Source organism: Anolis carolinensis, chromosome 2, assembly GCF_035594765.1.
Source record: "Anolis carolinensis isolate JA03-04 chromosome 2, rAnoCar3.1.pri, whole genome shotgun sequence".
NCBI lineage: Eukaryota > Metazoa > Chordata > Lepidosauria > Squamata > Dactyloidae > Anolis > Anolis carolinensis.
This window is the reverse complement of record NC_085842.1, coordinates 254,116,186-254,260,364: the sequence shown is the minus strand read 5'-3', so window position 1 is coordinate 254,260,364 and position 144,179 is coordinate 254,116,186. Positions and strand designations below refer to the sequence as shown.

At 38.2% G+C, this 144,179-nt stretch overlaps 2 long non-coding RNA genes across 3 annotated transcripts in view; both read right to left on the bottom strand.

Moving 5' to 3' along the window:
* The window catches only part of LOC134296634 (uncharacterized), a 60,952-nt gene extending 11,290 nt beyond the window's left edge, over positions 1 to 49,662 (bottom strand). The window contains exons 1-4 of one of the 2 annotated variants that reach the window (XR_010003440.1): positions 49,429 to 49,662; positions 37,330 to 37,452; positions 33,671 to 33,712; positions 29,318 to 29,394 (exon numbers count right to left, since the gene is read on the bottom strand). This is a non-coding gene — a long non-coding RNA (uncharacterized LOC134296634). The remainder of the gene's footprint in view (positions 1 to 29,317; positions 29,395 to 33,670; positions 33,713 to 37,329; positions 37,453 to 49,428) is intronic. The other variant, XR_010003441.1, reaches the window with a different exon arrangement.
* A 15,434-nt stretch (positions 49,663 to 65,096) lies between these two features.
* Positions 65,097 to 138,516, bottom strand: LOC134296633 (uncharacterized). The gene is made up of 3 exons (XR_010003439.1): positions 138,325 to 138,516; positions 104,526 to 104,656; positions 65,097 to 65,943 (listed from the first exon to the last, which is right to left on the bottom strand). It is a non-coding gene; the product is annotated as an uncharacterized LOC134296633 (long non-coding RNA).
* Positions 138,517 to 144,179: the final 5,663 nt, after the last annotated feature.

The following is a 144,179-nucleotide window of genomic DNA, read 5'->3' as shown; positions in this document are numbered from 1 at the left end:
CCATGAATTGTAGCCATGGTAATTAAAGTGGAGTCATTGGACTATTATTGCATCGCGTGGATGGGTCCTAAGATCTCCTTCATCCTTAATGCCCTATCATTTTAATCTTATTTTTTTGGAGCTCAAGGTTGGAACACAATAGCTCTTTAGAATACCCTGAGGGAATGACATCTATAGTACTTCAGTTAGGCTTCTGATGACATTTTAGACAGATAACCCTTGTTAGCCCTTGGTGGCTTCTATTTGTGTTTAAAAATGAAAAAGAAAGGGGAAAAAAACTTTAAAATGTGAAAGGCCATTGACACCTACAACTGCCCTCAGATGGCCAGAGGAGATGTGGGGGGACTTTTTTTTTGGGGGGGGGGGGTTGTTGTTGCATATATTGGGGGGGACTATTGTAACCTGGAAGTTACTTTAGTTCCACTGGGCTGCTCCCTGCACAGTTACTTACCAATGGTAATAGCCCAGTAGATAAAGCAATAAGGAATGCCTTACCTTCGCACCACTAGCATTCTAAGCTCTATTCTGAACACCTATCTTTGCTTAGTCTTTAATTATATGCTGGAATTCATTTGACTTTCTTTCCCAATTCCTTGGGTTGAATTCATCCATGTCGTATTAGCACTTTCCATAATTATCCCTCCATGTTTCAGTTTGGATTCTTATTATTGAAAATGTGATAACTGGTGTTACTCTCCCTGAAAAAAGACCCAAAGGGTATCATGGTTCCCCAACCTTGAATGGTTGAAGGTTGAATAGAAATTGGGGGTCAGATCATTCCTGCAACAAATTTCAGGAATCACTATAACTGATATCCTTTTAAAAAAACAGCTAGAGATGTAATGATATGATTGTTCTCATGACTGTTTATTTTGCTTCCAGGTCACATTTAGCTGGTTTGAAGCAAGACAAAGGGGATAGGAATATAGTGGCTGTTTTATGGTGGAGTTTTTCTCATTCTACATGACACTGCTATCTGGTTTGAGGATATAGATGTTAAAGAGAGGGGGGGGAAAATGTTCTGCAATCAATGGATCGATGAGACTTACTTGTCTCTAAGTATGGTGACTTTTGGGACACCCTGTAATTAATATATTAGCAGATTACTGTTCGTTTATATATTTGAATTTAATAAATTTAAAGCCATACTTTCTTGACCCAAGGATATGAGGACATTTCCTAACCCATTCAAATCAGACTCTGATATTTGAATTCATCTTGTCAATGACAATCTGTGGCAAAATTCATGGCTTTATTTCCAAGGCAACATGGTCTAAGTGTTCTTCTGATGGGACTATATGTTTGCCCATGCCTACGTAGCAGGTATGGAACCATTTTACCCTAAAAATACTTTGATGTATTTTTAGTCATATTACTATAGCAGGCAAGAATGCTACATGCTTAATCAAAGAGAAAGAAAGTTTGTATCGTATCTCTCTGTTATATTGAAAATCATCCAGAAATACCTTTGAATAAAAGGAGCAGGAGATTGTTGACCCACATCTTGATGTATTAAAACATTATGTGAACATGGCTCTATTGATTTCAATCTACTTCTATTTATTTTTTCTTCAGGGCCTGAAGAATTATGGTGGCAACAGATGTCAAGCTGGCATGTTGTTTACTTCATTTTTTTCTCTTCTATCAGCAGGGATATGTTAAGTAGATACAAATTATTTCATGTGAAATTACTGTTCCTGAATAGATACTTAGTGAATATTAAACAATTTCCACCTTTTGTGTTTTGGCAGTGTGTCAAAATAACTTTTGGATAGTGTAGCCCATTCCAGAGGAAGCTACAAACATGGATCTAGTCTTCTTACTTAAGAAACCAAAAATGACCCCATGAGTTAAAATCACAACATTTCTAGAAGATGAGCTATTGCAATCTAAATCAAACTCTTCCTTTCTGAACTTCAAGGTTTGCCAAACTTTTTCCTATATTCAGTTTGCTTTAACAATGTATTATTATTTTGAAGCTTGCAAGGCAAGTACAAATGTACAGTTGTTGCTGTAGCTGTAGTTGTAGTTATAGTTGTGTGCCTTCAAGTACATTTGGATTTACTTTAACTCAATGCTAGGGTCTTATTGGCATGATTTATTCAAAGGAAGTTTGTCATTTCCTTCCTCTAAGGCTTCCTTTTGCTTCTTGCTCAAAGTCACCCAGTGGATTTCTGTGGCTAAATGGGAAATTGAACTCTGATTCCTGGATGTCCTAGCCCTAGCACAAACCACTACACCACACTGTCTCCCTCTATATACATTATTGTAAGAAAACCCTAAAGATCTAGAAACACTGCCACTGTTTTCAGTGTCAAGTACAAAACTATGGGATATTTAGTCTGTGATCAATCATACATTGTGCATTTCCACATTCCTCTTGTCCAGGGGTCCCCAAACTAAGGCCCGGGGGCCGGATGCGGCCCTCCAAGGTCATTTATCTGGCCCCTGCCCTCAGTTTTATAATATAATATTTTTATATAATTTTAAATAATATAATATATTTTATAAACATGTAATATTGATAATAATATTATAATGTTATACAATATAATACTAATAATAATACCATATAATAATATTAATTGTATACTACATATAATATTACAGTATAGTGGTATAGCTCAATATAGTAATATATAATGCTAATATTGTGCTATGATAATATAATATATTGTATGTACATACAGCTGCTCTGAGTCCCCTTCGGGGTAAGAAGGGCGGGATATAAATGTAGCAAATAAATGTAGTAAATGAATAAATAATTTTAGACTTAGACCCAAAGTCTGAAATGACTTGAAGGCTCAGAACAGCAACAATCCTAATTAACTTGACTATCTCATTGGCCAGAAGCAGGCCCACACTTCCCATTGAAATCCTGATAGGTTTATGTTGGTTACAATTGTTTTCATTTTAAAATATTGTATTGTTCTTTCATTGTTGTTGTTGTTTTGCACTACAAATAAGACATGTGCAGTGTGCATAGGAATTTGTTTGGGTTTTTTTTTCAAATGATAATTCGGCCCCTCGACAGTCTGAAGGATTGTGGACCGGCCCTCGGCTTTAAAAGTTTGAGGACCTCTGCTCTTGTCCCTTGAAAGACAGCTCCCAAACTGTCACATAAATTAATTAATTGGAGGTTGCAAACAGAAGAATCTTGAAGCCAAGAGAAGAGAGCCGGTGTTGCCCTCCTTCCAATCACTATTAGGTTTTCTTTTGTCTTTTCTTTTTTAAAAATAGATTTTTATTAAGAAAAAAAGAATAGTTTGTATAAATAAAAGTAGGGGAACAATATAAGTATGGAAAAGTTGGAAAAAAGGAGAGAAAGAAGAAGAAAATGATGTGGGGGAAGGGTATTTGGTGACTTCCGTTCCTCCTCCCGTAAGACTTTAATTTTGTAATAACCTGAAACTATCAAAAAAATAAGAATTATTTCCCGCTCAAGTCTTTAGTATTTCGTAAGATACTTTTCTAAAAGTGACCAGTTCATCTTCTTCAATCCACTACCATTATTCTCTTTTAATAAAAATGTTAATTTGTCCATATCTTTTATTTCCATTATTTTAATAATTCAGTCTTTCGTGTCAGGAATAATATCCAGTTTCCATTTTTTGGCAAAGACTATCCTCGCCGCTATTGTATAAAAAGTAAACAGTTTGTCCATATTTCAGTCTGCAAATAACTCCAAATTGAACATACCAAGAAGATAATATTCCGGTTTCATTAAAAAGGTTTTTTTGAGGATTTTTTGGCATTCAGCATGGATAGTTTTCCAATAATTTGACGATTCTTCACATGTCCACCATAAATGGAAGAATGTATCTTCATTTACCTTACATTTCCAATATTTGTTGTTCATATTCTTGTACATTTTTCCAAGTTTTGCTGGAGTCATATACCAGCAATGCATCATTTTCAGGTAATTTTCTTTTAAATTGGTGGCATATGTATACTTTAGTTTCCTTGACCAAATTTCTTCCCACTCTTCGATTTGTATTGGTCTTCCTATATTTCTTTCCCATTTTATCATCGAATTATTAATTTGTTCTGTTTCGGTTGACCATTTGAGGAGTTTATTATATAATGTTGTAATTAAATTTTTTTCTGATTTAATCAATTTATCCCAAAGTCATCCTCGGAGAAGCCTAATTTCTTATCAATATTGAAGTACTTTTTAATCTGTAGATATTGTAGCCAAGTAACTTCCTTGAACTTTTCCTGGATTTCTTGTTGCGTTCTTAATTGATATATGGGAAATGTCCCTATTATCAAGTCTCTATATGATGGCCATTTGGTCCATCCAAGCAATCTTCTTTGATTAGCTTCCAGTGGTGAAACCCACTTTGGTGTTCTTATGTAAACATTTCTTTTGTATCTTTCCCAAACTCTCAATAATGCTGATCTAATAAAGTGGTTGCCAAAATTTTTCTCTACATTGATTTTCCCGTACCAAACGTACGAGTGCCAACCTTTCCTTAAATCAAATCCTTCAATTGTTAAGTACCTTAGATTTCGTTAGTTTTATCCAGTCTCTTATCCATACCAGGGAGCATGCTTCAAAATATAATTTGAAATCTGGAACTCCAAATCCACCTCTCTTCTTAGAATTTATCATTAAGGTGTACGTTATTCTTGGTTTCTTCCCCTTCCAAACAAATTTCATTAGATCCTTATTCCATTCCTTAAATATTTTCAGATGCTGAATAATGGGAAGATTTTGAAACAAATATAGCATTTTAGGTAGGATGTTCATTTTTATTGTGCCAATTCGGCCTAATAGGGACAAATTTAAATTCTTCCAGCTTTCTAGTTCTTTTTTAATCTCCTTCCATTTGTGTTAATAATTGTTATGAAGTAATTGATTGTTCTTAGCTGTCAACCATATCCCTAGATACTATTAGGTTTTCTTGATAATATTTTGCCCTCCCTTTCCCCAACTCATGGCCCACAAATGATTATGGAAAAATGCCATGATTGGGAGCTTGTATGTTCAGTTCATGGACATTTCGGATATATAGGATTTCAACCTCAGTATTACAAAGGGCTTTTTTGCATTTTTATTTCATATAAATCTGCAGAATTTCTCTTTTAAAAAAAAACACCTTACATTCCAGAAGAGGGAGGCACATGTATTAACCTCTGCTCGTTTTCTGCCTCAGATGAAGTCGGATAGTGCCTTTTCTGATCCCATGTACAAAGACTGATTGGACTGATAGCCGAAAAACTATCAATGGGACAGTATCCCACACCGTACCCAAAGAAAGCAGACCATGTGACCCAAATATCTCTTCTCCAATATTGCAATGCTTTCTTCCATCATCCATCCACCTTGGAAACAACCATCTAATTTTGCAAAATGGTGGTATTAGCCATGGTAATGTCTATAGCTAAAATACCATACCTTTTTATAGGAAATCTGAACATTTTTGTGTGCAGGAGCCAAAGAGGTATTTAATATTGTGCAGTAGTGCATTATCTTATTTTTAATAATGTTGTGCATGAAAAGTTTATGCACATTGAAGAATCAGAAAGCAAAGGTAGAACTTTCTCAGCTATGCATTTGGATAACGGCAGATGTTGAAGTATTTTGGATTTGGGAATTCCAGACAGGGGATGCCCAACCTGTATTTAAAAAAACCCATAGAAGTAATGTGAAACTTATTTATTAGTGATATTGGTCATTATGATTAGCAGTGTCATCATGGCTTAGTCTTTAAAAAGTATTCAGGCTGTGTGTATAAGATGCATATGAAACATTAAAGGATTTTGTGTTTAGATTTGGCTCCCATCTTAATGCTATTTCACTATGTATGTGTATACTCAAATGCAGGCATTTCAAAGCAGTTCTGGTTCCAAGCTTTTCAGTTAAAAAATACACAATATGTGATAATAATTTGGCTTAAGAAGATCAGATAGGACTCCTGAAAAAGGTTCATAACAAATTTTGAAAATTGTAAATATTTGTTTCATTCTAGTGAGTGTCTCTTTTTAACATGGTTGGATTCTAAATACTATTACTGTTAATAATAATAATAATAATAATAATAATAATAATAATAATAATAATAATTTTATTTTTGTACCCCGCCTCCATCTCCCCAGAAGGACTCGGGGCGGCTTACAGATATAAAACCAGCATACAGTGTACGGTTTTACAAAAACACACAAGTAAATTTAAAAGGCATAAAAATCATGATCATTATAAAACACATGAAAAACACAGCAATAAAAACATAAAATGAGCTGGGCAAAGTGCACTGAGTGAAACTTGTAAACAAGAAGGAAGATTAAGGTGCTACAACGTCATGGGAAGAGCCTTAAACTGGGGTGAACTCTGAGGCTATGTCAAGGAGTTAACCAACAACTGGTCAGAAGAACCCGCTAGTACCAGGAAGAACCAGGTAGTACCAGTACTGTTGCCGAAATACTCAAAAGTAGGAAAAGTAAATATGCATAATCAGTTATTAGAACAGTGGTTCTCAACCTGTAGGTCCCCAGGTGTTTTGGCCTACAACTCCCAGAAATCCCAGCCAGTTTACCAGCTAATTTTTGGGAGTTGAAGGCCAAAACATCTGGGGACCCACAAATTGAGAACCACTGGATTAGAAGATCTTATTGCTTTAATTATTCATGAATGTGTATTTTATAGATGTCAACTTCCAAGAAAATGTGTTTTAGGAAATAGAGTCCCTCTGCCCCCTCATTCCCTGTTTTTTTTATCCTCTTTATAATCAGACTTTCTAAACTCCAATGAAATATTAAAATATAATTATTTCTTTTTTCCTTTTTAAGAAGCATTATAAAAACAACACACTCCTACTTTGGGGAGACATCACAGATGGTTGAGATGGAACTATGCTCTGTATCCTTTCTCTTCATGCAGGATTCACTTTCTGACTCCAGGAGCCGTCTCCCTATGTCAAGAGTCAGATGCCAATTAACGAACAAAACAGAGTTTATTCAGGAGATAGGCCAAAAAATAAACATAAACACAGTAGATAGCTTTAAACACTTAACTATCAGTGTTTAAAAGCAGTCCAAACAAAAATATATATCAAAAGTATGTTTTAACAAGCCAACCGGATTATCCACGCAAATATTCAGATAAAACTAAAAAGGTGCTTCAATTCAGCTTCTAAAACAAATTGAGTTGGCTTATAAAAATACACAAAACAAACAAGGACTTGGAACCTTCCAAAAACCTTCCAAGAGCTACAATTAGTAGCTTAAATCTGGAACTCCAAACAGGAAAACAAAGCCAAGGAAAACAAACTTAGAGCCGATGTAAGAGGCACTGTGGGTCCAAGCCCTTTCTGTTGAAAACAGCCGGCTCTGTGGATTTAAAGGGACAGTTCTCAAAAGAATCACCAAACTGGTCTGAAGACAAATAAACTGGAACTGCAGCAAACTGCTTCAAAGATGCAGATAATGCCAGGAGCTCCTAGGAAAAGGTGAAGAGGCGTCGTCAGGGTGATCCAGGGTCAGGACAGGAGACAGCAGCAGGGTCAGGAGGGCAGGCCAGTAGTCAAGAGCCGTGGATAGACATCAATCAAAGGGTGAAGGCAGAAGCAAGGTCGAGTTCCAGTCCAGGGTCCAAAAGGGTGCAGTCATCAAAACCAGGTCCACGAAATGGCACAAAGAGCCAAAGCAACAAAGGTAACAGCAGCTAGAAATAGTAATCAGAGTGCAGTCCAGGGAAACCCACACAGTTCCAGCCCTCCGTTGCAGAGCAACCCAGATAACTTACATCAGAAGCAAACTCCCAGTCCAGTCTTCTTGAACGAACAGAAATCCCAATGGTGCTTCAGCAACACCTTGCCACACGCAAAGTGAAGTGACCAAACATTCCCAATTTATTCCCCTTCCTCTTGGGTGTCCAAACACCCACACCCAAACAGCAGGTGTCCCGGATCTTACTCAGAGTCAGAACTCCACACAGCTAGGGCTCGTGGATCAGGCGTGCCTAATTGCTCGTCGGAGTTCCAATCATCCTGCCCACACTCAACCCCATGCACACTTAAAGATCCATCCTCCCTTCTCCAAGCAGCCCAAGTGGGATCTGCTCCTGAAGATACCCAAGGTTCAGTAGTACCCATAGGCCCCAATTCCCCAGACATCTCTGGTGGCCGTGCCCATTCAGGGCCCACTTCCTCAGCCACCACCTGTTCACCAGCATCCATTTCTTCCTCAAACTCCCCATCTGAATCTTCCTCAGAAGATTCCCCATTGAGCTCTCTAATCCTTTTCCTGCGCAACTCCTCCAATGAGCCCTCCTCGCGAGGGTTTTTCCTTCCTCTCCTGATCCCACCACCATCATCCATAGTCCCCGAAGGCGCAGTCACAACACCCTGTGACCATTTTGTGGACCATGATGGCATGGGCATCAGAGAATGGTTTAGCTATGTCCCTATGTAGAATAATATTATGAGATTTTTGAAGGACGCTTGGGTCGTTCTATGTTTTTGCCATTCTCTGTCTGCTATAAGGGTATACTCAAGAATTTCTCCAATGCTCCCTCCTATCTCAAAGCTATGAAACAGCAGTAAAGGACAGCCCTGCAAGAGGAAAGTGAGTCTTGAGGAGGTATAACTTATTGAACAAGAAAGATAGTGAATACTTCCCTTGGCAACAACCATAAAAATACATATTCAGATTTACATTGAACTTACATGTCCATATGTCACTAACATTATGCCAGCCAATTAGTTTACTTGTGACAGCTACTATCCCACCCTTGTTGTCAAATCAATGCTTGTCAGTGCTAGTAACTAAAGGCATAGAATTTTATGTGGGGAAAATGACTCATTAGCCCCCAACTGAGACCTAGAAGACCAATGGTTATATCATCTGGTGAAACATCTTAGAGACGTGTGAGGTGAAGCTAAAGGGCTTGCAGGACAGGTGCTTTCTTCATTTTAGTTTCAAAACAGATGCATCTCCCAAATGGGATCATATTTCATTACAGATTGGCAGTAGTGTGAGGTTTTGAGTTTGCTTTGTAATTAGATGATAGGAGTTGGCTTAATAGGGAGGAAAATCTCTCCCCAGATCAGCAAACAGTTCCTTTTCAAAACAGATGTTGGGAAGCTAGAAAATTTGTAGTCCATCACAAGGGAGTGCTATATTCTCACCAAAGCTGTTACTTCAATAGGGTTTCTCAATCTCATTGCCAATTCATTTTCCTCAGTGTTCCATTAACATCCAAATATAAGTTTCATCATGCTGCTCTCCACAGAAGCTGCAGATAGTGCAGCCAAAAATTATCCATCAGTCCAGCTACATAATGAAAGAAAATGTTATGGCTGCTCTCAATTAAGAAAAGAACAGCTTGTGTGGAGGTTCAAGACAGGTCTAGATCCATAGTTCCGAATGCCTTAGTCAGGCTTTATTAGATTCAGAAAGAACAATGCCATTGCCAATTGAAGGGAACCAAAAAACTAGAATATTTTATAAGTGGAAAAAAACATATAAAGCAGTGGGATAGAGGAATATAATTTTCAATCAAGAAACATGGTGTAGTGGTTTGAGCATTGGACTGTGGTTTTGGAGACCAGGGCTAGAATCCTCTCAGCATTGGTAACCCACTGCATGACCTTATTTAACTGACTCATCAAACTAGAGCATGAATCCACTTTAAATCCAGTTTCTGCCTCCTGCAGAATTCTGGGGTTTACAGTTTGGTGAGGCCCATGACCTGTCTGGCTCAGCTGTTTAAAGCCCCCTCCCTAAAGTGGATTGAAAGTGAATTTAAAGTGGATCCAAGCTCTAGTGTGATGAGGTCCTAAGTCTCATATTCTCAAAGAAAAACAATGGCAATCCCCCCTAAAGAAATCTTGCCAAGAAAAACCAGTGATAGGTTCACCTTACAGCCAACATACCGTATATACTCAAAGATAAGCCGAGTTTTTCAGCCCTTATTTATGCGCTGAAAAAGCCTCCTCCAGTTTATAATCGGGTCAAGGTCAAGGCCGGCAAAGGAGCCTGCAGGATATTGCTTACAATATGTGATCTATTTCTCTCTTCTCCTCCCTTATCAGTGTGTTTACTTTTCCAAAGCCTCCCTAGCTCTTAATCAAAGGAATGTTTGGAAAAGAGAAAGACACCTTTGCAAGTCAGGAAGAAGAAAAATATATATTCATTAATCTTATGAAAGCATTTTCCCCTGAAATATTTGTTAAACTCTCCTATAGGCATTAACCCCTTGCAAGCTTTTGCAATCTCTATGTACCTTTATATATGTATCTATCTATATACATTAATTTTATATATGAATTTTTCTCATATGTTTGCAGGTCTTTGCAAATCCTTTATACATATAGATCCATGTATCTGTATAACTGTAGGCATACATATACATTATTTTTATATATGAATTTACCCTCATATGTTTGCAAATCTCTGCAAATATCTATATAAAGAGAGATGTCTGGATAGATATGAATATATTCTTACCTACCTATATATAGGGCTTGCAAATATTACAGGGGGGAAATGAACACACAAATATATATAGACATGTCTAGATAGATATGAATATATATATATATATATATATATATATATATATATATATATATATATAGCACTTACAAATATAGTAGGGGAAATGCACAGACACACACAGAGGGATTTGCAAATGTTTCAGGGGTAAATGCATATGTAAAATTAGTATATATAATTATAGATTTCTATCTAGCTCAGCATTGTTTATGTATGCTTTGAATGTTTGTCTGTTACTATGTTGGAAGCCAGCCTGATTCCTCATGGGGAGATAGGGTGGGATCCAAATGAAGTTGTTGTTGTTGTTATTATTATTATTATTATTATTATTATTATTATTATTATTATTATTATTATTATTATATTGATACCATATTGTTTTTGTTGCCCCTACTTTTCCACTTATAGAGCTAGTTTATTGTTTTTCTTTGAAATATGGTAAATATTCAAAAACATTTAACCTACTGATGCCTCGATTAATGAAATTTTATTGGTATCGATTTTTATTTTGAAATTTACCCATAGCTGCTACATTTCCCACCCTCGGCTTATACTCGAGTCAATAAGTTATCCCAGTTTTTTTGTGGTAAAATTAGGTGCCTCGGCTTATATTCAGGTCGGCTTATACTTGAGTATATACAGTAAGTTGGAAATTGATTGAAACTAACAAACTCCACCCTCAAAAAATCCTGACAGAAGCATAATTCAACCATTCTCTGATAATCACCAGAATGGACCTCATTCTCCTCCTACAGCTGATGCTTGATAATATAGGCTGCAGAGTGACTTACAATCCTGGCTATTGTGTCAAAATAGTGACCAAGTAGCATTCATAACATGAAACAGTTATGAACACTAATTAGTCATGATTTTTATATTAATGCCATGATCATAATTAACTCCTCAACATACTTTAATGGGCATCAGGTGTATGGGGAGAAAGAAATCCATTCTGGCAATATTGATGCATAGTTGAATTATGTTACCATCAAGTTACTCACTTAAATACTAAATTAAGTACTGATACCTGGAATTTTAAAATCTGAAATAATCCAAAATGATCCACAAATTTGTTCTGTGCACAACAGTATTACAATATTGTTTATAATTGTTTATAACATAATATATACCTTATATTATGTGTATAAGATGTATATGACACCTCTATGAATTTTGTCTCTAGAGGTCGGTCACATCCCCAAGATATCACATTATGTATATGCGAATATTCCAGAATTTGAAAAATCCATAACATTGGAACACTTTGGGTCCCAAAAATTTCTTATAAGTGATGATTTACACATATAAGTGATACAGGACACTGGCCACAATTTTTCTACAGGAATAATTTTTTTGTGCGGAAAATACTGTTTCCTGGATGAAAAGGTGCCTTTTCCCGGGGAAAGACACACCAATTTTGTACAGAAAAACGGTGAAGATTCTCATCAGTTTAGAATTCCCCATTATAATTTCTTGATATTATAAATATCAAGAAATATGTGTTTTTGAACATTTACAAACATTATTAAATATTCTTTGAATCTCTAGTGGAATGGCATTTTCTTAGAACATACAGTATATTCCATGCCTGACATCTTCCATCCCAGAACCAATGGGAGGGCTAACTATTTCACAAGATATGTGATAGTAATTTCAAAATTGGATTAATTACCTTCTATAAAATTGATTCTTGGTGATACCTTAAGCAATCAAGATGTATAAATTATTTATTTTAAATGAATGGGAAAATGATTGTTAGCTACATTTGATTTGCATTTTCCCCTGTTGTCCCAAAATACATTATTCAGGTAGATTAAAGCATGTCCTTTCAATGTCCCCAAAAGAAAACAATAATATATTCTCTTCAGAGAGTGCTGAACAATATCAGAAAAGTGAACTGGTTTTATAATAGGATACAAATATTTATTATCAGCAAAGAACAGGTTGGTCACAGAATTTACATTTGCCTCATTTGAATTTTCTTAAATTGAGGTCCCAAATTCCCATCTGTAAATTTTGTAGTTACACTCGAACATAGCATGATAAGTAGATATTTCACTACCACAAACTGAAAATGAGAAAATATACAAGCAAGACCTATTAAATATTTAGTATCTTGTCACATTTTGGAGGTTAAGATCAATATTCTGCTTCATCTCTCTAGAACTACTTTATGGGATTAATATATTAAAAATCCCGATCTTCTTCCTTGTCTTAATGCCCTTGTTCTCCTATGACTCTTACATCATCCTCACTAGTTGATAGATAATTGTGAGAAGTTATACATTAAGAAAGAACATTCCCAGAATTATATGAGATTTGAAACTTCCTTATGCTTGGAAACAAGTACATACACACCTGAATAATGAAAATCCTAGACAATTCTGGTAGTATTTCCCACACACAAAATGTAGTTCCTTTTCCCTGTAGGACTTTTGTTCCATCTCATACCCAGATGAAAATTAAGCATATGGTTATATTGTGAGCCACTCTGGGTCCCATTTAGGAAGAAAAGCGAGATGATATTATTATTATTATTATTATTATTATTATTATTATTATTATTATTATTATTATTATTATTATTATTATGACACAGCAAAAAAGATAGACATGCTGGATTTCATATCACAAAATCACAAGTTAAACACTTCCCAAGTGTCTAGGACTGTGTGATGTATTTTTGGATGATGCGCGCAGATCCCAGTAGGGTGGCCTTTTGCAGCTGACAGATTGTAATTTTGTCAATGTCTATTGTTTCCAAATGCCAGCTGACATTTTTTGGCATGGCACCCAGTGTACCCATCACCACCAGGACCACCTGCACTGATTTCTACCAGAGTCTTTGAAGTTCAATCTTGAGGTCCTGATAGTAGCTGAGTTTTTCCTGTTGTTTTTCGTCAATGCGACTGTCACCTGGGATGGCGACATCAATGATCCAAACCTTTTTCTTTTCCAAAACTGTGATGTCTGGTGTGTTGTGTTCCAAAACTTTGTCAGTCTGGATTCGGAAGTCCCACAGTATCTTTGCGTGCTCATTTTCCAATACTTCTGCAAATTTGTGATCCCACCAGTTCTTTGTTGCTGGGAGGTGGTACTTGCATAAGTTCCAATGAATCATTTGGGCCACATAGTTGTGCTTCTGTTTGTAGTCTGTCTGTGCGATTTTCTTACAGCAGCTGAGGATATGATCAATGGTTTCACCGGTTTCCTTGCACAGTCTGTATTTTACGTCATCAGCTGATTTTTCGATCTTGGCCTTAATTGCATTTGTTCTGATGGCTTGCTCCCGGGCTGCAAGGATCAGGCCTTCTGTCTCCTTCTTCAGGGTCCCATTCGTGAGCCAGAGCCAGGTCTTCTCCTTATCAGGTTTTCCTTCAATTTTGTCAAGGAACTTTCCATGCAATGTTTTGTTGTGTTGTTATTATTATTATTATTTTGTTTTTACACCTTATTGTGTAAATGGACATGAACACAACATGATCATCCAACTATTTCTCTCTACATCATTTCATAGAGTTATTACAAGATCCATGGAGGGAAAGCAATTGAAAAATAGCAAACCAAGTTGCACTTGTTGCAACAATTTCTGCTATCTCCACTACTGTAATGAACAGAACTACCAAATGGGTATTTCAACAGCCAATTTGCAGAAATTATTTTACTGGCATTTTTACAACCAATTATTAACACTGCCTAGTCTTTTTTCAAATGTATTTTAAAAATCTTGTCATGTGAATCATATTTGGTTTAATCTTTTGACAAATCTTTTAAATAAAATTGTAGACCCATTTTTTCATTTTTTTTTACTTTGAAGAGGTAGGGAGAAACCACTAATGACTTCATTCATACTGTAGATACAGAAAAAATGTCAAAGAACAGCGGAGGTCAGATCTCCACAAACACAAGGCACAACCCAGCTAATCTGAAGCACCTTTAAGATCTCCTGATCTCAGTGGGAAAGATATGCAGCATGCTTATTCAGATATAAATCCCACTGTGTTCAAAAGGGCTCACTCACTAATAAGATAGCTTTCTGTGAGGAGGTAAATTGGAATAGAAATGCCTCTCTGCAAGTGGAGAAGAGCTTGACTGAGAAGCAAGGGGTGTCACTAGAAGGCATAGTGGGTGTGAATTGCACTAGGTGACATCATCGAGGGAGGGTGACATCAAAATGACTGCCTACAATTTTTGGCTGTATTTCACCAAAAAAAAAAAACCACAACATTTTATAATAATATCCCTATAGTTGGATATAACCACAAAAACATTTTCAAGGCTAAAAAATGGCTAATTTTTCTTTTGAACCTTATAATGTATATGGACTCAGAGTTATCATTACCCAATTACAATGATACATCAAATCCTGTGGCTTTTTCTGCATATGTTATGTGCTGTAGTTTTTATGCTGTCGTTTTGCATAGTCACTGATTTTGACACATTTTCCGGCAACTAAACTACAATATTGTGGTGTGATATGGTAAGGGAAGAGATCCATGGGGGTGACAACATGAGTAACCACACTGAGTGACACCAACCCTAGTGACACCATTGGTGGGAGAAAGAGACTGCTGGCAGGCCACAGAGAAAACTTGTGACTGTAAATATGTTCACTTCTCTATATTTGTTAACAGGTCTCAAAATCGATTATTCTGGAAGTGGAATGTAGATTCAAAGCCCAGGTGCCTCCTTTCACAAAGCCCCTGAAGTAAAGACGTTGCACACACCAGTCTCAGATCAGCATAGACTATTTCCCCTGGTTTTTGAATAAATTTAAAAAACCTAGAATACTAATTGCTGGCAATGACAAAATGTCTAAATTCTGTCATGCACAAGGTTTGGAAAATATACCCTTTTGGACTACACGCCAGACACTATGGACATTGATTCTGTTGGTGACAAGACATTGGGAGCTACAGTCTTAAACTGAAACTTTTCCAAGGACAGTCCCAAACACACAAATACAGACTTAACACAAGCAATCTGAGTTTTAAAAATGGAAAGTAACCCATTGTTCCACTCAATATTGTTTTGTAAGCTTATTTTTGTTATTGTGGTGTTAAAGACATTATTTCCCGTTCAAAGCAATGGGATTTAGATATATGTGATGGCATCAAACCTGTTATTTATCTGTATTAATCCCAGACTCATTATCAAAAACTGAAATGTATTTTCATAAATCCTATGCTTCAGAGCTGCCTTAAGGCTGTAGAAGGCTTTGATGGATTATTACACTCACACCTTGCTTTCATCTTACAATATCAACACATACTTTGTTTCAAAAAAATATGCTGAAACCCCTATTCCTCACCCTTCAAAATTGTCTTGGGCAGTAGGTATCTAAAGCTTTTAATAAAATATTTTGAAAAGTGATATGTCAAACTTGACTGATGTGTAGAACAGGGGTCCACCTTTCTTGGTAGAAATCAGGAGGTAAGGAAATAAAAATCCAACCTCAACATCAAGATCATTTGCTCAGAGAAAGCAGAGTAACAGAAACAAAAACTTAGTGATCTGATCTGAGTCTCTATTTACCCTACCATCGGAATGACCAAAAATGAAAACTGTTTATGAAATCATATAGCTACTAGAAGATCTGTCCACACAATCTCTAATCATGGAGTTTTGAAAGATTATTGTAGCATTTCTACTTTAATAGGTCTCTGGGAATCATGGAATCATAGTGATAGAAAAGACCTCATGGGCTTGAACAAAAGCTGCACCTGGCTTCAAGTTTTGTACTAAATTAAGTAATCTGCAATTCTTAGTTAGCATATTTAAATGATTGATATTATATGATAGCATGGCCATGGATTGATTGATAGCTAAAGAGTATGCAATCCATCTTTTTGCTGTTTGACAAAATACAGAATTGGATGGTGGTTGTTATCCAAAGAAGTCTGTTGACCTATGGTTGAGGGTGAATCCAAAGAAGATTGTTGTAGTCTTGATCAAGAGTTCTCATCACAATAGAGAAAACTGTTATTAAACTGGGTTGTTGTATGACTTTCGGGCTGTGTGGCCATGTTCCAGAAGTATTCTCTCCTGACATTTCGCCCACATCTATGGCAGGCATCCTCAGAGGTTGTGAGGTATGGTTGTGAGGTATGTTATTAAACTTTTTGAAAGAGTGGCACATTTCACTAAGAGATCATTCATGTTCCTAACATCATCTTTTTTTTACCCAGATCAATATCTTTCATGATGGAACCTTCTTCATCCTCTTCATGTAATTGACACTTAGTTCATTCTGGCCACAGCAAGGCTTGCTGACACTTGATACCATCTTCCTTAACCTTTAATATTCCAGAATTTTGGGTTGTGTGTAAAATATCATGGAGAAAGCCTGCATAAGAAATCTATTATAATAGGCAAACATAAAATAAGCTTCATCTCAAGGTCGAAATGATATATTTCAACAGAAATGTGCTATATTTTGAGGTATGAACAATAATGCATGCTTTTTTCTTGTTTTCTTGTATTGCATCACATCACTTCTGATTTATGGCAACCTTAAGGCAAACCGATTATGGGATTTTCTTGGAAAGATTTGTTCAAAACACCACCCCTTAAGGCCTTCTATTAATAAGCATCTTTGTAAAATTTGATTATCTATATTAATGGTGAATAAGACTAAGAAAATTGTAAATGAAGCAGAAGTACTTTGGGTATGTAATTAGCCAGAGAGGGGCATATAGATTTAGACTGTATCCACACTGAAGAATTATAGCAGTGTGACACCACATTGACTGCCTAATGCTTAATGCTAGGGAATTCTGGGATTTGTAATTTTTGTGAGATATTTGCCTTTCTCTGTCCAGGAGTTAGGGTTCCACAACAATGTACAAATCCAGGAATCCATAGGGTGGAACTATGGCATTTAAAGTGATGTCAAACTTTTATAATTCTTCAGTATGGGCAGTCTGTAAGAAAATAAAGAAGAAGAATGTGATACTAAAGCTGCAAGAAGGATCCCTATAAATTAAGGATGATTGCAGATGATTTGGTGTTAACTTCGGAAAGTCCATTACAGTCTAAAATATATATAATGATGAAATTAAAAACAATTTGGGGATTTGGCAGGATTAGAGATAACTAGGCAAAAAACTGTGATGTTGATAGAAAATAAGACTAAGGTAGATCAAATTGAGTTGATTGATAAAAGTAATTTTAAAATAGAGGAAAAAGGCCAAGTACTTAGAGGTTAATTTGACAAATATTAATTTTATGTTGTTTCAAAATGTTAAGATGTGGAATGAGTTTAAGAAAGATATAAGTAGTTGAAATAGATAGAATGTGTCATTATTGGGAGAATTTTATGATAAAAATAAATGCCTTACCTATAATGTTGTTCTTATTTCAGAAAATATTGATTCTGACAACATATGTATTATTTAAGCAATGGCAGAAAGACACATGTAAATTTGTATGGCAAAGAGGAAAATCTAGGTTTAAATGCAAGCTATTGCAAGATACAAAGCAAAGAGGGACTACCATACTTGAAATTGTAATAGGCTTCTTGCTGTTTAGTATGTTTGAAGGAATGGGTGGTGTTGAGAAATAAGAGATGTTTGGATGGTATTGATATCTGTGGCATGATAAAGTGAATAAAGGTTTTAATAATCATTATATAAGACATACAGTACTTCACTTTAGAATCTGGAATAGATGGAAACCCAAATTGTGTCTGAAAATAAGTTTATGGATCTCAACATAAGAGGCCGTCTAGAGGAGGGATACAACAGGCAAAAATTGGTTCACATATGCTGGAAAATTAAGCAGGAGAATACGATCTGTGCAGAAGCCATCATATATAAAGCCCTAAACGGTTTGGGACCCACCTACCTTTGTGACCGTATCTCCTACCATAAACCTGCCCGATCTCTGCGATCGTCAGGGGAGGCCCTCCTGTCGCCACTGCCTTTATCCCAGACCCGCCTTGTAGGAACTAGGGAGAGGGCCTTTTCTGCTGTGGCCCCCCGTTTATGGAACTCATTGCCCATTGAAATCAGGCAAGCCCCCACTCTTTCAGACTTTAGGAAAGATCTAAAAACATGGCTCTTCCGATGTGCTTTCGGAGAGTAACTGTTACATGCTTTTGTTACGCCCCCATTATTTATCCTCTAGACTGTCTGCTATCTTTTCCTTAGTTCCCTGTGGTTTTATTCTTATCCGTTTTCTTATCCTTTTCTCACCCCGAGTTTTAACTGAGTGTCAGTGCGGCCTGCCCTGTTATATTGCTCTTTGGATTTTGTGTTGTACTGTATATGATTCTCTATTGTATTGTTGTAATTGTATTATGATATGTTGTTTTTATATTGTGTTATAGTGTATTTTTCCCGGGCATGGCCCCATGTAAGCCGCCCCGAGTCCCCATTGGGGAGATGGTGGCGGGGTATAAATAAAGTTTTATTATTATTATTATTATAAGCCTAATTATAGCATCACCTGTTTTAATTAATCTTTTCAAACTGAACTACTGACTTTCACAAGTTTAAAATGTAGATTATTCATGGGGGATACTTCTGTTCAGATTATTTGGTTTTCTCTGCATTATTAATACATCCAGATCTCATAAATATAGGCCAACATTTTAAGCTGCCAATATCTTTATGTACAAGCTTCTACTTTTCTAAAATCACTGTGCACACTAGTAAGTATTTCCTATACATATTAAATTAGGTAAACAGTTCTGATAGGGAAGAAAATATACAAAATATGATCAAAGGAAAACATTGCAGAAGAGAGTATGCAAAAATGGATTGAAATCAATGCACTGTAAATAAGTAGTATAATTAAAAGGGTATGTGATTAGACATCCTTGCTTTGAAAATAACATCACAGTGTTGGAATTGTTAGCCTAGAGTAATAAAAACAGTAACTAAATGGCATAATTCTTGCTCTAAAAGAGGCATAATGGCATTCTGGTTGAGACTAATAAGGAGATTAAGCAAATATTTGCTTCCTATTAGCCTTCATTGTATGGCTGTCAGTATCCAAATATCAGGCAATGGAAAACATGGTAATGTGTCCCACATTATGTTCAGAATAATGCTGAAATGTTAATAAGGACATAACTATATGAGACAGAAGAAATGAGATCACAATTTATGGGCAAAACTGCCACAGAATAATGTAAATCATTTGTCCCAAGTTGCCTTCCAGGTTTAAAGGATCCAGTACTTTATACAAAGAAAAAACCCTGCCCACTGAAACTGATGGATTATGATTAACTGTGATCTAGGAAAAGGGGGGAAATTACTCTCTCTTTCCTTATTCAGGAGACATTTGAACTTGATTCCATCTAGGTATCTTGCTTATTAGTGCATGAGTCCATACACACATATAGTGTCCCAAAACTGCATACACTCTTTTAACTACTATGGTGACTAAATAAAAACATTTATATTGAAGAATGATTTCATCAGAATTACAAATCCCATCTCAAACTACAATTGTATGTAAAATATTTAGGTTATCATCCCTGCACAGCAATGCACTGCTTACCTTGTCAAAGCACTTATAGTTTAGCTTGCAATTTTGCCACATTTCTTTAAGTGTGGATATGAATCAGAATTATACACTACTACAGGCGTATGTAGTACACTACTACACTACCTATGTGTTATCATAAAAATGTTTTCATGTGTGTGTGTGCATGTTATCTATACATCTTGATGAGTCATTTTCTATTGCTATTTGCTGGAATTGCCACTGATTTCCAATACCAAGAGCTAATACAATCTCAATTGCAATTAAAGGACTTTGCAAAAGAGATTCATTGTTGAAGTTTGTCTGCATAATCCAGCCATAGAATCAATGGTTCTAACCTCAATTTTATCCATTATTCAAAAAATGACTTCTAGCATTTGAGGCAAAATGCTAGGAAAATGCTAGATATAATGACAGCCCACCACTTATGCAAACAATCTTTTTCATTTGTCTGGCATTTCCAATACTTGAATTTATTGGTACTCAGATTTTTCTTTAACCAAGTCAATGTGAAATACCAGCAATAATGCCATTTACATTGCACAATCCTGTGGAATAAGCATGTGGTAATATATGAAACTTATAGTTTTATAAGGTAGTATTTAGGGCTTGATTTTAGCTTAAGCTTTAAGTACAGTTTGCCAGTGTAAAGGTAGCCAAGCTAAAGTGGGCCAGAAACTTCCTATTTCCAAAATACTAGCCTAAATTCTCAGTGCTGAAATTATAATAGGAAAATTAGGGTGTCCTTCATGAAATCTGTGATAACTGCCAGATAGTCATTTCTCTTCTCTTAAAATTCCATAGATTCACCATGGAGGCCAAATTGAATGGGTCGCTAATCAGCTTTTTCACCAAGATTAAAGCCACAACATGTGTTTCCAGATAGCGAGGCAAAGACATTTGAGGAAAGAAACCTATTTGATGGCCTTCGTGGTCAGAGACCAGAAGGCCTTGAAATAAGATATCAAGTGTCAAAATGCTGCATGTCATAAGGATAGGGTCTGCAGGCTACTTAAGAACTGACCACTTCTTCACTTGCCTCTACAAGTTCTGAACATGAAAAGGGCTACATTGTTTCATTGGCCATGATTTATATTGCTCCTTTTACAGGGATAGTGCCTAGTATATTGTATTTGAGGGAATGGCATGGGAGTGAAGGTTGGGCATTGAATTGGCAGCCTTGCAGGAAGTGGGAGGCAAGTTACTATTTTTATGGGTTGGACCATGGTAGGTCATAAAAAATATCCAAATAGATCACAACATGCCACCACCTACGGAATTAGCAAAGCAGTACGACAAGTATGCTGAGCAGATAAATCTGTCTAGATGCCTGAGTTACAATCCTGCCACCTTGCAATGTATCTCTATCGATTTATCTCTCAGCTTATGCTCAACTGTGAAAATCAAGGCTATATGTGGTGTGATATTCTACGCTGTTCCTAGAGTGCTACATTACTTAAGTTAAAAAATTACATGTACCAATAAGAACGTATAGACTAAAATCATTAAAATAAAGAAGGCATTATGTTTCTAACTCTTATGATTTGTGATAGAAGAGGTAGGAATTTCCTTCCTGAGTAACAGCAGAAGATCCATTTTAAGAAGAAATGTGTGAGTCCAGAATCAAAGATATCTGAATAGCAGATCAATAGCATTCACTTCAAGAAGCATGGTAGAAAGGTAAGTTGAAAATGGAAATCTGAAGGATCTCTAACTCAAAAAAGAGACATTAAAAATGAATGAGCTAGACAAACACACAAGTAGAATGAAAGATTTTGCCAGGGAACTCCGACCCATACACTTCACTGCTGCCAATTCCACCTCAGTTCGAATCTTGTCATGTTCAGCTGCAAGATCTAAAAGGGAGTTTAACTCAGATCAAATTCCCTTGAACATGACTAGAACTCTCTAGTATGATTAGAAGCTTTGCTTTAGCAGAATACCTATTCATGTGGAGAATTATTTCCACATTCAGTGAATGCTATTCCTGTTCAGATATTGCCTCTCATTATGTCAAAGTATGAACGGATAGTTTAGGACTGGTACACACTGGACCATGATGGGCCTTACATTATTTATTTATAGGTATCTCTCAGTTAACAAAGTAGATGTGGTCCTTGGAATTACTTCTTTAATAGCTGGTACCAGAGGCAGACATAACATGGAAGGAGCAGGGAAAGGTTTCTCATTGCAAACAAGATTGAAGAGGAAGAGAGGAAAGAGGAGTATATGTCTCACACAAAGAAATTACTCAAAATAAACAATAAACACATGTAAAATAAAACAAAAAAGGTAAGATAAACTTGGCACAACTAAACAACAGTATTTTGGATCTTCTAGAAATCTTTTAGAAAGCTTCATCCAAAAGATAGCTTGGGATGACTTTTTTCTTTCACCAGCATTTACCTTTCTTATGACTTGCATTTCATTGCCAGGCTTAAAGATATTTTTAAGATACAAGCTTATTTTCTCTCCCACCTTTTTTCTTTCTGTACATGCTAAATAAGGGATTTGGGAGGCAACTGCTATTTAAGTTGCTTCCTGTAAGCAGGTACACAGCGTTACAATAGGATTGGTTAAAGTAGAATTCCTCAAGCTTTATTGTACTGTTTACTACAGCCACATTGCTACAACTAAACATCAAAAATCTGTGTTCTCCAGCCATCTTTCAATATCCTCTAAATGCTGATACTGCTACAAAAAATTCAGCCATGTGGAAGATGAGAAAGAAAAAAAAGGGGGGGGGGGAAACAGGCATGCATAAAATTATTTTGTAAAAAGCAAGTCCTTTGTCAGAAACTTTATTACAGTAACATTATAGGACCTTACTTGTGAAACTGAGATATCGGGCAGGGAGGAAGCAAGCACTTAGACAATATTGTTGCTCTTTAAGAAAGGACACCAAGATGGAAGGTTTAGTCTGGGATAAAACAAATTTGACACATGTACCTGCAATTGCTTTTACAATATTAGATTTATACCATGAGGGACTTATGGGGACTTCCTAGACTTAGTGTGGCTATGCAAAACTATAGATAAAAGCAAATCCTGTTGAAATGAAAGATTTCTAGATCAAGAATACAATCAGGTTTTACTAAAGGGTCTCAAAAATGCCTAGAGATGATGTATTTTGTCAGATGTTGGTGCTGATAATTGGGGGGGGGTACTGTATGTATCTCTTGCCAACGTTGGTCATAATGACATCGCTAAGCCTCTCAGTTGCAACTAAACCACAGTCCTTGTGGTCTTTTTTAAAACAATAGCAAAAGAGGCTGTCTCAAAATATAAAAAAGTCCAGGCTTCCCCTGGTCCCATTTAATCTGAAAGGTATCCTTATTTAGCATCATTCAGTGCTATGCTAAAATGACCACTAACAAGGATTTTGTGAAATTTCTGCTACAGAAATTTCTGGAAAATGCCTGAAGGTATTTATCAAGGATTACAGTGCCATGGAACCCTACTCAGCATGCAAATAGAAGCCCCAGCAGATGAAACATTACAGTTTCAGCTGTTCCTACACAAGAGTTCCTTACAAAGCAGAACTATTAGTCATGTCCTTTCCTTGTTCAGTTGTTTAGAGCTATCACTGCTGCAAATATATCATCTCTGTTCAAAACACTAATTGGAGAAGTTAATTGGTTTTATCTAAAGGAAATACACTAGCTTGAGAAAAGAAGCTCTTCTAGTTGACAAGAGAATGGAATTCAGGTAACCCCTTGTGAAGAAGTGTATAATTATATTTTGTTTATAGATGATATGTGTATTTGATTTTGTTTAAACAGCCAGGTTTGGCTAAGTTAAAATGGTGAGTATTTAAGTTGACAATATGTATGGGGGAAGGTAGCCATCTTAGAGTGCTAGAACAGGTTACCATAGCAACAGGGGCGGAGCCAACCGCCGCCTGGAAAGGAAAAGGGGGAATATTTCAAAACCCAGCAGTTGGTGATTCTCTAGTCATAGAGAAGGATCTGATTCTTGTGTGGAGAATCAGGCTGGCTTAAATAGAGAGATTTGAGTCAGATTTAGGATAGACCAGACTAGGCAAGTTAGGTGATTTGTCTAGGGTCAGTTGTAGAGTCTGTGGATTAGAGAACATTAATCCCAGGGGATCCAGTAGGATCAGGGTTTAGTGTAATCCGGAGAAAGAGGTATTTTTGAAAGTTTAACCACCTCATAACCGTTTGTAACCATTAAGCGAAGTGCCTTTACCAAGTTATCTGAAACCATCAAGCTCTGTACCTGCAATAAACCTGTTTTGATTTTATTCTAATCAAGCCTCTGTCATACTCTCATATTAAATTAAGTAACATCAACACCTGAAGTGGAACAAATAGAGAAAGCTTATAAGAACCAGTACCATCTGCCTGACGTCTCCATTGGTGGCAGCGAAGAAGATAATCAAACAAATCATTAATTAACATCATCTCTCATAAGACATCTTTATTAAGTGGTGGTATCTGTGTGTGCGTATGTGGGATCAAAAAGGGTTCCATCTCTGACACACATTCCTGTCAGACACCTCACCTCTGTACAATATTGGTGGCAAAGCTGAGGGGATTCTAAAAAGGGATTCCATTCTCTGTCACCTCAGCCTCTCTACATAAATTGGTGGCAGCGGTGGGATTCTAAGGGGATTCCATCCTCTGCCATATCAAGTCTCCACACCCCTCACATACATGGATGGTGAGAGAGATTCCAGGCACTAGCCACACAACCTTCACATCAGTATGCATGTTTGTCACATTTTGGGACCAGTGCACAAAGAGTGCATATGTACAAAATATTAGGCTTGTGTACGGATTTGGTGTACGGATCTGGCTTCTTTTGCTTGTTTGGCTGGCCATAATGGAAAGGGCTCAGCTATCACGTTTCTTTTCCATCTGGAATGGGCCATGTGACAGCCGGTCATGGCTCCTCCTCCCCTATTCGGCACCACATGATGTGTGGAGAGGCTGCCACGTGCTTCTCGCACGGGGTGTCTCTGTGAGCCCTGCCTATTGGGCCAATCAGAATAGAAGAAGGCCATGATGTGTCTCACACAAGCTGTGTCTATTCAATGGGGTGAGCACCTCCGTTGCTCTCAGTTGCGTCCTGGCTCTAGAGAGGTGCTTCAGTCCGATTGCCGCCTTGCCTCTCCCTCTCAGCTTTATTTTTTGGCTTGGCTTGGCTTAGCATCTCTCTAGCATAGAATCTTTTACATTTTCCTTTATTATATTGATTCTTTCTATTTAGTGGGACTGATTGGAAGTTGGGAACATGCGGGACAGGTGGGTGGGGTATGCATGCATGTTTGAGGACTTAGGAGAAAGAAGGAGCATCTCTCTTTGCTTTTGGTATGCTTTTCTTTAGAAATATTTGGGTGGCTCTGAGAGCCTTGAGTCACCCTTTGGCTTCTTTTTCTCCTTCCTTCCACTCTGTTGTACTCTCACAATGTATTTTTCCCATGGGTTAGGAAACAGAGAAAGGCCTCTCCAACCAATCTGAGATCTAGTCAGGCATTTTCCTTTAAGTATCAAAGTCCAAAACCTTTCAGAACTATAAGTGTCATCACTTGCATTTTATAAAACATGTCAAGAAGGACATTTTCTTGGTAGAATGCCATTGTCCTTTCAGGAATATAATGTACCCCCAGTAAATGTGTCCAAATGATGTAAGTTATGGCTTTATATGATGAAGACTATAAATAGAGTTTGAAGACAATAAACCTCTTCCATTTCAAGTTGTCACTATTGGTATTCAGAGACTTGAAAGTGGCATGTTCAAGACCAGTCCATCATAACTACAGTGTTAAAAATAAATAGGAATGGAAATGAACAATATACCAGAAAATATGTAATCAGTTCTTCTATCTTTATGATTGTATTGAGACATTGCACAATCAACTCACATTCATTTTCAGCTTGCCAGTTTGTCTAGTATGAATATGAGGGATGAGCAGCTATAAGTTTTTTTTTCAGAAGGATGAATGAACAAGGGATGTATAGAATGACTGGTATAATGTTACTGAACTATGATAGCATTAAGACCAACTTACACTATCATCACCTGCTCCTTTGGTAATTGTTCTTGTTGTTGTTTATTCTGTCGCTTCTGACTCTTCGTGAGCTCATGTACCAGCCCACGCCAAAGCTTCCTGTCAGCCCTTGGTTGGCATCTCTTCCTTTTTCCTTCCATATTCCCCCAACATCATGACCTTTTCCAAGCTTTCCTGTCCTCTCATTATGTGGCCAAAGTACTTCATCTTTGCCTCTAATATCCTTCCCTCCAGTGAGCAGCCGGGCATTATTTCCTGGAGTATGGACTGGTTGGATCTTCTTGCGGTCCAAGGCACTCTCAAAATTTTCCTCTAACACCACTGTTCGAAAGCATCTATCTTCCTTCGCTCAGCCTTCCTTATGGTCCAGCTCTCACATCCATAGATTACTATGGGGAATACCACTGCTTTAACTATGCAGACCTTCGTTGTCAGTGTGATGTCTCTGCTCTTCACTATTTTATTGAGGTGGGCCATTGTTCTCCTCCCAAGAAGTAAATGTCTTCTGATTTCCTGGCTGCAGTCTGCATCTGCAGTGATCTTCGCTCCTAGAAATATGAAGTCTGTCACCGCCTCCATGTTTTCTCCCTCTATTTGCCAGTTATTAACCAGTCTGGTTGCCATAATCTTGGTTTTCTTGATGTTTAACTGCAACCCAGCTTTTGCACTTTCTTCTTTCACCTTGATGATAAGGCTCTTCAGCTCTTCCTCACTTTCACCCATCAGAATGGTATCATCTGCACATCTGAGGTAGTTAATGTTTCTTCTAACAATTTTAACTCCAGCCTTGGATTTGTCAAGCCCCACACAGCGCATGATGTGTTCTGCGTACAAGTTGAATAGGTAATTATGGACATAAGAATTCTTTCCTAGCAATGCACTGACCAATTCACCTCCAGGCCCACCTTTTAATCAACATTCCATATAAACAAAATTGTCATGGCCATGTTTTTAGAGATCAATGGAGATCAATAAAAACATATACCAGAGATGTAGCTACTAGAGTTGTACGTGGATACAGTTTCCTTCGTTACATCCGTTCTTTTGTTACTTTTGTTATCTTCGGGGGCACCTAACAGTAATTTCCCTCCTAGTAGGAAAATCAGCTCGACACAAAAGCAAGTGGAAACTGATCTTGGCTCCTCACCTTCTTTTCATAAGCAGACTCCTTGCTTTGGAAAGAGTGTGTATGGGCCAGAAACCGTGTGTGCCTTCCTGTAGAGTAAGAAAAAGAACATGCCGCCATGCCTTGGAGAGTGTGTGTGTGGTGTGCAGGCCCAGAAAGCACTCACACATGCCTGCAGCCAAGCACCTCTTCTCTAGAGTAGAGAAACAGGTAAGAAGCTGCCTTAAAGCATGCACCTGTCTGCAGCTGAGCATTTCTCCTCTAGAGTAGAAATAGCTGAAATGCCTATAAAGGGAAGGGGAGCCTGCAAAGCCCCCTTTCCCAAAATGGGTTGATAGAAAACGGATCTTTCAGTACTCCAGAGTGAAAACAGATTAGACCGCTCTGGGTCCCCCTGGGGGAGAAGAGCGGTATATAAATTAAATAAATAAATAAATAAATATCTGCCCTCCCAATTTCAGAAGGCTCCCAAAAAATGAATTGGGGCTGCCACTGAAAGCCAGAACATGAAACGGGTCAAGGTTTACCTGGATTACACAACCCTAGTAGCTAGAAAGATATAGATATATGACACATGTATGTCTCCCAATGCATATTCTCAATTAATATTTGCAAATTTATTCATTATTGACAAGAATGTAATTTTTTTCATTGCTGTGGAAGAACAAAAAGTCCAGTACTTCTTCCCTGTCAAGAGCAAAAACAACATTGGATTTTAAAGTAAACAATGGCCAAGACCCTAGATCAGTTGCCTCTCTTAGTCCAGCTCCAAAACCCTGCTTTGTCTGGCATCAACCACTGCAAGCAATGGAGGTTTGTTTCTCCTACCATTCATGGTGCATCACACTGATTTTTCCACTCCCTCTCACCAAGGATTTCTGGTGTGATAATAAACAGGATCCCTTCTCTCACAGTTCCTTCTCACACCAGATATAAATGGCAGAGAGGAATCAAAATGTCATCTGCTGTGCTACAATTTACATGAGAACATGCATCCATCACAACTAATATAAACAAGATTGGGAGATTTTTAGAGTTCTGACAATATTGACGTAATTATGAATACATTGATGTTATTGATATGTGCTTTCATGTCATTTCCAATTTATACTTTACCCCAAGGCAAACTCTATCATAGAGTTTTCTTGGCAAGATTTGTTCAGAGGAGATGTATCTTCCTTTAAGACTGAGAGAGTTTGATTTTCCCAATGTTATCTGGTGGATTTTCATTGTTCAATAAGTAATCTGAACACTGGTGTCCAGAGTCTAAATATTAAACCACTACAACACATTGGCTCACTACACAGTTTGTGAAAAACAATCAGCTATGAATCCATATCTCTAGGTAATGAATCTATAACTTGAATATCAGTTTCCTGACAATTATCTTTTTACACGGAAGCCAGTGATTAACACAAAGATGTAATTTTAGAGGAGGGGGGGATTTTTTTTTTTACCAAACAAGTTACACAACATCAAAAATATTTTAAACCCCATATAAATGCTAATAATCTCTCATAATCTCACCCAGGAGGAAGAAAAATTTCCAATGTTTCATTCTCACATTGAAGAAGAAAACAATCAGGTGTACACTAGAAGGAAATATGGGTACTATATAAACCTCATTGCAACTTCCTAGCAATATGATATCAATCAATAAGATTTCTGTATTTGTTGTAATCAATTCAGTTGTAATTCATCCATATCATATAAGAAATAAAGGCACTTAACTGAGCCTTGACATAATTTTGCAATGTAGACAATGGTTGCCTTTCTTTTCTTCCCTCTTTTGTATTTATATTTCTGCTTATTTCTGATGACACATTGCTCTGCAATAGTCTTTGCCAAAAATGCTTTTAGATACTTGCAGTAGGTTTTTCATTCTATAAAATATTGATTCCACTCCCACTTCATTTACAGAGAGCATCTGTACACAGCTGTTGCTTCATCATTCAGCAGCCAAGGTGATTATTGCATAATTACAATTTCTAGCTACTGGCCCCATTCCTGTTTATGTGAGCATTCCTGTCTGCATGAGCAATAAGAAATACAAACTTCTCCTCAGAACACTGCATTGAATTCACAGGAAAGTGGAATGTTCACATAATGTCAGTTATTTGATAGCATAAACTTGTATATATTGAGATGCTGTACTTGGTAAATACCTTGCTAATACAGTAGGACGATGAGCTCGGATTCTGTCACTCAGAGTTCTCTTGATGGGCATTAATTAGTTACCTGTCTTTGGAATATAATATTCACCATTACTGGCAAAACATGGCATCATCCAGCAAAAAAAGGAGAAATGGAGAACAAATTTGGATGAAGTTCTCTTGATGGGCATTAATCAGTTACCTGTCTTTGGAATATAATATTCACCATTACTGGCAAAACATGGCATCATCCAGCAAAAAAAGGAGGGACGGAGAACAAATTTGGATGAAGTTGTAGAACCCCATTCATTTATTAAGTGATTTGTAGTCAGACCTCTGAGGATGCCTCCCATAGATGTGGGCAAAACATCAGCAGAGAATGCTTCTGTAACATGGCCATATAGCCTGGAAAATGCACAACAACCCAGTGATTCTGGGCATGTAAGCCTTCAACAACACATTCCTGGGGAAGCTTTTAAATAATTAAAATGATGGTTAAAAAACACACACACACAAAAGCAAAATTGGTTGAATACAGCTGGCCCTCCACGTGTACAGATTCTGTAGCCACAGATTCAACCATCCATGTATGCTATGTATATAAGGGGTGCCATTCTATAATGCCATTGTATATATCGGGACTCAAGTATCCACAGAATCTGGTATTCATGGAGACTCCTAGAACCAAACCGCAATGGGATACCTACGGCCTATTGCAATATAATTTAGAAAGAATCAGAGACAGAGAAATCCAACAACCCATTTATAAAACCAAAGGGATTTTAGCCCTCTTCATTATTAGTATACAGAGCTACCTGAAAAGCAGCTATTAAAGGTTTTTAAATCTTTTGAAGCAAGGTTTTGCAGTACTTGTGGAAGAAGCATCAGATAAGAGTTGTGGTCACAAAGACTAGGACATTCAGCAATGGATTACACTAAAGAAAAAGACATTCCACCTAAATACTAGGAAGAATGTCCTGAAGGTAAAAGCTGTTTGGCAGTGGAACATGCTGCCTTTGGTGGAGTTTCCTTCTTTGGATGTTTTTAAAGAGAGACCAGATGGCCATCTTTAACTGTGCATTCCTGCACAACAGAGGGTTGGACTGGATGGCAACTGTGGTCTCTTCCAGCTCTATAATTCTGTGATTCTATGAACTGAATGTCTTCCCTGCTTCTCAAAGTGTTTTTTCTCAGTTTATGGAAGGCTGAAGTCATGTTCCTGACTGTGCCCCACTGACTGAGTTTGTCTCTTCCTTTCTATTGCATTCATAGAATGATAAAACTTTTCCATGATATGCAGAAAATGTATTTATTTATTTATTTACATCACTTTTACCCCGCCTTTCTCTACAAGGAGACTCAAAGCGGCTTACAGTAAACAGGCAAAAATTCAATGCCTAAAAACAATGTAAAAACAACAATTCATATAAAACAATCTACAAACCAACAGTTCATATAAAACAGATACCATTACAAAATGAAATCACATTATATAAAATTTTAAAAATGTCCAAGATTAAAGCTTGGAAAAGCTTCTCATAGTTTCCCCCTCACTTCACACAATCTTATAAAGCCACAACTCCCCCCCCCCCCCAAAAAAAACCCTGTTAATGTTTACTACTTGATTGGGATTCATACATTTTTAGTATATTGGTTTGAGCCTTGGACTATGACTCTGGAGATCAGGGTTCAAATACCCACTCAGTCATGGAAAGCAATTGGGTGACCTTGGCAATTTCTCAGCCTCAGAGAAAGGCAAAAGCAAGCCCCCTCTGAACAAATATTTGTCCCATTATAGGTTCATCTTAGGGTTGCCATAATTTGGAAATTATTTGAAAGCACACAGTAACAACAATATTTCTGTCACTCTCCTCGGAATGTTTCCAGATAGTACAATGGGCCATTGTGTGCATGTGTGCAGTAATTGTAAATAACTGGCAGCCAGTGACAATGACCATCTCTCATATAGCTTGGCAGAATTTATCATCTCTGCCAGATGGCATTCAAGGGGGCTTCATATACGAGCTAAGGAAAAGCACAAAGAAACGCGAGGTTTCAACAGAAATGCCTGTCCTATATTAAATACCCTCCTGAATTGTAATCTCTGAATTATTAAAATAATAGGGATAACAGCAGAATTGTGAAAATCTGAGGAGGGATAACAAATATAGGTAGGACATGTCTCTCAAAAAAAGCAGGGGGGTGAGGAGAATGATCGGTAAACCTTTTACTTTCAAACTATAAATTAATTGTTTAAGACAATGTATTCATCCCTGGATTTTATTCTTCTAAAATAATTTCTAATATTGGAGATGAATTTTCAAATGTTTCATAATGCAAAATATCTCCAAGTATGTGCTCCAGAAATTAAGTTGGGGTCCTGTTAAATAGCTGTTTCTTTACCTCTTAACAACAAAAGACAGGTTAATAATACCTTTAGCTGGATGCTCTGTGACAGACATCAGCAGGGATTTCTAGGGATTTTGGGGAGGTCCCTGCAGATGGTGTTTTGGAAACAAAATAGCTGGACCTATCCCCTTTCATTTCCCTGATCTCTAAAAATAAGAGATGGGCTTGGGAGGCAATTGTGCTAATTGTGTGCTCAACATAGAATTTCAACCTCCACAATGACCATAAAAGAGAGTTTTGATTACTTAGGCTGCATGAAACGGGAACAATTTTCAAGCCAATAACAGAATTTTGGCATTATTGACACTTTTTAGAGCCTGGCTGCCTGGCCATCTGTCTAGACAGATTTGGTTGTGTACTTGTGGCATGGAACAATGGGGTGTTGTTCCTGGGTTATCCATGGCCATTTCTATTAGCGACCTGCATGACCTTGGTTACATTCCTCTCCAGTACATCCATGTCCCAACAGGCAGTTTTTGTCATTTAGTAAACTGTACCCATGTTGTCAGGATACACCCAATGAGGAACCAATCCGTATAACCTGGTGACATCATCCTGTTGTTCCCTGGCACAAGTACACCATGAAATCTGTCTGCACAGATGGCCATACAACAAGGTCTGACTAATTATAGTAATAATGACATTCTGTTCCTGGTTTGAAAGTATATGTTCCTGTTTCATTGTGTACTTCTTAATGTGAAAGTACTTGTTGCACCCCAGGAACTTCATTTTTCCGCCACAAACTTAAACAGGTGAAGGACAAAGCTCTTTTGCCCAGGACAAAGTTTTTGCCTTCTACTCAAGTGTAATCTTCTTTTTAGGAACTGACCAATCAGGAACAAATATCTAAAATCCAGGAACAAACCCAGATTTAAAAAAAATCTGTAATTTCCAATTGCAGGGACATACAGACATGCGGAGATCTGGACATTTGGCTAAAAACCGTGATATTCCTGCATCTGGAAATCCTGCATTTTTTACCTTTTGTAGTGATTGCTTCTGGGTTTACAGGGAACAGTGCCTGGCCACCCTCCTGTTTGCTGCAGGAGCTCCCAGGATAAAGATACTATCTGGACGAGCCCTAAGTATGATAACCAGTATTAAGAGTCTGGGAAAATTGTGACTCTCTATTCTCCTTCATGGGAAACAGGTAATAATGAAAAAAGACCTTTTTTTCTGAGTGGGGAAGTTTTTGCCCTAAGAGAGATTTACCTTGACCAGACCTCCAGGCCAGTGAATATTTGCTATTCAATAAAATTGTGGTCTATACTGTTATGGGAATCTTTATTCCAGTGAGAGGTCAATGTGAATAATGCATAGAGCTATCAAAGCAGGAGGTCCACAAACTCACACATTCATATTATATCATGCTACTAATAAGTGGGAATCAATGTCTGAAGTAAAATAAACAAAGTGTATAGCACTATATATATGTTTATTCATGCATTCATTCACAGGCAGGAATAGAGGCAGAAACAAGGGGGCTTGGTAACATTTCAGAAGAGTTACCTTTTCAGTGATAAAATCAAAAGATCTTTTTTTGGTAAAAATATTTTGATCAGAGACTAAAGGAAAAAGAGGAGGAAGAGATAGAGAGAAACTGCTTTAAGCAGTGACTAAAACTCCATCTAAAGAAGTGAGCAAAAAAAGTATTATTCTTCAAGAATAATAAATGAATAATAAATTATTTTCAAGCCATTCAGAATTTGACAACACATTCAGAATTCAGTTATACAGACTGGCCCTGATTCTATTCTGTATATATCCAACTGTAGTGAAAAATGAACATGCATTTGTTTTTTTAAATTTGTTTATAACTCTAGGAAAAGTGGATGTTGTCACTGATCAGTCAATCTAAGCCTAAAATATTAAAAAGAAAGCAACGTGGAAGTATATTGATCAAATCCATCTTAGAATGCAGATTAATAATTCTTAAATAAGTAATGAGATGCTTACCTTTAAATATTTATGTACTGTGAAAAGGCCCTGTCCAGATGTCTGAAATCCAAATAATAATCTTATTAATCAATACAGAAAAAGAACGCAAGCATAATAGAAGATAAAATTCAATTTCCTACCAAAGCCAGAAAAAAAATGCAATTAGAGCAAAAGATTTAGAGACCCAGCTTCAACACAGACATAGGCATGATTAGGACTGTAGAAATCCATAGGTTTAGCCATGTCTAACACTATGTTGGATTTAAGACAGACTCTCTTACGTATATATTCCTGGATCTGCTTTGTGTATGCTAGGAGCAGTAAATGGCAGAAAACCACAAGACCACAAGCAAGAGCCTATTATCATGTAATTCACAGTGCCTTCACTTTTCCAATGTCAGTGTTGTTTTCTTTGTATCAGAGGAAAGATTTCACCCCCTCTATTGCAATTGTGCACTAATGTAAAGTTGGATTTCAGTTGTTGATCAACAGCTGAAGGGAAAGGATAGCTAATGGCTTGGGTTGAAACCATTTACCTTGTATCTCATCAATGTTCCCATATGGATCTCAGAAAATGCTATACAAAGATATTTCAAAAGCACCCCACAGAGAGACAGTGTATTTCTAAATAAGAAATAGTACATTGGGTGCTGTATTTTTCCAGTCAGTTAAGAAATATAGCAATACAATGCACACCACACACCCCTCTCTTGGGATAGAAAATAAAATGAAACCATGAAGAAGTCACATTTTATTACAAGACATCAGAAATAGAGGTTAACGGGTGGGACCTTTTAGATGAGAAGACTAATAAAGTCCTAATAGTCTACTTTAGTAAATGAATTCTTCTTCTAGACTTTTTACTATCCTTCCCACATGAGTCCATTTCAAGACTGACAGAGATGTCTGTCAAAAAGATAGAGTGAACATATAATCTGGTTCTTTTCCCAATTGTATCCCTTGCTCTCTTCATTTATACTGGAGCCCTACTGTTATCCCAACTGCACCTTGATCTATGCTGAATAAGCTCTCACCAAGTATGTGCAAGCTTGAAGCATACATCTTCTTTTTATTTCTTGTCTGTTTTTGATAGGTTATTTTACCTATTGCATCTGTTTACATTTCATTATTAAAGCTCCTTGCATTTTATAATTTCAGAGGGACAGGTACAAACTCATAATATACAGCTTATTTATATAACCTCTTCTTGGTCTGTTTTTAATATGTGGTTTTAATTTCTTTATGTCTCTTTTTTAGAGCTCCTTACATTTCTGACTGCTCAGTTGTATTTATCGCCAGATATGGTTGTGACAGATTCTTTTCATTCAGGTTGGTCCCAAAGTTTAATTCCTTGGGTTCCTAACACTTAACTTGCCTTTTTATCCCTAAGATCCTTCCCGAAATCTGGTACTTAGGCTATATTGGACAAGTGGATCTGTTTATTCAGTGAATTCAGTTTGAGAAGTATGTGACTGAATCTAGTTCTTTAAAGAAAACATTCATAGCAGTAGAAAATAAAACCAGCAAAAAAAATTATAATGTAAACAAGTGCTGCAGACTAGATTTCAGAAGAAAGAATGGATAAAACTACATTTGAGTGTTCCTTGCCATAGAAAATCCTTAGGTTCACGGAGTCAACATAAATTAGCAGATGACTTGATACACACAAAACATTAAATATGAACTACCCAAACTGTCAGTCCCAGGTTTAGCTTTGAATGCATTTTGATTGGTTTTAAGAATTTAACCTGTTAATTTTAATTGATACAATTGATATTTAATTCTATTTTAATGTTTGTATATTTTTGGATTTTAAATTGTATTGAAATGCTTTTAATGCAAGCTGCTTTGAGTCACCTTTATAGTGAGCTAAAGCAGGGTATAAATAAACATCATCATCATCATCATACCAAAGTCTCAATTCTGATCTTTTCAATTTCTCTACTCCTAACTAGTTCTATCTTGTCTGATCTTCTCAAGATTTGATCCATTCCTATCTTCCCTTCTCTCCAACTCTAATCTACTTGATCCTAAATCTGTTTCTAAGTGACCCCATCTGACAGTTTAATAGATAAGATTGTTGATTTTATATATTCCCACTATACTCCACTTCATATTCTCCAAGATGTGATTGTCTGGCCATATCAAACTGTCTTAGTTTCTCCTTTTACAATAGCACTATGGCTTGGAAATATCTTTAATACTAATCCCAATATCATCCACTAACTGTAAAGTCTTCCAAGCTCTGTGGACTACATAAAGCAGTGGTTCCCAACTTGTGGGTCCCCAGGTGTTTTGGCGTACAACTCCCAGAAATCCCAGGCAGTTTACCAGCTGTTGGGATTTCTGGGAGTTGAAGGCCAAAACATCTGGGGACCCACAGGTTGAGAACCACTGACATACAGAAACTTGTTTCTTGTTGTTTCCTTAAACTTGATCTCAGGTCTGCAAATCTAATCAGTAGCATTGGTTAATTATATGATCAGGGTGACCCTGATCTAAAAAGAAATATAGTACACCATTATATGAGTTGGAACAAAAATGGCCACAACTTTGCTGCCCCATATGTATGGGTGCAGATCCAAGCACTGACCAACCAGCCTGTTGGTCGATGAACTAATAGTATAGCATGCTGCTGAAACCCCATGGAATGACACGGGAAGTGCCCAAGTGAGTAATTTATCTCAACACCCGACTTCTCAAAGAGTTGTTCCATTCCTGTACCACTATCTGTTTCCCAAGCTGGTCCAGACCTGCCTCCCCCTTGCATCCCCTGAGTCCCTGGCCCACATTAACATTACCACTGGGTGCTGGGCACAAGTAACAAATAAAAAGGTAGATTCATAAAATACAATTCCTAAAGATCCTCAAGTATGTGTGTGTGTGTGTGTGTGTGTGTGTGTGTGTGTGTGTGTGTGTGTGTATATATATATATATATATATATATATATATATATATATATATATATATGTGAAGGATGGACAGAGAATAAAGCTGATAGAATGAGAATCATCTCATTTGAAATGTGGTGTTGGAGGAGAGTTCTGGAAATGCCATGGACTTCCTTAAAAGATCAATAAATGAATCTCAGTGCAAAACAATTGTGCATTCTCATGGCCAGGGTGTAAGGAGAATGAAATTTTCAGGCCCTCTAGCATACCTGTGGCATTCTGATCAGCAGCTGAACAGACTTTTTTGTTTCACTATGGCGTCTGGCTGTTAAGGTTAGCTTAGGGGATCGCACCTGGAATTATTCATTTTAATAGAGTTTTGAGTATTCATATGAAATTTGGAAATGTATCCTCTGCAGATACATGGGTCATACTGGATAGTTAAAGGCAACAGGAAAAAGGAAGGTCATACTACAGATGGATTGATTCATTAAAGGAAGCCACGGCCCTGGCTTTGCCAGACCTGGGGAGAACTGTTGATGATCAAGACTTTAAAAATTTCTGAAGCTATAGACCTGTGAATAAAAGAAAACATCAATAAGGGATTATTTTGAGAAATGTTGTGGAAAATATGGGCATATTTAATTCAATAGGGAAACATTCTGGGGGAAGACTTCTGTTTTTTCCTCAGTCACTATATAGTTGCTATACTATTTCCTAAATTAAGTCTTCAACCACTCAAATTATTATCTAAAAATCTTTGTGAGATTTAAATTTCCACTTACATTCACTCCTTATTATGCACTGACACAATGAAGGGCCTCTTGACACCGAACACCTGATGAGATTTTGTTCCTCCTTCGCTGACTATCTCTTTCCACTTATTAGGAATTTGACATTGTTCTGTCCTGAAAATGACAAATATGTAGTTGAAAATGGCACTGAGGAGAGCCTATTCTGCTAAAGCAATTATAGGAGAGAAAGCTTGTGAGAGTGTTATCAAAGACAGGCTTCCAGTTCACAGTTCTGATTTTCACATTCTCTTCTAAAGTCTGAGCGGAATAGTTGTGAATCCAACTGCTTTATTTTTAAAAATTTCTAAATTGTAGCTCAAACATTTTCTGAAGGATAAGAAGAGCAGCTTCATAAGGAATGATGGAAGAGGAAAAGCAAGTACCTCACATCAAGCCATGTCCTACAATTAAGTGAAATTATCTTTTTCTCAAGGACAACCCCAGCTCTGTTATAAGATCCTGGAGTCATTTTAGGACCTTCTCACATGTAGAAATTTCCTCATTTCTACACATTTTTAAAACAAAGTTTAGTGGTAGCAATCGCACAATGTAAAGCTACTTCTGGGGGTTGCCTGTTGGACCCAGTTCTTATATTTCATAATAATGCGGAGTTTTTGGAGACACATATCTATAGGCTCCATTTGTCTCTATGCACATGGAAATGGCAATACACGTGTACTTTTATTTGTAATGGGAACTGTTGGAGTTCTCTGAGTAATACCATTTTATGACATATATTTGTGGGCTGTCTTTCTACTTTCCCTCAATTTCTCTCTTGCTACCCTTTCTCCCTGATGACTTACCCTTCGAAGGTGCATTTTCTTTTCTTTTTTAAAAGAACATTCTGAAATTACTCAATCTTTATTACTTATGTATTAACATTATACTCTTTCCTTTTGAAGTGATTCTCCTTTTGAATAATTTTTGAAGTCATTTTTGAGGTAATTTTGAAGAAATTTGTGAGGCAAATAACAGTTCAATCAAGAAATGGCCATTTCAGGGGAACTTTTCGGTAGAGAAATGTCTGGAACGGCAGTGGCAGATGCAATTTTCCTTTTGGGTGAGAAGAGTGGGGTAAAAATATAGTAAATAAGTAAATAAATAATTTCTTACACCACACTTTTGAAAAGTGTTTTTTAAAAATAATAATAATAATTAGTTACCATTAGTCATAATTTTAAAAGTTAAACTAAAAATAAGCAGACTAATTACACCTAAATACATAATTCTATAAGTCTTGAAATTTTAGTCAAAAAATCACCCACCCACCCCAAACTGGACCAATTTCTCCATTGATCAGTGTGACTACTACACTTTAACTCTTATAAAAAAGAAACCATTCTCTTCTCTGATAAAAGTGGTAAAAGGCAATAGTGTAGGAGAATCTCAAAGAAGCACTAACACCCCCCCCCCATCTCTCTCTCTCTCCCCCATGGTGCCACCTTTAAATGCCTGGGTAGGGGAATGTCAGTAGTGACTGGCCCCCAAAGCAGCTTCTCCCTCTATCAGAATAACCCTTAACCTATCCATGGGCTGTATCAAAATCCATGCATTTCACTCCAAAACCTGTTCTTTAGCAAATCACAGGGCAAATCACTGTGCTGGACCTCATCCATGTGATGAAGATCCCTTGACTTATGAATGAGGTTGATTTATACATGAGTATACACAGTAAATTTAATTTCTTTTAAGAAATCTGAATTCTATATGCTACTGCCTCTCTCATCTATGTCATTATTTCAGCAGCAACAATGGCTTCATAAGCAGGAGCATGAAGATACTGCTTGAGCCATATAATATAAAACTTTATTTATATTTATTTTTCTGAGGGAACTCACATGGCATTCCTCTTCCACCATTTAGTGATGCCACAAATCCAATAAATGTTAAAAAGTTGCAATTAAATATCAAAAGGTATGATTATGTCTACATAATATTACAATTGTAATGCTATATTTTGCAGGGAGAAAATGGCAAGCCACCCTATGAAATCCATGGGGTCGCCATGTCAATGAATGACTGTCAACCTCCCAATCTGTCAACCTCCCAATCTCACTTTGTTCTTTGCTCTTCCAAGACTCCTCATATGTGTTTTAAAAATGCATGAATTATTTATGTACTTTGACTAATGTACATATCTTGTACACATTTCTCCATTAATCAAGATGCTTTTGTGCATACAAAATGCACTTTAAGGTTCACAAACCACTACAGCAACCATTTCTGGACCATGGCATGTCTGAGAAGATAACTAAGTGGAGTCTAGTCTATTCACTCAGATTCAAAAGTTTCTAAGGCTCTCTGTGGATAATCTAAAGTAAAAGGTATTGAAAGGTTGGCTGAAACTGTATAAAAACATTTGCTAAATACTCGCAGACTTTTCTGGGATTGAAACACCAAATTTCAGATACTTCCTGCATTATACACCTAGTGAGCAGTTGAACAAGCTTGCTTATTCAATGTTCCTTGATACTTTGGGGGATACTTGCTTGTCCTGCTGATGAAATCCAGTCATCCAGTAAACTGAAAATTTTGGATGATCAATGTTTTCATTCCAAAGAATTCATCCAAGGGATTTTTTATATATAGCCCTCAAAATTAGGAATAGAGAACTGGTGCAGTTAGGGAGCAATTGTGTGATAATAAAAATTTCATGAGGCAGTGTTCCATCTTTCTGCTAGCTTATTGTCTCCCTTCACTGAGGAGAATGTCTAAAATAATAGGACAAAAAGGGGAGGGAGGGAGGGAGGGGGCCAAAAGTTTCATGGAGAAATGAAGAGCACAGCCCTTCCCCCACAAAAACCCATTCAACCTTTTCAGTAATGCAACTTAAGGAAATTATTTCTGATATCTTTGTGCATGGAATTGTCTATTGTCTATTTTTTTTAAATAGAATGAGCTTCAGAATATTGTCTGTTATCAAAATATTAAGTCCAGGAAAAACTGTGCCGCATTATACTCCTGGTTGTGCTTTGCACCTATGTCAGAAGTGGATTAACTGGTATCCTTTTTGTCCTCTTGCAATTGTTAGTTTTTATTTTTTAAAATTTATTTTTTTATTGTTTTAATGTATAGTAACCTATGGATGCAAGAGCGGGACCATAAGGAAGGCTGAGTGAAGGAAGATAGATGCTTTTGAACTTTGGTGCTGGAGGAAAATCCTGAGAGTGCCTTGGACGGCAAGAAGATCCAACCAGTCCATACTCCAGGAAATAATGCCCGGCTACTCACTAGAGGGAAGGATATTAGAGGCAAAGATGAAGTATTTTGGCCACATCATGCGAAGACAGGAAAGCTTGGAAAAGATCATGATGCTGGGGAAAATGGAAGGAAAAAGGAAGAGAGGCCAACCAAGGGCAAGATAGATGGATGGTATCCTTGAAGTGACTGGCTTGACCTTGAAGGAGCTGGGGGTGGCGACGGCCGACAGCGAACTCTGGCGTGGACTGGTCCATGAGCTCACGAAGAGTCGGAAGCAACTGAATGAATGAAGAAGAAAAAGAATTTATTGTTTATTTTTTAAGGAGTGTTTCTCTATTCCTTGGACTAGTTGCTCCAAATCTTGGGTCCTCAGAAATTGCTGGACAAGAATTCCCATTGGCATTTACATATGCTGATGATATTTGATAATACAGGTGAGACACAATGACTGTTTATACAATAGCAATGAAATGTTAAAATAAAATAAAAGGACAACAAACATGGAAATGACATAAAGCATAATTGAATATAGTCAGCCCTCAGGATCTGCAAGTATTGCAACCACTGATTCCACCGGCTTGAATTTTTAAAAAAATCCAAAAATCAAACCTGGATTTTGGCATTTTCTATAAAGGACACAATTGTACTACACCACTATATGTAGTGGTACTTGAGTATCCATAGGTTCTAAGGGAGTTCCTGAAACACAACTCCATTAGCCAGGGCCGGCCCTAAGTAATTTTCAAGTGTTAGTGAACAGAATTTTGGCGCCCCCCGCCCCAAACCAATCACTGAAAAATAAAAGCGTTATATAAGCGAAAATGTTGGATAATAAGGAGGGATTAAGGAAAAACCTATTAAACATCAAATTACATTATGATTTTACAAATTAAGCACCAAAACATCATGTTTTACAACAGAAAAAGCAGTTCAATACATGGTAATGTTATGTAGGAATTAGTATATTTGCGAATTTAGCACCAAACATTGAACTGGGATATAGGGCAGTGTGGACTCAGATAACCCAGTTCAAAGCAGATATTGTGGGTTATTCTGCTTTGATGTTCTGTGTTACATGGTTGTGTGGAAGAGCACTGAGGGTCCTTCCACACAACCATATAACCCAGAATATCAAGGCAGATAATTAAAAGGCCACTGAAAGGTAATCTGGCCCCTGGCATGAAAAAACACTAAAATTAGGACAGTAAATAAAGAACAACACTCTGAAAATGGGGAAAATCCAGACCGGAAACAATCAGGGCCAGCTAACACTTCCCAACCAAGGATGCCCCCAGGGAGGAAGCAACCAAGCTTTGAATCTGCAAGGCCATTAAATGCTAACCAAGCTGGCCAGTTGCAACATTCACACTAGCCTCAAACAGACAAGAGCTCTTTCTCCCACCCTAGACTTTCCAGAGATATATAAACCTCACTTACCTAGCTTCCAACAGACCTCACAAACTCTGAGGATGCCTACCATAGGTGTGGGTTAAGGTGGGCCTGGCCCTGGAGGCAGGCCTGGCCCTGGAGGCGGGCCTGACTCTGGCCCAGACATAAAGGCGGCCACAGGCCGAAGGCAGGCCCAGGCCAAAGGTGTGCCCAGGCCAAAGGCGGGCCCAGGCCGAAGGTGGGCCCAGCCCAAAGGCAAATGGAGCGACCCTGGGAGGAGGAGGCAGGGGTGCACACACATGCGCACGCACGTGGGAGCGCCTCAACTGCGCCCCATTGAGGATGGCGCCTTCGGAAACTGCTTAATTTGCCTCGCAGTTGAACCACCCCTGCCATTAGCTATCAAGTGCCCACTGTAAATGCCTTCTTCTAGAGGTGTGCAATTCAGCCAATAGGCATCTCATTTTGGGGTCAATTGTCAGCTGACATCTCATTCTGTTTACTGGGAAGTTACTAGAAGGAGGAGGAGTGTTGTCATTTTCATTCAGCAAAGTTTTGGCCCATTGATTCTCATGCCTATCCCCCCATTATTTTCACACAGCATTCTTGCTTTCAATTGCAACAAAGATAAACCATTGCCTGCTTGGCGCATCCCGCTTGTCAGGATCACATGAAGAAGATATGAAAGTCCAGTTAATTCCAGTTTCTGCTTTTTTACACGTTTGCTTGCTTATTAATAGAGAGCCAGTCAAAATGTATTAGGTAAGCATAGATTAATTAAATAGACAATGTATTAGAACCAATCAAAATGTGCTTTTTGGATTTCTGTAAAACAATAAAACATTGCGGCCCCATTTTTGGGGTGCGGCAGTCTTTTCATGCCTAGAGTGCACCTGCTGTCATTTTCTGGCAAATAAAGCTATTCTTCAGTGAGATTCAACTTGTTGGTGTGTTCCTTCTGTGCCACCCTTCATAGTCAGAAGGAGACCCTGAGAATGTACAGAGAGTATGCTTCACTCCAAGAGGAGACTTTTCAATGACTGCCCTATGCAAGTGCTGCTGGGAAAGCGAGTTCCCAGCAAGGTTCTCTCTGGAGGAGGAGCCTAAGAAACTTTCCAAAAACAACACTGCTGCTGCCAGGGAGGGAGAAAAGACATGGCAGATCCCTGCCTCAGGTATATTGCAGATTTAACACAATCCTATCCAAGAACCGGATAAAATCCTACTCCCTAAATCAATTTTGCGGGGCTTTTTGGCTCCCTCCTCCCCATTCTGTTTTTGGAGATTATATAAAACAGCTCACTGAATACTACAAATCATTTTCATTCAAACTGATTTGGGCCCAAGCCTACAGCTTCTTTGCCCATACCTCTATGCAAAACTGTATTAACTTTCCTGAGCAGCTGAAACTATAGACATCTTAGACATATCATTTTGGCAAAGTTCGCTCAAAGCTATACAGGCTAAGCTTTATCATCACAGTTTCCAAGCCTAGGTGTATTTATCCATTTTGTCTGGCTTTTGAGGGTCAAAAATAAGCTGACATGTCTGAAGAAGTGCTTCCTCTCATAGCATCCTTCCTGGACAATGAGGTGTTTTCTCCAAGTACAATCAGTGAGAGAAAACACTACATTTACAAAGGAAAGGTTCTTATCTGTGATGAGGCACAAACTTTAAAATGGTTTCTTTCTTTAGATCTTTTTTTCTTTTGTATACCATATTATAACCTTCTTTTGTGCAGACATTTATATATTTCTTTTGAAAAAAATGTCAAAATCTAATGCTTGGTCCCAACTAAAATTGATTCATTGCATCCATGGAAATCACAAAAGTATTGGCTTTCTAACTTCTTAATGGGTCCATTGCATCTGTGATTAACAATTGCATTTGAGCATTTATTTTTTACACTTTGGGTTTTTTAATTAAATGCTGCATTTTGTTTGATGGCTGAAGGGTTTTTTTATGGTTTTGTAAATGTGTAATTTGTTGTTTTATATTGTGTTTGTTCTTTTAAAATGGTAGAGTGTGTTGAAGGTCAGTTTATGAATTTATAAATAAATAAGGGAAGGAAGGAAGGACTGGTGCTGCTGATGGTTTGTTTTTTTTTTTATTACTGTGTTTTAGAGCTTGGTTTCCACTGCATTTAATTCTGTGGGTGCCTAGGAGGCTGTTATATTCCTGAGTATTTCTTCTAAAACTGTGGCGCAGATTGTAGAAGTGCTATAAATAAACCAAAGTATTACACTATTATAATACATGCTATTACAGCAGATTCATGATTCTGTACCCTTATATGTATCATTAGAACTTCATTCCCAGTATTATTTTGTCATACCTTTCCCTCTAATATCACTGGCTGCAATCTGCACATCAAGGATTGCTTCGGATCGCTCAGTTATTCTGACTTAATGTGTGGAACGATGGAGCTTTGCAATCATGGGGAGGTTATAGGTGACTCGTGGCAAATTGGCAATGCAAAGCATTAGCTAGACAAAAGTAATAACAGTTAAACTCCACGTGGAAGATTGGAAGGAAGAGAAGACATGTTTTCATATTACTTGTCAGATAAAAACAGTTCAGTAACATAATATGTTGGATGGAAGAAAATTACAGCAGGTAAAGGACATATGCAACATCACTGAAAGATATCACAAGCTTAGATTATCCTAGTAATCTTGTATATCAATATCATGAATGTTCATTATTTACCAGTATTTCCTGTGAGTTTCCAAAAATGTAATGTTATGGCTCAGTGCTATGGAGTTTGGTGACGTACCAGCACCATTTGGCAGAGAAGACTAAAGACCTTGTAAAATAGCTACTCCCAGGCAGTTAAAGTGGTGTCAAACTGCATTAATATTACAGTGCAGATAGACCCTCAGGGAAAGAGTTGAAAAAATAGCTAGAAAGGTGATTTGAGTTTAAATGAAAGGTGAAAGATGTTACATGGAATTTTTATATCATAATTACCTGTGGCATTAGGCAAAGATTAGCTACACAAAGGGGAAAACATTTATATATCTATTACAACACCACTGATAACAATTGCTGCAACTATAATATTGACCTTTTTGAACAATGGATTTAAATTAGCCTTTGAAAGAATTAAGACTCAAGAAGAAATTTACCTCAAACAGTGCTTTTACTGTACATTCCTGGAAAAGGCTTTACATAGGCGGGCATGCGTGCACACACACATATATACAAGCAGTCCTTGAGTTACAAATGTCTGACTTACTAACAACTCATAGTTAAGAACTGAGGTGAGACAACAGGAAGTAAGAGAAATCGAAAATGACGAAGAAGAGAAATTCAGTCCTGGAAGAGTTGTCATGGGGAAAAAGTGTCTCCATAGAAGATTTTCACCAATCTTTGTTTTCACAACAAGCCACATTTTTCAAAATCTGATGAAAAGGACAGAAAGAGATGTGAAATCGTCTGAATAGGGACACAAACAGCAAAACAAAGACTACATGGGGGTTATCCCTTTCCTATGCTATCTAAAACGTATATAATGTATATATGGCTTCAGTAACACTTAAAAATGCACCTGTTCTGACTTACATACAGATTCAACTTAAGAACAAACTTACAGAACCTATCTGTTCTGTAACTTGGGGATTGCCTGTAGTATTTTGCTTCTAACCTTTCAGGTGTGTGTATATATATATATATGTGTGTGTGTGTGTGTGTGTGTGTGTGTGTGTATGTATGTGTGTGTGTGTGTGTGTGTGTGTGTGTGTGTGTGTGTGTGTGTGTATATATATATATATATATATATATATATATATATATATATATATCGTTATAAATACCTCTTTGGAACTGAGGCTTAACTTTCCCAACCATCAGCTGAAATTATAATTTGAAACCATTTTCTTAAATAGACTATTTCAGGTTGATAATCTTACAGTTCAGTGCTCCAACATACCAATGAAAAAATCCCCCTAATATATAAAGATAATTTCTTCAAGACATGATCGTTTTCATAATGCTTTGAAGTTAGTTTACTTTGTCCAGTACATTTCAATCCAATTTTAAGTATATAGATTGAAAAACGAATTATTATATAAAACATGGTTTTTGTTCCTAGGTTATAAATGTCATTTCGTAATTGGTTTTATCATAAAAACATGGGAAAAGTTTGTTAAACCACAAAACTTTGTTTTTGCAGGACATTGCTGCAGCACATTTTACTATAATTTTTCAATGAATATCTCATAGAGTCTCAACTAATTCAACAGCCCGAAAGACATACAACAACCCTGTAATTCAACAGTTTGTGGTAGCCACCAAAAAGAAGTTTCTGCAGTGTAATAACTATTTTCAAAGCAAGTACTGCACAGTTAAACAGGAAATAACACTTTCAAACTAGGAAGAGACTTTTTTTTTTCAAATGTAGCTACATAGTGTTATTTTTGGAATAATGAAACAATTAAGCCAGGAGGCTTTATCATATGGAGGTGACAAACCAGCAACAAAGCAGGACTATGAACTTTGATGATGGTCCCTATCACACAATATCATGGCTATTGCCTTCCTACCAGCTCTCCACTACAAAGCCATCCCCAACTATCAGAAGGAAAAACCCATCAACAGCCCCTGTTGGCACCATGGTCCCAGCACTTACCTTGTGCACCAAGGTGGCATTATCCAACTCTCCCAGTAAATAAACTTTTAAAAAATCCTCTAAATTTCATGAAACTGCAAAGTGCCTTTTTAAAATTAAAATTAAATTCTTTCTTGAGAAGCAAAACTGCAGGAGGGCAGAATTCCATACCCAACAGCATGTTCAACCACAGAGTATCAAAGTTGCATAGTTGTGCCCTTACACAGATAGAGATTATCCTAAGTACTGGTAAGTACCCAGGATTGTTAATTCAGTGAATGCCATGAGATGCCAGCTTCATGTGATAATGTCCAGAGTGTTGACTCAGTAAGGTCTGTGTTGCTAATAATTGCTAATAAACAACTTTCTACAGCCTGATCAGGAAACATGGTGTGCCATATAGGAAATTAAAAAAAAACAATTATAGAGAATTTTCTTTCATAAGAAATAAGATGAACGCTGCTGGATCAGACCAAAGACATGTCTTGTCCAACATTTTGTTCTAAGAGAAGTGAGATAGGTGCCTATGGGAAGCCCATCGGCAGTTTATAAGCTCAGTTGTTTCCCTTGAAGCAGTCTTGGCAGTTTGTAGGTGAGCATGAACTTTGAAAGAAAAATGATTGTGCTCTTTTTTTGTATTTCTTTTGAAAAGCGAAGGACCCCTTTTATTTCAGGAGGCTTTAAAGTGTAAAAGTGTTAATGTCTTTCATTCTTGCTGTGAATAGATGTTTTGCTTTGCTTTTAAGTGAAAAGCACTTTGAATATCTGAAAGGCTGTCATGTGGAAGATGGAGTGTGCTTATTTTCAGAGGACAGAACTCAGTCCAATGGATTAAAGATTGAATGCAGTGCTTCTGCTGAGAATCCATCCATGCATCATGTGGGCTCCCTTCAGCAGCTGGGAGATGAATCCAAATTATTTGGCCCGTGTAAACACAGCCTAAGTCCTCTAGGTTTGGAAACTTCCAAACTAAGTTTCAAACCATAATATAGCAACTTTATGCCATATCATAATATTTTGATAATCATTCAACTTTTGCTTTTAAAAGCATTATTTTTGTTGGTTTAAAGGCAATTGCAAAACCTTTTTTTGCTTCTGGGTTGTTAATGAAAAACATTCACTTAAGAAATGGAGATCATAGAATAATAGAGATAGAAGAGGTCACAAGGACCATCCAGTTTGACTCCCTGCCTTACAGGAACACTTCCCTCCCTAATTATTTGTGGATGTTAATTGAACTTCAAGCAAGGCATATGATTTTTTTTTTAAAAAGCATTTTCTGCTATATTGAAGCCATTAGAGGTTCTGGAAGGGACCCAGCAGCAACTGTATTCCAAACAATATCATGTCTAAACCCTTTAATAAATGTATAAAATGATATTTATTGTATAACTTGTATTGATAGTGTAGTACAGGGGTCCCCAAACTTTTTAAACAGGGGGCCAGTTCACAGTCTCTCAAACCGTTGGAGGGCCGGACTATATATTTTTTATAAACTACGAACAAATTCATATGCACACTGCACATATTTTGATGTAAAAAAAAAACAAAATGGGAACAAATACAGCCTCAATGTTCATCATCATCATCATCATCATCATCATCAAAATAATAAAGGGGGTTGGAAGACACCCCTTGGGCCATTTAGTTCAACCCCTTCTGCCTTTATGCACCAAAAGCACAAACAAAGCACCCCTGACAGATGGCCACCCAGCCTCAATGTTGTTGTTGTTGATGATGATGATTATGATAATAATAATAATAATAATAATAATAATAATAATAATAATAATAATAATAAATCACAGAGTCCTAAACGTTTGGGAAGCATTCGACTTGTGATTTTGTGATTTGAAATCCAGCATATAGATCTCATTTCCTGTGTTATACTATGTCTTTGTGCCAAAAACAACAACCATTTTATATCCCTGTTCCCTTATTCGTATGTCTCTCTCTCTTGAGTTTTTAATTAAGTGTTCATGTGGCCTGCCCTGGTTTTTATTGTTTTCTCTGATTTGTGTTGTAATGTATATGATTATTTTTGCACTGTTATATTGTGTTATGATATGTTGTTTTATTTTGTTATATTGTATGGTGTCTGGGCATGGCCCCATGTAAGCCGCCCCGAGTCCCCATTGGGGAGATGGTGGCGGGGTATAAATAAAGTTTTATTATTATTATTATTATTATTATTATTATTATTATTATTATTATTATTATAACAACAACAACAAAGAGAGTTGGAAGAGACTCCTTGTGCTATTTAGTCCAATCCCCTTCTGCTTTTGTGCACCAAAAACACTAGCAAAGCGCCCCTTAATAATTAATAATTAATTAAATAATAATAAAAATGCCATTATAAATAAGCAAAGCTTTGGAAGGCACGCATCAGGTGAAGGAGGAGGAGAGAGCTGCAGCAGCGGGGGCCGGATAAATGGCTTGGATGGGCTGCATGTGGTCTCCGGGCCTTAGTTTGGGGACCCCTGGTGTAGTGTATCAATTTCCAAATGTTTAAACTTGTATTAAATGTACTATGAAAGCATCAGTTCCTCCAGTGCCCCCTATTTATACAAGCTTTTAGGAGATTGTTAAACAATTAAGGAAGTTCCTTCAGCAATCTCCAGGTCAGATAAAATCAGTTCCTTTGTATACAGATGTGTGACAGATAATTCCTTTATTGCCAGGGCTGTGTCCAAACTTTTTACTTGTTCGGAAATGACTGGGAGCTCATGGTTTTACAGAAGGAAAGGCTTAAGTGAATATGAATACATTAGCCTTCTGAAAGGGCAGCCAAGCTTATCACCCAGAATTATCACCTTTTGTTCGTGTGTCTTACACCTTTGTCTTCATAGAACTGGACACTTAAATCAATTAAGGAATAATCTGCATACCAACATCATCTTCTTCAGTTTCATGTCTTCCACAGGAGTGTTTCGGCAACTGATTGAACCTTTAAACATATCAATAACCAGCTGTTCTTCTTCCCGCCATGGGGATCTCCTCCTCCTGTCTGTGACATCAGGGAAAACTCTGGCCAATCCCTGTATCAATCCTGACTGGCCTGTTTCTCAGCCAATGAGGAAGAGGCACAAGAAGTCTGAATAGCCATCAACAGTTTATAAAATGTCTTGCACTTTTCTGTGAAGCTATGATTGTACATTTTTAAGTATCGACTTGGTACTTGATTCCCTTTTGGTCAAACTGTAATAAACCTCTGTAGCTTGCCTTCAGTATGGAGTACTTTGTTCTCTGTTCTGGCTGATCTGGTTTAACAGAGGCACACTAGGCATGGACCTTCTTATCCATGCTCCTAGCTGAAATCACTTCAAAAGCATTCCCGAGAGAGGGCCATTCAGTCCTTGTTTTAAAAACCCCAAAGAAGGAAATTACACTATATTCTGAAGCACAATCAAGGGGGAAGAATGAAAAAAGAAACAAATCCCTCAATGTTGGGAGGAATTTACTCCCATGTAAGCATGAATAGATTTATAGCCACTGCTTGAGTTCCATAAGATCTCTTTCATTAGTGGAAAGAGTAATCCTGCCCAACAGAAGGCGATTTTCCTTTATAAAATGGGATTTCACTTTTGTTAGAACAAACTTAAAGGAATATACATCTATTCATTGTTCCTTCTTCCTTCTATCCTAAAACTACTTCTCCCCCATTCACGTGAACCTCAGACATGCTGGATTGAACAGAAAGAACCTCCAGCCTCAGCAGATGTTCTTATAACATTGGATTTTATTTTTCAAAACACTATAAGGTATTATATTAACATTTGTCCTGGACAGAGAATGAGACAATAGATGATATTTGTAAATCAAGCATGTCCCTCCAAAACCTTGTAGTAAAATTCAATCCATCTTAGTAATCATTTCATATATCTGAATGTGCAGATTTTTTGCTATAGCCATGTACTAAATAGAAAGCATACATATTTATTCAAAATATGATTTAAAAATCTTTTAAGCAAAAGGTTAAAATACAAAGAACTGTGGAGAAATGAATAACAGCGTGTGAAAAAAGTAGAAGTATGAAATTTTTCTTTGACTCTGAAATCAGAATTTAATCAAAAGATTTTGATTAAAATATTATTCAGTAATATCAGTGTTACCATGGTTACTGAGTTACTAAGGTTACAACCTACACTTGAGGAAAACTGTTATAGGGACATGATGAAACACTTGATAATTCACAATCTCAGTAGGAATGTTCTTTTTCTTATGTCAAGAGTGTGGTTTTCTTTCTTCAATGTAAATTTCTTTTCACACTGATAAGCCACTTGAAATGGCTTCCTCCAAGTTTAATACTTAACAAAATTACCAGAGGTTTGTAACTGTAAGATTTAAATGACAGTTACTAAACTGTAATAATTAAAGACATTTTGTGCCAGTCAAAACTCAGAAGAGAAAAACTGGACTATTAAGTTTACACCCTAAGCACACTGATTTTCACACTGAACTGGGTAAAACTTACTTCGGAGTAGGCATCTTTGAGATTGCAATCTTGATCATTTCTCCACAAATATTTCATCTGGGAAGCTGCTTGGAATGTCCTCTCTCCTCCACCTCCTCCCCTTTTAATTATATACTATGTCATTATATGATATTCTTGTTGTAGTTTATAAGTCATTTCTGGGAAAAAATGAATATGCACAGAAAATACTGTATTTCAGTAAAACTGTTTATTTTGTGCCATGAGATTTTAAAAGAAAAGTTGATTTGATATGTGTGTGTGTGTGTGTGTGTGTGTGTGTGTGTGAGAGAGAGAGAGAGAGAGAGAGAGAGAATATCTGATCTGAGAAGGAGGGGGACCCTTTGGTGTTGGAGCCTTGTGCTCCTGAATTGGAGCCCTCTACTCCTGTAGTGTCTCAAGGAAAAAGTAGCTCTCCTCTGGATGATGGGAATTGCCTTACAGACAGTTCTGTTTTTAGTGAGAATGTTTCCAAGGAAACACTGCCAGAGGCTCTTCCTGACTCTGAGAAGGAGGTGAGGGAAGTGGAAGATTCTGGATTGTTGCCTAGAACTCAACGCCTTCAGTTATGGAGAGATTGTGCCAAGGAAAGGCAATTAAGGTTTTCCCAGCATTTGAAAGATAAACAAAAGGATGCCAAGAATTAGATTGATAAAACTTGAAACTGGTTTTAGTTTAAATTGGTATATTTGTTTTTAATCGTTATTATGTTTGTTTTTATTACAGTTGTGTTGTATGTTTTCTATGTGGTATTGAATGCTTACCTATGTTGGAAACTGCCCTGAGTCCCTTCTGGGGAGATAGAGCAGTATATAAATAAAGTTTTGTTGTTGTTGTGTTTGTTGTTGTCGTTGACAGTGTCTCCATGGAAATGAATTTGGTTTCTTAAGTTAGTACTTTGAGTTGTTCTGTGTGAGAGCAATTTTGAATTTTCAAAAGAAAGTCACCTTTTCCATGTGCTCTGGGACAGGAGATTCTGGCTTTGCTTTGATGTCTTGCTTGGTATCAGGGAATCGCTTTTTGGATACAGTTCTTTGTCTAAGTTCTATGAATTTTTAGTTTTCGTTCAGGATTGAACTCTGCTGTTTGTTGCATCAAGAAGATTATGACTGTAATCTATATTTTGGAATGATTTTTGAATCCAGTATTTGGGATGTACTTCTGCTTTTGCCTTTTAAGTATACCTTGGAAATACTTTACTATTTTGTACTCTGAAATGTACTATTGAACTACCTTTTTCTATAAAACACTCTTTTCTTTAATAAACTTTAAAACAGTCGATTGATTCCTGTTGATTGAGCTATATTTGGTCTAATTAGCTCTTCATTTTGGGTGAAAAGGTATCACATATGTGACTGGGCTGCAACATCATCAGATAACAGGTACTGGCACTCTTCAGAAGACATCCTATTGTTAGATTCCCGATAGTAAAAAATGTGTCCACACAAGGTTTTTATGAGACCTTAAAACATTTTTGTTCCATTAAGTTTTATTATTTATTTATTTCTATTCCTTTTTTTCCCCAGAGCAGGACTCAAAGCAGCATATATCATATAAAATCAGAAAAGTTACATAACATTAAATACAATCATATACCACAAGATGTATAAAATTAGCAACTTATTATAAAACCCATAAAATGACTAACACAAAACATAAATTAGACATTCAGGTTAAAAGCCTCCATAATATCCACTCCTTTAAGCCATAAACAATGCCATTGCCAAAGGTCTACTCTATGGTTCACACAGTGCACATTACCTACTGTTCTTCTTCAGGAAAGGCCTGCTTCCAAAGGAAAATTTTAACTTGATTCTGAAATTTTATTTTAATTTATTGTATTTGATTGTATTTGTAGATCAGTAATTTAGGTTCCACTGTTTTAAAGATCTACCTTTTATGTGTTTTAATCATATTTAAAACAATATTGCACTGTTTTCTTAAATTTCAGGGGGGGTTATGTTGAAAATATATGCATTAACTGAATAAATAACCTTGCAGCAATAACTGAACTTTTATAAGACTAAACTCTGCTACTTGTAACTTCTTCCCTAGTACAGCTATTCACATTTCCTCTGAGGGAAAATATTAAGCCAACCAATACTTCAAAAATCCTGAAATGTCTTTGTTGAACTTTCAAGTAGCTTAAAATGCTAGATACAGCAAGTGTAAGGTCAATTTATCAAAGGGAGTTAGACTTCATTAAATATTCTTAATCATCATTAAGTTCTAAATGACGTGTGAGATCAATATGATTGCTAAAAAAAACATGATGAATTACTTGAAGCTGCCATGTTGTTATTTAACTACCAAGATGTTGGTGGCTGCATCATATTTCATGGAGCTTTAAGGATTATTTAGCGATATTAACAGGTGTGAGGCAGGCTTTTCTAAGGAGAAAATAGGAAACTACAGGAAAATAAATAGGACTGAAGCACTAATTAGTGTATATTGTTAATTAATGGGGTGGAAATGAATATTCTAATCAAAATAAAAAGAACTGTCAAAATGAAAAGGCAATTTTGATCGCCCAATCAGAAAGGCAAGATCTTGCAGGCACAATGTTATCTGTACATTTGACTGTGAAGGTATTCTGATTTGGATCCCTAGCAAAAAGCACACATATTGCTCCATATTGAAACATGAACTGGTTGGCAGAAGCAAGTACAGGCTGTGTCTGCACAGTTCAAATAACATTGACTCACTTCCCAGCTACTCCAGGAAGTCTATATGATGTATGACTGGATTTACAGCAAACGTGGTGCTTTCAGCCACTGATCTGACTCAAACAGAAAGGGAATTTGCTCCACAACCTCCAGAAAGATCTGGAGTAATCCCATATTGCTGAAGACTTTCATGGCCGGAATCACAGGGTTGTTGTATGTTTTCGGTAGGTATGTCCAAAAAATCGTTTTGAATCTTATATCCACAACAACAACAACAACTCTTTATTGATTAGTCAGTTTTGACCATATCAAAACATGTAAAACATACAAAACGTACACCCCTACCCATACATACAGTAAAATCATGTAAAACAGTAAAACCATGTAAAAACAAGGCATCCTGGCCTACTAGCCTACCAACCCACTCCTTGGTAGTTGTGCAAGTACAGAATAAAAAGATTAAAATTAAGATTAATTATTCCCTTAAGGTAAGGTTTAAGCGGGGACAAGGGTAAGTAAAACTAGTGGCTTGTCCATAGTAAAATTTTAAATTTGGATTTTGTTATTGGCATTAATATCACAGCTGTCCGCTTCCATCTTCTCGCGGATGGCCAGCGCTTTTTGTGTAAAAAGGGTCAGTTTTAAAATAGAGTTTTTATCTGAACCCCGTAGAAGGATGTGCAGTTTCTCCTTATTCTCTAAATGAGTGTGGTTCTCAAGCAGGGGCTCTAAATAGAAAGATCGAATCCTGTTGTAATAGGGGCATTTTAAAAAAAAGTGTTCTGAGTCCTCCACTTCTGCATCTACCTCGCGGCACCCACAGGTTCTCTTTGTATAAGGGATATTCTGGCGTCTACCTAGCTTAGACTTAATGTCGAGTTGCTCAAATCTAGCTCGGGTAAAAAGTTTTCTAATATATAGTGGAAGTGTAAAAAAGAGGTAGGTTTCCATGCCCACGTTGCATTTAAATTTAGCCAGGTATGGAGTGGCTCTAGCTTGTGCTATGATCATAAGGTCATTTTGTGCCGCAGTGTCAAGGGCTCTTTTGGTAAACAATTGAGCACACTTTAGCCCCAAAATTTATTAGCTCGAGAGGGGAAAAACCTAACTTACTGACAGTGTGGCTGAGTCTGCTTAGCCATGATGACCATTCTTTGTGGTTTTCTTGCTCTAATAGGCATATGGCTGGAAGTCTATGTGGTTGCATTTGTCTTATTTTGTACCACCAATTGATCTGCCTCTTCATAATTACTGTGGAAATTGGGGGTACTCCCATCTCTGCTCTCACTGCAGCTGACAGGGATGATCTCTCCACACCTAAGCCAATTTTTAAGTGGCGAAGTTGGAATCTTTATACCACTGTTAGATCTTGATCCCCCCATATTTCAGCTCCATACAAAGCAATGGGGAACACCTTAGCCTTAAGAACCTTCAGGAAGGGACGCAAAGATCCTGGGTAGTTGTGGTTACATAATTTATGAATTGCCTGCGCGGCATTATCAGCTTTTGCAATACTTAATTTTAGGTGTTGGGACCATGCCCCAGATGCCGCATAATGTAGACCTAAGTATTTAAATGTCCTCACTTGTTCCACTTTGTGCCCATCAAAGAGCCAGTTGTAAACCTTGGTTTTCTTGCCAAAGACCATTATTTTGGATTTTTCTTTATTTATGGTGAGGGCATTTTCAATACAGTATTGGCTAAGTTTTTGCAGGGACCTCCTTAACCCAACTGGGGTGGTGGATAACAGTACTATGTCATCTGCGTATATCAAAATGTTTAACTCCCTATCCAAAATCTTTGGTCCATGGCATTCTTTCATATTCAAATATTCCATGATATCATTTATATAAAAGTGAAAACAGAATGGTGCCAACAGACATCCCTGTCTCACACCCCTAGTTGAAGCTATTCCATTGGAGACCGCCTCGCTATTACCTAATCTCACTTTAATGGAGGAGTCAGCATATAGTGCAATCAGAAGCACCAGTAGTCTTTTGTCTACGTTGGTCTTTGAAAATTTCCTCCAAAGTAACCCTCGGCTTATAGAGTCAAAGACAGCGGATAGATCTATAAAAGCAACATATAAACTTCTGTTCAATGAAGAATATTTGTCAATTACATGCTGGAGAACAAAGGCATTGTCTATTGTGGAGTAGCCTTGCCTGAAGCCTGCTTGTTCTTCCTTTATTATCAGATTATTTTCAGCCCATTCGGCGATAATTCCTAGGGTCGGCTTTGTCTCCTTTCTTGAAAATTGGCACTATAATGCTTAATTTCCAGCCTGATGGGACAGAACATGCCTTATTTATATGGTTAAATAGGCCCGCTAGTAAATGAGCCCACCAGCCTATATTTTGCTTGAACAGTTCTGGGGGGAGAAAATCTTCGCCCGGGGCTTTGTTTGCTTTCAGCCTTGTTATGATTGTTTTCACTTCCGCTGCTTTCACTGGTGGCCATGAGGGAAGGGGGTCTGCTCCTACAATTAAATTAATACTTGAATCCTCCCTTCGGGACTGTGATGTGTTAAATAAATCCGTATAAAATTCTTCCCATTGGGCCGCTGGAATAGGTGAATCGATATCAAATCATACTTCCTTTAATTTTTTGGCCACAATATCCCAAAAGAAAATGGAGTTACGTGTGGAGATTGTCAGTTCAAGATCTTTCATGTTATAGCTCTTCTTTTTGTCTGAGATCAGATATTACCGTCTGATTTTTAACATATGGGTATGTGTATCTAAATTATGAGTATGTTGAAGTACTCTTATTGCGCATTTCAGTTGCTTCTTTTTTTGTTGACACTCCTGGTCGAACCACTTGTTGGAATTCGAAATGGACAATGGAGGTTTTTTATTAGATTTCTCTGTCAGCACCCCCTTTAGACCACTGACTAAAGAATTATAGGCATCAAAAACAGCCTGTATATTGTTTGACTCCAACTGGATTTCTTTTTTGAGAATGCCAACTTCTGGAGAGTCGATGATGTCCGTTAAGTGGGTTAAATTAACAAATTCCCATCTAAGTCTTTTATTATGTTGTAGTTCCAATGTCTGACTCTCCTGGTTGGAGCTGAGTATAGGCCTTCTAAGGTCAGTCTGCAGGAGGCATCTCACTGTCACAGGTTGGTGATCGCTATCCACTCTGGGGATAACTTCCAAAGATGTAAATGCTGGCTGGAGTTCCTTAGATACACAAATGAAGTCTATAGCACTGCTGGCGTTGGCTGCATGGAAAGTGAATAGGTATATAAATTCCTCATTTGAGCCTCTAAGGATCGTGAGATCAAATCTGTACAGTAAGGACACCAATATAGCTCCAGCTTTGTTTCTTTGATGGTCACGGGACCTCCATCCGAAGTCAAACATGTTTGCATCTGGGGGGATATTGCTAGCTGATGCAGTCTTCAATATAGAATCGCCCAGTCTTGCATTAAAATCACCCAGGATGATAATTTGTGCTGCAGGGAACAGGGTGGTAATTTCCTCCAATGCCCCTTCGAGGATTGGCCACCCGACTTTGCTGATGTAGGTTGTATGTAAACATTAAGAAGGATGATAGTTGGACCCCTTTTTGCCAGGGGGGCAGACATATTTGTTAATTTGACTGTGAGAATATTAATACAGTTATAGTACTTTTTAATGGAATTTCTTCACCCTGCCAACCTAAAGCACCCTTAATTAAGGTGGCAATGCCCCCTCTAGGTCTGCCATATTTTGATATTTTCGTGGCTGGTTTGGACCAGGTTTGAAATACCAAAAGTTGGCAGATTTGTTCTTCTTCTGTAATCCAAGTTTCCTGCAGAGCAATAATACCAAACTGGGACAGGAATTCAACGAATTTTGACTTGGGACATTTGTTCTTCCATCCCGCTATGTTCCATGATACCATTCTGAAACTCCCTAGTCATTCCAGAGTTTGTTTTTGGTCATCTGCATCCATGATTACACAACAATTTCTTGAGCAGGATTTGGAGCCCTTTGCTGATCTGTGGGACCGTGTTTGAGATGTCTTACTCCTCGTGTTTGCACACGCCTCTTGTAATGGTTGTGTAGATGGTAATAAATTGTTTGAAATGGAGCCATTAGTTCTTGAGTGTCTCAGGTAGGTATAATTGTTTGGGGACTCAGAAGATTCACGTGGATTTTGTGTCATGTTAGGCGCATAGTTCCCTAAGGTTGAGGAGCCCTGTTTATTTTGGTGAACTTGTTGGGAAAATACATCAGGCTCTTGGATCTCATCTTGGGGGGCTGTGCTCTGATCATTTTTTTTAGAAAAGAAGAGATTTTCATCTGGCCCTTAGGATTCTTTTTCCTCTTTCCGGGTGCTAGGGCATCCATATCTCCTGGGTCTTTAGAGCCTTTAGAGCCTTTAGTCATTTTGCCCAGAAACCTTTTTCTTTTCCTTGGTCTTTGTTCGAGGGTGGAGGATTCTGAGAGGTGAACTCTAGCCTGCACCTCGTGTTTCGAGACCTTCCGGGAATTAGTCCTAGGGATTAGTGAGCCTTCCTCCCCCATGATGCTAGAGTGATGAGCTGATTCTAAAGGCATCTCCAGCATCGGCTCTTGATTGCACTCCTCATTTATTTTCAACTGTTCCTCGATTCTTGTTATCGGTGATTTTGGGTGTTTATTGGAGGCGGGTATCGTCCACCGTGTAGGCTCCTGAACCATTGTCAGGGGAGTTTGAGGGGATTCTATTTGAGAGATGGGGCCATTCATTGCTATTTGTCCTTTTTTGCAAAGAAAGCAATTCAGCAGGGGTTGGCACCGCATCTCTGTGAAGGTTCTTTTCACAATAATTCCATAGCAGCTTCTTAAGTTGTCTCTTATTTTTAATATATTTTGAATGAGAAGTTCATCTCGGAAAGTAATAACTGCCCTTTTATGGAAGCTGGTGCTGGGGAGCCAAAACAATGAGGGGATATCCTTTGGCCTTATTTCTCTTTGTAGGATCCTGCTCAGAGATGTCAGGATCCTGTTTTTACTGCTCCATTTACCCCAGTTTAAACGTATATCTTCTATATAGAACACTAGCTGCTTTTTGTTTAGTTGCAGTAAGGACTTCTGCTGACAGGAAGCTTCTCTTTTGGCATTTAATGTGTTGGCTTCCTTTACAGATTTCTCTGGTTTGTCCTTGACTTCGTGTTTTGCTAAGGGAGGGTCCTGCCAGAACTTAGTCTGGCTCATTAGAGAATGTAGCAGGGTCTTTATTTCAAACATTTGCCCATTTAAAACTCTTATTCTTTCACAAATAGCTGACATAGACTCTTGAGATAAAAACACATGCTGGGAGAGCAACTCAAAACAACTAGAGTTAGTTTTCTTATCACAGCTATTTGTTCCTGGAGGAGTTGGCGTGTTGCTGTTTTTCTCCAGCGTCCCAAGATGAGCCTCCTTCAGTACAGAAAATCTATTTTTTGTTGGTAATAGGGATATAACCGGCGAGGTAAGCTGGAAACTTACGTTATCAGTTGAAGAGGAGGATAAATGTTGATTTATATTTGTATTTGCATTCCTTGGGCTCAAAGAGAAGGATAATCTTCGTCTTCTCTTTCTCCCCATTGTGCGAGCTCCCTCCTTCCTCTCCTTCCTCTCCCCAAATCTTATATTGTCTCTTAATGTTTCGTTAATTTTTTTCCCCAAAAATTTTTTAAAAATATTTTTTTTTAAAAAAAATTAAAAGAAATTGTTTCTGCAACCTATCTTGAATGGGATCTTAGCGCAACCTAATAGGGCTGCTGCTCCCCAGCCAATCAGAAGCTTCCACGATGGATGCAAAGGTGGGGGCTAGGGTCCTCTGCGTCCACATGGAAGATTGGCATAAAAGCCCATTGCACAGCCGAGGCGAGCCATTCTGGGATGGGTTTTGCGCAGAGAGGGTGGTGGTCTGCAAACGGAGAGCAAGCAAGCCTGTCTTGAAGGAGAGAGGGAGAAGGGATCCGGTCTGGTCTGGCTGTTCCCACAGAGGGGTTTGAAGAAAGGGTTAAGCTTTTGTTGCTGGTTCCTTCTCTTGTGAGTGACTGAGTGTGTTAATTTTGGGTAGCGCTCAACTATAGAGCTGTGAATTCCAGGGTTTTTTTTTCCATATTAAAAAAAATTATCTAGCTTTCAATTTCGTTAAGAATAGTTCTTGCTGGTTCACAGCATACCTTTGTTGCAGGATCAGTAGTCTATTTCATTAAGAAGCCATTGCCTTTGAGGCTTGTGGCATCACATAGCCAAACACCATTGATTTCCAGAGTTCTTGCTTACAAATATAGCAAGGGAATTTATAGCTTTCAAGGTATCTTTGCACTCCTGGCCAGGGCATAGCTTGGCGTGGTCACAGTTCCATTTCTAATTGAAGGCAAGGCAATGTCTTTGAGGCTTGTGGGATCACATAGCAAGACACACCATTGATTTCCAGTGCCCTTCTTGCTTAAAAATATAACAAGGGAATTTCTAGTTTTCAAAGTATCTGTGCACTCCTTGTCAGGGCATTGGCCAGCTTGCTCACAGGTACATTATCAAAGGAAGGCAAGGCATTGCCTTTGAGGCTTGTGGAATCACATAGCAAGACACACCATTGATTTCCAGTGTCCTTCTTTCGTAAAAATATAACAGGGGAATTTCTAGTTTTCAAAGTTTCTTTGCACACCTTGCCAGAGCATTGGCCACGTTGGTCACTGGTACATTAACAAAGGAAGGCATTGAGTTTGGGGCTTGTGGGAGCACATAGCAAGACATAGCATTGATTTCCAGTGTCCTTTTTCCTTTAAAATATTACAAAGGGAAAATCGGACACAGAAACAAAGTTACACAAGTAGAAGAAGGACTTTCACATTGAAAAAAACACAATTGAACAGGAAATAAAACTTTCAAACCGGTAACAGTTTTCTTCAATTATTAAAAATAGTTTATTATAAAAGCTATGAAAATTCACCAGAAATTGGAGGATACAGGAAACATTGTGCAATTTGGTGAGCTAGGAGGGTTGAATGTGTTCTCCCACTGTACCAAATTTGATCAGGATAGCTCAAGAAATGAAGGCGGGAGAGCCCTGTAAAAGTCCCCCCTGGGTGCTGGGTTTTTTTTGGCGATTGCGGATGCGCACCCGCCATTTTAGAAACATTACGAATTTTTGGAAATATCTGAAATTTTTTAGGGAAAAAATTGGAAATAATTTCTATATCGAAGTGCCAGCGCCCCCTACTTTAGAAATGAGATTTGAAACATTTTTTTTTCATCGATCGGACATGCCTAGTTTTCGAAGATGTATGGCCATGTTCCAGAAGCATTCTCTCCTGATGTTTTACCCACATCTATGGCAGGCATCCTCAGAGGTTGTGAGGTATGTTGGAAAAAACTAAGCAAGGAAGGTTTATATATCTTTGTAAGGTCCAGGGTGGTAGAAGGAACTCTTTTCTATTGGAGGCCAGTGTGAATGTTTTAATTAATCACCTTGATTAGCATTCATGGCCTTCCTTTCCTGGCTGCTTCCTGCCTGGGGGAATCTTTTGTTCAGAGGTGTTAGCTGCCCCTGTTTGATTGATGTCTGGAATTCCTGTTTTTCGAGTGTTGTTCCTTATTTACTGTTCTGATTTTATAGTTTTTTTAATACTGGTAGCCAGATTTTGTTCATTTTCATGGTTTCCTCCTTTCTGTTGAAATTGTCCACATGCTTTTGGATTTCAATGGCTTCTCTGTGTAGTCTGACATGATAGTCATTAGAGTGATCCAGCATTTCTGTGTTCTCAAATAATATACTGTGTCCAGGTTGGTTCACCAAGTGCTCTGCTATGGCTGACTTCTCTAGTTGAATAAAGACATTGAATAGTACTGGGCCCAGGACCAAACCCTGCAGCACTCCACTAGTAACTTCTTTCCAGAATGAAGAGGAACTATTGGGGAGTACCTTTGGGTTCAGCCACTTTACCAATTACGGATCCACTTAAGAGTAGCACTGCCTAGCCCAATTTTTTTGTTTGTTTGTTTGCAGGAAGGTCATGGGGGACCTTACTGAAATCAAGATATGCTACAAAGAGATAAGCTCAGTGTTGAAGGCTTCTGTGCTGGAATCACTGGGTTGCTGTGAGTTTTCTGGGTGTGAATGTTTCAATTGGCCACCTTGATTAATTGAATAGCCTTTTAGTTTCAAGGTCTGGCTGCTTACTGCCTGGGGGAATCCATTGTCGAGCTGTTTTAGCTGACCCTGATTGATTCAAGTCTGACTGGAACATTCACACCTGCCTCAAACAGAAAAAAGTCATTTCTCCCACCTTGAACATTCCACAGATAAATAAACTCCAGTTGACTAGCTTCCAACATACAATCTAAATGGGTTCCTGAGTCAACTCAACACAAATGACCTACTCAATAAACAATTGAAAATAAACCAGTTCTGTAAACAATATGTCTGGCAAATTAGTTATACTGTTTAAATTCACAGTAATAACAAACAACATCAAATGGATTGTCCAATATACATTGAAATGCAGTCAGCGTTGTGTATTCTAATGCTGAGAAGAATAAGTCCACCACGACCGGTTTCGGCCCCGCATCAGGCCTTCCTCTGGTGGTAAAGTTCCAAATTTAACACTTGTTCTCCTTAGAGATACATGTTTTTTACAGTGGAATGGGATACTCTGCTGTGTGTTGGGTTCCATACAGCCCGGAAAACTCACAGCACCCAGATAAGATTAGCATGGTATGACTTGTTTTTGAGAAATCCATGTTGACAGCATTCCTGTCTATGTGATTGCAGACAGTCTCCTTAAAGATCTGCTCCAAAATCTTTCCTGGTATTGATGTCAGGCTGACTGGATGGTAATTGTTTGGGTCCTCTTTTATTCCTTTCTTGAAAATAGGGACAGCATTTGCCTTCCTTCAGTCTGTTAGAAATTGTCAAATAATATTGCAAGTGGTTCTGAAATTACTTCTGCTAGTTCCTTCAATGCTCATGGATGGATCTCATCTGGTCCTGGAGACTTGAATTCATTTAGAGTAGCCAGGTATTCCTGGACTACTTCTTTATCTATTTTGGGTTGCATTTATCCTATTACCTCATCCGCTCCATATTGCTCCATATTGCTCATGTTCTCCTTTTGGGAGAAGACTGAGGCAAAGAAAGTGTTGAGCAGCTCTGCCTTTTCCTGATCCCCTGTTATCATTTCACCACCTTCTTCATGCAGAGGCCCTACTGCAGGCATATAAAGAGTCTGACCTGGGGGCCATTTGTGGCCCCTGTTTAGATTTCACTGGCCCTCTTTCTCCTGGCCTCCTTTCCTCCCTTGCTTCTTTCCTTCCTCCCTCCCTTCCTTGACTTCCTCCCTCCCTCCTTCCCTTTCTTGACTTCTTTTCTCTCTTTGTTCCTTCCTTCTTGGGGATCAGGGCCCTGGAAAAGGCAGACTCCTCGAGAGGACAGAAAAAGAGATGGCAGTTTCTTGCATCCCTTCACTCTGATTAAGTGTTGCCTTCTCCTCAAGTGGCTCTGACCTAGGGCATCCTATCCCATTGAACCTTGTCTCTTTCTCTTTCTCTCTTCCTTTGCAACTTTTTCTTTATTTCTTTGCAAAGGAAGGCTCCCCAATTGCCCTGCTTGCCCAGGTGCTCGCTGCTGCCACTGCTGCCTTCACTACTATTGTTGCATGGCAGGGGAGGGTAGGCCCTGGAGGCTGAGTTCTTGCCTGACTTCCCTCCCTCCCTGTTGTGCCACCCACATTTTCCAAAAAGTCTGCCCTTCGCTGTGGCTCTTTCCTTGCAAAGAAAAGGGGAGATTCAGGAGGCAACTATAAGCCCCCCACCACAATCAAAGCCCTTCTGACAGATAGCCATGCTGCTTCTGCTGAAAAATATCTAGAGAAGGAAACTCAACAAGACTCTGAGGCAGCATATGCAGCTGTCTGAAATGATTCGAAAACACACAACAATAACAACAATCCTAATTCACTTGACTCTCATCAGTCAAAGGCAAACCCAAATTTCTTATTTAAAGACTGGTATGTTTGTGTTGGCTAAAATTATTCTTCATTTTATTATTGTATGTTATTTCATGGGGGGGGAGGTTGCACTACAAATAAAACATATGCAGGGTGCATAGGAATGCATTCATTTTTTTTTTCAAACTATAGTCTGGCACCCAACAGGCGGAGGGACCATGAACTGGCCCTCAGCTCAAAAAGTTTGGAAACCCCTGCCCTACTGTTTTCTTGTTCTTCCCTTTTCTACTAACATAATCAAAGAACCCACTTTTATTGTTTTTAATCTGTCTGGCAAGCCTAATCTCATTTTGCACTTTAGCCTTATTAACCTTTCCCTATATGAGTTGGTTATCTGTTTAATTCCTCTTTGATGATTTTCCCCTTTTTCTATTTCTTATGCATGTCTTTTTTAAATCTTAGCTCAGTTAAAAGTTCTTTGGACTTCTATTCTGGTTCCTTTATACCTCTTATTTTTTTCGTCTTGCTGGTACTGTTTGCAATTTTGCCATCAGTATCTCACTTTTAAGAAACTCCCATCCATCATTAACTCCCTTCTCATTTATTATTCTATCCATTGAATTATGCTCAGTATTTCCTTAAATTTCCTGAAGTCAGCTGTCCTAAAGTCTAGAATGCATGTTTGGCTTCTCTTAGTTTCCTCCTTCCTTTGTATCACAAACTCCAGGAGCACATGGTCACTTCCATCTAAGGATCCCACCACTTCATGGCTACCTTGATGTTGGGTATTCTGTACACTGCCACATTTTCATCAATGTCCTGAGCAAATGCCCCTTTTCGCTATTCATTTCCCCTTTTAATATATCTTGAAGTTAACAATTTCTTCTTTGGTCTCCAGAGTTCTCTAAAACAGCATCTTATCTTTTGATCCTTTAAAATTGTTTTTATTGTTTTATGTGGTGATTTTAATTATTTAAAAATTTTATTGTAAAGGTTTCTTAATTTATTCTCTCTGGAACCACCTTGTGTCACACCCAGAGAGGAAAATCAGAAAGCATACAAGGGAAATAAAACAATATTATGGCTTTATGATATGTACAAATACCCATAGCCCCAATATATTGCTATTTATTTGTGTGTGTGTGTGTGTGTATTCTTTTTAATGTCCACTTTTTCTATTAGATTGTTTTCCAAATGCAAAAAAATGTGGGCTGAAAGCTTATGAATAGATTACTTCTGATGCATTCTGAATGAATAGTTCACAGGGGTCAGTATTAAAGGCATCCACTTAAGGTACTGGAAACAATCAAGTAGAAACTTTTATTCAGGAAGAATTACATAGGTTTCATTTTAGTCAACAATTGTTAATGGAAAAGTTGAAGGTGAATTCTTTTTCTAAGTTGTAAACCATACAATTAAGATTTAAAAAAATAATTCCATGTGACTCTTTAACTAACATGTGCTTTTAACATTGGAACAAATGACTCCAAACAAATAAAATGTAGTTCTATTTTTATTCCTTTAATAACTAAATCCTACTTATTCATGGGCCTGAAGTGTTGTTGCATAAACTGTTTTCTTCCATATAAAAGTAAAAGAAAGGGAGAATCTCATCAAAATGTAAAATAAATGTAACAAAATGAATGAGTTGTGAAAGTAAAAGGAGCAATGTAGTATGACTGTAAAAATGTTGCTGTCAAGTCAACTTTGACTGATGGTGACCCAATGGTGGTGACTCCCAGGATCCCAGGTCAACAACTATGCTCAAGTCCACAAACACAGGGCTGTGGCATGTATGATTATTTCTATCTTGTAGTGTGATCACCCTCTTTTCCTTCCACCATCCAGTTTTCCCAGTGTTATTGTCTGTTCCACTGACCCATGTCATATCTTTATCCATAGTACAGCAGTCTCAGTTTATTCATAAATACATAAATAAAAAGTTCATAGCATATACTCATTCTTTCCTTACCACTGGAAGTGCCTAAAGCAATTCAAGCCTGTTTATAAACTAGTCATCCCCCTATATCCATGGGTTCTGCACCCACAAATTCAATTATCCATGGCATGAAAATATTTCCATTTTTCTTCCAAACTCTGAAGTTTCAAAACCTTGATTTTGCCACAAACAAAAGTAAATTGTATTCCAGTTTTTACTTGTATTTTTACAGTCTCCAAAAAGTATATTCAAGTTATTAAAAACACAGCAATGTTAAAGATGAAGAGGAGGAGGAGCTACTTGATTCCTTTCCAACCATAAGGTCCCTTCATTGTTTCTTGATTCCTTTCCAACCATAAGGTCCCTTCATTGCTTCTTAAATAGATTCAAAGTGGAGTTGTGGGAAACCTGTGAGACAGATAAAGTTATTTGTATGAGGAAAAATAAAATAAGAGTTCAGTTTAATGAAGCAGATCTGACACATGATAAATTATTCTAAAATGAAAGCACATGCCAATTAACCTTATGTAGGGGGCACAAAATGATATTTCAGTTAGACTTACTTAAGTAAAATCCTGTAAGAGTTAGAGTTCGATTGCAGCATATCACTTTACAAGAGAAAAAAGTGCTTACATTAAGTTAAGTTATGCACAAGAGGTGCTTGAAACTACAGCAGGGACAAGCTTGAACACTGAAATGTCTTTTCATTGTTACAATGAGTAAAATAAAATAACCTTTCAGTCAGTGAGTGATTATAAGCACCTCCTCCATTGCATGATTTCTCAATGTGTTAAATCTCAATTATGAGACATAGCTCTTAGAGATGTCATTCCCTATTCATATTTTCAGGTAGACAGTAGGTGGATTGGTAAGTTATCAAATTTTCACAGCATTATGCAGTTTCAGTTCTCTTAGATATACCTTTTCAACAGTAATTTTAATCATTTGAAGTATGGACCAAATTATTAGAGACACTGACAGCACCTAGTCAATGGGAAAGGGGAAATCCTTTCCTACAAAGAAACTCCATGGTGAACTTGATTTGTTTAAAGGTATGAAGAACCATAGTCCATGGTCCACTTGGACTACTTATGGCCATTTTGTGATGTTCCTGCCACCCCATGTAGCACTTTTGCCACATTTCCTTTCTAGTTTAAACAACGACAACAACATGGGTGGGAGAGCATGTTAAAATTACTATCATGCTTCATAGAGGGTCCACAGGTGCATTTTAGGTACAAAAACCAAACTGCAAAAAAAAAAAAAAAATGAAGGAAAAGTGCAAGAGCCTTCCAAAGTCTGATGAGGAGCCTGGATAACCTTGAGACCTTGATCCGGACCGTTGCCAGCCTTTAAAAACAAACAAACAAACAAAAAACAAGTGTACAAATGCTCTACAGCTGTGAACTAATATATTTTGCATCGGCTCATCAAATAGAATCTAAGTATGTGAATCCTTTTGAAAGATTTATGGGGTAGTCGTTTATGAGAATAGATACTGGCTGTTTCATGATGATAGATTCTTCTTTGCCCATGACCAATGTTGCCATTGTTTTATCTCCAGTATTATTTTTCAGAGTTGCCACCATATTTGCAGGTTCTGCTGCCAAGGGCATTTTTATTGTATTTTATTTTATAACTAGTGTATTTTTTAATAATTGTTCAATGTCCCACTTTTCTTTAATGTATTAGAAATACACTAATTCTAACTATAATCCACCAGTGAGTTCTTCAAGAATATGAAGATAGCTTTGGTCTAAGTCAGCCTACCCTAACCTGGTGTTCTCAATATCCTAGACCAGTGTTTCTCAAACTGTGCTCCTCCAAGTGTTTTGAACTTCAGCTCCCAGAAATCCTAGTCAGTTTAGCAGCTGTTAGGAATTGTGGGAGCTGAAATCCAAAACATCTGGAGGAGCACAGCTTGGGAAACTCTACCCTAGACTATAGCTCCCATTATCCCTACTTAACACCAATATCCAGTGGCTGAAGTTGATGGGAACTGTAACCCAACACGTCTACAGAACACCAGAAGGAAAAGACTGAGCTAGGTAATTTCTTTTACTTACAATAAGCTGGAAGATAAAAATGTCAGTCTTCTTGCTCTTCAGTTTATAACATTTATTTAAAAAGGGAGAGAGGCGCCTGACTAGTTACTGAAATCAATGACGCTGAAGTTTGTCATTATTAACATTCTGCTGTATTTTAAACATAACTAAGCATGTATCCACATTACATAAATAAAGCACTTTGGTACCACTATCTGTGGTGGTTCTATCCTATAGAATCCTGAGATTTGTAGTTTGATGAGGGATCTATATTTCTCTGCTAGAGAGCTCATTATCTTCCAGATGACTGTTTAAACTTTGATCCTCCGGATACTCTGGATGTCTATTCCAGGAAGTCTGAACCATCTTACATAATGGCCATGGATTCTGGGAATGGAAGTCCAAAACATCTGGTTCTTATCTGGTTCTAACTCCACTAGAGAATTCTGTGTGCCTCATCAAAATGCAAAGCCAGGGATTCTATAGAATGGAAGCATGACAGTTAAAATGCGATCAAACTGCTATCATTGTGCTGTATGGATTCGATTTACAAATAAAATATTTAGAAATATATTGCTTTATATGAAAGTATTGCTTTCATATAAAATATGCTGCTAATTTGTTTGGATACAGTATTTCATTTGCAAAGTTCATACTGTTCATACTTTGACACAATTAACATCATATGTATAAAATAATCTCTGAATACTTGTCAATTTTTGATGACAAGGAGGCAGGAGTGGAGGAACAAAAGATTGTTTAGCTCTTTCTTCTACCACCATTTCCCATTCAAAGAAAAGTCACATTCCAGCTGCTTTTCCATCTGTGGGATTCAGCTTCCCATATATTTTCCATTGTGAATAAAAAATATGAGTGCGGGAGAGTTTGTTTCTGATCAGAAAAAAAAAAACATTGCCAGAAGAGAAACATCACCCTCATATTTTCTATTTCTGCGACTGCTGTTTATTTAATACATTCTCCTACTCATACTGGGAGACATGTTACAGGCATCAGCTATATAACATGCAGTTTGAATCTCAGGTATGCCTATTTTAGCACAATATGTTCTGCTCTGAAAGAAAATACTTTGCCACTAGCAAAACAGAACAATTTGCCAAGCATTTGAGTTCAATTTCGATATTAATGGCCTACTTTTTTGTTTGTCTAAAACTCCTGTGATGTTAAATATGTCCCAAAGCATAAGAAAATGCTGAATAACTAATTTTTGCCAAAGCATCTATAATAGAAGATTTCACACTCATGGTGGTTCTGCTTAAAAATGACAGTAATAATCCTAGAAACAGATGGTAACATAAACCCTAAGCACCAAAGTTTAAAAAATTGTGACATTTTAAATAGGAGCACGGAAGAGAAAATCATTCATGTGAACATCTAGGTTGACAAGGCTAGCACACCTATAAGCACATAACTGATATTCTAGGATGTATTATCTGGAAAATCCCAAATATGATGGGGTTTTTTTACCCACAGTGAGCCAAACCTTTATTAGGGCTAATCAGTGTCCCAAAGAGTCTAAGTTCTTCAGAACTTTATTATGGAAAAAACTGTGTTTAGTCATTTGGAGGTAAATTTAATACAGAGGAAGACCTTTTACTGTCCTGAAGAAAGGGTACAGTAAGGGATTCCTTCTCTTCAGCTCTCTGGTAGAAATGCTGCCATATAGGGATACATTTTTAAAACATAACTCCATATGTATGTATGTATGTATGTATGTATGTATGTGTGTGTATATATATATATATATATATATATATATATATATATATATATATATGTTCAACTTAAGTTTTATGTTTCTTGAGTGCTAAATATTTAAGAATTGAAAAAATAATTGTGGGGCAAAATTCTCTATTCGGCTCACAGTCATAGTTACATTACTACTGCCATGTTCTTCCCTCTTTTGCACTAGGCTGACTAAGAAACATGTATGCTTCACCCAAGTCAATCGAGCTCAGGAGGCTCATCTACATTGACCATTTAATGCAGCTTCAAGCCAACTCTAAACTGAAATGGCCACAAACTGCTATTATTACAAGAGAGCTGAGATGCTTTAACATCAATATAGCAGCACTTCAAGAGACTCGGAGAGTAGGAGAAGGACAGCTGAAGGAAGAAAAAGGAGTCAACACCATCTTCTGGAAGGGAAACCTGTCCAAACTGGCCCATTTTTGGTTGAGATTAAGCAGAACCCCTACCGATAGCCCTCTAGATATCTGCAACATGATATCTCTAATTGTTTCTCATCACTTTTGAACCACTGCACATCACTAATATGATCATGTGCCCTTTTCTGCCTTCTGTTGATTTAATCAGTTTCTGACCCCAGACATACTGCCATTGGAAGTAGTCGGCCATACTACTATAGGAAGCACAATACATTGAATAAAACAGTGCCTTTGGATTTTCAGTAAAGATGGATGCTAGATTTTCTTTCATTTAACTTTCTAAAGTTTAAACCAATACATTTTATTAGAAAACATGCACTGTTCCTACAAGAATTAATTTAAAAATGCTCAGATTGTTCTTCCTAGGTATTGGACCATAATAACACAAAGTGTTGGGCAGAAAGGCAGTGAAACATTGTGTAAAGTATAAATTACTTTCTGTCATAAATAGTATTAAAATGTCTCTAACAATACACATTGGGCATGGTTGCCTAGACATATCTTCAAAATTAGTTTTGTGGCCTGCAGCTGTGAAGACTGGCACAATCTTAAAAGATTTACAAAGAAGAAAACTCTGACTGACATAATAAAGAAAACTTTGTCTGGTAATTATATAAACTTCAGATGGAGAAACTTCATATTTCTGCACATCACACCCCTAAACTTTCAGAGGTGGATTAATTATACCAGCAGGGCAAGAGGTTTTTGAAAAAGTAGTTTGTATTAAATTACTTAGGCAAGTTAATTATTGCTATTCCAGATGATATCATTTACCAAAATTATACTAAAACTTTTTTCAGAATGGCCCAAAGTGGGGCAAAGTCAATTTAACTCTAGAAAACCTGTGACACTAACCAAAAGTAGCTGAGCATTTTGTGGACAGCAAGAGCTTGAGTCTGGGTTTTCTGCCCATGTAGACTCACTCTAGAAAGGATCTGAAGTGCAGTTGGCCTTCTGCCCAAAAAGCATGGTTGATGGGCCTGTGTGTGTGCGCAGGTCTTCCAATCGACCGTGCGGTCGATTGGAAGGCTTGCGCACACACACAGCCCCATCGACGGGTGGGCGGCAGGCGAGGAGGCCTCAGACAGCAAGGGAGACCAGGAGGGTGGCCACGCGGATGGGTGGCTGGGTCTTCCGCCGCCTCCTCGACTGCGCCCCCACATGGTCTGCGCCACAGGGGACCACCTAATTCACCTCATTGTTGGACCGCCTCTGTCTGCATATAGGTGGCACTGCATTATAAAACTCTGGATGACCTTTCCCAGTGGTGTAATGTGTATGTTAAACAGCATGGGAAACAAAACAGAACTCTGAGGAACCCCACCGGACAATGGTCAGGGGTTCTAACAGAAGTCCTCCAGCACCACCTTCTGGGTATGGCCCTCCAGAAAGGAATGAAGCCACTGTAAAACAGTGCCTCCTGGTTCCATCCCAGCAAGATGACCCGGAAAGATCCCATAATCAATGGTATTGAAAACTGCTGAGAGGTCCAGAAGAATCAACATGGACACGCTCCCCCTGTCTAGCTCTCTGCATAGGTCATCCACCAAGGTGACCAAAGCTACCTCTCTTCCATAACCAGTTCTGAAACCAGATTGAAATGGATCTAGATATTCTGTTTCATCCAGAAATCCCTGCAGTTGGGAGGCCACTATACACTCCCAAACCTTGCCAAAAAAAAAAAAAAAGATTGGACACTGGCTGAAAGTTGTTCATTATGGAGGGGTTCAGGGATGGCTTTTTAATATTTATTTATTTATTTGGGAAATTTCTATATTGCCTTTCTACAATGGACTCAAGGCAGTTTCCAATAGCATTAAAACATACGATATATAATAAATGAGAGCTTTGGTGCTGCACTCGAGAATGTGCCATCGTTGGACAATTTTTAGTGAACACTATCCCTAAACTGGGTGGAGAGAAGCATCTCATTACTCGACCTTAAGGGTCTGCTTTTTCTGTATGGTAAGATACAGTGTCTCAAGTATCCTAAATCAAAACCAGATTAAAACCAGCACTTTAAATTGGGCCTGGAAACTAATCAGGGGCCAGTGAAGCTGTCTCAGCAGGGGGGTAGTGTGCTCCCTGGAGTCAGCTCCAATTAGCAATCTGGCTGCTGTACACTGAACCAATAGAAGTTTGGAAGTTTCTGAACACTATTTAAGGGCAGTTCCACATAGAGCGCATTGCAGTAGTCCAACCGGGATGTAACCAGTACATGTACTAGCATGGTCAAGTTGGATTTCTCCAGAAACAGGCATAGCTGGTGCACAAGTTTTAATTGGGCAAAGGCAGACCTGGTCACCCCTGCCAGCTGGGCTTCCTGATTTATTGCAGAATCCAGGACCATCCTCAAACTGCAAACCTGAGATTTCAGGGGGAGTGTAACCCTGCCCAGCTCAAGTTGTAACCCTATCTCTGGATTGATCTTGTGCAAGACCTGTAGTTTTGTCTGCATTAAGCTTCAGTTTGTTTGTGCTCATCCAGTCCATTACCACCCTCAGACTACAGTTCAGGTGCAGAACTGCTTCCTTGGCATCAGATGGAAAGGAATAGTAGAGCTGGGCATCATCTACATACAAATGGTACCGAACTCCAAAACTCCGGATGATTTCTCCCAGTAGTTTCATGTAGATGTTAAACAACATTGAGGATAATGTTGAGCCCTGCAGGACCCCACAGCCCACAGGCCATGGGGTTGAGCAGCACTCCCCCAACACCATCTTCTGGAGATTACCCAAAAGGAAGGACTGAAACCACTACAATACAGTGCTCCCAAGTCCCATCCCCGCCAGACACTCAAGAAAGATACCATAGTTGATGGTACTAAATGCCACTGAGAGATCTAGGAGGACCAGCAGAGTCACATTCCCTTATCCAGTTCCCCTGAAGATCATCCACCAAGGCGACCAAAGCCTTTTCTGTCCCATGATCCGGCCTGAAGCTGGATTGAAATGGATCTAGAAAATGTTCTAACCACCTCACAGTGCAAGTGCTTCACTAAAAATGACTTAAAGGGAATAAAACTTCTTTCTCCTTGCATGAATTGAAACTAGCTTTTTAATTGGCATGCTTGTGTGTTTGTGTTCAATATGCTATGCACATGTCTATGGCAAGCTGCCTATTGTACTGTATTGTAGATATGACATGATATAGATTTGGCCTATGAGGGTGGTCCTCTATAACCATGAAGGATACCGCTGTTTCCACTGAATGTCTCCAAGGTGGAGAAATTCAATGTAAGTGCAGAGATGGTGATTCTGTGAACCTGGGTTATATCTGTCATTTGGGGAACTGTGCATATTTCCCCTCTCTTCTCAAACTGTATGAGCAGAAAGTACAATAGCTGATGCATTGGTATTGTTATGCCATATTCCCTTCTTTCCTGATTTACATCATGCAACAAACTGATCAGGCCTCTATTCTGCGGACATTTGTCCTAAATCTAGGTTTCAATGCTAAAATGTTTTTTACAAAAATGTTCCATAGCCCATAGAGACTCCAATTGAAGCCATACATCCTGTCTCAAACATATGGTAAGTTCCTTGCATGCAGAGCCAGCCTTAGGTATTTTTCAAGTGTAGGCAAACAGAATTTTGGCGCCCCCCCCCCCAAACCAATCACTGAAAAATAAAAGCGTTGGATAAGTGAAAATGTTTGATAATAAGGAGGGATTAAGGAAAAGCCTATTAAGCATCAAATTACATTAAAATTTTAACAAATTTAGCACTAAAACATCATGTTTTACAACAAATCAACAGAAAAAGCAGTTCAATACCTTGCAGAGGCAGGCCGCAGGAGACAGGAGTTGCCTCGATGGCGCCCCCAACAAGATGGTGCCACAGGCAACTGCCTCTGCCTGCATGGGATGCTACTGCAAATTGTTCGACTGCAAAATAGGGTGGCTAGGTGGGATTACTACATTTTACATAGTAAGAAAATAGAAGGTTGTCAAGATACTACATGGTTTGGGTACAGCATGCACTCAAAGTTCTAGATATTACTGAGTGTAGAATTCTCACAAATTGTTTGTGTAACTTTAGTTATACCTTTTTCTTCAATACCAGAATGTAAGCACTCTTTTGTTTTTCATTTACACTTTGCTGTTTTTTTCTTTTCCCTTTCCACCTGTATACCTGTGAGCTTTGTTATATGACCTAGCAGATGGTGCTAGTCAGAAAAGCTTAACAATTAGAATTTCCATCCGTTGTAGATCTTTGTTGGCTCCAACGTATGTGTAAAGAAAGTGGGAGGGAGGGGTTGGAAGAAAAAATATCAAATTATAATGTATGCAAAAGAGAAGGCGGACAGGGAAGATATGTGAACTCCATAGCAGCTTCTTGAGTTTTGCCATTTGAGACACTTTTCTCTGATGTGATTTAGCTGTCCTGCTCTCACATTTTCACAGATCGTTTCCCTCCTTTCTACAAACTGCAGCATATCTTTTATGTCTTAAAAACAATCCACATTCACACTAGCAGTGCATTGTTCAGTTGCCAGTTTCATTAAAATATTGCATTATTCAATGGATGGAATGTAGAATATGGCTTCTTTCTCCTTACTCAGCCATGAACTAATTGAATGGCCTTTAGACATGTCATTGCATCTGTTTCATCTGGATAAGTGGAGTCACAGGGACCAGTCTCGTATAGCTGCTTATGAAATGTGTTCCTAAAGCATAATGCATATTCAGAAGCACAAGAACATTAGAATCTACAGATTGCCCAAAGCTAGAACAAGTCTGCACAAGCGCCATCCAATAGGCAAAATATTGACATGATTGACAAGCTGCCCTGAGTCCCTTCAGTGTGATGAGTCATGGGCCATGTAGTCCCGTTCCTGGCACTGTTGTGCTAGATGAAGAGGAAGACTTGGGTTTTTCACCGTTTCAGTCAGAATTGGAACTTTCCCAGCCAGATTTGGATACCTTGCACCTGCAAGAGATTTGTCTTCCAGAAGTCTGTCAAACAAGCCCTGAGCCTAAATCTCCTACGTTTTCTCGCCATGAGTTTTGTAAACAACAGAGGGGAGTTCAAGCGGCCTCTCGCAGGAGTGCTAGGATAGCTGCTAAGCATTCAGCTGATTAAGTCTGCTTTCCATGGGAAACTTTAAGGAGTCACACATCTGGACTCAGAGAATAGCTTTCGTTTCTGGTTCTCCAGAGAACTGCTCTTTGGCGGGAAAACCGGGACCCTATTTAGGGGTTCTACCCACAAAGGGATCTTGCGGAGTCAATTCGTCAGCTACCGGAGTAGCGTGTGTGGACAGCTACTCCGTTTCCAAGCCTCGTTCCTGTTTCAAGCCTTGTTCCCGATTCCAAGCCTTCGTTTCCAGCCTTGTTTTACTCTCCGGATTTTGCCTTGTTTTCCGGACCTCGCCAAGCATTTCCACGGAACCTATTCTTGCTCCTCGTTTCCTTGTTGCCTTGAACCAAGCCTTGTGTTCCAAGAATCAAGTTATTTCCTAGCCTTGCTCAAGTTCATGGACTAAAGGACCTTGTCATCTCCCCTCACTTTGCCTGGCAAAGTGAGTGTTTCGGTTATTGGATTACAACTTTGGACCTTAATATTTCATATTGGACATTGTTTCTTTGGACTAATTTTGACCTTTTCTGAAAGGTCTACTCCTGGACTAATTCTTACACTTGCTTTTATTAACTTTATATATTTCCTTAATAAAGATATTAGATAGATTCTGGCCTCTGTGTATGGTTATTGGTGCTCTGCTGCCTGGGTCGTGACATTCAGGGAGAGAGGGCGGATTAAAAATAAAGTTTATTATTGTTGACACAAAGACAGTGTATGACACAGTAAACGAGATATTTATGCTGGATTTCGCATTATTATTATCATCATCATCATCATCATCATCATCATTATCACTATTATTATTAAGTATATAGCCCTTGTGAAGCTAGTTTCTAGGCTCAGCAGGATTTGTGCATCCACCTGTGAGGTCAGTTGTTCTCTGTGACATTTGATCCTGCCTTTTTCTGAGGAGGGGTCTTATGTTAAGGGAGGTGGTGGCCAACTCCAAGGTGGACAGATCAGGGAAGGCTTTGCATCTAGTTGGTGTAGTAGTGCATGATAACTAGCTGGCAAGGGGGTTACCCCATCACTGTTCATGGACGGGGTAAAGAGCAACACTGAGTTTTGGGCTGCTTTATTGGACTTGCCTCCGGGATACAGCCCCCTATCTCAATATCAGTTATATGCTCCTTGAGAACAGGGTTTGTTATACTTGGAATTGGGAGGCCATTTGTATGGACCAGAGCAGCCACCACATCCACCAAAGGAGGTCTTCAGTGGGTGTTATAAAAACTTGAGGTGGTAGAAATTCTCTGTCTGTGCCTCATACATTTGGCCATAAGGATATTCTTTTTTGTGTTTTCTCAGGATTTGTATCAGCTCCAGCAAAGCACAGAAGGTTTGAGCAGGGGACAGTGAGACAAACATGGGGGGGGGGGAGGCACTACCCCATTCAGCAAGCAGAACATGAGGCATCAGTCCAGGCACGAGGGGCAAGAAGAAAGTGACACAGGCACAGGATGCTAATGATTTAACCAATAAAGGCACGAATGGCAGACCAGGCACCAGTGGGGCCATGGTTGGGCCTTGCAGGGCAGGAGGATATCCCTCACAGGTGCTTCTGGCTCAAATTTATTGGGCTGCAATGGTTTAACGTTCAGCGGCGGGGGTCGTTCCCTCCCCCCCCCCGCTTTATGGTGTGTGGCATGGGTCCTGGGTCTGGTTTGCATACCTCCCCCTTCTTCGGGGAGGGGGGAGTGTCCTGGTGGTGTAAGGGGTGTGGCAGTACCCATGTCCCAGAGCAGAAGTGGTTGGCTCACTGCTAGGGACCCCTACTATTGTGAAGCAGCATCAGTCAGTATCAGGCTGTCCGATTCTTGATCCAAGACCGATGCATGGTTGCCAACCCTGTTTTCATTGTAACCAATAAACAAATTGTGGCTTTTGGTTATCCCAACACCTTGTATATTCCTGTGAGTCCCAATGGAGGGAGGTTGGTCACCACTGCCTACATAAAAGGGCCGGGAGAGACTACCCCATATAATAGAAATTTGAAAATAGGCTGTACTTAAGCATGATACAAATCTGTTTTCTTATTTACAAGCACCATAGTCTCCTGAAAAATTACAACAGTAACCAACTATTTGTAGGGTTGGAATTATAACAAATTAGTATTTAACATTAACTTTTTGTTTTGCACATGAGAATATCTCCCATATATGCTGTACAACAATACATTGAGAAATAAGTAGAAATCAGTAGAAATCAGTAGAAGACTTCAACACGATATTGGGGCATTCAGCCAAAACAGTCAGAAGAAAATCGGGGAGGAGGGAACAAGACAATGAAAAATGTGTCTGATTTATCTTCATATACATGACTAGTCAACTTAGACCTGGTCCAACTAATGCCATTTTGCTTCATGATGCATAACTTGCTATAATCGATAGCGATAACAGATGTGTGCAACGTAAAACATTTCTATTGTAATATTTTTCCTATCTTCTGAACAGTTATTTCACATTATTCTTGGTTGTGACCGAATTGAAAACTGAGGTCTCTGGTGTTCATGATTGCTTGCTTGCCCCCCCCCCCCCATTCAATTGTAAAGCCACAGTGTGTGTAACTAAAGTTTAATTATAGCATGTGGGCCTTCAATCAATATTTCATAGACTATTTGGATTCCATCTAAAACCACCTCTGCTTAATTATATGAAGAGGAAGGTAAATGAACACTAGTTCAGTGCTCACTGTGGCTATGTTTTAAAACTCTATAATATTTCACAATAGTATACTATTAGCAACACTGACACCTTTTATAAATATTATAATATGCTAAAGATATCCCCCCCCCTCCTTCAGACACTTGGATAGATTTCAAAGCTAACAGTACAGCTGGCCTCTGTCATCACCTCCTCCCCAAATAAATTCTCCCACAGTTGATAAATTTAACTGAGAAACTGTTACAATGATGGAAGAAGTTATAATTTATATTTTAAAATACCAATTAAGATAAAGAGAAACATTTCTCCTTTGTTCTGCTGTTCTAAACTCTGAAAGCCATAACTTTGATTTAACAGGGTGGGTAAGTAGTAAATGATAATACATGCATTCATAATACAGTGTATCTCAGTTTTGCATAAAAACGGGGGCATCACATTCAATAGGGTCACAAGTCTAGCACAATATTTTTGCCAAGCCAGTAAAACACTTTTAAACAGTTTATTGTTCCAAAAGTGGTTATTCATTTCTTTTAAAAAAAAAATACTGTGTCTTTCAAAGCATTTTGCCTTCACAAGGTTGCTTCCAGTATTGCAAATCCATTATTTAAATGTAGACAGATGGACAAACTGGATTGCTATGGTTCCAAATGTAGTATTGTCCCTTGTGTACGCCTTCCCCAGCACTTTAATGGGAACGATAGCCCTGGTATCTACCTCTCCCTGATGGTACTGACACTACTTGCACTTTTGGCCCAGTTCTTTTTGGAGCCAACCCAGGATTTTACCAGTATATTTATTGTATGTGTCCTCATTTGTTTTATGATTTGTTTTATTGTTGATTTACTTGTTTTATTGCTATGTTTTTATATTGTCTGATGTCTGGGCTTGGCCCCATGTAAGCCGCCCTGAGTCCCTTCGGGGAGATGGGGCAGGGTATAAAAATAAAATTGTTGTTGTTGTTGTTGTTGTTGTTGTTGTTGTTGTTGTTGTTGTTGTTGTTGCTGCTGCTGCTGCTGCTGCTGCTGTTGTTGTTTAAAGCTAATGAGAGCCGTTATAGTGCAAGTGTTTGAGTCCTGGAATAGAACTTGGGGGATCAGGGTTTAAATTCCCACTCTGCCATGGAAATCCATTGGGTGAACTTGGACAAGGGAAACAGTCTTGCAAAGACATCCCCCCCCAAACAAATCTTGCTAAGAAAACCATGTGCTAGGGTCACCTTAGATTTGCCATATGTTGGAACCAATTTTAGGCACACAAGAAAACAAGAGACTAAGAATCACTTCACACAGGATTACAACAGCACCGTTTTGCCAGTTTGGGCTGGGCTGGGCCAGCCGGGGACTGCCGAGAGCCATCAGACAACACTCAGAAGGCCCCACCTACGCACACCCTGCCCCATCCCCACCGTATGATGGAGGAAGAAGAAAGGATATGTGGGGTGCCACAAACCGCCCCGTGCGCCTTCTCTTTCACCGGCGACTGCCGGTAAAATGGCACAGGTCAAAAAAGACTTGTGAAGAGGTCCTAACTGAAAGAATGAAGTTGGCAGCATAACCTTGTGGGTATGGTGAAGAGGTAACAAGTTCCATTCAAAATCCATAAGTTTTATATTACTGTAGCTATTCTCACACAGTCTGCTATAATGATGTGTTCCTAGACATTTCATTCCATGTCTCTGATGAAGTCTACAAATGGTTATGTTGCCAACTTCAATCTCTCAGAATCTCTAAGATACTACAAGATCTGTAAAGTCCACAAGAAGGAACCAAATAAATTTCCTGCCTTACACACATATCTGCAGATGGAAATGTTTATGAGCAGAACAGCACTCAAAACATTCTGCCTCCAGAAAAAAGCAGATCCAAGATTCTATTCATAGGAATTTTAAGTCAAGTCACTTTTTAAATATGCAGAGAAGGTACAAAGGCAGATATAAACCTGGTAAATTGAAATGTGTTTTTTCTCGGATGCACTTAGTTTCATATTTAAGAAAATATTTTTAATTTGGTGTTGAGCAGCTCCTCCTTGCCCTCAAAATTTACACTTCATTTTGGGTCAACTGACCCAGCATAAAATTGTTCTTCCACATACAGATGCAGTTCATATGGCTACCTCTGTGGCAAGTGAGTTTAGACTCATAGACTCATAAAATCATAGAATAGTAGAGTTGGAAGAGACCTCATGGGCCATCCAGTCCAACCCCTTGCCAAGAAGCAGGAAATCGCATTCAAAGCACCCCCGACAGATGGCCATCCAGCCTCTGCTTAAAAGCCTCAAAAGAAGAAGCCTCCACCACAGTCCGGGGGAGAGAGTTCCACTGCCGAACAGCCCTCACAGTGAGGAAATTCTTCCTGATGTTCAGGCGGAATCTCCTTTCCTGTAGTTTGAAGCCATTGTTCCGCGTCCTAGTCTGCAGGGCAGCAGAAAACAAGCTTGCTCCCTCCTCCCTATGACTTCCCCTCACATATTTATACATAGCTATCATGTCTCCTCTCAGCCTTCTCTTCTGCAGGCTAAACATGCCCAGTTCTTTAAGCCGCTCTCATAGGGCTTGTTCTCCAGACCCTTAATCATTTTAGTTGCCCTCCTCTGGACGCTTTCCAGCTTGTCAACATCTCCCTTCAATTGCAATGCCCAGAATTGGACACAGAATCCAATTGGACTCCATTGACGGAACCTTCTGGTAAACTCCAGAACCAAAAGTGACAGGTCTTTCTGAAATCCCATTTTATTAAATCATGTGGGACATATTTAAAGATAAAATAATTAAAGCTACAGTTATTCCAACATAACATCAGTGAATACAATCCTGCTAGGAGCCTTATGTCCAGCCTTTCATGTGAACCACACACTTCAACATGACATTGCTTGAGAATGAAACATTGTTTTAGGCTTAATTCATTAGTGATGAAAGAAGAGAAAAATCATAAAGCTATATGCATGCTATATGCATGCATGCCAGGATCACAGTGACACTGTGAAGCTTTAATATCTTTACGGCAGAGGTGGCTGGTACTGTAACCAATCTACTCTTGGTTTTAATCTGAACTTTAAAGCAGCTATCCAAGGAAAAAGAAAGAAGCAGCTTGGATAGCCTGTTAAAGTTCAGGGTAAAAGTTCTCCATCCTTCAGTACATTTAGGCGAGGGAAGACTAGGGCTGCTTCTACACGGATATTATAATCTATCTTGGAACTGGTTCAAAAGGAACCCGTTTTGCTGTAGGTTGATGATTTGAAGGTACACAACAACAGTGGCCCATTGGAAATGATTGCTCCTGAAGACCATTAATGAAATAATAAACAATAAAATAATAAAGCTATGAAATTACAATAAACTAAGCAATAGTACTGATAGGTGGGTTAAAAATTAATACTAGGATAAACATTGAAAAAGAAGGAAAGACTAAAACATTAACTAACGGCCTCATCACACGGCTGCCAAAAAAGGCTCACTTTGCTTCGCTTTTGCTCCGGGGCATGGGAAAGCTGCCGCCCCTCACCACACATCACCCAGCTCCTGCAGCTGTTGATCCCATGGAGGAAGAGTAGTGTGTACATGGAGTATGTAGCTTCCTCCTATTAAAGTAAAGAGCATCACGGGAAGCATCCCGTGTTGCCACAGCAGCGCATTGGTTCTGCCCTCCTTCACACATGGAGCTGGCACAATGTTGTCTGATGGGAGCCAGCCGGCTCCATGGATGTCCGGGGCTAGATTGGTGCATGCCGCTGATTTTAGCCCCATGTGATGAGGTCATAAAGGAGATTTGAGGTTTGATTAGGGGCAGGGGACTTCCTACTGTTTTATGGGTATCCTCAGAAATCTTCCACATTTGATATCTAACCAATTTTGCTAGAAGCCAATGATGGGAGAGGCATTTAAATGCAGCACACTTTCTTTCAGTATTAAAAGTAAGTAAAGTCATATCAAAGTTATGTTATTGATTCACAGTCAGTTGCCTGCAGCTGAGGAAATCCTAAAATCCTGCAAATTTATCCTGCTGCCCAGAGGCAGGGAAGATTTAGACTGTATAAGTAACATAAAAAGAACCATGAGGATCAATAGCTTGACTAATGTGTTTGTCATTTACGAACAGAGATAGCCCACACTATCAATGTAAATTATTTAGAGCTTGATTAGAATGAATTCAAGGTAGATGCACCATCATTTTTTCAGGTAGAGAAACTAATATCCAAAATTTCAATACAACTACTACAAGAAAGGTCAGTGCTGATTGAGACCCAGTCATGGATGAGAAGTGAGTCCATTACTCCTTGGTATTACTGTAACATTAAAAATGAATTAAGGAGGTAAAAACAGGACAGAGAAATGCCCACATCATTTCCACAGCATTCCGCTGATAAATGGATCTGATATAAAGTAAGCCAGACTTGATTGATTCACTAACTCCTTTATCAACAATATACAACTTTTTCTGGCTTTTTGACATGTCACATTTATGGCTTCTTATCTTCTTATTCCTATACTGGAAACATCCTTTCTGTACAAATTAACACAAGGGGAATGATTATTTCTACTATCTGAAAAAATTGTGAAATTGTATTCACATATTGTAAATCTCGACTGTTTGGGGCTTTTTTGCATTTTCTCAGCTGTTGAAATAGTCTTGTCTCAATAAAATAGTGAAAAATATACACCATAAAGAGTAGAAATCAGGAAACAAGCACAAGTGAAAAGTTGTGCTTTTGTTGTTACAATTTAGACTTTCAATATACTTGGGTTCAAAAAGCATACCAGGTCACTGTAACCAATCATGCTGAAGCTATGGATATATTCAGCGCAATAGAGAGATTGTAATGTTGGAATGAGATATTAACGATCCAGGCTCATGTCTACACTAAGCCATGAAATGCCCTGGAACATCTCTGGCCACTCATTCTGTTTTCTCCTTACCTAGCACATAGGGAAATTATTAGAACAAATTTTAGAAGAGAATTGTGTGTCCTGCTTGAGTTTCATAGAGGAAAGCTATAATGCAGAACAGTGAATATATTAATATTATTTAGGATGATTATACTCAAAAAGGGGAAGGTTCCTCTTCCTTAAAGAGATTTATAGAAAATGAAATGTATATTATTAAAAATGTAGGACAGAGGTGGAAATCTGCAAGAGGGCCAGGCAGTGCTTTCATTCAAATTAATTAACCAGTTATGCCTATGGTGGAAGCTTTTTCTCCTCAAGCTCTTTTGGGTTTTGCTCATCAGTCCCTCAAGAGAAGGCATCATCTGCCCCCACAGGATACCAAGCATAACACAGCCACAAATCTAATTTTGGGTAGCCTTGAGGAGATAAGAGAGGAAGCTTCAAATGGAGACCAGGAGAGAACTATCTAATGATGAGTCAAATTAGTTCTACTGGGTGTCATAAAAGAATCTGGCTATGTCATCCTCCAGGAGCTGTCATTATGTATTTGTTTGTTTGTTTACTTATTTTCTCATGGAGGAAATAATCTGGAGACCAGAGGACTGTACACACTACTTTTATTTATTTTTTAATCTGTTTGGATGCCTTTTATCACAACTGTTTGCCCCATGGGCTACATGCAGACCTTTTGGTAGTTTAGTACAACCCTTGAAACCTCTGCTGACCTCAAAAACCAAGTTTCCTTTCTCAGCTGAAGAGACTTTTCTTCTACAGAAAAACTATTTTAAAAGATTGGACAGCATGAAAGAACTACTGACTGAGACCTAAAGGCAATCATCAATTCTGGCCATCCAAAATTATTGGGCTTAGGACCTCATCACATGGACCTTGAGAAACTTAGGGGATCGTCTGCCTAGTGAAGGGAATCATACCTTTCAATCCCCAATTGTCCAATTTCAAGTTCTGTCTTCCCATCACACATGTTTTCCTCTTTGGTTTTCCCCTTGTTGTTGCCCATGTTTGAACCATCACACGGAGAATCCTTTTCTCAGCCCTCTCTGTATTCCTTTTTTTTTTACATCATGGAAAACTTTAATATCAAAAGCCAAGAGTACCATGGATCTCATGCCTTCCTTCCCTCTATTATACCAGTTTAATTATAAACCTCTTTGACATGACCCCCTCTTGCAAGGCTGTACTTCCCTTCATTAGACAAGTGTAATTTTAAACCCCTTTGCCACAATCCTCTATTGCAAAGCTATGCTACCCTTCATTATACCAGTGCAATTATAAACCATTTTGTCATGATCCCCTCAAACTTGGCTTTCCTAGCACAATTTCGAGCCTAGATTACTAGGAGAAAATGCAGTGGAAGCAAAGTGATGAGGAATGCCCATTTCTCCACATCACATGAGCAAATCTGTCAGATCCCATCACATGTGTTTTTCAGTGATAGCAATGGTTCTGGCACACACCAGGGGTTCAGAACATGATTACTTGCCTATGTTCTGAGCTTTCTCCCTAAAGCATGCTTCATCTCAGTTTCAAGGATTAAGGGCAATGGATGACAGCTGGAAGTAGGCAAACATCATGTGATGGGCTCTGTGCTATTCATTTTTGAAATGTAGATTAAGAGTCCTACAATGGGGAAAACAGTGTATGTGATGAGGTCCTCAGTCCTCTACAGAAGGCCAAAATGGGGCCCAGAGTATTCTTGCTTCTGTTCTATATGAAACATTTGTGAGAGCTTCAAATAAAAGTTGGAAAAAGATGCCAAACAATACTAACATTACCAAGTAATTCACACACTAAAAGTGTGCTCCCAAAAGATTATCCCCTCTACATCAGTTCATCTGCCTTCAGTCACATTCATGAGGCATGTATTATGATCAACAATGCAAGTCACAATATACCAAAAAAAGCAAGGAAAAAGATCAAAATATTTAACACTTTTAAGTAAGAAGCTCATGGCTTGCTAATACTTAGCTCTTGGTAATGTTACTCTGTAACAGAGGCTGAACATTGATGATAGTACATTGACTATTGAAAACATAACTTCTAGATGTTTGACACATCATCCAGCATTTGTATCTCTATAAAGCCAATGGACATTTTGATAGGAAAAATACAAAGCAAAAAAAAACTTCAATAATTCATTTACAGAGGATTGAAAACAAAACAAAAACACAAAGCAAGCTGAACTTTGCTAAACAATAGCTAGTGGGTACATAAGTGCAACAGGCTACATGCATTTGAAATGTGTAAACAAGGGAGAATAATTACTTAGTATGGCTCAAAGCATGATCACAAATGATTGCCGCATGGAAGTAACAAAAAACAAAACAAATGAAGGCTGAAAAGCACAGCTTTGGAGGGGGTTTAGCATAGAAGAATCTCTTAGGGTCTCATTCTGCCTATCCTCCTCAACTTCCAACACGCAGTAAGACTTTGTAACTATTTTCAGGGTTGTTTCCCCCCAGGCCCAAACTTGATGTCAGATGGGCTACAAATCTAAATATCATTTGATCAAACAGAGTAGACACTTACATCATTCCACAAAAGAGAAAATATTTTATCAGGAAAGAGGACAGAGATTAATGCCAAATATGCATAACTTAATTTAGGTTTTAGATTCTCCAAAAACATTTTGTTCACTGTGTATTTTACTGAGCAGTGAGTTTAAATTATAATTTGGCCAAATCTCAAAGGTTGTCATTTCTGGGACGGGTTGTGTGTCAGCTTTAAGCTCAGCCCATGGATTTCTTATTTATTACATGCTTTATAATGGATGGGTGCCTTATGAATGTTTTATACATTTCTGTGGGGCAGTATTATATCATACTGTGGTTTTATGGTCACTTGGTTGACTCAATCTGTCCTGACTCAAGTGTTTCATAAACCTTCAATAAATGATGTGGCTTTTTAAAAATCCATTTTAATATACGCTGTCTTTCTTCTGCTTCCTGCTTCAAAATACGCCCGGAAACATCAGCTGCCATTTCTCTGTGATTGCAAACAGGAAGATTCAGAAGGTTTGGTGGTGAGCAATTGCTTGTTTTCCCTTCATGTCCTCTTCTCTTGTCTTTGTCATTTTGCTTCTTTGCTGGTGTCACAAGGACTCCCAGGTCAACGTCTTCAGGCTCTGCTTTCTCCGTGACATTCAACAAACTAGACACACATGAATTGATACTGGTTGGCCTGAAGGTATTAAAGAAAACATTAAAGGCCAAAAGATGACAGAGGAAGGATGAAAGAGAAAAACATTTTTTCTCTCTGAGCCTGCTAAGATAACTTCACAGAACAATTCCACACATATCTCCTCAAAAGTAATGTTCACTGGATTCAATGGGACTTTCTTATAACTAAATATATAGCATAGGATGGCAACAGATTTCTTTTAAAGGGGAAGAAGAAATGTGTAGTCAGTGGCCTCATGCTTACTTCCATTTCATAGAAATCTTTTCTATATATTTTGTAGAAAACATAGGGCTTTCTTCAGTCTTCAAAAACCTTGTGTGCAATGTACTCTTGGCATCCAAGGTCCTTCTGTTCCTCCCACTCCACATAGCTATATTCCTTTACTCACACCTATTTTGTTAAGAAGGCATCATGGAGAGCTGTTCCAACACACTTTTCATTAGCACAATCACATTTAACAGTTCTTCAAACAACAATTTAAATGAAGAAGAAATTCCACAGGAAGAGTAATCCTTGTTTGCAGTTCCCACCCTTTAAATCAAGTGCCTCGCTTCCCAAACAGGTGACTAGGCATGAACCAGTGCCAGTTTACAAGTGGCATGTTTACAGGAAAGCAAGACACATTTGTAGCCAATTGGTACAAACATGGTGCCTGTCCTTGGCACAGTAAGAGGCTGGGGGGAGGGGGCTGCTGGTTTCCCCTAACCCAAAGTTTACAAGGCTGATGTTTGGCAACTTCATCAAGATCACGTGGGAGGGCAACCTATTCAGTAATACCTTACCTGCCACATCACTTTCTAACTGATAAGGTAACATGAGAAGTTCCTAAAACTACTCAGACCATCCTTCTTCCAAATGGGGACATGCATAGCAAACATTCTTACCATTTGAAAGGCTATCATAGAACACCAACTTTCCACATAAATTACTTTCTATGAATGTCCACATCCTCTCCATGAATTCGTATTTCATTAGATGCTAGTATCTTTAGCCACAGAGATTTGCTGACCCATAGTTAAGTGCTAAATCAGAAATAGGCATCAAAAACATTTTATCTCAACCTGATAATGCTATCATTTAGACCAAGGGTCCCCAAACTTTTTAAGCAGAGGGCCGGTCCACAATCCTTCAGACTGTTGAGGGGCCGAATTATCATTTGAAAAAAAACCAAATTCCTATGCATACTGCACATGTCTTATTTGTAGTGTAACAACAACAACAACAACGAAAGAACAATACAATATTTAAAAATGAAGACAATTTTAACCAACATAAACCTATCAGGATTTCAATGGAAAGTGTGGGCCTGCTACTGGCCAATGAGATAGTCAAGTTAATTAGGATTGTTGTTGTTGTTGTGTGCCTTCAAGTCATGTCAGACTTTGGCCGAGCCTAAATCTAAAATTAATTATTTATTTACTGCATTTATTTACTACATTTATATCCCATCCTTTTCACCCCGAAGGGGACTCAGAGCAGCTATATGTACATACAATATATTATATTATTAGCATAACACAATATTAGCATTATATATTACTATATTGAACTATACCACTATACTATTATATAATATGTAATATATAACATATAATTAATATTATTATATGGTATTACTGTTAGTATTATATTGTATAACATGATAATATTATTATCAATATTATATGTATATACAATATATTATATTATTAAAACTGATATAAAAATATTATATTATAAAACTGAGGGCGGGGGCCAGGTAAATGACCTTGGAGGGCCGCATCCGGCCCCCGGGCCTTAGTTTGAGGACCCCTGATTTAGACTTTACACTTAGCTTTCCCTCTGTGTTTTGTTGCCTTTGGAAGGAATAATGCTTTGATGTTTGTTCAATGTCAAACCAACTAAATGTGTGTTTTCTGAAATCCGCCTGTAAAGGATGAGTTGACACACTATAGGTTTCTTTTGACTTTCCACCTGCAATAACAAGCTGTAATTAATTTTGTTTCAAGAGCTACAAACACAGGCTAACTTTATTTTATAATTCATAAATGAATATATTTTCCTGGCACGTAGACTTCTTGGCAACAATTACATTAATTCAAAAGTAAATTCCTGCTGTCTACCAAGGTACTTCATACAGACTGCAGTAATTGCTCCCCAAGCACAATTGCTTACGTGCTAATTTTAGATAGCAGAAAAGACAAACTGTACATTGTTTAACCATCTCATCATTTTCAAAGACTGTGGTGCTAATTGCATTATTAATTGGGAAGAGATGATACATTGGTCAATAACGGAGATCAGATTACAGTTGCATATCCATTTGGAATATTGATGATCATGTAAAGCACTGTTGCTTCAAAGTGATACTTAGTAACTCATCAATACACTCAGCCCTGCTTGTTTCCTTCAGATATTAAACACTACACAATGTCTCTATGTTTACCTAACAAAAGGAGGGTAAATGTTTTAAACTAAGCATGTTAAACCTTTCTAACCAATGATGAAAGAGTAATTTGAACTATTTAATAAGGTAAATACTACTCACTTAAAACACCGCTTTTAAAAATCAAAACTGGACAATAGCAATCAATATCATGCTTTTCCATTAATTCTTCTGATTTTTAAATTAAAAATAATATAACCAGTGTTTTATACAATTCATCAGGGAATCTTACATTTTTACATGATGACTGTGTTTGATTTTTGTTGGGGGAGGCAGAGTTGGATGTGATTTTATTCTCAAAGGGAGTAGAACTTTAGTCTGCTAATGTGTCAGCTCTTATGCAATTGACTGATCCTCTAATCATATACATCTCACTCCAGCCCTTTTCCACTCACAACATGCCTACTGTCCCAATTTACACATTACAAAAAAACTTTGAATATGAATCTAGAAAGCAGAATCAATTATATAAAGTACATATCATTAAATTTGTTTAATTTTCATAATATAAAAGGTAAAGGTTTTCCCCTGACGTTAAGTCCAGTCGTGATCGACTCTGGGGGTTGGTGCTCAACTCCATTTCTAAGCCGAAGAGCTGGCATTGTCCGTAGACACCTCCAAGGTCATGTGGCCGGCATGACTGCATGGAGCACCGTTACCTTCCCGCCAGAGCGGTACCTATTGATCTATTCACATTTGCATGTTTTCAAACTGCTAGGTTGGCAGGAGCTGGGGCTAACAGCAGGCGCTCATTCCGCTCCTGGGATTTGAACCTGGGACCTTTCGGTCTGCAAGTTCAGCAACTCAGCGCTTTAACACACTGCGCCACCACCAGGGGCCCATTTCATAATATACTCTGTGTATATTCTAGCTTTCCTATTTTAGATTGTTTGCTGTGATTCAAATTAGGTAGAGCATTTCAGTCATATAAAACAGTTCTGTTTTTCACCTAGAAGATCAGTACATTTCATTTATAGTTCAAAGGCTTTGTAATTTTTGTATTCAAAGGCCAGCAGTAATTTTAAGCCCAATCAAAAGCCCAATGAACTCATCCCGTCACTAATACATATCTTATGCACCATATCCCATCAGATCATGGATCCTAAGCAGGGTCAGCACTGATCAATATTTGGATGGAAGACCACCATCAGTTATTGTAGGCTGTGTTTCAGAAGAAGGAACTGATAAAATAATCTTGCCTAAGAAAATCTACAAAAATCCATGAGGTTGCCGTAACAGGTGACGTGAAAGAACATGCACTAACACATCTTCTCTACTACCCATACCTACCACCTCATCACACTGGGTGGGGGGGGGGGGTTGCCCCTTTCCACACTGGGGCTCCTCTTCAGTGACAGATCTAGATGCACCCCGTCAGATGACACAGGCCAAGGTCCTGTCCCTTCACTGTGGGTGAAGCAGTGAAAAAGTGTTGTATTCTAGCTCCCCCACCACCATGGTGAGAATTTGTCTTTTGAGTAGTTCTAATGGAACTACCCACGGTTTTCAGGCTTTCCCCCCATCTGGTGCCTTGCCATTCTTTCCCCTGTCTGATGGAGAAAGCAACAGGGTGCCAACGCGACTCACTCCAATGCCCCATGTGATAGGGGAAAAGAGGGAGGGTGAGTGGCAACAGGACAATAGAGAGGGGAGAGGCTCATCAGTATGATGAGTTCCCTACATTTCCTCCAAAATTATGATTAGTCTGGGAGAAGGCAATATATCATTTAAGTATAGATATATTTAGTAAATAATCCATAGGTATTTGATAGTTAATACCTGATTTAAGCCATTATTTTCAATATTAGTCAATATTTACTCATTTAGTGACTGATGGACACCTATAGTACAGGTTTATGCACATCCTTTCAGAGTTGAGTCCCACTTAATTTGAAATTCTATTGCTTTAGTTAGCAATTCTATACAAACATGATGGGGTGTATGTCGCTTTGAAATCCGCAGAGCTTGCCTATGCATAGACATGCGTAGAATATCAATGTAAGTTAAATAACAGTTACTTTCCAAGGTTCTGAAGCCTTCTACTTCCTTATGTCATTATTTGCCTATGATATCACACAATACTCCTGTCAAGATCAGAAAATCAAAAACAGCAGGCTTTACTCTTTAAAATCATAGAAATAAACCTAGACAAATCTCTCACTTTCACCCTGTTTTTATTGTAATAAAATGAATTGAATTCTAACAACCTCATCACAGCAGAGCATGGATCCACTTTAAATCCAGTTGCTACTCCCTGCAGAATTCAGGAGTTTGTAGTTTAGGGAGGGGTCTCTAAACAGCTCAGCTGAACAGGTCCTGGCCCTCACTAAACCACAAACCCCAGAATTTTGCAAGAGGCAGAAATCAGATTTAAAGTGGAGCCCTGCTCTAGTGTGATGAGGCAGTAATAAGTTCCTATCCAGATGGATGACAAAGAGATGAATCATAGAATCATAGAATCATAGAATAGTAGAGTTGGAAGAGACCTCATGGGCCATCCAGTCCAACCCCCTGCTAAGAAGCAGGAAATCGCATTCAAAGCACCCCCGACAGATGGCCATCCAGCCTCTGCTTAAAAGCCTCCAAAGAAGGAGCCTCTTCCACGGCCCGGGGGAGAGAGTTCCACTGTCGAACAGCTCTCACAGTGAGGAAGTTCTTCCTGATGTTCAGGTGTAATCTCCTTTCCTGTAGTTTGAAGCCATTGTTCCGTGTCCTAGTCTGCAGGGCCGCAGAAAACAAGCTCGCTCCCTCCTCCCTATGACTTCCCCTCACATATTTGTACATGGCTATCATGTCTCCTCTCAGCCTTCTCTTCTGCAGGCTAAACATGCCCAGCTCTTTAAGCCGCTCCTCATAGGGCTTGTTCTCCAGACCCTTAATCATTTTAGTCGCCCTCCTCTGGACGCTTTCCAGCTTGTCAACATCTCCCTTCAACTGCGGTGCCCAAAATTGGACACAGTATTCCAGGTGTGGTCTGACCATGGCAGAATAGAGGGGGAGCATGACTTCCCTGGATCTAGACGCTATTCCCCTATTGATGCAGGCCAGAATCCCATTGGCTTTTTTAGCTGCCGCATCACATTGTAGGCTCATGTTTAACTTGTTGTCCACGACAACTCCAAGGTCTTTTTCGCACACACTGCTGTCAAGCCAGGCGTCCCCCATTCTGTATCTTTGCATTCCATTTTTTCTGCCGAAGTGAAGTATCTTGCATTTGTCCCTGTTGAACTTCATTTTGTGTGATGTCTCATGGGCCTTGTAGTCCCGTTCCTAGTACTATTGTGGCAGACGAAGAGGAAAACATGGGATTTACACCGTTTCAGCCAGAAACGGAGCCCCTGCACCTGCAGGATGTTTGCCCTCAAGAAGTTAGCCAAACAAGCCTTGGGCAGAATTCTCCCCCGTTTTCTCGAAAGGACAATTATAATAAAGATAGAGGCACTAGGGAGGCGAATCGCCGGAGCGCCAGAATCGCAGCCAAACAATTAGCTGATTAGGTCTGCTTCCCTTGGGAAATTCTAAGGAGTCATGCATCTGGACAGAGTTGAGTTTCACTTCTAGTTCTCCAGGGAAAATGTTATTCTGGCGGGAAGCGAGACCCTATTTAGGTGTTTTCCCGTGAAGGAAACCTTGCGGAGTCAACTCGTCAGCTTGTGGAGTGAGATCGTGTGTGGACTTCGTAATCCCAGCTCCTCGTTCCCGGACCAAGTTTCAAGCCGCCTTGTTTCACGGACCTTGCCACAGACCCTGTTCTTGTTCCTTGTTGTCTCGTATCAAGTCTTGCTTAGCCAAGTATCTAGTTGTTTTCCAGCCTTGTTGTCAAGCCTCCATGGACTAAAAGACCTTGTCATCTCCCCACACTTTGCTTGGCAAAGTGTGTGTTTCGGTTATTGGATTATAACTTTGGACTCTAATATCACATATTGGACATTGTTTTCCTGGACTATATTTGACCTTTCCTGAAAGGTCTACTTCTGAACTATATTCTTCACTTGTTTTTATTGACTTTATATATTTCCTTAATAAAGATATTAGATAGATTCTGGTCTCTGCGCATGGTTATTGGTGCTCCGCAGCCTGGGTCCTGACATTTTGTTAGTTTCGGCCCATCTCTCTAGTCTGTCAAGATCGTTTTGAATTCTGCTCCTGTCTTCTGGAGTGTTAGCTATCCCTCCCAGTTTGGTGTCGTCTGCAAACTTGATGATCATGCCTTCTAACCCTTCGTCTAAGTCGTTAATAAAGATGTTGAACAGCACCGGGCCCAGGACGGAGCCCTGCGGCACTCCACTTGTCACTTCTTTCCATGATGAAGACGACGCATTGGTGAGCACCCTTTGGGTTCGTTCGCTTAGCCAATTACAGATCCACCTAACCGTAGTTTTGTCTAGCCCACATTTTACTAGTTTGTTTGCCAGAAGGTCGTGGGGGAAATCTAAGTTCCTATCTGTGATGACTCATGGGCCATGTAGTCCCGTTCCTAGCGCTGTTGTGACAGATGAAGAGGAAAACTTGGGTTTTCCACCGTTTCAGCCAGAATTGGAACTTTCCCAGCCAGAATTGGAGCCCTTGCACCTGCAGGAGGTTTGTCTTCCAGAAATCTGCCAAACAAGCCCTGAGTCAAAATCTCCCCCATTTTCTCGCCGTAATTATTATCAACAACAAAAAGGAGTTCAACAGGCTAATAGCAGAAGCCTGAGAATCGCAGCCAGGCATTCAGCTGATTAAGCCTGCTTCCATGAGAAACTTTAGGGAGTCATGCATCTGGACACAGAGATTGACTTTCGGTTCTGTTTCCCCAGAGAAATGTTCTTTGGTGGGAAAACGAGACCCTATTTAGGTTCTTTGCCCTGTAGGAATCTTGCGGAGTCAATTCGTCAGCTACTGGAGTAGGTTGTGTGTGGACAGCGCTACTCCCGCTTCCAAGCCTTCGTTCCCGCTTCCAAGCCTTCGTTCCCGCTTCCAAGCCTTCGTTCCTGTTTCCAGCCTTGTTTTGCTCCATGGACCTTGCCTTGCTTCCTAGGACTCAGCCTTGCTTTCCAGGACCTTGCCAAGTATTTACCACGGATCTTGTCCCTGTTCCTCGTTCCTTGTTGCCTTGTATCAAGCCTTGTGTTTCAAGAATCAAGTTTACTTTCTAGCCTTACATCAAGTTCCTTGGACTAAGAACCTTGTCATCTCCCCTCACTTTGCTTGGCAAAGTGAGCGTTTCGGTTATTGGATTACAACTTTGGACCTTAATATTTTATATTGGACATTGTTTTCCTGGACTATAATTGACCTTTCCTGAAAGGTCTTCTTCTGAACTATATTCTACACTTATTTTTATTGACTTTACATATTTCCTTAATAAAGATATTAGATAGATTCTGGCCTCTGTGTATGGTTATTGGTGCTCTGCAGCCTGGGTCGTGACACTATCCAGATGGATTACAAAAAGCTGTATATTTTAAAGTAAACACCATTTAGTCATTTTGCTGTCTTTTGACATGTTCTGTAATAAAAGAATGAACTGGGCGTAGGCTATCTTCATGGGCAGAATAATAGCATTCAAAAGGGCAGTCCTTCTAGAGTTCATTTATCTAATGTTGTCAAATATGTTACTGTAATAACAAATATTAATGAAATTGACAACTCAAATAACTATTTCATTTAAGAGGCAAGCTAGGATAAAAGCTTATACCAGGGGTCCCAAAACTAAGGTCTGTGGGCTGAATACGGCCTTCCAAGGTCATTTATCTGGCCCCTTCTTTAAACTTTAGACTTTGGGTTGCCTAAGTCTGAAACAACTTGGAGACAAACAATAACAACAACAACAACAACAACAACAGCAGCAACAACAACCCTAATTAACTTGACTGTTTCATCAGCCAAAAGCAGCCCCACACTTTCTGTTGAAGTTGACCCAGTAAGTAATGTTGCAAGCAGTAGTAGGAGTACCAGTAGAGGGAAAGGGGCTAATTGCGGGCAGGTGTCAGATGAAGAACAACAAAGGAAAAGGATCCGGGATATACTTATGGCACCTACTGATGAAGACACATTCGAAGGGTTTTCAAGTGGTGGGGAGTCGATGAGCGAGAAAGGAGATGTGGTGGATGGGAATAGAGGCACTAAGAGGGTTACTCGGGAGCAGGAATCAGATGAAGAACGGGAGAGGAAGAAGATCCGGGATATATTTACTGCTCCCACAGATGATGAGTCGTTTATGGGTTTCTCTGGGAATGATGGGTCTGGGAGTGATGAGGATGGGGAGAACACAATGGATTGGATTAAGGTACAAGAGATAAGGAATATATGTGCAGAGCCAACTTCTAGTGACACGTTTATGGGGTTTTCGGGACATGAGGATTGGCAAACGGGAGATACATCCGAGTCATGGGGAAACCTAAGTCTTGACAGAAGATGGATGAACTGGAGAGATGAAAACAGGGGTTCATGTGTGAAGACAAGGACAGCTGTAGAAGATGATGATGGGGTGGAGGCCAGCTCATCGTCAGATAATGATGTGTAAGTTAAAAGTAGGCTCTGAAATGGGGAATCTTTGCAGAAGGCAAAGTGTCAGTATCATGTGGTTTTGTCGCTGCATGTTTTCCTGTTGGGTTTTGGGTTTGGGTTCTACAGCCTGGTGTCCGTGGTTCTTCAACTTGGACTGGCTTATCATGAGTGTGACTTTCTCCCTTCCTGGACTCTTGGAGTGATTTGACTACAGCTCTGTTTGACCACCTTGGAAACGATGTTTGTTTGGACTTCCTCTATGGTGACTCTGGGACCTCGGCTGGCTTGGACAACTCCTCTTTGCATTTAACTCTTTGGGTGCAGCGCTGCTTGTTGGAACTCTTTTGTTACAGCGCTGTTAGCTTGCTGTTTGCTTTGACTGTGTTTTAATCCGGGTTTTCCTTCTGTTTAATCCGGGTTATTTTCCGTTTGTTTTTTGGAGCTCAGTTTGGGCAAATTCTTTGAGTTTTGGCCAGAGACACTGAAGTTAAGTGTCTCTGAGCATATTTTTGTTTTGCAATAAACCTTTTGTTGGACTAAAAGGTGTGTGTGGCTCTTTAAGGCCTCTGTGTCTTGACACTTTCCATTGAAGTATTGGTAAGTTTATGTTGGTTAAAATTATTCTTCATTTTAAATATTGTATTGTTCTTTCATATATATATATATATATATATATATATATATATATATATATATAGTACTACAAATAAGATATGTGCCATGTGCATAGGAATTCATTCATGTTTTATTCAAACTATAGTCTGGCTTCCCAACAGTCTGAGGAATCATAAACCGGACCTTGGTTTAAAAATTTGAGAACCCCTGGTTTATGCTTTTAGGCAGGATGTATTGGCTTAACAACACCTGTTTCTGAATATTCTTTTTTATGTTTTAGAGCTTAATGATTCCATCTAATAATTGAAAACTCAGTGGGAAAACATTGTGTAAGGTGTGCTATGACAAAAATGAGACTGCAATTCACATTAATATGAATCTGGAAAAATAGAAATTTCAATTTGTGTGCGAGGTTGGGTTTTCCCCGTTTTTAGCTAGCACAGTCATCATGTAAGGGATTACACTGAGCAACACATCTTTTGGTGCCTCAAATGTTAAACCTGTTTCTGGGTTTATATGATCTGCTGATTCCAAAAATTGTACTAATTTTCCCCTATCAGCTCTAGTTTTTGAGATACAGAACATGTGCCATATACCAGTCTACATTTGGTCACCCATAAAAAATCATGATGCTATACATTTTTTTAAAATCCAACTTTCTGAATCAGCATCCAGAATAATCCCCAGAACATACCTAAAAATGAAGACATCAAGATATTTTTTCATTAAGCTGTGTTATGGGTTAAGCAGCCCAACAACCTTCAAACCACCAGTTACCCACCTTAATGTAAAACATAAGCATTTTACTATAACAACAGTAAGTTTGCAAATATTAGGTCCTTCCTAACCACCACATCAGCTACAATGGGCATTCATACTATTAAAATTAAAGTTCCCCTGTCCTGATATGTCTGTTGATTCAAAAGGGCTGGCCCTCTGATGTTTCTAAGATTTATCTACAATACACAATAATTAAGTGTGAATTTCTTTCAGATGATGCTTGTGGATTGTGGGATTACTGTGTCACTTCAATCTAGAATTTAGTAGAACTAAGAGAACTTAGAGAACTACTATATTATAAGAACTACCATATAAACCTACATATAAGTCAACCTTATATATAAGTGGAGGGCAGGTTTGGGAGCCAAAATTATGGATTTTGATATGACTCGTGAACAAGTCAAGGGTTCTGTTATTTCTTTAGCATGAGCATTCTTCCTTGCCTGCATAACACTCTGTTTCATTCATATTAAGGGGCCATGACCAGGGAATGGATGTCATGATCCTGCCTTTAAGCTCCACTTTTTGTTTGCATGAATCATCCAGGCGTGTAGACTCCTTAAGCAAAACAAAGACCTTCTCAAAGCCAGCATTTAGGTAAATGCCTGCTTTTATTAAGGTTGTCATTTTCTCAGCCAGATTTTGATGGTTATTTCATGTTGGTCTCTGACTTAAAAATGGCAAAGAAATAATTAATTCCAGAAGTTAGAAGTGGTTTCTAATAAATTATTCAAATTACTTTTTATTTCTTTCCTAGATGAAGAAAGGCTTGTTATGTAACCTACTCTTCCATGCATTTCATTAGCACTTGGAACTGATATAATTTATACATTCTTTACACTTCCTCTGAATAACTAACTAGATGTTACATATTTTGAATCCATCAGGAGCATGCTTTGTTTATCAATATGCATTCCATTTGCAGGGGTTAAAGTTTATTTTTGATTTCTATGCAATTGCTTTAACATTTGTTCAAATATTTTACACATGTGTAAAATGTGTATAAAATATTTGAAAACAACTAGAGTTGAGAAACACACAATAAAAACAAATACATTATAGTACAATCTTCTACATGTCTTCACAATAGTAACTACTTTGGTGAGGCTTACTCCTTAGGTAATTAGGCATAGAATTGCAGACTTACAGCACAATCCTATACATGTTTGCCCAGAAGTATCCATTGCATACAGAGGGTGTTACCCCCTAATAGGTTTATACTAAATTTGTAGCCCAGAGGTTGGTTTTTACCTGACAATTATGCATTTTTGCTTAAGATAGAAAAATTGTAGCTACTTTCCATTTTGTTGTTTAAATCCACAGGTTGAGAACCACTGATTCTTATATTTCTTTTATAATTTTACAAGGCACCCAGGTGATATTGTCTTTCTTTTGAAACACTTTGCCCATTGTTTTCTTACCACAGAAGATACAGTAAGATGCAGAAGATGCAGTATCACTAAGGAGATAAAGATGGAATAGCTGAGAATTTGTTTGAGTGATGGAACTAAAACCTGTTCAATTGACTGCAACCTTCCCTTCAGAAGATACAATAGCCAGTTAGAGCTGCATAGCTTTGATTCACTTATGAAGCAACTCTTGGAATTTAAGCATTTCAGGCTGATAAATATGGTTGGTTAGCATGAAATATTATAGAATACGTAAGTCAGAAGTACAAAGAAGTAACATGTCACACAATCAACTTAACTTGAAAACTTGACAGCCATTTTAAAAATATTTCTTCCCAAGAACTGAAACACCATTTTCTGAAAGACCATTCCTATTATTAGGCTGTGGCAGCTGTTAAGAAAATTCACAGCAGACATACATGCAGGAAATACTATAATACAGGTAATGGAGGGTATCATCAGGGCTGTAGCTAGAGGTAGGGGCTAACCCCCCCTTAAAGATCTTAAAAGCTCACAACAAAAACAACAACAACAACAACAACAACAACAACAACAACATAATGATGTAACCCTTTTGGTTCTCCTTACACTGATATACGCTTACTTCCTTACATTCTGAACTCTCTCTCTTTCCTAGTCATGTTGCAAGCTCTCATACTGCAACCTCTCTTTCTGATTTCAGATGGACCTCTTCACATGAGCCCAAATTTGGTGGTGGCAACAGGTGTTTTTTACTTCAGCTCTGGAACCTGATGGCTTGCATCACACCCTGGAGAACAACTTTTGGGGCAACGCCACGGCAGAATTGCCACGAAAAAAACCCTGCCACCACCAAAAAATTGCCAGAGGAGTTTGACGGGAGGCTTCCCATCTTTTCATTAGGAAAGATGGGTCGAACTGGCCCAAGATGGCTTCTCCCTGTGTGCTGAAGTAGGGGAGAAGCCAGGATGGTGCAGGGTGTGGGGCAACAGGTCCCCACATCCCCTGAGTGGGTGCCATCACAATCTTTGCAATATGCAGTGATACCCAATAATTCCAACAGCACATGTGACAAGGTCTTATAGTTTCTATTATATATTTTTTCTTTTACTTAAAATAGTATTTACTGCTTTTTGCAAGCAACGGTTTCCACATATATCCAACAATGTCTCAATGGAATGTATGAAATGATAAATGAGTTATCTATTAACTGTGTTGTCATTTCCTGCCTTCCCTAAAGAAGATGGAGTGGCGATGGAACAAGGCAAGCAGACAAATTCTTTTCATCTCTATTTTTCCAACTCACTTGTTACTCTTGCATCATTTTACTGACTGCCTTGCTTGTCAATCACACTTCTCATAGCTTTCTGGAATGGCTCTGCTGGTTTTTGTTTTTGTTTTACTTTTCAATCACAGTTTCTGCACCATTGGCTTTACATTCTGCTTTCTGCAAAAGGGAATGGACAAGAAGACTTTAAACAAGAAGTCTGTATATGTATATCTCCTGAGTCTTATTTCAACCTCTTTTATGTTTTTTTCAAATAAATAGAGAATGTGGTAGCAATTAAACAAGCAACCAACATTCTAAAATGACAGTTTAATCTGAGGCTACTACACATTCACCCATCATGGATATGCATATCCACATACACCTATTCATGCATATACCACCACCCATATCAAGAACTCTTTAAAAAGCTAACCACGAGTCAGCCATGGCATGCAGTACACTTATAGAACAAACTGGGAACTTCTAGTGCTTCCCAAAACCCAGTGAGTGGCTGTCTCAGCTCATGGGAAAGGTGCTACTTCCAGGCATCAAACCATCTAAGGGAGCCTATTGTTTCTCTGTCAAGCACCACTTGCACGAGGGGGTTTCAGATACTTCTTTGTGGCTAGACATTGTGAAACCACTTTGGGCAATTGAGAGTTATGCGAGCACAGTGCCAGTGCCACCACTGAATCCAGGCCTTTTCTACCTAAGAGGCTGCAGTACTGATTTAGGAAGAAGATGTAGTGGCTTGTTTATATAGCAGATGAACCACAATAAGAGAAGCATAGACATAATAGATATAATGCTACTTAGTTATGTCCAGATGATGGAAAATTATTTCATTAGTTCCATATCACAAGTCCTGTCCACTTTGCTTTGATTGTCTAATTCTTTTTTAAATCACCTGTTTCTTGCAATGTAGTATCTATAGCAGTGTTGTTCAACCTTTAGTCTTCCAGATGTTTTAGACTTGAGTTCCCAGAATTCCTGAGCACTGGGTTTCTTGGAGTTGGAATTCCAAACACTTGGAGGACCAAAGGTTTGATACCACTGATCTACATCATACTGAAGTTTTTGTGTAGATCATATATCTACAAAATACTTTCTATAGATACCTCAGAGCAAGAGAACACTGCCAACTGTATATGGAAAAAAGACCTATGTGTGCATACATTGATGTCAGCAGATCCCTCCACACAGTTTCATGACAGAATGTTCTAGTCTTTTGCATCACATATAGATGATCTGAGAAATGCATTTTCCCCTCAACACTTTTGTACAAACTGTAAATCCTGAAGAAATGTCCATAAAATATTATGCCAGCTGATATCCAAACTAGTTTTTTCATCTCTGTTCTGGCCTCTGTCCAAGTACCATTTGCTACAAGTTTATTCTCATACCAAGTGCTATTAGAAAACAACTTTCTCAGATTCAAAACCTTCCTCTTTTTAGTTGGGAAAGTATGTAAACATGAAGAGATCCTTGAAGTCAGTCTCCTATGGTCTCCTTTTTTCACTTGCCAGTTTCTACTTGTACATCACTCACAAAGCACTTGGCACACATGTGTTTAGAAGGGTTTCATCAATTATTTTCTGCTTCAAATTGTCAAGACTCCTGATAAGTTCCAAAAATTTGTCAACCACTTCCCATGATAAAAAGCTTGTCAAGAAAGCCCAGCAGAATCCATCTGAATCATCAAAGCTATTATCCAGCAATCAAACTGTCACCAAAGCAGTCATAAAAGAATCAAGTGGTTTTCAGTCATGACCATAGCCATCTCTTGAAGAAAAAAATGAAAAGCAACTTAGAATGACATTGCTCGTGTTCCATTTGATTTCAGATTAAAAAAACAATGATCAAAGTCAATAAATTTGGGGCATACTCAGCTTTTTAATATATTTTTAAAACAACAATAAATGCTCAAAGAATTTTGTTTTGTTTTCAAGTTAGGCCTTGCAAATACTGTCACCAGTTTTTCCATTAATCATACGATAAGATTGTACATCAGTACCCCATCTACCTATTGGTTACAGGTGAGACCCATCTGGAGCATCGGTTCATTTGTCCACTATAGTCTGTATCCAGTTCCAGATTATTATTATTGGTGCATCCACTGTGGCCAATATAGAATGTAAACAAATTTCATCCAAAGATATTTCTATGTGAATTTGTTACATCCTTAGCTCTGCCCCTCGATAGGTGGTATGCATACAAAACTGTCTCTTGGACATCAGAGGAATTGTCATCCTTCACCAAGACAATCCTACTCAAAAGTTGCATCATTCAAAATTTGATAACTTTTATATCTCACCTCAAAATTGGTCTACATCTCTGAATCACAGAGATTCATTTGAAGGGTTTTTCTTAATTATTTTTCTATGTGATCCACTGGCCTTTGTTTCATGTCAGGAGCAACTTGAGAAACTGCAAGTCATTTCTGGTGTGAGAGAATTGGCCGTCTGCAAGGACGTTGCCCAGGGGACGCCCGGATGTTTTGATGTTCTTACCATTTTTGTGGGATGCTTCGCTCATGTCCCTGCATGGAGCTGGAGCTGATAGAGCGCGCTCTCCCCAGGTTGTATTCGAACTGGCAACCTTCAGGTCAGCTAGATGTAACTGGGGCAGACTCACTGAAATAAATAAGGTCTGATAGCGGCTTCTACTAATTCAAGTTCTACTCATGCCTGCAGGACCACTCTAAATGGGACCAGCAGAGAATTTTGCTAAATGATTGATCGCCATGTTACTCCTGTCTGGCAAATGAAAACAAATAAAACACTATCTTTTTCCATGAAATATACAAATACTAGTGCTTCTGGATGGGAATTTGTAACCATATCATATGAACCTCAGCTAAAGGAGTGCCTCCCACAATGGATGGCAATATTGTTTCTGTCTTTAGTACTTCATTTTCAGAAATGGTCACTTGAGACAGCATAAACTCAAAGTCAAGTAGCTAGGCGAGGACAGCAGACTACATACAGTCTGCCAATAACTTCATACTCATGTCTGGCACAGTACTTAATCAGCCCTCCTTTGTGGCACTGTTTCAATATTCGCAAAATCTTTTTTCAAGTAGATTGAGAAACAGTACATTTTCTCCTTACATATGAGGTTTAAAGCAGCTCTCAATTAAAAACATTCTTACATAAACTATTTATTTGTATTCTTGTGAGAAACCCTTGGTGAAACAGAAGTTAAATAAGAAGTAGTGAGATGAGAATTCAAACTGTCTACAGTCTCATCAATCAAAATGTTTAAAGGCGGCTTTTTTCCCTGACACGTTCAAAATAAATTTTCATTCTACTGATGCACAGAATCATATATGTTTAAGGCAAGTTCTGTCTCCATTCAAAAGAATTATTATTCAAAAGATTTATGGCACTAAAAAGTGGGGAAAACAGAAAGCTCTACCGCAGAGAGATAATGTTCTTACATTGTTAAAAATTTTGTCACTTCAGGGGAAATCAGACTAAGATACCATATTCTAACCTATTATATTTTTCTTCCAAAATTATTGTTTCTCCTCAAATGGTTTTGTCTATAACTGTGTATTTATAGCTTGGCAATCATATACTTCCAAGTGGCTACTCTTTCAGCCTTTGGAACCTTATGGAGTCTAACCTTCCTGGTTTCCCAAGGTGAAAGAATTTCAGTCTGGAGCTGAAGTTATGGATTGAAAAAGAAAACAATCAATAACTTCCAATTAAGTACTACTGATAATTTCATCAGGATACGGTGAACAATTAGGAGTTCAGACTGTTTCTCTTATAATCAGGATGGAATTCAAACATGATACTTAGACTTTAATAATTGATATTTGCATTCCCAAATATTAAATACAATATAAAGTTATAAATTGAGACTTGAGCTATTGAGTCAATAGATTCATTTTTTTAAATAAAATGTAATAGGCAATGTATCAATTTTGAATTAAAGCAATTCATTCTATATAACACTAATCTTCAACACCGTATGGAAAGTACTACTGGTGCATAATGTCATCGTTATGATTATTTCTGCTGTCAGCTTTTTTAACCATAGAAGACCAGCTTTCTTTAAATTGCACTGGGTTTTGATTTGTTGGTGGGACCAATTTAAAGTGTTGAATATACAACCTATAATGACATAAATGGTTTTCCATTTCCTCCTTTGTTACAAGCATGCCTATAGGTTTTGCTAGTACCATTGCATTCCCCCAGCTGCACTGACCATTTAATGCAGTTCAAAGCTAGCTTCAAACTGTGGCAGCCAGACAACACCCACAAAAGCATGTAAAGAAAGTCCTCAATGTGCATCAGTGCTCTGTGGTTTGTGTAATCAACATTCCAACCTCACACTGATTCCAGGGTTTCCTGTGTAATCATCTACATTCAATACCAGTTTGAAACTGTATTAAATGATCAATGTAGATGGAGCTCATGTTCTGCAACCAAGAGAAATGTAATGGTTATTGATGTGGGACCAGGATAAATGTAACAACAGCAGATGAGTGGCAGATCCCCCATGATAAACTGATTGATATTTTATGTATTTTATGTATGAGTTTATGACATTTTTATTCCAATCTTTTAATTAGTTTTTATGATATTTATTTTGTTTAATATACCAGCCTTCTACTGGTATGAACTAATTTGGATAGTCTTCTTAGAGTCGAAAGTTAGTATAGAAATGTTCTATGAATAAAAATAGGCAAAAGAAATTCAGTCAAAATAAGAGAAATGAAATTTATATCAGATCATTCAGGTTTTGCTCAATATTTAGACCCAAGGCCTAAATATTAAGTGAAGGTTTTTCTTCTGTTTTATAGTAATGGCAGTCATTATGCAAAATCACAACAAGCAGACCACCATAATCCCTTTGAAATGTATCTGAAAAACAAATAATTAGGTATTCAAACCTTTGCAGCTACATTATATCCAGTTGTTGCAATGTGTTATCAAGGGGTTTGTTTGTTTTTGTCAGGGAAGGGGAAAACTTGCTTGAAGAAATTAATGTGTGTGTGTGTTTTTTTTCAAAAGTAAACACCACAAATGTAGCTTTCTTTGTCTAAAGAGGGCCCAAAATAGGAAAACAAAGTTTAGTATTTGGATTTGAAAAATTAAAAAATGAACCTTTACTGTATAGAATCATAGAATAGTAGAGTTGGAAAAGACCTCATGGGCCATCCAGTCCAACCCCCTTTACTTACTTTATGCAATGAAGTTTAAAAGCTTATGGCATTAACAAACACAGTATCTCCAAAAGTAAGTCCATGCATTTGTCACTGGCTATTCATGTCTTTTATGTATATCAACATTCATTGCGCTTGTAAGAGATGTCTTCAATAATTAAAGCATCGTGACAATTTTTAATATAACAAGAGGGCAATTTGTCAAACTACAATATCCACCCAGTGAAATTAAAAAATTTTTTTACAAGGCTATAGTAGTAGCACCCAGGAATCCTTTATTTGTGGAGAGATCTAGATGATAAAATGATAGAATATTACTTGTTTCATTGTAGCTCCCAAGTGAAACCATTCAAATATATCACCAGTGAGCTATAGTCCATTTGGGACACTGGGACTTCCCTTCTCATCACAATTTCATTGCCAAATTCGCCTGCATCAAGCATGAAGTGATAAAATGTAGAGAAGACAAGGAATTATATACATATTTTATCTAGTTTCCAATACTCATGACAGAAGCTTTGAAACGCATATTTCTGAGGTGACATGAAGATATGTAAAGACTTTATACATGACATTAGATCTTTAATGATTCGTTATTCAAGATAACACTATCTGATAATAAAGCAAGCAAATGGACATGTACAACATGCATTCATGTGCCTCAAAATCATTGAAGAAGGATCCATAAACATGCATTTATATATATTTATGGGACTGAGGTTCCCAGAGCAGGAGTAGGAAAAACCATTGTTTGATAATTAACCAAGAAATGTTGATGGATACCTAAGAGGTTGGGAGCCGCAGTGGTGCAGTGGGTTAAACTGCCAAGCTGCAGAACTTGCTGGTCGGAAGGTCAGTGGTTCAAATTCGTGTGATGGGGTGAGCTCCTGTTCTTAGCCCCAGCTTCTATCAACCTAGCAGTTAGAAAATATGCAAATATGAGTACATCAATAGGTACCGCTTCAGTGGGAAGGTAATGGCATTCCATGCAGCTATGCCAACCACATGACATAGAAGGCATCTACAGAGAACGCCGGCTTTTTGGCTTAGATATGGAGATGAGCACCACACGCTAGAGTCGGACTTGACTAGCCTTAATGTCAAGGAGAAACCTTTGCCTTTTATTTATGAGGTGTGCAGATCACTCCGTTCAGCCTATTTATCTAGGAATTAATTAAAATAATTTTTGGTTCCAAAACATCAGGCTGAAGATTCAGAACTGGTTTTTGACAAATTAACAGAGTTGCTGAAATTAGCAGGGCCTGAATTCTTCTGAACTTCCCATCATTCTTGCAAGATATCTCAGGGAGTTCTGTAAATTTCCTAAATCAGTAGAGTGGAAAGTATTTCAAAATGATGGACCGAATTTCAAAGCAACATATTTCATGATGGCAACATGTTACCATTACACAAAATATTACAAATGATCAAGTGATCAAGTTTCACTAACTATTTTGTACCAGAAAAAAATCTAAAAAATATCTCCACAAATGGAAAATATCACATTAGGCCTTGTATTGTCATCTTATGAATGATTGAGGCTAGGGGCTGTTTGTGCACTGGAAGGGGCATCTAGCAATAACCACATGAAACTCTATGCCCCACCCTTTCAAATTTCATTCATTCAAAATCAAAATTGGCCGACGTATAAAGAATTATTGAATTTAACTTTGCACACAAAAAACCCCCCACAGTTAAAAGAAATTCAAGAAATCCAACTATTAAATAAAAACGTATCCTGGTATCAATATCTCCAAATTAAAGATTTGTATAGAAATGATAAATCTGAAGGTTTCGAAACAGAACAGGGCTTTTGGGAAAGAGTTTGCCATTTGAATAAGAATGTCATATCCATACTGTATAAAAAAAACTATTAGAGTGGGAATTAGAAGCAGAGGGGATAACTAATGCAATGCTCCAATGGGCAAAAAACATCGGCTGTCCGATTTACCTATATGAATGGGAATCGATTTGGAGGAAAAAAATTAAATACACATATTCCACGGACATGAAAGAAAACTGGTTGAAAGTAATGCATAGGTGGTACTTAACTCCAAAGAAGATCGGATTTATGTATAAGAATACTAATAACAAATGCTGGAGATGCAAATCTCAAGTGGGTTCGTACCACCATATGTGGTGGAGCTGTAGAAAGATAGCAAAATTTTGGACAGTGATGTTAGACGAAAGCAATAAAATTTTAAATACAAATTTTACGAAGACGCCTGAATTCCTCCTGCTAGGGCTATATGATAAATTAGATAATATAGATTTAAATACAGACAAACTATTTACCTTCTTTATCACTGCAGCGAGGATGGTGATCGCAAAACAGTGGAAAAGTGGGAAAGCCCCAACAAAGGAAGCCTGGCTGACCAAATTGACTGAAATAAAGGATATGGACAAACCTACCTTCCTGACAAGAAAGAGCAACGGAAGAGCTATGAGGGCCACGGATTGGTCAAACTTTGAGGACTACCTTAAGAAAGTACTATAAGAATTATCTAATTGGAACTGTATGATTTTTTTTAAATAGTTTTTATTGATTTTGCAGTTATAGTTTACAGTGAGATTGTGTGAGCCATACATTCCAGAAAAAAAAGGTGGGAGAAATAGAGTGAAAGGAGAGAGACAGGGGGGGGGGGGGAGAAAAGAGAGTCACAGACCAAAGCAAGAAAAGGGAAAAAACACCAAACATATTCTTGGCTAGAAGGGGGAATTAATGATAAAAGTAAAAAAGGAAAGGACACGGAAAGTTACATAACATATATACATAAACAGAACAAAAACAGATATAATAATAAAATCCAAAAGAGTGACTTCCATCTCTTCCACTGCTACTTTAAGAAGTTTGTTTTTTACTTCTTTTCTATTCTTTTACTTTCCTTCTCTCTATTTGGTGACCGCGTCTTCATAAAGCTTTCGGTTGATGTACCAACCTTCTTTACAAATTATATTAGCACCCTCATTTGCATTTCTACCAAATATTTTTTAATCGGATCCCAGTTTGTTTGCTTTTTTGGAATACCATAATTGTTTTTTAGTAAGTACGTCAGTTTATCCATATTCATTATTTCCATTACCTTAATTAACCAACAGCCTAATTCAGGAGTTTCTTTCTTTTTCCAGTATTTGGCATATGTAATTCTAGCCGCCGTAGTAAGATAATTGAAAAGCATCTCTTTGTTTTTGTTATTTTCAATGTTGAGCATCCCCAGGAGAAAGTATTTAGGATCTAAGTCTAGTTTAATTTGCAACATCTTTTGTATTGCCTGATGGATTTCTTTCCAGTATTTCTTCGCTTTTTTACAAGTCCACCAACAGTGGAAGAACGTTCCTACTTGGTCTTCGCATTTCCAACATTTGTTTGAGGGTTTTTTGTAATATTTTGATACTTTTTGGGGGGTCAAATACCAGCGGTAAAACATTTTAATCCAATTCTCTTTCAGTTCTGTTGCATATGTGATTTTTAATCTGGAGTTCCAGGCCCTCTCCCATTCTTCTAAATAAATTTTTTTCCCCAGATTTTTTGCCCATTTGATCATACTGTCTTTTACTGGTACCGTTTCTGTCTCCCATTCAATTAGTTTTACATATATTGTGGATATTTGTTTCCTTTCTAATTTCATCACTTTGTCCCAAAATCTTTCTGTTTCTTCAAATCCCATTTTTTTATCTTTATTGTAGTATTCTTTTAATTGTCTATATTGGAACCATCCTACAATACTAAATTCATGGTTAATCTCTTCTTGGCTTTTCATAGTATATGTCCCATTTTCTTTAGTTAATATATCTTTATATCTCGGCCAAATTTCTCCTCGTGTTTCTCTCCTTTGGCATGCTTCTAGTGGGGAGATCCATTTTGGAGTTTTCAAATATAATTTCTTTTTATATTTTTCCCAAATTTTTATCAGCGATGATCGAATAAAATGGTTACCAAAATTTTTTTCCGTTGATTTTTTATTATACCACAAGTACGCATGCCACCCTCCCTTAAATCTATTCCTTCTAATGCTATGATTTTTGCATTTCCCAATGTGGACCAGTCTCTCACCCAATTTAGGCCACTCGCGTCGTGGTAAAGTTGGAGATCTGGGAGACCCAGACCTCCTCTTTTCTTCTCATCTATCAGGTAGATTCTTTTAATTCTCGGTTTTTTTCCCCTCCAAATGAACTTGCTTATTTCTTTGTTCCAATTTTTGAATTTTTGGGTATTTCTGATAATCGGTATGTTTTGAAATAAGAATAGTAACTTAGGTAAGATTGTCATTTTTATTACCGATATTCTTCCTAATAATGATAATTTTGCATACCTCCATCTTTCTAAGTCCCTTTGTATTTCTTTCCATTTGAGATCGTAGTTGTTTTCTAATAATTGTGAATTTCTTGCTGTTATTGTTATACCTAGGTATTTTATTTTCTTCCTAATCTGAATCCCAGAAATTTTTGTTAAATCTTTTTGTCTTTTTTCTGTCATGTTTTTTGTTAGTAACATGGTCTTATCCATGTTTATTCTTAACCCCGAATTGTCCCCAAATTCTCTTATTTTGGAGAGCCAATATTGAATTGTATTTATAGGGTCATCTATTACACAAATAAGATCGTCTGCAAACGAACTATATGATTTTTCACTTGGAGGATAGCAAAGAAAAGGTGAGACGTTAAATAATTTATAGCAGTGGTGGACAGTGCTCTGAGGCCTAGAGACCACATATTGCCCATTATCTGGCCCTGCCAGATTGGGGCAGTTGGGGATGTTCACCTGTTCCCAAATCATTGCTTCTCTCAGCTGAAGCAGTACGTATTATGAATTCAGTGGTTCAATTACATTAAGCAAGGAAGTACCCATTTCATGTGGCATGCTCACAAGATGAAAGACAGACTCGGCTTACTGTAACTGCATTAAATTAATTGCTGCTGAACTTGAACAAACTCCAAGGTCCATTGCCACAGCACCTTTCTGCTAATAAATTAAGGGCACAATTTTGGGTAGAGAAGGAGTATGGTATAATCAGATTGTCTTCAGTGTTATTAAATTTCTTTATTAATTAGGCAACTCATGGGCCTTTAAACAGTAATTACTTTCTTTATCTTTGATAAAGTAAAGTGGTTATCTGATTAATCTGCTATATTGCTTATCTGCACTGAAAAAATAGCAAGAAAATGCTTCATGTAGAAAAAGTTCAGGGAGATCAAACTCTTGTATGCAAGAAGCAGAATATCATAAAAAACCTTTGCTGCAGAAGCATCGGGCAGCTCACAACCTCAAATCCACTGCTGGCTGTCCCCACAATGTACACTGAATTCTAATGAGTATTACAGGTTTTCTTGCAAAGTTGAGGGATACTTCAAGTTTGCTGAAATCTCTGGAATATGTGGGCTTCAAGGTAGTCTGAACAAATGTAATTTAATTTATCCACTGTCCAGACAGACACAGCACTATCCTTTTTCCCCTGTGCTGATCAGCACTCATACCTGTGTCACTGCAGTCGCTCCAAGCCAGCCAATAGAGCTCCATCAAAGTGGCTAGCCATCCCAGTCATGTCTGTAATATCAGAATGGGGCATCCGCTGTACCAGCAAGAAGAAGAGGGTCAATCTACCATCCACCTTGTTGTTGTGCAGCCACTCCATTATGGCATTACAGATGTCACAAAGTTTCCCATGGATGACTATGAGTAGTAGCAGTGAAATAGAGGGCAACATGATGGTCCAGCAGAGACTAATGCAGTGGTTTCAGTCCTTTGTGCTTGACTGCCATCATGGTCATGCCTGGGCAGCATAGAACATAAAAACTCTGGACTAGCTCGATCTTAGTGCTGGTGGAAACCCAATAAATCTATGGACAGATTTACTATAGACACTCATTTAATATTTATCTTCCCATTGTCTTCTTCAAGGAGGCTCCTTGACATTCAATTATATTAAAGTGGGGAAGTCTATTCTAATGTTAAGACTTATATTAAAATCTATCTTTATCCGTCATAGGGGCAAGATTTTTTTTTTTTGTTAGCAACATATCACATAATTTTATTTATTTATTTATTTATTTGCAACATTTATACCCTGCCCTTCTCACCCGAGGGGACGCAGGGCGGCTTACAAAAATTGGCAAAATTTAATGCCCAAAATGCAATCATAAAAACAAAACAATATAAACAGATCCATTAAAAACATTGTTAAAACACATTATAAAAACCTTAAAAACGTATATATAATTAATTCCATTCATCCGAGATCCTCATGCTTCATCCTTAAATCTGACTCCTTAAATTTAGTCAGAGATTAGTCTTCTACTCCTGGATGACTACTTTTCCAAATGATCATGGGACACAATCTAAATCTCTCTCCAACCATGGAGATCTGATGAAATTGTGCACATAATTTGCATACATCCGCCACTTCATTGATGCTGTACCTAGAGCTAGAAGGAAAAGCATTCACATCCATGGCAGAACAGTGCATTGCAGAAAAATGTGCAACATGATCTCTTCCCAAATGATCAGAGGTACTGACTGGTTGAAGCCACTGAAACAGCAACCTGGGAAAAATGCATGGGTTAGTGCACATCACTAACAGCTTTCTGCCCCAAAACCAGGTCTGATTGTAATTGTAATTTTTTCTGACAATTCTGAATTATATACAATGATGAGATGGACATATTCAGCAACATAAGAGCACATCATAACAATTCCAATGCCCAAGTATTTCCTAAAGAGCTCAGAGAATTGTACACTACTATGTCATGGTTCTTAGCTTCTGATATTTGTTCTGACCACAAAATAACTTTACCTCTTTTTTTTGAAAGTTTTTTTTAAAACTTTTTTTCATTCTATTTTCTTGAGTTTTTCCTGAAACCATGATATGGCATTAATCTAGAGGGTAGAGCATGCTTGCAAAGGTTGCAAATTGAATACTGTACTTGCATGCATATATCTGATTTATGATTATCGAAAGAATACATAAAATAAATATTTTGTAGCATTCACTTGGGAAAACCAGATATTACCCTGTTTAAATCCCATTTGAAAGGAAATGAATTTTAAATACTTTAGAACACTTAAACAAACTATTGTAAAATGCATGAAAGTATTATGTATTAAGTTATAGCACTGCCATTCATATTATTACAGTGCAGGGGCTGGGAGACTTCCCATTAATATCCAATATTCAGTGCTTTATGCCTCTGCTGTAAAAATGCACATTGAAGTGAAAAGGGAAACAAGAAAGGCTTTCTCAATAACATTTCATTTCAAAAAAATAAATTCAGAACTGTCTATCAAATGGTGAATGCAAAACAGAAAGCTAATGTTAAACTTGGGGAAAAAACAACTCTAGCTCCATAAATCTCACATACACAACTGTGCATAAATCAATTTCTCTTTGGGGAAGAGTAACTTTTGTTGATGGACAGCTACATGGAAATTTATTTCCATGAATTTCAAACTCATTGGTTAAATATGTGTATATAGGTGATGAAATCTCTCCCCCCCCCACCCCCTCACAGTATACATATATTAATGATGTACTAGTTAGAGCATTGGACTATGACTCTGCAGACCAGGCTTCAATTCCCCACTTGGGCATAGAAACCTGTTGGGTAGGATTAGGCAAGCAACAAACTCTCAGTGCCAGAAATCCGCCACGATAGACTCACCTTAGTTGGAAATTACTTGGAAGCAGACGACAACTGTAAAAATCAAAGTCATCTGTATGATTTGTGCTTCACTTTCTCTTGTCTCCTAGATAAACTACCAGCTAAACCCAAATTAGTTATGGAAGAAAATGTTATATTAAACTGTTTTGATGAAAATTGAGTATTTACATATCTGTAGAAGTTCAGGAACATGTAACTATTGGTATTAGTGGCATGCTAGAGCTCTCTGGGTAAGAAGTCCCTAAACCACAAATCTTAACACATTGCTATGACAGTTGAAGTTGAATCTGTCACGGTTTGCAAAGATACTATATGTATGTTAACTGGAAAATCAAATGCATGAAGCCGATTGGCAGAGTTTGTAAGGACCTGGGGAATTGGTTTGTAACTCTTGCTGTTCTGCTGCTGAAGAACCAGTCTGAACAGGTTTCTGTGTGTGTGTGTGTGTGTGTGTGTGTGTGTGTGTGTGTGTGAGTCTACTGAGTACTGGCTGGAAAGAAGATAGCTCTGTACTCAGAGAGGCCTGGCTATTTCTGAGGCCTTGTTTGCTGCCAATCTTCACTGAAGCAGATTTATGGACTAAGAAAGGACTGCTTATGACTGCTGATTTCTGTAAGCAATCAGAGAGACTATTGTAAATACCATTATTGATCTCTTGGATTTAGTAAAAGTTCCTGTGTTATTTCTTCTGCAAAGCTGAGTGGGGCATCATTCTGCAGGGTGCCTCTGGGCGCACGGGCGCACGTAAGAGCTTCTATCTATCATCTACAATCGGCAACAGAATCATAGCCCTATGTGCTGCAAAAAGACCCTAGGTATAAGCTGACTATCTCAGGAAGAGATATGGGAAATCCATTTTGAGAAATCTTAATATCTTCCCCATATATACATGGAATGGGTTTCACCCATAATTGGAATATGTTTTGTTATGTCTGAAAAGAGAGAATGAATTAGACAGCGAGTGTTTGTTTCCTCAGATTCTAGCATTTCACTGTTAGATTATTCCGCTCTTATAACACCAGAAATCAATATAAGTAATAAAAAAATTCTTACTAAAACAAGTAAATGCACTTATATAATGGTACCATATTAAGGAAATACCCAAACATTTAGCAATATTCCTAATACAATATTCAAAACCAAAAGTGACAATATAAACTAATTTGATAAAAGTTAAACTTTTTTTAACCCTTATGTAGTTAAGTTTGACATGTTCTCTTCCATATTCTCAGTTTAAATTTAAACTGTCACAGCCAATGTAGCCACATTTTCACTGCCAAGATAGAGCCAAATGCTCCTTTTCTCCTATGATAACTGTCAGCTGGTGGGGATGTTACTGGGATACAAAATCTCAATATTATGTGTGAAAGACACTTGTGCAGCAAATGAACAAGATATGGGATTATCGCTGTCAGTTACCACATGACATATTATTTAGTATTTGAGTCTACCAAGTTTGAAATGTGGTGGCAGCATTATAATGTGATATTACTGATTACATTCCATAAAATATTTAATCCAGAGAGGTGTAGGTAAGGTGATAAACTGTACTGAGGTGAAGAGGTTCAGAAGGGTTTGATCCAAACTGCAAATATGTTGGCATGATGAGAAATGAGATTAAGCTGTAGTTTATACCATGTGGGTGTATTTCCCTCAATTGGTTGGGAGTTTCCAAATCTTTCAAGATTCTTCACTATTTACTGGAGTCAATTAAAAGATACATCATACCAGAAAAAGAAATATTCTAAATAATGAGGTGCTGCCAATATATTTCTCTAGCAGAGAGAGGGAGAGGAATTATAAATGTAAAGAAAAGTCTACAATAAAGTTTTGCAAGAGAGAAGTTAAGAGTTTATGTGATATACTCTCCAACTTTGTCAGATTGTGTTCTTATTTTCTACTAACTTGGGTATCCAGAGGTGCCCGGGTTATTTGAAAAAGGGATTGTTTGTTTGGGGTGTTAGATAATATCATTTAGTTAATTGGTAACAGTATTTATTATTAAAAATGAGTCTTTGATTTTATTTATTATGAATGCTCCCATTAAAAATATATAACAATGTAGGCGAACTATAATTCCCTGAATCATGGGTCAATCCTCCCTAAACCAGGCCTGTATGCACAATTGGCCATGTTGGGTCTGTGTGCCAAGTTTGGTCCAGATCTGACGTTGCCTGGGTTCAGTGCTCTCTGGATGAGGGTGAACTACAGCTCCCCAAATCAAAGTCACTTCCTAAAATCCCCTGCAGTATGTTCATTTGGTCTGTGCCAAATTTGGTTCTGGTCCATTGTCGGTGGGGGTCACAGATGCAGGGTGAACTACAACTTCCATCCTGTGGAGTCAGTTCCCCAATCCCCTACAGCAGGTATGGGCTGGATGCGGCCCCTTGGACTCTTTTCTCAGGCCCTCCTCTCTCACACCATCCCTTCCTTCCTTCCTTCTTTCCTTCCTTCTCGCTTTCCTTCCTCCTTCCCTCCCTCCCTTCCTTTCTTACCTCCCACTTTCTCCCTCCCTCCTTCCTTCCCTTCCAACCTTTCACCCTTCCTTCCCTCTTTCCTCCCTCCTTCCCTCTCTTTCTCCTTCCTTCCCTCCCTCCCTCCCTCCCTTCCTTCCTTCCTTCCTTCCTTCCTTCCTTCCTTCCTTCCTTCCTTCCTTCCTTCCTTCCTTCTCTCATTCCTTCCTCCTTCTATCCCTCCCTCCCTCACTTCTTTACCTCCAACTTTCTCCCTCCCTCCGTCCTTCCCTTCCACCCTTTCATCATTTCTTCCCTCATTCCTCCCTCCTTCCCTCTCTGTTTTTCACCTTCCTTCCTTCCTTCCTTCCTTCCTTCCTTCCTGCCTGCCTGCCAGCCTGCCTGCTTCTCTTTTTCCTTCCTCCTTCCCTCCTGGGGGATGTTTCTCAGGGAGCAGAGAGGAAACATGAGAGGGAAATCTGCTTTTCTGCTGCTGTAGAGACCAAGGCACAAGAGAGCAATAATTTCAAATGGCAAGGAAGGAGTTTTGACTGAAAAGATTAGGAAGAACTTCCTGAAGAGTGGCACAAGTTGCCTGGGAGTGTGGAGGAGTCTCCTTCTTTGGAGACATTTTCACAGAGGCTGTCTATTGGGAGTGTTTTGATTGTGCCTTCTTGCATGGCAGGGGGATGGCCCTTAGTGATCTCTTCCAGCTCTAAGATTCTAGGATTTTATATCAGGAGTAGGCAATACAAGGTTTCATGAGTACACTTCTTTTTCTCCTGATGAAGGCCAATCCCTTGGGGATCCAAACGTTTCCCATCTTTCTCCAAAAGAGAAGAGAAGGGAAGGAAAGGGCAGTGAGGGGGCTTGAGGAGAATCCCCTTCCTCCCAGCCTTCCCACCCCACTCCAGCAGCCCCCAAGTTAAAAAGTTTGCCCATGCCTGCCCTCCAGAATGTTCAGTTGCTGATCAATTCCTCAGTTTGCTATGTGACATAAGAAAGGGTTAAGGGAGAGGCAGTGGGTGGGGTCATGATTCTGGGTAAAATGGAAGGAAAAAGGAAGAGAGGCTGACCAAGGGCGAGATGGATGGACGGTATCCTTGAAGTGACTGGCTTGACCTTGAAGAAACTGGGGACGGCGACGGTCGACAGGGAGCTCTGGCGTGGACTGGTCCATGAGGTCACGAAGAGTCAGAAACTACTATGTGACTGAGAAAGAGAGGGGGGGCGGGGTCATGCAAATTCCACACCAATGAAGAGAGAAAGGGACCCTGGGAGGTGTCTTTGGTGGAGGAAAAACAGAAAGCCTTCACTTCAGTATGGCATTAGTGGATTACATTGGCCGGGCTCTCTATAACCTGCAATGTCCTTTGAGGGAGGGACACAGAGGTCTCCTCCTAAGTGGGAAGTATAGCTGTTTATGGAGGCAGGACTCTGTCTGTGTGAGCAGACACCCGTGCCACATACACACATAACATTTTCACTTTTATTATATGTATATATGTAAAGGAAGGTGAAGACACCAAGCTCTGTCAACAGAAGAAGAGAAGCAACCTAATAGTGGGGGACATTATCCTTAGACATTAGAACCTATGTGTTGCGGCGGGGGGGGGGGGGGGTTGCTTATTCCTTGCTGCAGTCCTGCTCCCAGTGAGAGTGGCATCACCAGTAACAGTGACAAACTACCTGAAAAGAGCAGGCACAGTAGTTTAATGATTTAAGAGCCTAGAAGTAGCCTAGGCCACTTACACAGAGGTTGAAGAAACAGGGTGGTGAAGAAAGAGACCCCATGCCAAACCAGAATGGAAGAGCCAGAGGTTTCAAATGCTGGCAATAGAAGGAATCTGTGAACCCAAAAGACACTTGAACCTGACACTCAAAGCCCAAGGGGCTGAGAGCAACAATGGTTGCTATTTCTATCATTGGGACAACACACCTTTTCCCCCTGAGATCTGCAATCCCTGTATTCAGTCCACCAATGCCAACAGTATATCAAGTATGAGCTTTTGATGCTATGGAGGACTGTAAGGGTTCAAAGTACTATCTCTTTATGGCTATCCACTTTGTGAGAAGGAATAGAGAATTATTCTGGCCCAGGAGGAGAAAAAGTCATCCCTCGGCTTCAGACATTATTGGAGTTTGCTCTTTTAGAGCAGTGGTTCTCAGCCACATGTTTTGGCTTTCAACTCCCAGAAATCCTAACAACTGGTAAACTGGCTGGACTTTCTGTGAGTTGTAGGCCAAAACACCTGGGGACCCACAGGTTGAGAACCACTGCTTTTGAGCTTTGCTGGGTGTGGTACCATGCCTTGTAGGTGATCGAGGATGTCACGTTATTGGTCTTGCCCTGACCATGATAAGCAGCTGACCTTGGTCTGAACAGGACATGCAAATTTTATTTCTTTATTTAAAATCCATCTATTTTCTTATGCAGGACCCAAGTTGGACTACAACATTTTAAAAATAAGATGCAGTTAATATTATTCACACAAAGGAAATTACATAACAATTCAATTAAAAAAACACAAATAAAACAATATAAAAACCCTGATCATTATTTTTTTAATTTTAAATAGCAGCCAACCCCTAAGTCTTGCTTTTTCATAGATTTTTAACCAAAGGCATGCCTAGAAAAAGTCTTAGCCTGCCAATGCAAGGGAAAAAAAGAGGAGCAATTGAAATTTCTGCAAGAGGCCATTCCACAATCCGGGACTATTAAAAATAAAACAACAGGCTAAAAGAGGCTGAGCAGATTACTTTTGCCATACAGGCAAAATTATACTCCACTCCCTGATGCTGTGTTAATAATAATAATTAACTGAAATTACTTCTGTTTTCTGTATACTTTTTATTTACTTCATTTCTATCAACAACATGACACAACCTAATAACATTTTAAAACAAGGTAAATACATTTAAAAATATTTGCATCATAAATACAAAGTTAAAATACAGTTAAGATACAATTAAAATACAATTAAGATTTCATTTATAAACAAAACTACCTCCTCCCCCCCAAAAATCCCACCCACAACATCTCCAACAGCATGTCCCTCACGGTCCCCCAAATGTGTGCTGGCAAAGATACTTTGAATTCACTTTGTAGCAGCTGAAATAACCTGAGGACAAAAGGATGAAGCAGGTGGAGGAGAAAACAAATTGGGAGATATTTATTGCAGCTGAATCACCCTCTCCTTCATTCTGTGGCATCTATGGTGGTGACAGCATGAGATGACCATCATGGCCAGGATTTCTCTTACAGAGCTCCGTGGCTGACTGGGAATGGCAAAGGTGACACATACAGTAGGATGACAGTCTAGTGGGGCAATGCAGTCTCAACTTGGCTGGACCAGCTGGATTCTGACCTATTGCTGCCATCGCTTTCAATGATGTCTGCTGCTTCCTGTGCAGACCAGTCCAAAGCAGTCCTTTTTTCATTTCAACACATAAATGACCCACAAACATATAATACAACAAAAGGGCTACATTCTTTGATTCACATCCTATGAACCACCTCAAAGTGCATTATTATAAAGACTTTTTTGATGGCACATGGCAATTAAATGTGTGTGTGTGTGCATGCAACACTAGAAGATATGAGACAACAAGGATGAAGATCAGTGCCAAATATATCAGCAAAAGGATGAGAAATCCACTGCTGAATGGGAAAATGTAATAATTGGTTATAAATAGTAGACATAGTGAAGCTAGACATATGACAAAGAGATTTATTGCTCCATCATACTTTCCTCATAGTGTGATCTACAAGTACTTAACTCTCCTCCCACATTTCTCCCAAACAACTCACTTCATATAAAAGCCAGGCTTCAGAAAAATCTTGCAGCTAGTCACTCCCAAATGGTAGATGCCTTGTGAGGTTAATGATTTTCTAGCAATTAAGTGGGGGTTTTTTTAAAAAGAAAATCTGAATTAGAACATGGTGAAAAAGAAAAATCATTAAACAGATTGCTATGGATGAACAACATTAAACCTATATAAGATTCCTAGAGTGCAAATATTAATTGGAAAAAACATATAGCCTTGGGATATTGGAATGAGGCTTTAACTTCATTAGAAGCTATTACAGCAGATGCTGAACTTTATCTTATAAGAAGGTGTTTGTAGAAGTCTCAGATTAGCTGGTTGTATTCACAAATGACTTTACGGGTAAGAAGAAACTTCATGTACGTTTTAGAAAGAATTGGACTAAGTAAATGAGATGATCTTGCTTTTTATCTCCACCGTATATTTGATTAACTCTTGTCCTAAAGCATATTCTAGATAACCTATAGGGCAGAGAGCAATGGCTAGAATGACCAACAATATAAGACAGTACAAGGCAGTTTATTACATTTTTATCCCATCCATCTTTTAAAAAGTCAAAGAGAACACTTATTACCTCCTCAGTGCATCCTTTGCCACTTTTGAGTCAACTGACAGATTCAAAAGTTGCCCACCAAGCTTTATTAAGAGTCCAGTAGGGTATCTATTATTCTGAGACCAGTATATCACTTTCAGTATAAAAAATAACAGTGGAGACAAATAGGCTATAACTTTCAAACACTGCAATCACAGAATGAAGATATGACTCCAGATTGAAACTTTCAAAAACTCAAGCAACCACCAATGTACATATAAATTTTCCCCTGAGATAGGCAATGCAGATATTTGTAATGCATCTACTTGAAACCATTCATCTGCAAAGAGGTTTCAGACTGTGATCATTCTGTCGGGGGTGCTTTGAATGCGATTTCCTGCTTCTTGGCAGGGGATTGGACTGGATGGCCCATGAAGTCTCTTCCAACTCTACTATTCTATGATTCTATGATTCTATGATTCTATGAATATTAAGCTCATGGGCCAGAAAAGCTAACACTTTTGCCATTGGGCAGCTTTTTATTGTGGGGTGGTGGCAATGTATTGAGATTTTTAAAATGCTTTGTGCCATTTTCCATAAAATAAAATGCAGCAAAGCATAACTCATGTGACCTGATTGCCAGTAAACTTAGATCAACTTAGTGAACACAAGAAGTTTCATTTTAATCAGCAAGTACATGAGATTCATATTAAACCTTTGCTTGCATGTGCCCACAGGTTACTTGTCAACTTGTAGTGACCTCATGACTTTCTCAGGCAAGGAATACTCAGAGGTGGATTTGCCCTCTTCCCCTGAAATACATCTTACAGCACCTGGTATTCATTGATGATTTCCCATCCAAATACTAACCAAGGCTGACCCCTCTTAGCTTTTAAGATGAAGCGGGAGCTAGTACTAGGCCCTCTCATATTAAAAACCTTACCTGACCCTAATCACAACCTCAAACCTCAATAAACTGGATATCCTTTTGAGGTCAGAAAATACCTCATAGTTTAAACAACGGAATTTCCTTATTTTGAAGCAGAAGGTTAAAATCACAAGTTTCATTTTCTCTGTGTGCACCACAAAAAGGAAGTGAAGGGGAAGAGGATATTTATAAGCAAAGGTGAAGTTTTCCCCTTGACATTAAGTCTAGTTGTGTCTGACTCTGGGACTGGTGCTTATCTCAATTTGTAAGCCGAAGAGCTTGGAAGAGCAACCTCCAAGGTCATGTGGCTGGTATGACTTCATGGAGCACTGTTATTATAGGTCCACAGCTGAGCACTCGATACTTGTAGGCCCGACTCACCAGACCTACAGTTGAGTGCCAAGCACTCAATGCTCATAGGCCCAACAGGCAGGGCCGAGCACTCAGCTGTTGTCCCTGCCTGCCGGGCCTATGAGTGTTGAGCACTCAGCTGTTGGCCATACCTGCTGGGTCTATGAGTATTGAGTGCTCTGCTGTAGGCCCTGCTTGCCAGGCCTATGAGCATTGAGCATGACACTCGGCTGTAGGCCCTGCCAGCCAGGGCCTATAGCCGGCGCACCAAAAATCAGCCGACCAGATGGCTACCATTCCCCCTTTTTTCCTGTTTCACTGCTCTTTCTGTTCCGGAGGGGGTTGTATCATTCCGTGAGATCCAAATGGATGGAACGGTACAAATACACGAAAGAAACGGATGAAATGGTATCTGGGCCCAACTCTAGTGATCACTGAGAACGTCTTCAATTATTCTCTTTGGCCTGGCTAATAGGTGACCAGTGTTATTGTTATCCTTTGTAGTCAATTGTGTTCTATTTCTTTTGCACATAACCATTAAAATAGAGTTGTTGTTTTTGCTGATGCTTGGCAGAGTGACTCTTTAAATGGAAGGGCTACAAATACTATAGATACCAAAATCAATAAAATAAAGGAAGAACTGTGCATTTGTAAGACTAAACCTTCCCACACTTGACATGTGATGTATCGAAAACCTAAAGCTGAGAGGAGACATGAAAGCCATATACAAATACATGAAGGGAAGTCATAGGGAGGAGGGAGCAAGCTTGTTTTCTGCTGCCCTGGAGACTAGGATGCGGAACAATGGCTTCAAACTACAGGAAAGGAGATTCCACCTGAACATCAGGAAGAACTTTCTCACTATGAGAGCTGTTCGGAAGTGGAACTCTCTGCCCTGGACTGTGGTGGAGGCTCCTTCTTTGGAGGCTGGATGGCCATCTGTCGGGGTGCTTTGAATGAGATTTTCCTGCTTCTTGGCAGGGAGTTGGACTGGATGGCCCATGAGGTCTCTTCCAACTCTACGATTCTACGATTCTATGGAAATACACACTGAATTTCGGATTTTGTAGCAAAATTTACATTTTTATTCAAAAGGAGGTTATTTTTGGCATGCTGGAACTGTTTCAAAGTGTCTCTCTTTGTTATTTTTAAAAATTACTTGGCTTGTTATTGTCAGGGAATCATTATTAGAAATGAGAATGAGCCACCCAATCCTGCATTATAATGATTTTTTAAACCTCCCTTTTGGAAAAAAAAAAATCTGTTGTCTTATTGGATCATTATCGTATATGTATATGTTCAGCTGATTAACATTGCTGTTTCAATGAGAAAATGATTAGACTGACATGAGTTTGCAACAATTTACTCAAGATGGAAAGCAGTAGAAAGGATTGTGTGGCAGATAATCTTAATTTTCTCATTTGAACTTAAAAGAAGAAAGGAAAAGAAGATAGCACTGGATTAACAAATCAGCCGCAAATATTTGGCGTCTTTACCTTAATATCTGAGTCTATGTTTCAGCTCAGAAAAGCATTACATTTCATGCAGTGCACAGATGGTAGAGGCTACCTGCTTTCTTAGCACAACAAATAAACATATGTGGGAACCAGTTAAGAACTATTTAGAGAATGTACTAAGATGTGGAGTGGAAAAATTAAGATTGAGATTGATATTTCAAATGTAACTTCTGTAGTTTGTTGTATAAAGTGTATGTACAAGGAGGGGAGGGTGGGAGGGTGGGAGTGGGATAAAATGACAAAACAACAATAAAAAAACAAATAAACATATGAGGCACCTCTGTTTTGGCTCATGCTTTGCAAGATGACACTCTCATAACCTTGAGGTGAGGAAAGTGAATAGAAATGTTTTTGTCCCTTGCCTTCAGCAAATGACTAAGTGAACTGCCACAAAATTCAGTTAGACAGAAAATCAGTATAGCCATAAGGAATCAAGTTGGTGGCTCATGATGATGCACAGTTAGTAATACACAGGAGAGTAATGCACAAGAGAATAACAGGATCCTTAGCTTGCTGTGCAATGCATATTGTGCTAACCCATGAGACTTATTCCCCTGAAGCTATTATAAATTTTATCCTAGCCCATCTCAACAGTCTTTTTCGTCCACACTCCACAATCTCCTACTTTCTGACACAGTGACTGAAGCCTCCAACTTTTCATGCAGTAGTCTTCTTCCTGAGATGCCCTCCCATATAATCATCTGTTTTTCTGTCAGCTGCAGACCTCACTTACTTCAGGTTTTTCCTCTCATTGCTGGATAAGAAGAAGGATCTTTGTGCCCTTTGCTCGGCCACACTGCAAAGCAACCAGGACTTGAGCTACCATTTGTGGATGTGCACTTTGAACAAATGAAAGTCTCATGGATTAAAGTCTATGTGGGGTCATCCCATATAAAATATGCTCATTTTGCTCCTAAAGATCACATTTCGCACTCCCCCTTTTTTCTCAATCCGTGTAGTAATATTTGAAATACTTTGCAATAAAATTGTACTTTCCTCAATGGTCAAAACAGAGAGGAGGTAGCAAATGGCAATTTGTACATTTAAGACTTCTGCCAGATCTGTCAAATTCTTCCTCAAGATTGTGTATCTCATGAAGATAAACAAATTAATGGAGAAAGACAAGGCTAAAATAAGCTAAACTTTGGGAGAAGTGTGTTGGAATTCAACACATCTCCTGTACAAGCTTGTATTCCTCATCAAGGATTAGGCAGATGGGTTAGTTGACAGGGAAAAGCTCTTCCTCCCATTGGTCTCTTTGTCTGCCTGTCACTCTGTTCTCTTCTCCTATCACTTTTCTTGTTAAACTGATGCATCTCAGAGATACACCTCTTTTTCTGAACACATGGCAAGCCCCTCCAGAGTCCTCCAGATGGCAACACCTGAGACAAGATGTCTGCTGTGAGTTAGTTAGATAGCTAGGTTCTGTTAACTTCCCTATCTAGATATGTAATTCTTTGAATAAAGTATTATTTATTTGTTTATTTATTTATTTGTTTGTTTGTTTGTTTATTTTAAGCTTGACTCTGCTCCTGAATGGCTGAAGCTCAGTTGCTCCACTGCTGGCACTAGAAGCTTAAGATCTGCTGAACTGTTACTACTTCTGTTGTTGCTGCTTTACACTTTTTAATGCGTTTTCCTTTTTGGAAATTACCTCCCAACCAGATGGTATTCCTCCTTCATCTTTGTGATCAAAGCTAGGAGAAGGGGATTGAAATGTCCTTGCACATGCAGATGACCGTAACCATGTTGCTCCACAAACATTGCCATGTAACTACTAACTAGATTTATGAAGCAGCCTCAAACTTTGTCATGTGTATCTATTCAAGCATTTTCTTTTGATTCTATAGAGTTCAACCATACATTCTTATAATAGTCTACCTTCATGGAGAATCAACAGTTATCTCTACATATTTTCTACCATTAAGCAGAGGTTGGAAGAGTTACATTTTGGATTGCAACTCCCCAAAGAGGGAAGTGGACATGCTGATTCAGATTTTGTGAGATTGATGGTAAAAAAGTAGCATTTCTAAGTCCCATCTTGTATGCATTTCTCTATATGCTAAGCTCTTCTGGAACAGCTTTAATGACCATTTCATTTTTAATGACATGATTTTGCTGTTATACAAAGGCAAAACCTAGCCTGGCCCAGAATTGCACTAGTGCAGACAATGGCCACCTGTTTCCTGTTTTTGTTTGTTTTTGTGCAAAATAGATGATGTCCCATTGTGCTAGATACAAATTTGTTTCTGGGGACAATTTTTGGTACTGGAGCAAGTGGGGGGGGGATAGATTACAAGCACAGAGTCCTCTAGTCACCATTGCCAATGATTATGGGGGTTGTATTAACAATTGTATGTTCATACTTTGTGTCAGGTTTTAACTAGATATAATATAATGTTAGCTATATTTTTAGCATGGTCAATTTTAGGTAAAATCATAATTTTTAGCACAGCTATCCTTCCTAACCAGAATAGTTGGATTCTTTGCCATCCATTCAGATCTTTTTTAACCTCTTTCCAAGCCTCCTCATAGTTATCTTGATATAAATCATTATTTTCATTAGTTATCCATATTCCTAAATATTTAATTTTCCTTGTAACCTTGCACTCTGAAACACTCTCCAGTTTATCAATATAATTTTTGAAATATTTTTAATTAAAAATATCAATTTCTGTTTATTTTAAGACCTGCCACACAGAATTCTGGGAAATGTAGTTTAGGACAGGGCCTTTTGCATTCTTTGGCATAGGGCTCATCACCTTCCCAAACTACATTTCCAAGAGTTCTGTGCTTTCTTTCCCAGCAAACTCTGCTTTCTCCTTACTTTCCCTCTTCTAATGGTGAGAGGCCATTCATTTAAAGAGAAATAGGAGCCTTTTTGGCTGCTTGCCATGAAGATGAAATTGAGAGACTTCCGAGCATTACAAAATTAAATTGAAAAGGGATTGGATGAGTTTTGATTCTTAAGTTTTAGGTGCAGGCCATGCCCACATGTCAGACATCACTTTGGAAGTACAGATTTAATTAATTGTAATACGATTTACAAAATTTCTGAAATTTTAGCACAAGCCTAGTCGGCACTGTATGCAAAATAACAAAAAAAACTAGAGAAACTGTGAAGAAAATAGAACAAACCCTAGAGGTGATAATTAAGAAATGCGGAACAAGGACGCACTTCAAGAATAGTATGTTCAGATACTATACTGCCTTTTCTCAAATCATGATGTATACATTAAATATTATCAGGATTGACAGTTTATGGCCAAAAAACTAAGCTAAGATTGTTTAAATTGTAAACTATGTACATTTGCAAAATATTAATATTATAAAAGTTTTCATAATATACAAATTAGACTACCACCATTTAAAGAAATAGAATACGCCATCCCTAGGCTTTTCATTCCAGTATCTCTGAATAGGAGCATCACCCTTGATAGCACCTTTCTATATATAAATGTTAAAATATGTACCAACTTGAAATAAGACTTGTGACATATTACTACAGAATGTCAAAGTTCCTTTAATACAGGATGTTATAGAAGGCACTTCATCCCTTTTTTAATCTTGATAGTATTAGGAATTCAGTCTTGCACTTTTCAAATAAGAATAATAAATAGTAATGATTCAAGCACCAAGAGTATTAAAATGTATGCAAAGACTTTTTTCAAATAGCTGCTAAATATTTTATGGGTTTATTTTGCAATTTGGCAAACTTATTACATCTGAAGAAACTTCACACTCTCCCCCACCCTTTTCCTCTCAGGCTTTGTAAGCCTGGTCATCCATTTAAAAATAAAAATCTAATTCTCCTTCATAACAGATTATTAACTGAACTGAGGCAACCAATTCACAGACTGGAACATTTAAGACCAACCCCCAATTTCAATGTATCATATTGTTTTGTGTTGATACATACTTCCAGATTACATGATTGACAATATGAATCATTCACATTTGAGAAACCATCCACAATGCATTTTAAATTAGATTTTCCACTTAATGCTAACAAGATTGGATAATTCTATAATTCTTCAAATGGGGGCATTATTTGCACAGTCTTGTGTAATAGCCTGATTCTGATTTACAATTATTGTATAAACACAAAATCCATGGAACTAGCTTGCAAATCTCACCAAAGTAGACTGAACAATAAACTGTGATTTTATATTTTATTTTCATTCTTGCTGCCTTGCCAGAAAAGAACAAATAAACCTGAAAACTGGTTTAAAATCTTGTCATCAACTCACAATGCATTTTACATAGTAAACACACACACCACTGTAACTAAGAAGCTAGCAACCGTGTAGCCAGCTTTAAACAGGGATTTCTTTTCCAATATCATTTATATCAGATTTACAAATGTGTTGCCTCTTCTTTATGGGAAGCTTTAAATTACTTTGTTCATCTCTTATTTTAATATGAAGATCTTTTCCTGGAACAACATATACAAAGTCAGCCAAGATGAGCATCAACAATAAGAGGAAAAAGGCATGAAATGGTCATTTAAAGTACTAATGCTTAGAGGTGATAGCAAAATATTGTGGAAATAAGGGATTATTTCTCTTGTCCCTCGTAATTCGTTCTGAAATTTAAAATAATGGCAAATAGAAAGCTTTATTCCAAAATCTGAAGGACAAATGAGACATGACACTGAAGAATTAATATTGCAAATAGTCACTATTAAAAACTAATGTGCACTTTGAAGCAGTTATACATATGATCATTGTGCACCTCAAAGTTGTTTCTGGCTTATGTAGGTTCTAAGGTAAACATATCATGGCCGAAATCACAGGGTTGTTGTGTGTTTTCCGGGCTGTATGTTCCAGAAGTATTCTCTCCTGACGTTTTGCACACATCTATGACAGGCATCCTCAGAGGTTGTGAGGTATATGGGAAAACTAAGAAAGGTAGGTTGATATATCTATGGAAGGTCCAGGGTGGGAGAAGAACTCTCACCAGTTGGAGGCCAGTGTGAATGTTGTAATTAATCACCTTAATTAGCATTGGATAGCTTCATCTCCTGACTTCTTCCTGTCTGGGGGAATCTTTTGTTCAGAGTCATTAGCTGCCTCTGCTTGGTTCACGTCTGGAATAGATGAAGATGGACTACAAGCTACCTTATTCCTGGAGCCACTCTATCGAGTCCTGCCACCAGTCCTTGGTTTTTCTACCACAAATTCTATTCAGTATAAACAAGCTAAGCTGAGTTTAATGGATTTAAAAAAAAAAGCAGACATTTTTATAAAGGATATACAGAATGTTAGTTCCAGATATTAGTTATTGTGCTTCAATTATTTATTCATTTATATGACAGCTGACAGTGACTTTGTTTTTAAAACACTTAACTGTCTCTTAGTTGAGAAGTTTAGTTCCACATTTTAGTGGACAAATAATATATTATTCTAGTTCAATCAGTTTGGCAAAAAAGTTCAAATGATGAGCAACTTGTATACAAGAAATGCATATTAAGTGCTCAGTGGCACAAATTAGAATTAATTGGCTAATATATAGATAGTAATTGTTCATATTCAGAATGAAGTACTAATCTTTTCCCTCCTTCTATTCAATGATACTATTATTTAACATGTGAAGCCATTATGAACAATTTTTGTAGGACTATGAAAGGTCCCCTGTGGCAGAAAAAAAATGAGTCATTTGATCACCTTCTTTCAGGATATGCAAAGTGTGATATTGCCTTTTAATATTAAAAATACATAATACAAAATGTTTGAAACACAAAATGTACACATATAACTCAGCTCTGAAATAGATGTTATTGCTAAAGGTAAAAGGATGTGGCTAGTGGTGAGAGGAGAGAGAGAGAGAGATCCCAGCTCCTTGGAATCTATTGTAAGACAAACAAACAAATAACTTTGAAAGGTGCCAAAAGTTATGAAGGCTATAGCTGTGATTTTAAAATATTGTTTCCTCTTGGACTTTCTTGCAAGCAACATTTACCCAGTCCATAAATGATACCAATTAAAGAGTTACTACCGAGAGCGAGTTGTTTACAAAATGAAGAAGCAGCAAGGTGCCAGTAAAGAAGCTCTGTTATCTGCTTGAAGACTGCGTTATCTATGCCATACCAAAAACAAAAACAAAAAAGAAAGAGGATGTCTACAAAATAACAATTAAAGAGAGTAAAGATGCATAATTAAACATGAGGTGAAATTTGATTTCCTGTTGAAATGCAAATTAATATTTATTAACACAAAGTAAGATCCAGAAAGGTCTGTTTAATCAAGGTGAGAGGCAATTTTCATCAGTTGCTCTTTCGAAAGATAAATATGTATGAGAAGATTAAATTCCTCAGTCATAACAAAGTTGTGGATAGTGCCATAAAAATTATCGCCTGGCAACCCTTAGATAAAGCACCATTGCTTTCCCCTTTGTCGAGATGAATGCTCTTGGACCTTGGTACATATTTTGCATTGAAGCAGGGAATGATGAGCCCAAGTGACTCATGCTTTACTTAGCTTTCCAGATCTGCTGCAATGGATGAGCAGGCTTGGAACGTAGACCAAAAAAAGGAAACCACTATTTCATACTGATTTAATAGTTTAGGTCACTGCATTGTAATGTATGCTTTGTTGTTTTTCTTGCTGAGCATTAGGAGCACTAATGATACATCAGTTTAGTTCAGAATTAACAGGACTTTACAATTCTGGAGATTCTTCCTTACATTGGAAGTAATGCAAATGATTCTGGGCTAGTATTAAATGTGACCTTCTAGCATGACCTAAATCTTATATAATTACTAACATAATGATGCTAAGTGGGCAATAGGGCTGAAATCCTACACTTGCTTATTGGAATCTATTGATTTCAACCATCTGTTAGTCCCAAATGCAGTTGATTCATTGTATTAATGAAAGTGACATATTGTTGACTGGTCAAGGTCTTGTTCATTCAATTCTCCTCTAATAGGAAACAAAATTGGGATGTAGGCCAATGGAACTAATTTCTAAACTTTAGGAATAACCTCTTAACAGTAGAGGCTTTTTTGTTTCATAATGCAATGTGCTGCTTCAGAGTGTGGTGGAGTCTCTTCTCTTGAGGTTCTTGAACAAAGGCTGGATGGCCATCTGTCAGGTGTGTTTTGATTGTAGCTTTCTGAGAAGGAGAGAGACTTGGAGAGGGCTAAGCCCCACTCGCAGTGAGAGGATCCTACCAAATAGCAATGAAAAACTTCCTAATGATTAAAGCGGGTTGACTGTGAAATATGCTACCTCGGAATATGGTGGACTCTCCTTCTCTGGAGGCCAGATAGCCATCTGTCAGGAATGCTTTGATTGTGTATTCTTGCATAGTAGGGGGTCGGACTAGATGGCCCTAGAAGACTCTTCCAACTCAAAGTTTCTATGAGACAATATGTACAGGACTGTCAAAAGCTAATTTTGAAGCTATACAACAATGGTATACTCATAAATCAATAGATTAAGGAAATGAGTAAAGAAGAAAGACAGGAGAGGTTAAATCCCAAGTTGCACATAAATAGAGATTTTATGGGTCCAACATATTTTGAGAAGTACAAGTAAGGCATTAAAATATCAATAAACTTGGAAAAGATAATCAGTGGCTTAAAAATTACAACATGTATATAAATACTCCACAGTGTAAATAAGATATAAAATAGAATTTTTTTAACAAACTGCCTTAAGCCAACAGACTGAAATACTGAGCTGAAAAGAACAAGACATTCTGATGTAGTCTGTAAATCAATGAATCTAGGGTCTGGAAACAATAAACATGATGTAATCTACTTCATCGCCTTTTCACGATCCATGATTCTGAATGTCAATTTCTTGGCTGATTTTTCTTCTTCCTTTCTTTCTTCCTTCACCAATAAATAAGGATTCTCTGCCTTGCCTTCCATTCAACCTGGGATGATCCATCGTGAATCAATCTACTAGTACGAACAGGAGAACTAGCAATCTCCATCTATTAATCTATAATTTCATTTATATCTCACATGTTTTGCAAATTGTGGCTCACATTGACTCACAAAAGATGTAAAATTATACTAAAAACACTTATAGTTAAAAAAAAGTTTAAAACAGCATTCAAAATATTACTACAAAACAAAAATTAAAAACAGTGCAGCACCATGAAAAGACCTTCTCTAGTTAAAAATAAACTCAATAAGACTTGCTAGTCTTTATCTGCTACCAAAAAGACAGCAAAGAAGAAAATATCCTAATCTCTCTAGGGCAGTGGTTCTCAACCTGTGGGTCCCCAAGTGTTTTGACCTACAACTCCCAGAAATCCCAGTCAGTTTACCAGCTGTTAGGATTTCTGGGAGTTGAAGGCCAAAACATCTGGGAACCCACAGGTTGAGAACAATTGCTCTAGGGAGTGACTTCTTGAACCTGTTCCTACCAAAAGGTTTCTATGAAAGTTATAACATATTTATTTACTTTTAAGATAGAGAGGAGTACCTTCCCTGAAGGTCTTCAAGATTAAGCAGTTTCTTATGGGAAGATGTGGGTCTTTTTAAAGTCATGACTATAACCTCCATCTTCAGGTATGTATCCCTCTTCTATCTTCCATATAAAATCTCTTCTCTAAGATCCTACCTTGCAGATTTTGTTTTGTCTCGAGTATGAATTGATTCATTAATTGATTTAAATGTTTTCAGCCTAAGATCAAAATATCTTAGCACAAAGTAGAAATGCATCTAAAAATATTGTAATACAATTTAAATATACAGTGTGCACTTACATAAGAACCTAGAAGGCCATCATCCCCAAGGCACTGGATTCAAATTTTAGCAGTGCCAAAATGTGTGCAGCTGTGGCACCAATCAGACCTTCAAAGGCTTGATGCACTTAGGATGCATCTACAATGTAGAATTGATACAGTTTGACATCACTTTAACTGCCACAGTTCAATGAATCATGGGAGTTAGTTTTACAAGCTCTTTAGCCTTTTCTGCCAAAGAGTGCTGGTGCCTCACCAAATCCCAGGATTCCATAGCACTGAACCATGGGAATTAAAGTGGTGTTAAACTGCATTGAGGCATACTTAGATCATCAGAACTCTGAGAGCTCCCAGTTGCAAGCCAATTAATTATGAAATTCATAGGACAGTCTTCATCCAATCATTCTGCTTCTATGTCTGAATGACAAAAAGGGGAAGGAGAACCATACACACACTGCTTTCACCTCACTGAGAGAAAGGCAGGGATTGGCTCAATAAGACAGGGCATGACTTTTATAGGCAGCCCCTACTCCACAATCTTGGACATAGATATATCTCTTTGTAGATCACAGCTCTTAGAATCTCCAGCAGACATGCTGTTCAGGGGATTCTAAGGTTTGTAATCCTCCAAAAAAAAGGAATAATATGAGATGAATAAAGAAAAAACATCTTGGCTGAACTCTTCAGAAATTTAGTCTTGCTTTTCCCAAAGAGGAAATAATGGGAGAGTACTTCTAACTATTCAGGGCTAAAGCTAGCCCTGGTCCTTGTTTTACACAAGCCAAGGGGAAGCTCCATTCTACAGGACTGCAACACAGTTTATAGAATTAAATTGGACAGACTGCTCTATGCTGCTCTAAATTCCTTCTTCTCCAGCTGAAAAGAATGCTATTCAAAAATACTTATTCCACTAAGTGTTGCTAATGGAGGCAGTACTGATTCAGCTGCTAATTCATAGGGAACAGCATGTGGATATCTAAATATCTCCTTTTAAACAATAACAACAAAAACCTCAGCAGTTGCGAAATGATGGCAATGCCTTTAAGTTAAGTAAACAGAGAAAAAGGAGGAAAAGAGAGATGGGTCTGTGAACAGGTGGCAGAGAAAAAGGAAATTGTTCTTTTATTGCCCACTGTAATTTGCTCACTGCCTTCCCAGGGAATTCAGTTGGTTATTTCTCTTTTTTCTTAATTTTCATTTAAGAATTAAGATGGCTTGCAAACTGTTTTCATCTGCACTTGTTTGCCTCTTGCAATAATAATATTTACAGACACAAATCCAAACATCCAGATTTCGTTTAATGAGTTGGCAGTTAAAATCACACCAGCTGACGGGTCACCCAGCCCTCCTTAAAACAGCTGAAAGAATGACATCTGCCACTGAACAGAGTGAAAGATGCTGATTCTATTTGCAAAGACATCACGTCATTCATAACCATTTGTAAAAACAATACCATTTTAAAGGTGCAATGATATTATCTTTATTAGGATAAATTCTACCATTGGAAAGAAAAATGTTTCAGTTCTCTCAGCTAAACATTTATGAAAGGAAAACAACTTGCAGGGCAGTGTATCTATCCAGGTCCAGTCTTAGCTTTAAATTCACATTTTTTAAAAAAATGTCCACAGCCTAAATCTTTCCCAATCTTTGACCACAAAATTCTCCCGCTAGCCATGTGGACTGGGGTTTTTAGAAGTTGCAATCTAAAATAACATCTCCAGCTCAGAAATCTTCAGCTTTATTCACAACAAAAACTGAACAATAACTAATCAATTCAGGAAAGCAATTACTTATCTATAGAAGCAAGAGCGAACAGAAGGTTGGAACAGGTTGCTGTAAAAGAATTATATAGATGAAACAAAACGTAGTTAGAAGTTCCAGGTTGTAAATCAAGTTAGCTGGAGAGAACCAAACCAGAAGATGACCTCTTTCTATCAACTCAAAAGCAGTCTGAATGAAAGACTAAAGTTTAAGGAGAGAGGGGTGTAACATGAAGGCCTGGGATCACATGTGAACCACCAAAGCTATTTTTGCAGCCCTCAACTTCTCTAGTCTTTGTAGAGGGCCCTTTTTTTGAATAAAAAAGGAAGCACGTCATCTCTCTTAGAAGCATCCAAGAGAGGCAATTCACTTTTTGAAAAAATGGCATTTAAGATCAAATGAGAATTTGTTAAAAGATTTCTTTGTACTTAAAATCCTTTTTTTTTTTCAAAACCAGAACTGGTGTTATAACTATTTTCACAACAACACAACAACACTCACTTGGGGCAGAACAAGAGTGGTAATAACAGAATTCCAGGAAATGTTGGGAAAATACCCAAATCTGACATATGGAGGCTGAAGTTGCATTCCTCAGTAGACACAACTAAATTGAGTAGGATTAACTTCTGTGTAATCATAGATAAGACTGTACTGCTAATTAGTTCTTCATTTATGTCCCCTAATTCTCCATGTGAGTAGTTTCAGGGGAGGAGAAGAATGGAGGCAAGTGCACTGGTTCCATCCCTACCTTTTCAGTCTTCATCTGTAGTGGGCCACCTTCACAAATTTCACCCTTCAATGAACAATAATGGTGAATAGACAGGTAAAGGTATTGATATTGCAAGCTGGTCTCCACTCTTCTTCATGTCATGCCACTCGCATGTAGGGCTTTACCTAATTTCTAATGGTACAAAATAGATTTTAGTTGCTCTAAGGGCCTCTAATACAGGGGGGAAGAAGGATACATCTTTCATTAGGTTGGGGACTTTCATCCAATTGCTAATGTGGGCTTCAAGTCCTATAGTCCCTTACTATTATCCATGCCGGGCTGGCCTAATGAGCACTCAAGTCCAAAGTATTTTGAGACTCTATCTAACCATCTATCACCTCAGACAGAACAATGAAGCCACCACTTTGCCACAGATGACTATGACTGGTTCTCTGACAAGGATAATACAGAACAATAGGTTCTTCTTAACTATTTTTTTTAAAAGACGTAAAGCTCTTTGACTTGGCAGCAAGAACATTTATATAACCACTATTTGAGGCAGATTCCTTAGGCTTCCTTTGAAACTTTTTTGCAGTAGTTTGAGCTATTGTACAGTAAACTTGAGAGAAATGTCATCAAGAATAGCAGTGATACTGACTGGGTCTTGGCTTTGGTTGGGTGGCTGGCACCCACATTTAACTCACTAACTTCATTGTCATCAGTTGTGCCATGGTTTCAATTGAATGCCAACTTCAATTAGACTTCAAGGTCAAAGGATATTACTGGACTGCAATTTTATTGCTGTGTGTTTCACCAAAAGGCATATGCAAATATTGAATTCAGTATTTCTATGACCCATAAAGATTAGTAAATGCTCTCGAGGGTAATGACTGCCATCACGGCATGTGTCCAATTATTATTCCTAATGCTAAACAAATACTGTTTCTTCAAATTCATCTTTTAGATATCATTTGAACACCACTGAAGAAAAAATCTCTCTCTCTCTCTCTCTCTCTCCCCTCCCTCCCTCCCTCCCCCCCTCTCTGTCTCTCTCTCTCTCTTTCTCTCTATGTTCCAAAGCAAGCTCAGAACAAAAGGCAGTTCTTATTCATGAAGCTGGAAAATAGCTATAAGCATGCAAATTCACTTGCAGAGTGTCAGAGTACATCACTGCTTGGCTTTTGCTGCTGAATGGTTTTGGCATTGTAAATGTTGTTTGAGAGCATAAAAATTGACAAAACTGGACCAGAATGTCATCTGGGCATGCAACGTGGACTAAAAACATTTGACTGGAAATCTATATCGCTAGCAAAAGAGGAGGAGAGAGAATGTGAGAGAGAATCTTTGCCGGAAGATTGCTCAGGAAGCATATGAGAAACTAGCAAACCTGGCCATGTACAGCCAACAGTAGCTGAGCCATTCCAAGTAATTGGAAATTTGTTATGAAGTGCTGCAGGAACAAAGAGAGAGCTTAAATCAATACCTGCTTTCGCACAGCCTCACTGCAAATTCTGACATGGTTGGCATGAGCCACAGTATAAGTGAAAGGCGGATCAATGTCTTACTAAAAACCATATTCTTGTAAACTCATTTCAGCAAAATGGAGACTAAAAGAAAAGGACAGTTGTTATATGTAAGTCTGAAAGAAGAAAGGTTACTATCTGTTACAAGTCATGGTAACGTCCATCACAATATAGCACATAAATGTATAGTCACTCAGGTAACAAAGTAGATGTTCAGATAAAGCAATTTCATTCATATATAAAAGCATGCTTCAAGATGCTTCCTTTCATTTTTTGCTTTGTTGGGGGTAAGGAAAATATTTCGGCTATAGAATACTGGAGATTGTGTGGATGTTGTCTGGAGGAAATCTTACTGACGCCAAGGAATGTATTATACTAGACAGTCAATCGCAATTACAGCTAGACAATACCATCTTTGGCAGGGATTTATCACATGACATAATGTCTCTCCCATTCTTGCATTTCATTTCTATTGTTATTGGTTTGCATCTTTTCATTGACATGGAAAAAACATTAATGGCTCCATTTGTCCGGGTTGCCCTTGCAGAATTTTTGGGAAATGTAGTTCAGGGCATAGGCTTTGGAATTATCAGCAAGAGAGGTCATTGGCTTCCTTACACTACATTTCCCAGAATTCTGCAGGAGCATATTCGACGATAATGCTGGTGGGAAAATGTTCAAATATTGGGTTGACTAAGAGCCACTTTATTTAGCCTAGTCTTATTAATTTATTTGGAATTGAAAGGAACAAGAGGAGAAGAGCAATCGGATGCAGGTCCAACTGAGGCCAGGTGTCTACCGTGAAAGAACCCCCACAGCCTTCCCTTGAACAAATCACTAGAGTCCTGAGGGCCATCCAAACATTTGGTAGTTCTTCAACTGGTCACTTACTGCAAAGTAAACGTCAGACATATTCAACCAAGAGTATACTAATTCCTGAACCATTCAAGCTAGATGACTATACTGTATCCCCCAGATAGAGTATAGAATGGGGTCAAACCCCTATGTAAAAGGGGAGGAAATACCCAGTTTCAAAGTGACCCCATGTAAAATGGGAGAAAATATCAACCACCAAAGAGAAGTTTGCACTACATCAAGAGCAGGAAGGCTTGTCACGTTCTCAACTTGAAGAAGCAAGTGCGGGAGCAGTCAGGCTTTAAGTAGTACACCCTCCTCACATGCAGTGTTTTGGCACTTGCTGCCTTATCTCAGGGCCTTTTGATCATGGAGGCCATCAAATAGGTTTCCTTCCTGTAGCATCTTTGCCTCACTGTCTGGAAATACAGAATAATGAAATTAATGTTTTGGGTGCACTGAAAAGGTACTAATATTACTGTTACTGAATTCTTACTTCCAGGAATACCTCACACACTAAAATAATTTGGCTGGCTTTGAGTATACACAATTTTATTTTAGTGGTTTTAAATACCGTATATACTCGAGTATAAGCCGACCCAAATATAAGCCAAGGCATCTAATTTTATCACAAAAAACTGGGATAACTTATTGACTCGAGTATAAGCCGAGGGTGGGAAATGCAGCAGTTACGAGTAAATTTCAAAATAAAAATAGATACCAATAAAATTTCATTAATCGAGGCATCAGTAGGTTAAATATTTTTGAATATTTACCGTATTTCAAAGAAAAGCAATAAACTAGCTCTATAAGTGGAAAAGTAGGGACAATAAAAACAATATCCTAATAATAATAATAATAATAATAATAATAATAATAATAATAAAAACTTCATTTGGATCCCACCCTATCTCCCCATGGGGACTCAGGCCGGCTTCCAACATAATAACAGGCAAACATTCAATGCTTATATAAACAATGCAGAGCTAGATATAGATCTATAATTATAGATACTAATTTCACATATGCATTTCCCCCTGAAACGTTTGCAAATCCCTCTGTGTGTGTGTGTGCATTTCCCCTACTATATTTGCAAGCGAGATATATATATATATATATATATATATATATATATATAGACATGTCTATATATATTTGTGTGTTCATTTCCCCCCTGTAATATTTGCAAGCCCTATATATAGGTAGGTAAGAATATATTCATATCTATCCAGACATCTCTCTTTATATAGATATTTGTAGAGACTTGCAAACATATGAGGGTAAATTCATATATAAAAATAATGTATATGTATGGCTACAGATACACAGGTAAATGGATCTATATGTATGGAGGATTTGTAAAGACCTGCAAACATATGAGGGGAAATTCATATATAAAATTAATGTATATAGATAGATACACATATAAAGGTACATAGAGATTGTAAAAGCTTGCAAAGGGTTAATGTCTATATATCTGTAAGAGAGTTTAACAAATATTTCAGAGGAAAATGCTTTCATAAGATTAATGAATATATATATTTTTCTTCTTCCTGACTTGCAAGGGTGTCTCTCTTTTCAAAACATTCCCTTGATTAAGAGCGAGGGAGGCTTTGCAAAAGTAAGCACACTGATAAGGGAGGAGAAGACAGAAATAGATCACATACTGCAAGCAATAGCCTGCAGGCTCCATTGCCGGCCTTGACCTTGACCCGATTATAAGCTGGGGGAGGCTTTTTCAGCTCATAAATAAGGGCTGAAAAACTCGACTTATCTTCGAGTATATACGGTAGGTTCTTGGGCAGAAAATATTTGCTTAAGCAATGTTACTCTATCTAAACTGCAGTGTATCTTTAATGCAAGAGCATCATTAAACCTTGCTGAATTAAACCAAAAATCTATAAAGAATCCTGTTTAGTACAATTGTCAACTAGATGAACCTGAAAAATGTACAAACAGGAGAGGAGGCCAACAATTCTTTCCTGCTCTTATTCTTTAGCATCTGACATTAAAAGGTACAATCTCTTCAGTCCTGTAGGCAGCAGATAGCCACCATGACATTTATAGGAAATGGCCTTTTAATACAAACCCTGAAATGTTTTCTGTTTCATGAAAAACACATCCAGTTTCCATGCACACATATTTTTGTACATTGTTAAACAGCTTCTGCTGCTGTCTGGTCTTCACATTGGCACAGAGTAGAGCTTGGCGTATGATCTGACTTCTATGCATACTGAAATAACTGAAGCATTTCCATTCTCAAAGAATCCACTCAGGCTTTACTAGCCACAATGCTTTTTCCACAACAAAAAGCTTCTACAGGTAGCTGTTCATCTGGTATTAAACCCAGAGAGTATGAAGTGTTGCTTGTTTAGTTGGCAAGCAGCCTGGATATATTTTTATTTTAAAATGTAAATACAATTTCCAGAACAATAGCAAAATCAAATTTTGAAGCAGCACAGTTCTTATATTAACTAACTACATTGGTTCCAGGAGTTAAACTTATAGAAACTACATAATAAGGCAGTGTATGTTACTGCTCTAGTTTAGGATCACACAGATGTGTACAAATGCAGTTTTATTTCTTATAGCAATCACTCTTGATTTTTCAGACATGGCTTCTGATATATGATGATTCAACCAAGGAAACAAACCACTATTACTATTTATTTCCTTGTTGGTCTGTGTGGATCATTATATTACAGCATAAACTAGGTCCTATTTTATGTGAAAATATATATGGTATAACTCTCTGCTGCCGTTATTCATGTTGTATGTATATAATTTCTCATAAGTAGACATTTTCAACTATGATAATAGAATCTTTTGTTTGATTTCTATTTTTGATCAAGTGTACACATGTGTGTGTGCTTCTGTTTGTGTGTGAGTGAGAGAATATGATCAAAAATACATATCAAATGGGAAGGTACTGTTGTCATAGGAGACAATTTCCTTTTAATAAATCTCATGTTTAGCCTTAGTACATGGAAGCTTCTATCATGCAAAAGCTCACATCGAAATCATGGTAATCCAACAAGAGAAGTGGGAGCAAGGGAACAGGCTAGCTGAACTGAGATAAATAACTTCTTAAGCAACAATGATGTTTTCAGAGCTTGGAAAGATTGCTTGTTTGGGTTAAAAATGATGGCTGAGATGTTTGGGGAGTTGTTGTCATTATCATTGTTTTTATATTTATATTATATTTATATTATACTTTATATCTTCACTGTCTGCACCCCCCCCCCCCCCCACACACACACACATATTGGGAGCTGCAATCCAAAGATCCAATTTTTTTCCAAGTTCTGTTTTCTGTTTGTGAAACTACTGAAGGAAATAATGCAATTTGTCACAACCACCAGTGAATCCTGTCAGTTGTTTAACCATAGAATAACAGAGATGGAAGAGATTATCAGAGCCACCTATTTTAATCCCCTGCCATGTAGAAATACAAAAGCAAAGGACTGCAGACAGATTGCTATACAGTCTTTGTTTCAAAACCTCCAGAAAAGGAGATTCCCTCACGCTCTGAGGCAGCATATTCCACTGTTGAATAGCTTTCAGCATCAGGAACTTTCAAATGTTTACATATGGCTATCATATCTGCTCTTAATCGTCTCTTATCCAAGATAACATAGCTAGTAGAGGTGTGCATTTTTTTTGTTTATCTCATAATTTGGATCAAATTTGTTAAATTTTGTACTTATGTGGCAATATCCAGTATGTGAGCCTGGACTGCACCAAAAAATTAAGAATGAAAACTTACCCCATACTTTTTTGTTTTAGTTTTGTAAATCTGGGAAGGCTCCCAAAGTCAGTATCTTTTTCAGTGCAAGGAAGCAAAGTAAATCCAAAAAAGGCTGCCTTGGTGCCGTGCCGTGCCTTGCCTTTTTTAAAAAAATAATGGAATCTTGGCATTAGGAGCAGGAAAAAGAGGGAGCAGTGTCTGCTGGTAGCAGCACAGAACTCTGAGCAATGTGGTTTAGGAAGGGAGGAGTTCTGTGCCAGATAATTCAAAAGGTCCTTCCCTAAACTACATTTGCCAGAATGTATCAGTATCCGAAAGCATCAATCAAAATAGTGGGGGGAGAGATTTGTCACTTGCTAACAGCAGCCAGCAAGAGTTCCAATGAATGGTTGAATCTGCAAAGAGAAGAACTGATGGATACTTCTAGTAGTTAAATCTCTGTGCTGGGCTGGAAGGAAATCTCTAAATGGATGACCCCATATTATAGGGGAAACATATTAATTAGTTTAGAAGCTGGATGACCATCTGTCAGTAGAGTTTTGATAGTGCCCTTCTGCCTGGAAGAAGGGAGTTGGACTAGATGGCTTTTGGGATCCCCTCCAACTCTAGGATTCTATGAAAATGTATAATAGTTTAATATTGGTTTCTATTGGTTAATATGAATCCCAAATGTTTTATTTGTATACCTAAATTTAAACTTCGTTATCTTTCAGTTGTTTTATAAGTACACCTTGCTGTTGTTCATTTTATTGTTTATGACTTAGTCAATTTTGTTATGTTTTGTCGGCATTGAATGCTTGGCAAAAAAAAATTGTTGTAAACCGCCCTGAGTTACCTCAGGGAGATAGGGCGGGATAAAAAATAATGTTTATTATAGCTGTTGTGGTGTTTTAAAAATGTGTTTATCAAAGCTTGTTTAAAATCCCTAAAATCAATAGATGTATGAATACTTCTTAAAGTTGGGGGGAATGATCCCTGTGATCGCATGTCATTGTATAGAAAATTCAAGGTGATTGCTCCTGTAGTTTGTTTTTTTTAAAAAAATGTTTATAAAAAAAATTGAAAATTCGCCAAAAATCTGTAGATAAGTGAAACATTCTGAAGTTTGGTGGGCTAACAATGGTAAATGTGTTCCACCAATGTAGCAAGTTTCACCCCTATAGCTTTGAAATTGAGGGAGAAGGAGCCCCTGAAGTTTCCCCAATTCAAATAATTCATGTGCAATTGCAGTAACGAAATAGTAACAAAATTTTGTTAATCTCATTATAGTAATGAATTTTTTACTAACAATACTTTAAAACACTTTAGGAATGAAACGTCAGTGTCCCCAGTTTTTAAAATGGATTGCACATCAGTAATATCTAGCTTTCTAGACCGTTTACCATTTTGCTCATCCTTCTTTGAACATATTCAGCTTGTCAGTATCTTTGATGTCAAGGAACTAAAGACACAACTCTGATTTGCAACAAGTATTTAACTTGTTGTTGTTGCATATTCTTTCAGTCATTTCCGACTCTTCGTGACCTCATGGACCAGCCCATGGCAGAGCTTCCTGTTGGCCGTCGCCACCCTCAGCTCCTTGAAGGTCAAGCCAGTCACTTCAAGGATACCATCCATCCATCTTGCCCTTGGTCGGCCCCTCTTCCTTTTTTCTTCCATTTTCCCCAGCATCATTCTCTTCTCCAAGCTTTCCTGTCTTCTTATTATGTGACCAAAGTATTTCATCTTGCCTCTAATATCCTTCCCTCCAGTGAGCAGCCAGGCATTATTTCCTGGAGTATGGACTGGTTGGATGTTCTTGCGGTCCAAGGCACTCTCAGAATTTTCCTCCATCACTACAGTTCAAAAACATCTATCTTCCTTCACTCAGCCTTCCTTATAGTTCGGATCTCTCATCCATAGGTTATTGGACTATCCTATATCATACTTGCTTCACCCCCTCATGTCATGACAGTATTCTTATAATATGCAGATGAATTGCAGAATATATTGACCCTATAGATGTCACTGGATGTCACTGGATAGAAGCTGGCCATGCCAGCTTTGGATTGTAGGGATTTCAGCAACATTTGGCCATCTCAGCATTTAATTTTTCCCTGCATCTGTGGACCCTACATAGGAAATGGTACACAAACACTTCCATTTGTATGACCTGACAAACACACCCAGAGCCTCGCCCAAATAGGGGGAAAGGATTTTATTTAAGTTTATCAAATTTTCAGCAAAGTAAAAGTCCTACAGCACATCCCCCAGTAAGTATGGTCAAGATACAAGAAAATTCCTGTTAAATGTTTGCAGGAGGGAGAGCCCAGATCTTTGGAAGTACATTCTCACTGGGAGCAAGACTTGTCTTCAGCCCCCACCCAGGGCTGATCTATACTGATTCACTATCCTGGGGTGGATCTGACATGGTGTATGCCGTGGTATAAGCCTCATGACTCCCAGCCCACCTTAGAGCCACGTCAGGACTTCAATGACCAATCAATGAAAAAGCCAGCTAGGTTCTGCCTCCAAACCAATCAGCAACTGGCTGGCTTCTCCAGCTATAAGCAATGGGGGCACGGGGTGGGAAAGTTTGAATAGCTGTCATGTTATCCTATGGGAGTTTTTACTGTATAATGATGCCTGGTTTGACTGATTCAACAGACTTGCACATTTGGAGCCTGTTTACCCATGCTCATTTCCCTACTGCAATTTGAATAAAACCTTCAACCTCCTGGTGGACTTCAATTCTTCATCGTGGCTCAGATTGGAAACTTAGAGTTCACTCACTAGGTGAATACCCTAGCAGTTTTTGGGCTGACTAGCTGAAATCACTAAATTCCAGTGTCAATGTTGATTGAGGTCTTGCCAAATAAACCTGCATGTTCTGCACATTTAGCTAAGTAAACGAGTAAAAGAGTCACTAGTACACTCCTACTATTCTTATGTATATATGTCCGCATGTATATGTGTTAAAATATGTAATTTTTTTCATGATGTTAACAGGGGCGTCTAGAAAATCTATAATGGAAAATTTAAAATGGTTTTGAAATAGTGTGTATCAAAGATGATAACCAGCATAGTTTCTTAAAATATAGTTTCCAGACTGAGCATTGAATATATCACAGGTCAGGACAAAGGATTGATTGAAGCATTTAAATCCATTATTAGGCATTTATCCTACGTTATTATTCAGCCCTGTGTGTTTCAAGGAGTTCAGTCTGATTGTTCGGCTATTATGTGCACCTACTTTTCTTTGCGATGAATAACAAAATCAGTATCCAATCTGAGGAGACTGTGAAAATTTCTCTTTTCAAAAAGCAATTCAAGGTTTCCGCCATTTAAGACTGGTCATTTTTAAAGCACGTAGATACCAAAATAATAATCCCTTCCAAATGGACAACTTCTGTGTGAGTAAAGCAATTGGTATAAAAGATAAATTTAAACTAAATGTTAGAAAGGCTATATGTATCTTCAGAGCTTCACTAATGGTCCCTTTTATTTGTATTTGATCATCCCAGGTTGAAGATATTTTTCTCCTATCTAGGTTATAAGACAGTAAGCATTAGCATAATCTGCCTTACACAACCAAAACAAACACTGGTGCTTTTTCTGTAAAGGGATAAAAATATTTTTTTATATTAAAGAAGAAGAAAAGTTAAAGTTGTTTTCTAAGCATATGCTAGCAATTAATACATTTACCCTAAATATTAAAAGAGCAGATACCTTCAAAGATGAAATAATCTTTCTAAATCAATGGTTTCCAACTGTAGATCCTAAGATATTGTCAGGTTACAACTCCAAAAATCCCTGACACTTGGGCATGCTGTCTGGGGCTTGAAACTCAAGAGGACTGTTCTAGAACATGGTGGTCTTTAGAAGTTTAGATATCCATGCCAGGGAACTGTCCTCAACATTTTACATCCTAGCTATCTCAATGGGTTCCTGTAGAGATGGCCAGGTCACATCCATTTCCCTTAATTGTTCAAAAGATGAACTGTCCATTCTTTGGGGGAAAGGCCTCTCATTTTTTTTGATACTAGATGTTATACCAACATGATCCCATTGGTTTTAAAATCCTTTTGTACTACATATCTCAGAATCTACAAACTGGCATGATCAAGAATTAGTACTCTTAATATTTTTCCTTGAATTTTCATAGAGTTCTTGTTACTTAAAAAAGAAATCAGATCTCTCTAGCTTCATTTCTAGGGACATGTTCAAAAATGAAAATAGCTTAAAATACTCACATTGTAGGAGAGTCGGTAAATAGCCACATGTTACAAACAACAAAGCTTTGACATATCCATTAGCACATCTTTCTGTGGAGCTATTCTTAGGAGATCAAGAGACACTTTTTATTTTGGTTCAAACACTTTCCAGTCTTCACAAAGGATAATTGGAGTGTACTGGAGAGCATTATATGATGACAGAATTATTTATTATCAATTAAAAGGCTGTACACAGGTACAAAAAGACCCAGTAAGGCATTTTAAGAGAAGGAAGAAAATGTATTCAACATTCTCCTTTAGCATTTATGCTCAGACAGGTATTGAAAAGATTAATCACATGAATGCTGGAAAAAAAAATTGTTTCAGGGAGTGGTGCCCCTTTTAAAAAAAACATTTATTTAAATAGCCCTTGGTTGCCTTTACTCTGTTTCCCCGTCCTGTCTAGTTGTAATTCTCTCCTCTGGGGTTACCTATCTGCCTTAATTTGGCATCATCTCCAAGTCTGATAAACATACCTTCTATTCCATCATCTGAATTAGTATTCATACTGCTGAAATGAAATATAGCAGTTTGACACCACATTAACTTGTTGTTGTTGTTGTTGTTGTTGTTGTTGTTTATTCATTCAGTCACTTCCAACTCTTCGTGACCTCATGGACCAACCCATGCCAGAGCTACCTGTTGGCCATGGCCACTCCCAGCTCCTTCAAGGACAAGCCAGTCCCTTCAAGGATGCCATCCATCCATCTTGCACTTGGTTGGCCCTTCTTCCTTTTTCTTTCCATTTTCCCCAGCATCATTCTCTTCTCTAAGCTTTCCTGTCTTCTCATTATGTGGCCACCATATTAACTACTGTGGCTCAGTGCAATGGGATTCTGGATATTTCGGGGCAGGGTGTGTTTTGAGATATTTTTCCTTCTCTGTCAAGTGCCGAAACTACAGATTCCAGGATTATATAGTATGGAGCTATACGAGTCAAAGTGATGTAAAACTGCTATATAACTGTGCCGTGTGGATGGTTTATAAGACATTTATAAAGATGTTGCACAAAATCAGGCCTGGATAGAACCTTGGGGCACCCCCACTAGGCACTTCTCTCGAAGATGAAGAACTACCATTGGTAAGTATTCTCTTGATTCCGTCTGTCAAACCATTACAAATTCACTTGACTGTAAAACTGTCTATCCCTCAGTTCACCAGCTTGCCTGCAAAAATATCATGGGGGATGTTGTCAAAATCAAAATATACTATACCCAAAGCACTCCCCTGATACACTAAGCTTGTAACTTTATCAGAAAGGAAGATAAGATTTGTTTGATGTGCCTTGTTTTTGAGAAACACATGCTGCCTGGCTCTTAGTAATCACATATTCCTTTCAACTTGTGTACAAAACTAATTATTTCTTCTAGAAGCTTTCCTGATATCAATCTCAAACTGATAGATAGTTATATTGTGGTCCTCCTCGGCTATTTTTTTTATAGATGGGAATATTTGCCTTCCTCCAATCTACTGAGACCTCTCCTGTCCTCCAAGAATTCTCAAAGATTATTGATAGTGGCTATGAGATCACATCTGCTAATTCATTTTGTACTTTTGGATACAGCTCATTTAGCCATGGAAACTTGGGACCTTATCACATGGGCAGAGTTAAAGTGGGGA